The following is a 144,179-nucleotide window of genomic DNA, read 5'->3' as shown; positions in this document are numbered from 1 at the left end:
TAGCAACTGCTGTAGCAGAGGCCAGAAAAATGATGTTTTGTAAAAAATTTAAAAAGTGCCCTAAAAGCTTGTGGCTTGAACACTAGTTGTTGGCGGATAAGTCAAGCAAGTCCTCCGGCTTTATAACCCAAAAAAAAGGCACAGCCTGTGTACCAGTTGTAGCCCAAGCCAGCTCATCTCATCATCAGGCCTTTTTTATTCAAATGTATCGCCCAATGTCAGTCCCTTCGGGATCCAGCCCTCATTCATTTTTATAAAAGTGAGATAGTCAAGGCTTTTTTGACCTAGGCGACCTTCTCTTCTCAGTGACAAAACCTCCTGCTGCACTGAAAGTCCTTTCGGACAGGACACTTGAAGCGGGGCAGGCCAGAAGTTCCATTGCAAATTGGTATAGCTCAGGCCACAAGTCCAGCCTGCCACCCAGTAGTCAAGGGGTCCATCGAGATCCGCAGTTAAAGCTAGGTAGTCTGCTACCTGTTGGTTGAGTCTTTCTCTAAGGCTGGATCCCGAAAGGCTCTGATGGTGCATGGGAGTTAAAAAGGTACGCATGTCCTCCATCAACAAGATGTCAGGAAAGCGTCCGGTCCTTGCCCCCGTGGTCGTGGGAGGAGGAGGAGGATTAATTTCATCTCTTTCCCTGTTACATTCCCGTGGTGCTGTGACATCACCCTTATACTCTGTGTAAAGCATAGTTTTTAATTTATTATGAAAATGCTCCATCCTTTCCGACTTGCGGGAATTTGGTAACATTTCAGGCACTTTATGCTTATACCGGGGGTCGAGGAGCATGGACACCCAGTACAGGTCGTTCTCCTTCAGCTTTTTTATACGAGGGTCCCTCAACAGGCACGACAGCATGAAAGAACCCATTTGAACAAGGTTGGATGCTGAGCTAATCATGTCCCGTTCCTCCTCCTCACTGATCTCACTGATGGTATCTTCTTCCCCCCAGCCACGTACAACACCACGGGTACCAGAGAGGTGACAACAACGAGCACCCTGGGATGACTGTTGTCCTCGGTCTTCCTCCTCCTCCTCCTCAAAGCCACATTCCTCCTCTGACTCCTCTTCCTCACAATCCTCTTCCTGCGTTGCCGCAGGTCCAGCAAGCAATGCTGATTCGGCTGTTTGTGGGGGGTGATGGGACACCACAACTCTCTTGCGTACCTCTTCACGCTCATCTACTGCCTGATCCAGCACTCTTCGCAGGTGCACACTCCAGGAAGATAACAAATGGTATGATGTCGCTGATGGTGCCTTCGGTGCGACTGACAAGGTTTGTCACCTCCTCAAAAGGACGCATGAGCCTACAGGCATTGCGCATGAGCATCCAGTTAATTTGGAAAAAATATCCCCAGCTCCCCAGAGCTCGGCCTAGCACCCGCGGTCATACAAATACTCTTTCACAGCTTTTTCTTGTTGGAGGCAGGGCGGTCAAACATTAGGAGTGTTGAATTCCACTGTGTCGGGCTGTCGCAAATCAAGCGGCCTCACTGGCAGGTTGTTTTCGACGCTGGATATTGGACAAGTGGCCCATGGCCGTGTAGGAACTCCTGAAATGGCCACACACCTTCCTGGCCTGCTTCAGGACGTCCTGTAAGCCTGGGTACTTATGGACAAATCGTTGTACAATTAGATTACACACATGTGCCATGCACGGCACATGTGTCAACTTGCCCAATTTCTATGCCGCTACCAAATTACTAGCATTGTCAGAAACAACCTTGCCAATCTCCAGTTTGGTGCGGAGTCAGCCACTGATCACCTGTGCGTTCAGGCGGTCAGGAGTGCTGGTGCGGGTGTGACTCTCCGCTTTCAGGCATGTCAACCCCAAGACGGCGTGACACTGCGTAGCCCGGGATGTAGCATAGTACCTGGGGAGCTGGGGGGGTGCTATAGATGTGGAGCAAGACGCAGAAGTTGAAGAAGGGACTCAGCCGAGGGAAGAGGTTATGGAAGAGGATGAGTAGGGAGGAGTAGAGGAGGTAGCAGCAGGCCTGCCTGCAAGTCGTGGCGTGTCACCAACTCTTCTGCAGAGCCACGCATTCCATGCTTGTCAGAAGTCAGCAGGTTTACCCAATGAGCAGTGTAGGTGATATACCTGCCCTGACCATGCTTTGCAGACCAGCTATCCGTGGTCATATGGACCCTTGCCCCAACGCTGTGTGCCAGACATGCCATAACTTCCTTTCTCACAACAGAGTACAGGTTTGGGATTGCCTTTTGTGAAAAGAAATTTCTGCCAGGTACCTTCCACTGTGGTGTCCCAATAGATAAAATTTTTTTGAAAGCATCAGACTCCACCAGCTTGTATGGTAAAAGCTGGCGGGCTAAGAGTTCAGACAAGCCAGCTGTCAGACGCCGGGCAAGGGGGTGACTTTGAGAAATTGGCTTCTTACGCTCAAAAATGTCCTTGACAGACACCTGACTGTGGGCAGATGACCAGCAACTGCTACGTAAGAGAGACTGAGTGGAGGATGGTTGAGAGGGGGCAAGGAGGACAGCACTGGTTGACGTGGCTGAAGATGCTGGAGCAGGAGGAGGAGGGCGGCTTTCACTTTGTGTGCTGCTTCTACTCATGTGTTCTTCCCATCGGCCTTTGTGATGGGAGACCATGTGCCTTCGCAAAGCAGTTGTACCTAGGTGGCTGTTGGACTTCCCACGACTCAGTTTCTTTTGGCACAGGTTGCAAATGGCATCGCTGTTGTCAGAGGCAGACACACAATAAAAATGCCACACTGCTGAGCTCTGCGATGACGGCATTCTGGTGGTGGCAACAGCATGCATTGATGGGCATCGGCGTGCTGTCTGGCTGACCCCTGGTGACGATGCATGCTGTCTGACTGTGCCACTAGCTCCTTGAGACGACCTCCCCGTGCTTCCAAATCGTCTCCTCCTCCTCTCTGTCTCCCCATCTGAACTTTCCCCCTCTTCTTCTTCTCTTCTAGCAGGCACCCACGTGACATCCACCGACACATCATCATCAACCGCTTCACTTGTATCTGAAACATCAAGAAAGGAAGCAGCAGCGGGTACAACATCATCATCATCATCATCACACCGTACCTCCATGTCGGTAATGCTGCCTGACTGAGACTGATCACTATTATCTACATCCTCTGTCAATGATGGTTGCGCATCACTCATTTCTTCCAAATGATGTGTCAATAACTCCTGTGACAGATCAAGTGAAGCGGCTGTGGTGCTAGTGTTGGTGGTGGCGACAGGCGGGGGAGTGGCACTGGTCACTTGAGACCTGCCCAAAGCACAGCTGGACTTAGATGGTGCGTCAAGGTTAGGAGGACTAGCAGCGGAAGCTGAAGAAGATTGGGTGTCCTGTGTTAGCCATTCAACTAGGTCCTCCTCAGAAGTTTTTGCGTCCCCCCTGGCACCCGGCGTCTGAACAATGTGCATATTTGTAGGGTCTAAAGGAATCACAGCACCACGACCCCGACCACGGAACCTGCGGGGTGGCCTGCCCGCAGGTTTTTTTTAAATGGACACTAACAATACTATTACACCAATTGAGTGGTGGCACTGTGAAAGTGGGCACAGTATACGCTGTGAGACTGACAACAACAAAAAAGACAGATGTTTTAAAAATCACAAATTGTTAATTTTTTAAAATATTACAAGTACTGTGGCAACAAATATGATTGTTTGGCACTAGTTGGCAAATGGGCCTGTCTGGCACACATGCTGGGAGAAAGGAAACTGCAATTCAATGGCACTAGGAGACTGAAGAATCACAGTCAAAACAGTTATGATTAACAAAAATTCCAATCCTGTTACAATAAATATGAGTGGTGGCACTAATTGGCTAGTTGGGACTGGCACACAGGCAGGCAGGCAGGAGGAAAATGCAATTCAAGGGCACTAGTAGACTGCAGATTGACAGTCAAAACAGTGATGATTGACAAATTTTGCAATACTGTTAAAAGAAATATGATTGCTGGCACTAATTGGATAGTTGGGCCTGGCACACAGGCTGGCAGGCAGTAGAAAAGTGCAATTCAATGGCACGAGCAAACTGAGGATTAAGATCAACAATCAAACATTTTTTAATTTTAATTAGTAACTATACTGTAGACAACAATTATGATTGGTGTAAATAGTTGGCAAGATGGCCTGGCACAAAAGGCTGGCAGGCAGGAGGTAAATGCAATTCAAGGACACTAGGAGACTGATTACTGACAGTCAAAACAGTGATAATTGACAATTTTTGCAATACTGTTAAAAGAAATATGATTGCTGGCAATAATTGGCTAGGTGGGCCGGGCACACAGCAGGCTGCAAGGCAGGAGGAAAGTGCAATTCACTGGCACCAGCAAACTGAGGATTCACAAAAACTATTAACAAAAATTATAATTTTTAATTACTAAGAATACTGTGACAACAAATATGATTGGTGTAAATATTTTTCAAGTAGGCCTGGCACACAGGCTTGGAAGGCTGTAGAAAAGTGCAATTCTAGGGCACGAGCAAACTGAGGATTAAGATCATCAACAATCAAGAATTTTTTAATTTTAATTAGTAACTATACTGTGACCAAAAATTATGATTGGTGTAAATAGTTGGCAAGACGGCCTGGCACAAAAGGCTGGCAGGCAGGAGGTAGATGCAATTCAAGGACACTAGGAGACTGATTACTGACAGTCAAAACAGTGATGATTGACAATTTTTGCAATACTGTTAAAAGAAATATGATTGCTGGCAACAATTGGCTAGGTGGGCCTGGCTCACAGCAGGCTGCAAGGCAGGAGGAAAGTGCTATTCAATGGCACCAGCAAACTGAGGATTCACAACAACTATTACCAAAAAAAATTAATTTTTAATTATTAAAAATACTGTCACAACAACTATGATTGGTGTAAATATTTTTCAAGTAGGCCTGGCACACAGGCTTGGAAGGCAGTAGAAAAGTGCAATTCTAGGGCACGAGCAAACTGAGGATTAAGATCATCAACAATCAAGAATTTTTTAATTTTAATTAGTAACTATACTGTGACAAAAAATTATGATTGGTGTAAATAGTTGGCAAGACGGCCTGGCACAAAAGGCTGGCAGGCAGGAGGTAGATGCAATTCAAGGACACTAGGAGACTGATTACTGATAGTCAAAACAGTGATGATTGACAATTTTTGCAATACTGTTAAAAGAAATATGATTGCTGGCAACAATTGGCTAGGTGGGCCTGGCTCACAGCAGGCTGCAAGGCAGGAGGAAAGTGCTATTCAATGGCACCAGCAAACTGAGGATTCACAACAACTATTACCAAAAATTTTAATTTTTAATTATTAGAATACTGTCACAACAAATATGATTGGTGTAAATATTTTTCAAGTAGGCCTGGCACACAGGCTTGGAAGGCTGTAGAAAAGTGCAATTCTAGGGCACGAGCAAACTGAGGATTAAGATCATCAACAATCAAGAATTTTTTAATTTTAATTAGTAACTATTCTGTGACCAATAATTATGATTGGTGTAAATAGTTGGCAAGACGGCCTGGCACAAAAGGCTGGCAGGCAGGAGGTAGATGCAATTCAAGGACACTAGGAGACTGATTACTGACAGTCAAAACAGTGATGATTGACAATTTTTGCAATACTGTTAAAAGAAATATGATTGCTGGCAACAAATGGCTAGGTGGGCCTGGCTCACAGCAGGCTGCAAGGCAGGAGGAAAGTGCTATTCAATGGCACCAGCAAACTGAGGATTCACAACAACTATTAACAAAAATTTTAATTTGTAATTATTAAGAATACTGTCACAACAAATATGATTGGTGTAAACATTTTTCAAGTAGGCCTGGCACACAGGCTTGGAAGGCTGTAGAAAACTGCAATTCTAGGGCACAAGCAAACTGAGGATTAAGATCATCAACAATCAAGAATTTTTTAATTTTAATTAGTAACTATACTGTGACAACAATTATGATTGGTGTAAATAGTTGGCAAGACGGCCTGGCACAAAAGGCTGGCAGGCAGGAGGTAAATGCAATTCAAGGACACTAGGAGACTGATTACTGACAGTCAAAACAGTGATGATTGACAATTTTTGCAATACTGTTAAAAGAAATATGATTGCTGGCAATAATTGGCTAGGTGGGCCGGGCACACAGCAGGCTGCAATGCAGGAGGAAAGTGCTATTCACTGGCACCAGCAAACTGAGGATTCACAACAACTATTAACAAAAATTTTAATTTTTAATTACTAAGAATACTGTCACAACAAATATGATTGGTGTAAATATTTTTCAAGTAGGCCTGGCACACAGGCTTGGAAGGCAGTAGAAAAGTGCAATTCTAGGGCACGAGCAAACTGAGGATTAAGATTATCAACAATCAAGAATTTTGTAATTTTAATTAGTAACTATACTGTGACAAAAAATTATGATTGGTGTAAATAGTTGGCAAGACGGCCTGGCACAAAAGGCTGGCAGGCAGGAGGTAGATGCAATTCAAGGACACTAGGAGACTGATTACTGACAGTCAAAACAGTGATGATTGACAATTTTTGCAATACTGTTAAAAGAAATATGATTGCTGGCAACAATTGGCTAGGTGGGCCTGGCTCACAGCAGGCTGCAAGGCAGCAGGAAAGTGCTATTCAATGGCACCAGCAAACTGAGGATTCTCAACAACTATTACCAACAATTTTAATTTTTAATTATTAAGAATACTGTCACAACAAATATGATTGGTGTAAATATTTTTCAAGTAGGCCTGGCACACAGGCTTGGAAGGCAGTAGAAAAGTGCAATTCTAGGGCACGAGCAAACTGAGGATTAAGATCAACAATCAATTTTTTTTAATTTTAATTAGTAACTATACTGTCTGTGACAACAATTATGATTGGTGTAGATAGTTGGCTAGACGGCCTGGCACAAAAGGCTGGCAGTGGCAGGCAGGAGGTAAATGCAATTCAATGGCACTAGGAGACTGAATATTTGCAGTCCAAAAAATTTATGATTTTTATTTTTTTATATACTGTTACAAGAATTGTGATTGGTGCCACTAATTGGCTAGTTGGGCCTGGCACACAGGCTGGCAGATATGAGTCGTGGATGGTAGGTAGGGCAGCAATTTAACACAGTATGCTGTGTAAGTGACAAAAACACAGGCCTGATAGAAAATTAAGTTAGATTACACTAGCAAAATATTTTAAAATTTTAGATTTTAATATTAAAATTATGTTAAGAAGTGCAATGCACATATGACTCTATGAGTGGTCGCACTGGCTGGCTGCTACGTAGGGCAGCAATTAACAACAGTATGCTATGTAAGTCAGATAGACAGTTAGACACAGGCCTGATAGAAAATACAATTAGATTACACTAGCATTATGATTTAAAGACTTTTTTTTGGAAATTTAAAGAAAAAGGTTAAGCACATACATATGAGTCGTGGCTGATAGCCTTGGAAGGGCAGCTATTAAAAACAGTAGGCTCTGTAAGTCGGATACACACACGCCTGATAGAAAATACTATTAGATTACACTAGAAAAATGATTGGAATTATTTTTTTGGGGGGGGAATTAAAAAAAGGTTCATAGACTAGGGAGGGCAGCAAGTAAACAGCAGTAGGCTCTGTATGTCAGCAAAACACACAGGCCAGATAGAAAATTATATTAGATTACACTAGCAAACAAATTTAAACTTTTTTTTTTTATATTAAAATTAAGGTGAAGAAGAAGAATAGATATGAGTGCTGGGTGGCTTCCTGGCACAGACCAATTAACCAAAAGACTGAAAAAAATGAGGTATATTAATGCTGAGTGAGCCTGACAGACACAGGCCTGATAGTAAATGTAATTAGATTAAAAATATTTTTTTTTTATTTTTTTTTAAATTTAAAATAATGTTATAAACGGATATTAACACTGGTGGCTGCTGGCTGGCACAGAGCAATGAACCAGAGTATATGCTGTGTGACACTGGCCTGATAGAAAATGAAAAAAAATTACACTAGAAAAATAATTACATTTTTTGGTTAGTTAAATTTAAACTAATGTTGTTAGGGAGATATCAGTGGTGGCAGTAGTCACAGCATATGCTGTGAGCCTTAAACACACAGCCTGAAAGCCAAGCAAATGCTAATAAAAAAAAAAAGAAAAAAAAAAAGGCATGAAATATAGCCCTAAAAAGGGCTTTTTGGGGTGCTGTGCTTGCAGCAGAGATGAGTGGAGTCCTTCTGGACTGTAAATACACTAGTCTAGCTATGTTTTTACTATTAATGTCAGGAGCAAAAACACAACACGTCCTCTCATTAAGAAAGCAAGGTCGTTATGAGTCTAAAATGGCGGATTTCGAGTAGCTGGGAGGGTCTGTGAGGGAGTGTCTGATGTTGATTGGCTCTAATGTGTCAGGCGGCTGTGAGATAAAGGGTCAAAGTTTCCACAATGATGACACATAGGGGTGGATCAAACATCGCCATGTGTTCGCCCACAAACGCGAACGCGAACATGCTATGTTCGCTGTGAACCGTTCGCGGGCGAACAGTTCGGGACATCACTAATGCTGACCTGTTACAATGTTTATTATATATTAAGGTTCCAAAAATTGCCTGCCTCCACTTCTCCCACTCCCCTACCAGTTCGTAGTTATAATTCTCGGTCCAAAATAAGCCATTATATATTTCGCAGGGTACTTCCCACCCCCCTTGTCTTCCTTTTTGTCTTCTCATTCTTTTAATTTTAACTCACTGACAAGGGGGTACATATAACTACTGTACATTGTTTTATGATTTCCACAACAAAGCAATATCCCTTTAAAAAGCGCACTGAGACACTCCATATATCTAATCCAAAAATGCCACAGAGTCAGCTCAAAACTATTCATAGACCTGCCGGTATAAAAGACTTACTAGTCACTCCTCGGCATCCAGGTCACAACTTGATAGCCGCTGGTCTCCTGCTTGATAGGGTACGTAGGCACTTCTGAGCTCCAAACTGCTGCAAACTATTCAGTCAGTGTCTCACACTGAAATTTGCTCCGCCCGCTCTCCTACTAGTATCAAAGAAAACACTGTGCTGCAAACCGCAGGGGGGATTCCCAATCCACTTGTCAGGTATGAAGAAAACACTTTTAAGCGAGTCAGCCAGTGTAAAAGTTAAAATATAACTTTTATTGGAAAATAATAAAAATAAACATCTGAGTGTCCTAAGGCTAGTGCAACACCAGTCTTACATGTTTCAGCATTACGCCTTCCTCATAGACTGTGCTGCACTAACCTTAACAGCCTAATGAAATACACATGAGGAACACTGATGTCATATACATAGAAATAATTAACCCTTTAACAATTGAAGATTTACTTCCCTTAGGCAATGTTTTAGTATCACAGAGTTGGAATCGCTGTTTAACAAACGATAAAAGAGAACATAGACACACAAAAAAAAAATGATATAACAAAAGCAGTTTACCTATATATCTTAGGGATCAAAACATATATCAATTGAAGATTTACTTCCCTTAGGCAATGTTTTAGTATCACAGAGTTGAAATCGCTGTTTAACAAACGATAAAAGAGAACATAGACACCAAAAAACAATGATATATTTATAACAGAAGCAGTTTACCTATATATCTTAGGGCTCAAAACATATATCAATTAAAGTTGTACTTCCCTTAGGCAATGTTTTAGTATCACAGAGTTGAAATTGCTGTTTAACAAACGATAAAAGAGAACATAGACACCAAAAAACAATGATATATTTATAACAGAAGCAGTTTACCTATATATCTTAGGGCTCAAAACATATATCAATTAAAGTTGTACTTCCCTTAGGCAATGTTTTAGTATCACAGAGTTGAAATCGCTGTTTAACAAACGATAAAAGAGAACATAGACACCAAAAAGCAATGATATATTTATAACAGAAGCAGTTTACCTATATATCTTAGGGCTCAAAACATATATCAGAGTAAAAAGAGAGAGAAAAACATAGGAAACTTTTATATGTATTCCTAATAAAGTTATATTTAGCTTTCTACCTATATAAGGCAATTATTGCTCTATCAATATTAACAGTCTAGGTCATATTAGGAACATTGCTCTGAAAAGAATATATATCTTACTAGCAGCTGTGCATATACTATTCAGAAATTATAAGCTTATATGAATATAAATATGAGAGCACGCTGTTATTCTATACCAAAATATAATATCATCTTTTCATAATCCCTATTCTGAAATGACAGACTACAAAAGTAGGTTCGAAATATAACAAATTAAAGGATACTATAATGATGTTATATATTATGAACCTCTATGAAAGAAGAGATACATATGACATAGCATGGTTAAAAATAATAATGATGCACATTTAAAAATAATAATCAATTACTGTACATCTCTATTCCCAAAAATTAATGAGGTCAGTCTGGATGTTAAGACCTCCTGGGACTCTCGTCTTTAATTTAAATATCCAAAAAGCTTCTCTTTTTTGAAGCAACTTATCTCTGTTGCCACCTCTCCTGGGAACATGTACATGCTCTAAAATCTGCCACTTTAGGCCTTCAGGACATTCATGGTGTACATATTTAAAGTGACAAGCCACCTGTGATTTAGGGTTATCTGTCTTGATTTCATATAGATGCTCTTTTATCCTGTCTCTGGCCTCTCTAGAAGTGAGGCCAACATTGTAAATTACACTGATGACATGTTATTAAATAAATCACATAAGAAGTGTGACAATTTGTACAGTTATTCATGTCAAAAACTTTCTGCGTTACTTTAGATTGAAATTGCTTCCCTGTTAAAGAATATTCACATGCTTTACAGTTCCATTTGCCACATTTGTAGTGGCCCTTGCAACTTAGCCAACTACTGCCTTTCTTATCTTTTTTTATCTTAATCTCACTGGGAGATAGAACATTACCCAGCGTCTTATTTCTTTTAGAGACACATCTACAACCATTTTTTACAAAAGGAAAAAGAGCTTCATCTCCTTTTAAAATAGAAAGGTTTCTTTTAACAATATCAGCAATTTGTTCAAACTGGTTACTGTAACTCGTGACAAAAATCGGTAATTCTCAGACTGAGCCTTATTCTTTTCTTGTAACATAAATTTCCTATCAATTTTACCTAAATCTCTCTCTGCCTTATCAATTAGATAGCTAGGATAACCCCTTTGTAAGAACCTTTCTTTCAGAGCTTTAACTTCTCTCAGTAGCGTCGCTACAGGGGGGCGAGGGGGGGCATCCGCCCCCCTTAGAAAATTCTTTGCCCCCCTGTCTGCCCCCCCACCAGCTTGTGAACTGACTGATATAATATGATTTTTTGAAAAATCTGTTTTACTCAGTTTGACTGGGTCTGGGATGGAGTTTTGTAGTAATATGCGCAGCGCGCCTCCCCGTGCTCAGTTGGAACCCCCACCCACCACACATTCTGGCTCTACAAGCAGCTCAACTCCAATGCCATGCTGCTATTTTATCCTCCAGTTTCATCCAGGTCATGTTCCTACACAGCAAGGAACATGACCAGGAGACTGCAGAGGAAGAGGGTGGAGCCAGCAGGGACTGTGTGCAACTGTGCAGGACAAGAGCTTGAGAGCGCGGGAAGGAGCAGTGGGGAGCGTGCACTGGCACTAGTCTGACAGCAAAAGACGATCGGATTAAAAGAAGATCTATTCTGGGGTAAGTCAGTAGTCACTGACTCACTGTCACAACACAACAGGGTTGCTTTACATTACTTAGTAGTAGTAGATAGACACGTCTCAGCTCACTGTTAGATAAAAAACACAAGACCTGCCTAGGTTTCCGTTTTTTTGTTGTTGGTAGAACAGTCCATTCCTGAGCAGTAGGTTTAACTATAAAGCAAGCAATCGTCTGCCTTGCACTGATGTCAATTGCGCTATATTTGAAAACTGACCAGTGCTACATTATGTAGTCTTTCTATAATGCTGTGTTAGACACCTCAATTTTCACAGACTGTTGCTGTAACTGTGGGTTAAATGTAAGGTGCACACTGGCTGTGGAGAAGTGCAAGCTGACTGCTACACTTCTCCCGGTAGAACCTTTGTTACAGGCAGCTGGAGTTTCTCTTCTCTCAAACTCCCCTGCCAAACACGGACAGCAGCGGGGGTCAGCACAGAGAAGACAGTGAACAGCGGTATGTTTACTTGCAGTGTTTCAGGCTCCTGTTTTTATGGCCTTCTCTCCCTTAGATAACGACACAGTAAAAGGTAATGCATTGTTGCGTTACAAGCAAGCATCTCCTGCTACTAGTCTGCTAAAAGAGTGTGGAAAGGGGGAGCAGAGAAAGGACTTAAAAGAACATGTAGAGATATGTTTCATTAGAACTAACTGAGTATAACAATCTCAAAAGTCAGTTAAATGTGCTCCCTTCTGAAGCAATTTTCAAAAATGTATACATACTGTATGTAAGGTTTTTATTCTTTTTTTTATTATTTTATTTAACATTGTTGAAAATTGCTTTGAGAAAGACAGGAACAGGCCATAAATCAGCCCCCCTCCCACACACACATATAAATATAAATATATATATATGTATATATATATATATATATATATATATATATATATATATATATATATATATATATGTTTGTATGTATGAACTGATGTATGGTCTGTTCCAGCCTTTGTCAAAGCAATTTTCAACAATTTTAAATAAAACAAGAAAAAAACTATATATATATATATATAATGTGTGTGTGAGTGGAATCTGACCACTAAATGACTATAAAATAGTGGTTTCACACATTTTTAAATATAAATAATAGTTTAAATAACTCATACACATATACATATTTGTGTGTGTTTCTATATGTATTTGCTACGCATGTATGATTATTGTATTAATTTTTATATTGTTTTTGTCCCATAAATGTGTGTGTAGTGTATTGGATGTATCTTTTTTCTATAAGGGCCTGAAATCATGCATAATATTAGATATTTATTTTGCAATATATATTGTAATGTAGGCATCTCTCCTTTACATCAAGAACCCTGTAAAGTGAGTTTCTATAATTTTTTTTAGGGAATGCTGACAAGATGTCTCAGATCATACCACCTGAGTAGAGAGTTTTTGTATATCAGGCCCTATGTGTCTTAAAGGGACAGTCTAGTCAAAATTTAAACTTTCATGATACAGATAGGGCATGCAATTTTAAACAACTTCCCAATTTACTCTTATCATGAAATTTGCTTTGTTCTCTTGGAATTCTTTGTTGTAAACTAAACCTAGGTAGGCCTCTTATCTCAGTGCATTTGGATAGTTGTTCACAGTTAGACACCACTAGTTCATGAGTGCCATATAGATAACGTTGTGCTTACTCCCAAGGAGATATTTATGAGTCAGCACTGATTGCCTAAAATGCATGTCTGTCAAAAGCTCATCACAGAGGTAATAAGTTATGCAAAACTGGTGAATGAGTAATAAAGGGATTATCTATCATTTTAAACCACAAAAATTCCTTTTAAGTATGTTGATGTGGTAAGCTGAGTCTCAGAAATAGGGCCCAGAAGTTTTCTATCTGTGGTCTGTGCTTATGATTTGTATGTGTTAATGTATACATACACATTAACACATACAAAGTGTTTTTTTTTCCCTTTTTGTTTGCTAAAGAAATATTGCATATGATTCTACAGAAGGTGTATGCATAAATAAGGACTATAATAATCAACATAGTATTTTCCTATTTTTATGTTTCAGTCTGGACTACATTTCCTATTACTGAATATTCAATTAAAAAAGATATATATAAAAAAAAAACTACAGGAGAGTTTAAATGCAGAATGCTTCCATGTATTTATTACCCACTTGCTTATCAGCCCTACAGTGTATAAAATTAACATGTATTGTTTGGGTTGATAAAAGTGTGTGAAAAAACTTGCTTAAAGGGACAATAAAGTAAAAATCAAATAGAGTATGTAGTTTTAAACAACTTTCCAGTTTAATTCTATTATCTTTTTGCTTCCTTCCCTTAGTATCCTTTGTTGAAAAGCAGATCTAGGCAGGCTCAGGAGCAGCAAAGAACTACTGGTTGCTAGTTGCTGATTGGTAGCTACACCTATATTCCTCTTGTAATTGGTTCATCCATTGTGTTCAGCTAGCACACAGTAGTGCATTGTCACTCGTTTGATAAAGGATACCTAGAGAATAAAGCACATTTGATAATAGAAGTAAATTGGAAAGCAGTTTTAAAAATATATGCTCTATCTGAATCATTAAAGAAAAATATTGGGTCCTTTTAAAAAGATACTTACACAGCTTATACAGAGTGGTTCAGAAACCTGTGTCTGACTACCATGTTTGCTTGTTTTTTTCTTTAATTTCTAAAACAAAGCTTTGCCAGATGATGACCATGATGAATTAATCTTACATGGTGTAGTGCAGAGGTTTAGTAGGCAGCTTTTATTTATATATATATGATTTTGTGGTGAAAATTATTAGTGCCCCCCCAGTTTTGACTGTGGTATCTTATGTGCCCCCATACTTAGTATGCCTGGGATGCATACTCTTCGAATGCAAAAGACTATTGCCTGCTATTTCTTTTCTGTGTAGCCTGGTGACAACATTATGTGTCTCAATGTCACCTTTCAATGTGAGATCCAGATAGTCTATCTCAGACCCATTCTTAGTATACGTAAATTTTAGCTCTTTGTCATTTTCATTTAATTTAATCAGAAAATCGTCACAATCATTTTCAGGCCCCTCCCAAATAAATAGCAGGTCATCTATATATCTCACATATGTTTTAATATTCCCTCTGTGGGAGCAGCCTTCCCCCCATATGTACTTTAACTCCCACCAGCCCATGTAGATATTTGCAAAGGCTGGTGCAAACGTTGCACCCATGGCCGTGCCTCTTCTCTGGAGGAAAAACTGCTCCCCAAACGAAAAATAATTGTGAGACAATAGAAATGTTAACACGCTAAGTATATAACTTTTGTGTTCAGAGTTATAACAAGTAAATGTATCAAGAAAAAACCTTACTGCTTCTACTCCTAGGTGTTGAGGAATGCTAGAATATAGACTCACTACGTCTACCGTTATCCACAAATAATTGGATTTCCACTCCATTCCATCCAAAATACCTAGGAGTTGTTTAGTATCTCTTAAATAAGACGGCAGCATCTTTACTAAGGGTTGCAATATTCTTTCAATCCACTCTCCCAAAGGCTCAAGCAATGATCCTATGCCTGATACAATAGGCCTCCCTTGTATGTCAGAAAGGGATTTATGAGTCTTTGGGAGGTGGTGAAAGATAGGGACTTTAGGATTGGCTACAAAAATATATTTATATGTATCTTCGTCTATAATTTCAATTTCCTTTCCTTCATCTAAGATAAGGCTTAAGCTCCTCTTATAGGAGGTAGTTGGATCAAAACCTAATTTTTGGTAGACGTCATTATCTTCTAGCTGCCTATAAGCCTCTTTTATGTAGTCACTTTTATTAAGGACCACAATATTCCCACCCTTATCACTCCGCCTTATAACAATGTTTTCATTTTCGGCTAACGCTGCTATTGCTTCTTTTTCTAGCTTACTGAGATTATTTTTATATCTGTAACTAGAAAGGGAGCTCTGTAGTTCTTGCAATTCTAATTCAACTCTCTTATGAAAGGATTCAAGGAAAGGACCCCTAATCCTAGTTGGATAGAAAATACTTTTAGGTTTAAATTTGATATCAACTGCTTCTAGCCCAGATGCTTCAGTCACAAGGCTTAAAAAGGTAAGATAATCTGCTGCTTCCTCAAATGGAATATCTCTCTCAGCAATCATTCCTTTTTCCTCCCCTTGTACTGAAGCATCAGGGCTAGTCCTAAAATATTTTTTCAAAGTCAAATTTCTTACAAATTTGTTCAGATCAACTATAGTTTCGAACAAATTAAAGTTATTGGAGGGAACAAAACCTAAGCCATATTTGAGAACTTGAATATCAATATCCTTTAACTCCACATTGGATACATTAAGTACTGTTATATCTTGTATTTGTTTTTCGGCTGTGTGTTTGTTCTCAGGGAGTATCGATTTTTTCCTTCGTACCCCCCCCCCTCTTATGTGGCCTCCTCCTCTTGGGTTTTGTCTGCCCCTCTGAAAAACCTGATTGTGTCCTATTCTATTATCCTCTCTCTGTGTACCTGTATTAGTAAGAGACAGTTGAGAGCTAGCTCCCTGTTCTTGAATTAGAAATTCACTTGTATTTCTCTCTGGTAATGTGATTGCAGATTTATAATGATTACCATCTACAGAATTATTAGGTGTATTCTCAATATGAATGGATTCTGAACTCTCACTGCTTCTTGCCTGACATCTGAGTCATAATCTGTATCAGAGAAAGTCACTCTCCTCCTATTTCGTCTTCCTCTAGATCTAGATCTAGAGTTAGTACGTTGCCTCCAGATGTAAACTGTGTTTGCACTGTAATCCAAGTTATCTCGTTCAAATTTCCCTTTCTTAATAATATCAGTCTCTTTTTTAATAGATGTAATGGTTTCACTCAGTATATTATCCAAAGTGATATATATTTAGCATGCTCTGTAAATTTGTTCAGTTCTTGTTGCAGCTCCATAATCTCCTCTGTTAATGCCTTATGCTGTCTCTCCTTATAACTTATAATCAATCTCATCAGCCTTAAGGAGCAGTCAGACAATATATCATTCCATTCTGTAATGAAATCTGTTTCTTGCACTTGAAATGAGGGAAACTTTTTTATCCTGAGCCCTCTAGGGACCATTTTTTTTTTTTTTTTTTTTTTTTTATTTATAATCCCAAAATATATATACAGAGCCTCTCAGATAGGCTTACCTTTCACCTCGCAGGGTGTTTTACCATGTGTGACCACAAGAAAAAAGAAACAATAAACAGCCTCTCATTTGGGCCAATTTTCACCACGCAGGGTGTTTTACAAATTCTCACCTAGATTGACCTAGGCCCTTATGTAATGACCATACATACTGCTCTTTATCTATCACTACTCAATACAATATAAGTCATCATATATTCTGTACTTATATTCAGGTTTTTTATTCCCTTTAATCCTCAACCCCTTACCCAAAACAAAAACAAAAACAGAAACGAAAGAAAAAAAAAAAAAAAAAAAAAAAGTTATTTCTCTCCCTCCCCATGCCCCAGCGCAATCCACACTATGGCTTCACCTTAATTTTCAACTGATCTCCGAAAAGGATGCCAAAATTGTTCCTGTATAGTATCTGGAAGTGAATGTACCAATTTTTCCCATTTCTTCCTATACTTTCTACTGGTAAACTCATTCAGTTCTTGTATATCAAACTGTTCAATAATTGCTTGTTTTATCAAGAAATTTTTCCACTCTGAGAAGTTGGGTTTTTTGCTATTCTTCCATTGTCTAAAGATTATACTTCTGGCCGCAAGTATTGAAATATTTATAAATTTCCAATCTTCCCCCCATTCCTTATTCCTAGATAGGAGTACTATGTGTTCTAATTTAAAGTTACTAGGTCTCCTTAATATTTTCTGTAGCCAAAACTCAATTTTAAACCAGAATTGTTTAACTGGGGGGCATTCCCATACCATGTGTATTAGATTAGCTGCAGATTGACTGCATTTAGGACATCTATTAAAGTGGGTATTACCCCACTTTGCCCCCTTCTCTGGTGTATAATAAGTATGGTATAATAACTTTAAGTGGGCCTCTCTCCAAGTTTCAGATATCGTTATTTTAGCTACTTGGGCGATTGACTCCCTTATCTTATCATTAGACTCATCTATCTCCGTGATGTAGGGTCTCCATTTATTCGTTAAATTGTCTAAATTTTTTTGACCTTCCTTAATGGAGAAAAGTTTATACCAAGGTGAGATTGAGTAAATTCCATGCGTAACCATTTTTATCCATGATTCAATTTTCTCCCATCCCCAATTCCAACCATTATCCTTAATAAGCCGTTGGGCATAGTGCCTGACCTGCAGGTATGCAAAGAAATCTCTGTTTTCTATTGCAAAATTAGTTTTCAAAAAGTCAAATGATTTAACCGTCTTTCTTTCTATGTCTAATACTTGCCATATATATTCCAAACCCTTAGCCCCCCAGCTTTGAAATAAAGGAGAGTTAAAGCCCATGGGAAAAGATGGATTATTCTGTATTAGAAGGTATTTGGACATCTTATATTCTATTCCCAGATTAACACACAACTTTTGCCATGCTATTATAGGATTAACGATAGTTTTTATATTTTTGATATTTGTCGGCAAACTTCGCCATGGGCAATGTATAAGGTTTGTTAAATTGTGTGGCATACATGAATTATTTTCGATTTCTGAGACCGTGAAATACGAAACCCCGGTTATCCATTCTATTACTATTCTACTTAGCATTACCCAGTTGTAATGTTCCAAGTTTGGGAGGGCTAATCCCCCTGTGTCTCTTTGTAGGTGTAATTTGTTCATAGATATTCTAGGTTTCTTGTTGTTCCATATGAATTGCCTTACCGCCCCCATAAGCTCTCTAATATCTTTCTTTGGGATCAGAATAGTCAAGTTTTGAATCAGATATAACATTTTTGGAAACATTATCATTTTAAATATGTTAACCCTACCAGTAACTGATAGTGGTAACTTGGACCAAGCTTTTAGATCTTCTTTTATTTTCCTGAACAAGGGTGTATAGTTTAAACTATATAGTAGTTCTTCTTGAGTTGAGATTAGTATGCCTAAGTATCTTATACCCTCTTGAACTACCTTGAAATGATTCCTTGGACTCCAATCTTTATCCTCCCTCAGTATCATCATTTCAGATTTACCTATGTTGATCTTATAGCCTGAGAATGCACTGAAATCTTCTATTATTTCCAATACTAGCGGGATATTGTCCTTAAGATTACGAACATATAGCAATAGATCGTCTGCGTATAAAGAGACTTTGCTCTCATATTCGCCCACCATTATGTCCTGTATCTTTTCTCTTAGCATTATGGCTAAGGGCTCTATCACTACATTGAATAAAAGCGGTGAGAGAGGACATCCCTGTCTTGTACCTCTCTCCAGCAAGAGATTTTCAGATATCTGACCATTTACCAAAATTGCAGTACTTGGTTTTTTATAGATATTTTTAACTAGCTGAATTATAGTTTCTGGAAACCCAAATTCTGACATTGAAGTGAATAGATGGTCCCATTCCACAGAGTCAAAAGCTTTCTGTGCATCTAGAGAGAGTATAGCTAAGCTAGGTCTATCCCCTTTTTTGTGTTTATTTTTCTTTTTTTGTAAGTGTTTTTCATTTTTTGTGAAATCTAACACCGAAAACAGTTTACGTAAATTAGAAGCGGAATTCCTTCCTACCATAAAGCCTGTCTGGTCAATGTGGATTATAGATTTTAATACTGCCTGAAATCTATTTGCAATGATACCTGTTAAAATTTTATAGTCCGAGTTTAACAGGGATATGGGCCTATATGACTCCATCAGTGTAGAATCTTTATTTGGTTTTAAAATTAACGTTGTCCAAGATGCCGTGAAGTGAGATGACATTTCTTTCCCTTCTTTAAAGTATTGATTAAATAGTAAGGTTAAATTTGGAACTACCTCCTCTATGAGGATTTTATAATATTCGTTGGGCAGTAAGTCTGGGCCCGGGGCCTTATTATTTTTTAAGTTTTTAATAGAATTACTAACCTCTTCTTCTGAGATTGGTTTAGTGAGTTTGTTTCTTTCTATTTCCTCAAGCTTAGGTTTTAAGATCTTTGCCCAGAAATCCCGCTTTTTTTTCAAGGTTCAGTTCTCCTGCACTATAAACCTTTTGATAATAGTCCTTAAATAGATTTAAAATATCTTCTGTTTTATGTTCCACCTTCCCATTTATATTTATACACCCAATATGACTATGTCCTTTTGCTTTCTTAACCAAGTTGGCTAGGAATTTCCCTGACTTATTTCCGTGTCTATAGAACTTTGCAGACAACCTAAGTTCTTCCTGAGCAGTTTTATTAATAAGCCAGATATCCCTAGCCTCCTTTGCCTCCACATACTGCTGCCAGTTCCTGCTATTTGGTTCATCTAGGTATTTATTATATGCTGAAGACAATCTCTTTAACATTTCTTTTTCTCTGATTTTTTGTTTTTTCTTTTTTTTGCACAGAAAAGCAATAACTTCACCTCGAATTACCGTTTTTGATGCTTCCCAGAATATCTCTGGCTTCTCCAAGTATTCTACATTATTTGTGTAGAATTCTTGCCATTTTGTCTTCAGCATATTTTTAAATCCAATATCTTTGATCAGATAGTTAGGAAACCTAAATCGTCTAATGGGAGAGTTATTATTATTCAAAATAATTTTAAGAATTATTGGGGCATGATCTGATATTATTATGTCTTTTATTTCTGCTTCTAGCTCCAGGCCCATTAATCTCTCTGAGGTCATGAACATATCTATCCTAGAGAACGTCATATGAGCCTTAGAGGCACATGTGTATTCCCTATCCGTCGGGTTTCTCTCTCTCCAGACATCTTTTATTTTAAGGTTAGTTATAAATTTACGCAGTAACTTAGCCTCCAGCTTATCTTTCCTTGTTTTCCTCCCGGCCTCCCCTTTTCTAACTCTGTCTAAGGGAATTTGGAACACCATATTGAAGTCCCCACCTAATATAAGAACTCCATCTGTCTTTTCTAATAATTGAGATTGAAGTTCCATCCAAAATGATGGATTATAATCATTAGGGCCATACACATTACATATAGTAAATATTCTTCTCCCAATTTCCAATTTTAAAATCATATATCTTTCTTCTGAGTCTAACTCAGAGGACAAAATAGTATAATGGAGTTTCTTATTCAAAAGAATTGCAACTCCTCTTTTCCTTTTAGAACAAGGGGTTCCAATTATTTCTCCCACCCAACCAGCTTTCAGTTTAATCAATTCTTCTCCTTTCAGGTGTGTCTCCTGGATGAGGGCTACATCAACCTTCAATTTCTTAAGTTGTGTCAGAATTGCCTTCCTCTTTATCGGGGAGGTGATGCCGCCCACATTCCAGGAAACACATCTAAACTGATTATTCATTTGATTTCTTCAATCTTAGACCTTCCAGCCAAGTGCGAACCGCGCCCAGAGCAGGAGAGAAAAAAAAAAAAAAAAACAACAACACCCCCCTTTCCCTCCCTGACCCCCCCTTTCCCCAAAGAACTCTACATTCCTTATCTGACCTGTTCATTAGATACAACAATTCCTTTTTTATTATATTCAACCTTTATTATATTGCCTCATCTCTCATAAAAACTTCAGCCTCTCTTGGATTTTCTAAGAATCTTATCCCTTCAGTTCCCTGAATTCGTATTCTAGCTGGGTATATTAGTATGGCACTATATCCTTTATTAATCAGTTGTGTACAAAAAGGCGACATTAGTCTCCTTTTATTGGATAACTCTGCTGAGAAATCCTGAAAGATAAGGATTTTTTTACCTTCTATGGTTATATCCCTCTTCTTCCTAAAATACTGCAACAATTTTACCTTGTCCTGAAAATTCAAGTATCTAGTGATTATCGGTCTAGGTCTATCAGTGTTACTATCCTCCCTTCTATTTCCTATTCTATGCGTTCTTTCCACAGTAAGAGGTATGTCCGTAAGGGGCATATCCAGAAGTTTTGGTAAAATTTCAGACATAAATAGATTCAGATCCTTATATTGTGTATTTTCTGATAGCCCTATTACCTTAATATTGTTTCTGCGTGCACGATTTTCTAGATCATCTACTTTCTGTTGTAACCTATCATAGTTCCTCTTCATGTCAACAATATTCAACTCCTGACTCTCAACTTTGTCCTCTACATCTGATATGCGTTGTTCGGCTTCAGTTAATCTTTTAGAGAACTGTCTAACTTCATTTGTCAAACCTGAAATCTCAGATTTAATTAAATCAAACTGAGGCAAAAAGACATCTGACATCATCTTAATCAAGGCCTGTGTGTCTAACTGACTGATGCTCTCATTTATAGCTTCTGACACAGTTTCGGTGCTTCCTTTATTTTTCTTCTCCCTGCTTCTAGCAGCCATAGCTGGAGATTTATTCTTGTGTTGTGATATATATTTATCCATGTGTAAACCTAAATTGCAACATGTGAATTCTTCTACTCTCTATCTCCCCTACTGTGTTTAAATATTCTTAATCTATGTATAATAACTCTAATTAAACAGGCACTCCCCCTGTTGTGAACTTAATAAAAATAAATAGTAAAAAAACAAAAAACTTTGTGTTCAGTAAAAATAGTGCAATGTTTATGGAAGACAACTACCTTCTATTCTGTGTACAATATCACTTTAACAGCAGTGTATATCTTAAAAAGAGCATCACCCCCTGCTAGGCCTTAATTACCTTTTTTGTTATACCTTCAGGTTTTTTTTTTTTTTTTTTCCCTTCCCCTTCCTTTTTTCTTTTTCTTTTTTTTCCCCTTTTTTGGCTGTAAGATTTTTATATAATTTATAGCCTAGAAGTGGCCCACTTCTTCAGCACTTTCAATATACCTCTTGTGCCATATTAGACAGGATTTTAACCTAATTTGATATAACCGGCCGCTTTGTTGGTGTCAGACTTAGGTTTAAATTTACAATACACAGATAATGTAAGGTTAAATTATATTTAGGCTTACAGAACTAATATTTCCCTCTAGATACTTTGTGTACCCCATCTACCCTCTCAACACAATCTTAAATTCAATGGAGCACCCAAAGTTGTGCTATTACCTTACAAAAAGGAAGAGAAAACAACAATACTGCAGCATCATTTGTCTTTACCTCCTTAACTAAACATGAGGGCCTATAGCAAAAAGAAGAAAGGGAAAAGAGAGACAACAAGAAAAAAATAAATAAAAATGAAAGCGAAGTTCACTTTTTCAGCTTTTTACCAGTCTATATGCATAGTATAATGTCCGCAGTGGGGAGTTGCAAGTGTCTGCTTATGCTGGTCTGTCTGCTGTTTTGCTTCTCTATAAGGGCCCACAAGAGTCTCAGAAAAGTCTCAGGGAGAACATATGTTTTACTTGGCACAATTTCTCAAGCCAGCATATCCTCCCCCTTTTTTTCTTTCCTTCTTCTTTTCTCTTCCCAACAAATTTATAGTGCTTTACCCCTGTATATCCAAGAATAAGTCACCATTTTTCCATCCGGTCAACTAGTAAGACAAAAAAAAAGTTACCTGGGTGGTGCGTGTTTCCTTACCACCTGTTCCTCCAGAAAGAACGATATGCACTCCTCTTATCCATCTCCAGGGATGCAAAACAAAAAGGATACCTCCACGACCTGGAACTGGTATATACTTCCCAATCCAGATTATTTCTTCTTGTGGGGCGCTTAAAACATCCACTCTCTAACTGCCTTGATTTAGCTTTCCCTCAATCAAAGCAGTATTCTGGAGAGCGGTTTTTCTTTTAAAGAATCCCCCAATTGTGTATAGCGTGACCGAGGAGGGGTGATTGCACTCTCAACATGCAGGGGACCTCTCGCTGTTGCTTTTATGCTTCCTCCCTGCCGGTCTCCTTTTGCGGTATTGAGCCATTCAGCTTGCTCCTCTTTGAACCCGCGGGGACATTCCCCTCTTCACCTCTGGATCTGTAGAGGACTTTGGGTGTCTTTCAGGAACGCTGATCACCAGATCCTGACCCGGTTTCCTTGAATGGATCCTAGGGTCTCGTTAGGAGGGCTGTAGTTAGCGTCTCTCGCACACGAGGCAGACACGCTCTGGAGCTGCAGCAGCTGCTCGCTCCTCCTCCAACCGGAACTTCCGTCCAAGTGAATCTCCTAGGGACCATTTTTAGTGCAATATATTTCTCCAATAACTTAATGTCCCACCATAAGCGATATTCTTTTATAAGCATAGTTTCCATTTGTTGGAACACATCGCTAATGTTATGTGTGGTGGCTATATTGAGAAACAAATCCTCTATATTTGGTCTCTGTGCCTCAGTGTCTGTAACTGCTCTGAGCGAGAAATAGTTTTTATTCTCCATAGTGTATATTGTATTTAAGAATAAGGAGAGGCAGCTGGGAGGGTCTGTGAGGGAGTGTCTGATGTTGATTGGCTCTAATGTGTCAGGCGGCTGTGACATAAAGGGTCAAAGTTTCCACAATGATGACACATAGGGGCGGATCGAACATCGCCATGTGTTCGCCCACAAACGCGAACAAGCTATGTTCGCTGTGAACCGTTTGCGGGCGAACAGTTCGGGACATCACTAATGCTGACCTGTTATAATGTTTATTATATATTAAGGTTCCAAAAATTGCCTGCCTCCACTTCTCCCACTCCCCTACCAGTTCGTAGTTATAATTCTCGGTCCAAAATAAGCCATTATATATTTCGCAGGGTACTTCCCACCCCCCTTGTCTTCCTTTTTGTCTTCTCATTCTTTTAATTTTAACTCACTGACAAGGGGGTACATATAACTACTGTACATTGTTTTATGATTGGCAAAATAAAGCTTTATATTGTTTGCCAGTTCATGCATACAATTGCGCCTTCACAATAGGGTGTATTACTTTTCATGTTTTGTGAATGCATACATTAGCAGACTGATATGTTTAAGATGATTGATATTTTATTTACCTTTTCTGTATATCTCTTTTAAAACGTTAATTAAAAAAATATTGGTACCCTCGTGACATCAAGGTTGTGAAGAAGGTGCTCCTTAGAATTCTTAGGAGCTGAGCATAAGGTGGGAACCACAATTTATTAGTTGATGGCAGCTGAAGACACTACCTTTGTAAGAGAAAAATAGGGAGTTTGAAGCACTCCCTTGCCCTGATAAAAAATCAGTAAAAGAGATTTACAAGATAAAGCTAAAAGTTTAGAAACTCTTCTAGTTAAATACATGGCAAAGAGAAAAATGAACCTTCCAGTATAAAAGTTGGAGGTCCAAACCATACATAGGTTCAAATGGAGGGGTAGGAAGAGACCTCAACACCAGATTAAGATTCCATGGAGAAGTAACTGGACAAATAACTGGTCTAAATCTGATTATTGCCTGTAAAAAGGTCTAGAAATCAAGCATCTTGGCAATAGTCTTGTGATATTAAACACAAATCTGACCTTTACGATAATTAGCTGATAAACCTTTGTCTAGGCCATACTGAAGAAATTAAAAAAGTTTAGGAACTCTAAAAGAATTGCAAAAGTGTCTCTTTCATGTACACCAGGAAATAGTTTTTTTTTCCAAACCTTATGGTAGAAATGCCTAATAACAGCACATAATAAGGGATCAATCACCTTATCAGAAAAACCTCTTTGTGACAGGACTATGCATTCAATCTTCAAGCTGCCAGAGTCTTGAGGTCTTGATGAAAGAAAGGTCCTTGAGAGAAAAGGCTGTTCCTGAGATGAAGATGCCAAGGCATGCATGAGGACATTTCTATCAGGTCTGCATATCAAGTCCCGCAAGACCATGCTGATGTTAGCACAATCAGAATTGCTGTTGTGTGTTCCTGTTTGATTTTGGCTATAATCCTGAATAGCAACACAGAGGAAAAAAGATAAATGAGACTGAAAGCTTCGGGGACCACTAGAGCATCTATTAGATCTCAAGGCTTCTATTAGTTCTCTCAGGATCACAAGAGGTTGAAGGTTTGTTCCATTTCTTAAAAAATGAAATCAGAGTAGGGAACATGGAAGGTAGGAGGGTGTTTAGGAGTTGCCTTAAAAAAATAATTATTATTTTAACAGGCTGATTGCCTGAAATAGGAGGGTTGTCCACCTCCAAAGCAATTAAAACTTCCCTCAAAAGAGGATGTACATGTTCCTGTCTGAAATGAAAGGAACCCTCCTCTACCACTGTTTCAGGGAGGTGGTCTTGAGTTTCTTATAATCCATCCTCAGAAGAGAAATTCTCTGATTCAAATGCACTTCTTTTGTCTGAGGGAATTGAAGAGGGTTGTCCTTAAGAGAAATCTCAGAAGAGCTAAGGGTCTGAGAATGAAAACCATTTGCTCCATGCATGCGTTTGCATGCTATTAAAGAGTGCTAACACAGATCCCTGGTTTTTGAAGGGAAGTAAAATCCTTATAATAGCACAGGGGGAGAAGTAATGGCTGCTGGAGAGTGCTAAACCCAGTAGAACTACATTTACAAAGACAGTACCTCAGAATATGTGTATATTCTGTGCACACCTCAGTTCCAGAAGAATGTATCCAGTAGACAAGCCGATCTGAGGTAGTGCAAACATGGCACCAATGACCTGTTAATAAGTCACCACTCTAAGGGGTCAATTTAACAAATGCCGACAGCATACGCTGTCGGCATTTAACATTGCACTAGTATTTCTTGTCAAATGCTTGTGCAATGCTGCCCTCTGCATATTCGCTGCAAATTAGCCACTAGCAGGGGGTCTCAATCATTCCGATTGTATCGGATCGGGATGATTGCAGTATGCCATCTAACAGAAGTCTTATGACTGCTGCTTCTTAAATTAAGTTTCAGGAGGACCTGAAACTTTGGTTGTAGAAAGCAGCATCTGCTGCTTGTTAAATCTACCCCTTTGTCAAAAGATTGGTGAACTAATCCAGATTTCACCTGGGGGCACAGCTCTAGTATACAAGGGGTGGTACTCTGTAGACCAGGGTATTGGCGAGCATGCCCACATTTCACCTGGGAGCCTGTGACATCTTTGCACTGGAAGAAGATTTTTCACTGCCTGACTTAAAACTTCTGTCCTGTTAGTAGGCTCTTTGAGGAGGAAATAGGGTCTCAAGTAGGTTATTGAATCCTTTTCTGTATCTTGTAGATCAGCAAGGAGGGCGACATTTGACTGAGCGATTCTAGCAGAGTGGGCGACTTCAAAGCTCTGGTATGTAGTTATGTTTTGCCTCATAGTGGACAGGAAATGTAATTCCATACATAATGATCTTGTGGACTCTTACCATCTTATGAAATAAAATGACATTAAAGTGTAGTAACAATGTGAATCAATATTACACAAAAATATATCTAAATACACCATGTGCTTAAAGTAAAAATTAAACTTAAATGTTTTGGATAGAGCATTACATTTTAAACAATTTCCCAGTTTACTTCTATTATCAATTTTTAAGTTTCTAAGGTGGATTACCGGCCTATACCTTGGGTAATTCTAATATAAAAAATGGTAATAGTTGACAGATTTTGCTTTTGTAAGGGTATTACATTTATGTTGGAACACATAAGTTACCGGTCTATACCTTTGGTAATTCAAATAAATGTGCTGATAATTGTACGGCTGGTTTTGCCTTTGTGATGGTATTACTTCTAAGTTAAAGCACACAAATTACCGGCCTATACCTTGGGTAATTACGATAAAATCAATAATAATTACTGAACTGGTTTTGCCTTTATGGGGGTATCTCATCTAAGTTAGAGCCTATTAGTTACCGGCCTATACCTTAATTTAGAGATCGAGATTTTATAATGTGTATACACAAGTTGTACAAACTATTTTTCTAGGGTTCTTACCGGCCTATACCAGGTGAGTAAAAATACTTTAGTTAGATTCCTAATTCAGCAAGTTACCAATTAATACCTGTGAAAAGTTACCGCTCACTATCACAACTTGTTTATCTATTAGTCAAATGCATATAAATACGGAGAGTGTGGGGATGGCAATACGCCTTAATGATTTTAAGTTGTCAAATAACCCCTACACCTCCATTATCATCAAACAGCAGACGGGCTAAAATTTACAAACAGACACCTTCCCCTAACATGTTTCGCCAGTAACCTGGCTTTGTCAAAGGGTGCGGGCGCGCCTTTGTTCGGATTATTTATTGGCTCCCTACTCCACCTCCTTGCCGGTTATTTAACCAATAGAGAGAGAGGAGACAGAACCACAAAAGTTGTCAGACTCATTTTGATAGCAATCCTAGCATTGGATCGTTAGTTTTTCTTATCGTGTTATTCGTTAAGGTGGATTCTGTGTGAAATAAAAAAAACCAAAACATAATTTCAAACTAAAATGTATACTCTTCTAATCCTTTATTCCTTATTTTCAGGTTAGTCTCGATTACATCTATTAATTAAGAATTATATTGGGAATTATATGGAGCTACATTTTATCTATGCTTAGATAATCTGGTTTCAAGTCCCCGGGCTTCCTGTTGGGGGAGGAGCATGCACGCCTAGTTGCTCCACGTCGGTTGCTAGATCCAACGCAGCGTTGTATACCTGATCCCCGTGCCTGTTTGCCCCGCGGCCCTTGGTGGATATCCTGGGCCTGTCTAGGGCACTTTTTGCAGCGTGCTGCAGAGGCGGAAGAAGCCCCCTTTACACATTGTGTGCAGCAGACATATCGCTATGTAAATCTTTTCACCTGCCTGCAGTGGTGGAACAATTTCCTGTGTTAAGTGAGAGGGCAGTACCGGGAAGGACCGGGAAACTGTTACTGGTGACGAACGGCAAAGAGAAGGGTAAACAATATGGCGAATGAGAGGGCGCTAATAAGCTTGGTATACTTAACACACCTAATTGGTTTAGGTCAAAACAAAAAAATATAAATCATAAGCGGTGTAGTTTGTAAATCTTTTACTAGTGGAAATAATCCCTAATACAGAAATTTATAAAACAGTATATGAAAACATTTAAAGACACATGAATTAAAATTAGATACAATATTTATGACTAGTGCTGTAGGAATCCCTGATACATAAATTTATAAAACAATATATGAAACATTTAAAGACACATGATTTAAAATTAGATACAATATTATGATTAGTGCTGTAGGAATACCACCCTGATATAAAAATATGTATTTACAATAAGCGCTTGTTTTGGAAATGCATTGATCAATGTTTGATTCCTTAAAATCAGTTGGTTTATTCCTGGATATAAGGGACAGTCTTTATAGTCCTTATAAATTTTCAACAGATGCAATTACTTTAGGTTGTATGGTTTATTGCATACAAAACTATCAGTGTGATAAAATATACTGGATAAAAGCAATAAAAAGTTCCTTATTTACGACACTTTGTATCCTTGCTTGGTTATATATATCACTTTAACTCACAGAAAGTTGCAGCGACTGTATCCGGATGTCGCTGTGGTGTATTTCAGAGACTGTGGTCTTTAATCGTAACACGCTCCTTGCGTGTGGGCCGCTTTATGTACTGCAGCTCCTATCCTCTGGCACAGGATTCTCGACTCCCTCCGTGGGGAGGTTACCGGCAGAGGTACGCCGCTCTTTGTGTGTGAATATCTGATGAGCTGTTAGCTTACAGTTTCCAATACTCACAGCTCCCTGTTTGTGACAAGCAGTCTTGATGCAAGTATGATCCTCGAGGTGAATGGGCACCCGCTCTTAGCGTTAATACGCGCGGGTAAATACTAGGTACCTAGTGGGTTTGGTTCTGGTAACAGGCAACTTCAACTTCAACTTCTAGAAGTTGAAGTTGCCTGTTACCAGAACCAAACCCACTAGGTACCTAGTATTTACCCGCGCGTATTAACGCTAAGAGCGGGTGCCCATTCACCTCGAGGATCATACTTGCATCAAGACTGCTTGTCACAAACAGGGAGCTGTGAGTATTGGAAACTGTAAGCTAACAGCTCATCAGATATTCACACACAAAGAGCGGCGTACCTCTGCCGGTAACCTCCCCACGGAGGGAGTCGAGAATCCTGTGCCAGAGGATAGGAGCTGCAGTACATAAAGCGGCCCACACGCAAGGAGCGTGTTACGATTAAAGACCACAGTCTCTGAAATACACCACAGCGACATCCGGATACAGTCGCTGCAACTTTCTGTGAGTTAAAGTGATATATATAACCAAGCAAGGATACAAAGTGTCGTAAATAAGGAACTTTTTATTGCTTTTATCCAGTATATTTTATCACACTGATAGTTTTGTATGCAATAAACCATACAACCTAAAGTAATTGCATCTGTTGAAAATTTATAAGGACTATAAAGACTGTCCCTTATATCCAGGAATAAACCAACTGATTTTAAGGAATCAAACATTGATCAATGCATTTCCAAAACAAGCGCTTATTGTAAATACATATTTTTATATCAGGGTGGTATTCCTACAGCACTAATCATAATATTGTATCTAATTTTAAATCATGTGTCTTTAAATGTTTCATATATTGTTTTATAAATTTATGTATCAGGGATTCCTACAGCACTAGTCATAAATATTGTATCTAATTTTAATTCATGTGTCTTTAAATGTTTTCATATACTGTTTTATAAATTTCTGTATTAGGGATTATTTCCACTAGTAAAAGATTTACAAACTACACCGCTTATGATTTATATTTTTTTGTTTTGACCTAAACCAATTAGGTGTGTTAAGTATACCAAGCTTATTAGCGCCCTCTCATTCGCCATATTGTTTGTCCATTTTTCTATCTTGAGGAGATAGTGGAGAGTGGCTTAGGTATCCTTTTTAGATTTTAAGCGCTGAATACTCCTGTGCTATCTTGTATTTAAAGAGAAGGGTAAGACAGGCACCTGGCTTGACGTGTGCCGCTGGCAGGTAGGAGGTCAGGAGTTCAGCGGGAGCTGAGTCCTGTCCTCTCTCCTCGCGGCTGAAGAAACAGAGTGTCCGACCACAAGGGTAATCATATCCCTCACCCTGCCATCATCAGGTACTTTTTTTATATCAAGGATAAGTGTCTGTGAACATATTGCATTATTTGGAGTGCTATTTACGGTTAGCCTGGGTTAACTAGAGAAATGGTCATGGCTACACATGTTGTCTAAAAGGGCAGCCTAAAAGTTTAACTGCTGAAGGAGTACCGTGTAAGGATTCAGCTATTTGTTTCTTAATCTTCCTGCCACCATAATCCAGAAGATACGGCTGTATGTGAAGCATTTTTAGGACTCAGTATATCTTGGTGGATAAAGGATAAATTTAGTATAAATATCATATCAGGATCCTGTATTTCTTCCTTTGTGTGACTTTTTGTGCAGGACCTCAATACAGCAGCTGCAGATAAAGGGTTAAAACCTGCAAAAATTTCAATTGGGGACTCTATATTAATCTTATCACAAATGAAGAGCTAGCCCTATGACTTTATTAAAGCAGCAGTGAAAATTCTATCTTGGTCCCTTATGGATCCACAGCCGAAACCTGTATCTCTTTTGCATGAAAAGAAGAAGGAAAGTGTATGAGAAGTGAACAATAAATAAAGGGGACTTGTTTTCCTAGCTGCAGTAGCCAAAAGAAAAGAGAAAACAATATATTTTGTCTTATAAGCTTGTATCTGACTTTATATATTATAGGTTATTTTGCATTGTCTTTTTTTTTAAGAAAGAAAGAGGAAAAGAGAAAGAAAGCAGAAAGGAAGAGAAAAAAAAAAAAAAAGCAAACGATTGTTGGCTAGGCGACCTGGTGATAGTTGCAAAAACTGTATATTTGATGGTTTAGACAGTATATTTCATGAATCTTTTTATATGTCATATAATTCTCCTGGTTTAAAATAAGGTGTTTACCTATCATATAGCGATCTGAAATCGCATTACAGATAAGTTTATTTGACCTGCCAGGCTCTTTTTTTCCTCACCTTCACCATTATCACACTTCACTTTTTTGACTCTTATTATTTTGTTTAATCACTCAAAGAAGAGAAAAGAAAAGGAAAATAATTTTTTTTTTCTCTCGCACGTGGATTGGTTTCCACTTTTTTCTAACTCTCACACCATTTTATGGATAGATTTCTCACACAGGCGAATACTATTTCGCCCATAATGCCTGCCAAGGTCAAAGAAAGAAAAAATAAGGTTAATGACTCAAGTAATGATACAAGTCTAGATCACTCAGTTGTAAGAATGGATTCTCATGTCTTATTTTCACAGATAGCCGAGTTGTTTACACCCCAGTTTGAGCTTATTAAAAGAGAATTAACCAGTATCTCCTCTGACGTGATAACCCTTACAGAAGAAGTAAGGCAATTTGCCGCAAGGATCTCCGAAGTTGAGAACAGGGTTTCCGACTTAGAGGACCTGGTTAATTCTCAAGAAACTATTTCGCAGAAGCAAGAAACAAAAATTAATAATCTCCAATCCCGCCTGGAAGAATTAGGAGATCATTCCAGAAGGAATAATATAAGAATAATAGGCCTCCCAGAAACCTCAGAATATGAGGACTTAATTAAATTCACGTCAGTTTTACTCCCCCAAACCTTAGGGGTCCCGGCCTAACAGTTACCTCTAGAAGTGGAAAGAGCTCATAGGTTAGGGACCAATAGAAACGCTCTAGATGGTGTAACTAGAAATAGGGCTTGCCTAGTGAAATATTTAAAATTCCAGGATAAAATTGAACTATTAAGGTTATTTAAGAAAAATGGTTCTCTTATGTTGGGAAACCACAAAATATTATTGTTTCAAGACTTTTCGTCTGAAACGTCTGCCAAAAGGAAACTGATGGCCCCCCTTTGTACTCAGCTGATAAAGCAGAATTTGAAAGCAAGGTTGATTTACCCCGCAAAAATTGTCTTAGAAGAAAAGGGAAAGAGATATTTACTTGCTAACCCTAAAGAAGTAAAAGAGTTCATTGATACTAATGTAACCCTCTAGGGGGTACCGCCACAGAGGCGGGTTGAAGGTTACTATATCTTTTTATTTTTATAAGGATGTATATTGTCTGCTTTGTAATTCATTTTTATTTTGTGGTATGTATGGGTGATGGGTTTTCACCATTTTTTTTTTCTCTTCTTTCTTTCCACTCCTCTCTCCCCTTTTCCCCCTCTACTGCCTTTTAGTATAATCGGAACAGAATTTCGGGATGATGACTGATTTAAAGGTTGTGTCATGGAATGTTGGAGGAATTTCTTCCCCAGCTAAACGAAAACTTATACTGAAACACCTAGTGAAGGATAAACCAGATATTGCGTTCTTGCAGGAGACGCATTTAAACAAGGTAGAAACTGCAAAACTTAAGTGTAAATGGGTAGGACAAGTTATTGGGGCCCCCTCCTTGAATAGGAAATGCGGAGTAGCAATTTTACTTAATAAAGACTTAAAATACTCTATTATCAAGGTACAAGCCGACCCTGATGCACGTTTTATAATTTTGGAGATTTTCGTTAATGAAGTTAAATTTATTCTGTGTAATCTTTACGGCCCTAATCTAATATCTCAGAGATTCTGGAAAAAAATTGAACACATCCTGTTCCCGTCGACTAATGAAAATATTATAATGGGTGGAGATTTTAATTTAACTCCCTGTCCTATAATGGATAGACTTTCAGGCAAAAACTTAAAATTTCATAATAGAGGGGCGCGTCTCCTTAAAAAAATGTGTCATAATCTTAAATTATGTGATATTTGGAGACTTAGGAATCCTGATGCTCAGAGATTCACATGTGAATCTATATCATTTAAATCTTTCTCTAGAATCAATTTATTTTTAATCTCTGAATCTTTATCCATACAAAAATTAAGGGTGGATATCAGCGACATTGCGATTTCAGACCACGCGGTTATATCACTCAGTTTTGTATCCTCAAATATTAAAAAAAATAAGGGTGTCAGATTCTTCTTCCCCAGATATCTTGTGAGTAATATTAAATTTTCTACTTGGTTAAAACAGAGTTGGAAGGACTTCTGTAGTTTTAATATTAATTATTTCAATAAAATCGAAGTTTTCTGGGAAACCGCAAAGGCGGTGCTACGGGGTCAAATACAGGCCTATATGTGCAATTTAAATAAAAAACAGCGAGCAGCTGAGACGCAATACTCCAACCAGGTAAAAAATACATATAGAAAGTATGTATATCAGCAATCAGCTAGAAACTGGAAAGCCTATTCTGAAGCCAAAAAAGCTCTAGATATTTTTCTTAAACAAAAATCTTTGAAACAAGAATCAAAGATTAACCTATATTTTAGGGGTTTTCAGGGATGTTCTGCTAAACACCTAGCTCGCCTCACTAAAAGTAGAAAGAAAAAGAACTATATAGCTGCTCTGCAAGTAGGGAATTCTAGAGTTTTTGAAACAGAGGAGATTTGTAAGTTTTTCTTCTGTTATGTGTGATCAGTCCACGGGTCATCATTACTTCTGGGATATTATCTGCTCCCCTACAGGAAGTGCAAGAGGATTCACCCAGCAGAGTTGCTATATAGCTCCTCCCCTCCACGTCACCTCCAGTCATTCTCTTGCACCCAAAGACTAGATAGGAGGTGTGAGAGGACTATGGTGATTATACTTAGTTTTTAGAACTTCAATCAAAAGTTTGTTATTTTACAATAGCACCGGAGCGTGTTATTACCTCTCTGGCAGAGTTTGAAGAAGAATCTACCAGAGTTTTTCTTATGATTTTAACCGGAGTAGTTAAGATCATATTGCTGTTTCTCGGCCATCTGAGGGAGGTAAAAACTTCAGATCAGGGGACAGCGGGCAGTTGAATCTGCATTGAGGTATGTAGCAGTTTTTATTTTCTGAATGGAATTGATGAAAAAATCCTGCCATACCGTTATAATGAACATGTATGTATGCTCTACACTTTAGTATTCTGGGGATGGTATTTCACCGGAATTACTCTGTAAAAGTACATTAAACCTTTTATTAGGTATTTTTCATGTTAAACGTTTTTGCTGGAATGTAGAATCGTTTGCATTAATGAGGTACTGAGTGAATAAATATTTGGGCATTATTTTTCCACTTGGCAGTTTGCTTGTTTTAATTATGACAGTTTCGTTTCTCTCTCACTGCTGTGTGTGAGAGGGAGGGGCCGTTTTTGGCGCTCTTTGCTACGCATCAAAAATTTCCAGTCAGTTACTCTTGTATTTTCTGCATGATCCGGTTCATCTCTAACAGAACTCAGGGGTCTTCAAACTTCTTTGAAGGGAGGTAGATTCTCTCAGCAGAGCTGTGAGACTTATATAGTGACTGTGATTTAAAACGTTGCTCTGTAATTTTTATGTTTAAAATTTAATTAGTGTTATTTTACTAATGGGAACAAACCTTTGCTAAAAAGTTGTGTTGTTTGTAAAGAGTGATGCTATAACTGTTTTTCAGTTCATTATTTCAACTGTCATTTAATCGTTTAGTGCTTCTTGAGGCACAGTACGTTTTTGTTAAATAAAATTGTAACCGAGTTGCATGTTTATTGCTAGTGTGTTAAACATGTCTGATTCAGAGGAAGATACCTGTGTCATTTGTTCCAATGCCAAGGTGGAGCCCAATAGAAATTTATGTACTAACTGTATTGATGCTACTTTAAATAAAAGCCAATCTGTACAAATTGAACAAATTTCACCAAACAGCGAGGGGAGAGTTATGCCGACTAACTCGCCTCACGTGTCAGTACCTGCATCTCCCGCCCGGGAGGTGCGTGATATTATGGCGCCTAGTACATCTGGGCAGCCATTACAGATAACATTACAAGATATGGCTACTGTTATGACTGAAGTTTTGGCTAAATTACCAGAACTAAGAGGCAAGCGTGATCACTCTGGGGTGAGAACAGAGTGCGCTGATAATTCTAGGGCCATGTCTGATACTGCGTCACAGCTTGCAGAGCATGAGGACGGAGAGCTTCATTCTGTAGGTGACGGTTCTGATCCAAGCAGATTGGATTCAGATATTTCAAATTTTAAATTTAAATTGGAAAACCTCCGTGTATTACTAGGGGAGGTCTTAGCAGCTCTTAACGATTGTAACACTGTTGCAATACCAGAGAAAATGTGTAGGTTGGATAAATACTTTGCGGTACCGGCGAGTACTGACGTTTTTTCCTATACCTAAGAGATTAACTGAAATTGTTACTAAGGAGTGGGATAGACCCGGTGTGCCGTTCTCACCCCCTCCAATATTTAGAAAGATGTTTCCAATAGACGCCACCACACAGGACTTATGGCAAACGGTCCCTAAGGTGGAGGGAGCAGTTTCTACTTTAGCTAAGCGTACCACTATCCCGGTGGAGGATAGCTGTGCTTTTTCAGATCCTATGGATAAAAAATTAGAGGGTTACCTTAAGAAAATGTTTGTTCAACAAGGTTTTATATTGCAACCCCTTGCATGCATCGCGCCGATTACGGCTGCGGCAGCATTTTGGATTGAGTCTCTGGAAGAGAACCTTAGTTCAGCTACGCTGGACGACATTACGGACAGGCTTAGAGTCCTTAAACTAGCTAATTCATTCATTTCGGAGGCCGTAGTACATTTAACCAAACTTACGGCTAAGAATTCAGGATTCGCCATTCAGGCACGTAAGGCGCTGTGGCTAAAATCCTGGTCGGCTGATGTAACTTCTAAGTCCAAATTACTTAATATACCTTTCAAGGGGCAAACTTTATTTGGGCCCGGTTTGAAAGAAATTATTGCTGACATTACAGGAGGTAAGGGCCACGCTCTACCTCAAGACAAAGCCAAAGCTAAGGCTAGACAGTCTAATTTTCGTCCCTTTCGGAATTTCAAAACAGGAACAGCATCAACTTCCACTGCACCAAAACAGGAAGGAGCTGTTGCTCGTTACAGACAAGGCTGGAAACCTAACCAGTCCTGGAATAAGGGCAAGCAGGCCAGGAAACCTGCTGCTGCCCCTAAGACAGCATGAACCGAGGGCCCCCGATCCGGGACCGGATCTAGTGGGGGGCAGACTCTCTCTCTTCGCCCAGGCTTGGGCAAGAGATGTCCAGGATCCCTGGGCGCTAGAGATCATATCTCAGGGATACCTTCTAGACTTCAAATTCTCTCCCCCAAGAGGGAGATTTCATCTGTCAAGGTTGTCAACAAACCAAATAAAGAAAGACGCGTTTCTACGCTGTGTACAAGATCTATTATTAATGGGAGTGATCCATCCGGTTCCGCGGTCGGAACAAGGACAAGGGTTTTACTCAAACCTGTTTGTGGTTCCCAAAAAAAAAAAAAAAAAAAAAAGGGAACTTTCAGGCCAATCTTGGATTTAAAGATCCTAAACAAATTCCTAAGAGTTCCATCGTTCAAAATGGAAACTATTCGGACAATCTTACCCATGATCCAAGAGGGTCAGTACATGACCACAGTGGATTTAAAGGATGCTTACCTTCACATACCGATTCACAAAGATCATTACCGGTATCTAAGGTTTGCCTTCTTAAACAGGCATTACCAGTTTGTAGCCCTTCCATTCGGATTGGCTACGGCTCCAAGAATCTTCACAAAGGTTCTGGGTGCCCTTCTGGCGGTACTAAGACCGCGAGGAATTTCGGTAGCTCCGTACCTAGACGACATTCTGATACAAGCTTCAGGCTTTCAAACTGCCAAGTCTCATACAGAGTTAGTTCTGGCATTTCTAAGGTCGCATGGATGGAAAGTGAACGAAAAGAAGAGTTCTCTCTTTCCTCTCACAAGAGTTCCATTCTTGGGGACTCTTATAGATTCTGTAGAAATGAAGATTTATCTGACAGAAGACAGATTAACAAAGCTTCTAAATGCATGCCGTGTCCTTCATTCCATTCAACTCCCGTCAGTAGCTCAATGCATGGAGGTGATCGGCTTAATGGTAGCAGCAATGGACATAGTACCCTTTGCACGCCTACATCTCAGACCGCTGCAATTGTGCATGCTGAGTCAGTGGAATGGGGATTACTCAGATTTGTCCCCCACTCTGAATCTGGATCAAGAGACCAGAAACTCTCTTCTATGGTGGCTTTCTCGGCCACGTCTGTCCAGGGGGATGCCATTCAGCAGGCCGGACTGGACAATTGTAACAACAGACGCCAGCCTACTAGGTTGGGGCGCTGTCTGGAATTCTCTGAAGGCTCAGGGACAATGGAGTCAGGAGGAAAGTCTCCTGCCAATAAACATTCTGGAATTGAGAGCAGTTCTCAATGCCCTTCTAGCTTGGCCCCAGTTAAAAACTCGGGGGTTCATCAGGTTTCAGTCGGACAACATCACGACTGTAGCTTACATCAACCATCAGGGAGGGACAAGAAGCTCCCTAGCAATGATGGAAGTATCAAAGATATTTCGCTGGGCAGAGTCTCACTCTTGCCACCTGTCAGCAATCCACATCCCGGGAGTAGAGAACTGGGAGGCGGATTTCTTGAGTCGCCAGACTTTTCATCCGGGGGAGTGGGAACTTCATCCGGAGGTCTTTGCCCAAATACTTCGACGTTGGGGCAAACCAGATATAGATCTCATGGCGTCTCGCCAGAACGCCAAACTTCCTCGCTACGGATCCAGATCCAGGGATCCGGGAGCGGTTCTGATAGATGCTTTGACAGCACCTTGGAACTTCAGGATGGCTTATGTGTTTCCACCCTTCCCGCTGCTTCCTCGATTGATTGCCAAAATCAAACAGGAGAGAGCATCAGTGATTCTAATAGCACCTGCATGGCCACGCAGGACTTGGTATGCAGATCTAGTGGACATGTCATCCTGTCCGCCTTGGTCTCTACCTCTAAGACAGGACCTTCTGATACAGGGTCCATTCAAACATCAAAATCTAACTTCTCTGAAGCTGACTGCTTGGAAATTGAACGCTTGATTTTATCAAAACGTGGTTTTTCTGAGTCGGTTATTGATACCCTGATACAGGCTAGGAAGCCTGTTACCAGAAAGATTTACCATAAAATATGGCGTAAATACCTATACTGGTGTGAATCCAAAGATTACTCCTGGAGTAAGGTTAGGATTCCTAGGATATTGTCTTTTCTACAAGAAGGTTTAGAAAAGGGTTTATCGGCTAGCTCATTAAAGGGACAGATCTCAGCTCTGTCCATCTTGTTACACAGGCGTCTGTCAGAAAATTCAGACATCCAGGCCTTTTGTCAGGCTTTAGCTAGGATCAAGCCTGTGTTTAAAACTGTTGCTCCGCCATGGAGTTTAAACTTAGTTCTTAACGTTTTACAGGGTGTTCCGTTTGAACCCCTTCATTCCATTGATATAAAATTGTTATCTTGGAAAGTTCTATTTTTAATGGCTATTTCCTCGGCTCGAAGAGTCTCTGAGTTATCAGCCCTACATTGTGATTCTCCTTATCTGATCTTTCACTCAGACAAGGTAGTTCTGCGTACTAAACCTGGGTTCTTACCTAAGGTTGTTTCTAACAGGAATATCAATCAAGAGATTGTTGTTCCATCCTTGTGTCCAAATCCTTCTTCAAAGAAGGAACGTCTTCTACACAATCTGGATGTAGTTCGTGCCCTCAAGTTCTACTTGCAGGCAACTAAAGATTTTCGCCAAACTTCTTCCCTGTTTGTCGTTTATTCTGGACAGAGGAGAGGTCAAAAAGCTTCTGCTACCTCTCTCTCTTTTTGGCTTCGTAGCATAATACGTTTAGCCTATGAGACTGCTGGACAGCAGCCTCCTGAAAGAATTACAGCTCATTCCACTAGAGCTGTGGCTTCCACTTGGGCCTTTAAGAATGAGGCCTCTGTTGAACAGATTTGCAAGGCTGCAACTTGGTCTTCGCTTCATACTTTTTCCAAATTTTACAAATTTGACACTTTTGCTTCTTCGGAGGCTATTTTTGGGAGAAAGGTTCTTCAGGCAGTGGTTCCTTCTGTATAATGAGCCTGCCTATCCCTCCCGTCATCCGTGTACTTTTGCTTTGGTATTGGTATCCCAGAAGTAATGATGACCCGTGGACTGATCACACATAACAGAAGAAAACATAATTTATGCTTACCTGATAAATTCCTTTCTTCTGTTGTGTGATCAGTCCACGGCCCGCCCTGTTTTTTAAGGCAGGTAAATATTTTTTAAATTATAATCCAGTCACCACTACACCCTTGGCTTCTCCTTTCTCGTTGGTCTTTGGTCGAATGACTGGAGGTGACGTGGAGGGGAGGAGCTATATAGCAACTCTGCTGGGTGAATCCTCTTGCACTTCCTGTAGGGGAGCAGATAATATCCCAGAAGTAATGATGACCCGTGGACTGATCACACAACAGAAGAAAGGAATTTATCAGGTAAGCATAAATTATGTTTTTTTTTATTTCTATCAGTCTCTTTACACTGATATAACCAGTGATGCAGAGTGTCAAGATAATTTCTGGCAGGATTTGCAAACCGCAGAGATTCTGGAGGAGGAATCTGCCTTTCTAATTGCACCTATTTCTGACGAAGAAATTCTTGGAGTCATAGAGCAGCTTAAAACTAATAAAGCAGCCGGCCCAGATGGCTTGCCGGGAGAATTCTATAAGATCCTGGCCCCAGAGTTGAAGCTGACCTTGGGCAAATTGTTTAATTCTTATTTTTGTTCCAATGACTCTATCTCTTTGTATTTTTCTGCGGCCAATATCTCCTTAATATTAAAAAAAGGAAAAAACCCAGAAGATCCTGCGTCTTATAGACCAATTTCTGTGTTAAACACAGATTATAAAATTCTATCTTCAATAATCGCTAAGAGGTTGGCCATTGTACTGGAGAAAGTTATCCACACAGACCAGGTAGGTTTCATGTTAGCTAGGAACTCTACTAGACATATCCGCAGTGTAGCTACATTTCTGGATTACCATTGAAACTTATATGGGGCGAATAAAGTTAATAATGACAATACTAAAGATATAGCAATTTTAACACTTGATGCCGAAAAGGCTTTTGATTCTATATCCTGGAAGCATTTACTTTTTACTTTAGTTAAATTTGGATTTCATGAACAATTTGTCTCTTTTATTAGGAAACTCTACAAATCTCCTATGTCCTTTTTACTGGTTAATAATACACTTTCAGAAAAGATTATTTTGAAAAGAGGTACGCGTCAAGGATGCCCGTTATCCCCGTTATTATTTAATATTGCTTTAGAACCTCTAGCGATCAAACTAAGGGAAAAGATGGAAGGTATTTCCTTGGGTACACAAACCCTTAAATTATTACTTTATGCTGATGACCTTCTACTGTTTTTTGAGGATACTAGACAGTCTATTCCACTAGCTATGAGATACTTGAAAGTTTGTTGCCTTCTCCAGGTATAGGGTTAATCCGCAAAAGAGCGAGCTTTTATGGGTTAAAAAGTCAGTGGGTAGTATTCAAGAAACCCCATTTAGGACAGTGGATTGTATTAAATATTTGGGTATTTTTTTTCACACTAACCCAAAAAAATGGTACAGTGCGAATTTTACCCCCTTACTGGAGAAAATTCAGGCCGATTTAGAAAATTGGACGTCTTTCCCACTTTCATTGAAAGCTCGGGTTAACTTATTTAAAGCTATCATCTTCCCTAGATTGCTTTACCCTCTGCAAAATTTACCAATTTTTATACCTTCAAATGATATAAAGAAGATATGTACATGTATTTCCAGATTTATCTGGGGTAATAAAAAAGCACGTATATCTCTTGATAAGTTGATGTTAAAAAAGGAGTTGGCAGGTTTTTCTTTACCCAATATTAAACTTTATAATTGGGCAGCTATGATTAAGATAGCACTTGACTGGATTTCTGAATCTAATATAGTCTCTTCTTTTGATCTTGAAAGTTTTTATTGCAAACCTTTTATGTTAAAGGCTATATTGCATTGTCCGCTTAAAACACTGCCGTCTAACATTAATAGTCTTACCACTATTAAAAATATAGTAGTGGCGTGGAGGAAATGTTGTACCCTGCTTGGGATAGATTCAAATTTTTCAAAATTTTTGCCTATTTGTGGAAATCCTCAATTTTTGCCAGGAATGTATAATAAGGCCTTTCAATCGTGGAAAGACAAAAAGCTCTGCTTCTTAGCTCAGATTATGACAGATAATGGACAAGTGGCTTCTTTTCAAGAACTAATTTCTCAATTTGGTATTTCTAATAAGACCTTTTTTGCATATCTGCAAATACGTCACTATATAGATGCGGCCGATTGTACTTTTTCTATCTCTCCCGCGTGGTCTGAGATTGATGTATGCTGTTCTAAATTTAAAGTGGGGGATGCCTCTATTTCTTTAATATATGATATTATGATGTCCAAACAAGGTGCACTGGCTATGGGGAACATTATTAATAAATGGATTTATATTTTTCCAGAAATGGATGAAAATAAAATTATCTCCAGTTTTTCAGTACTTAATCAATGTCTTGTCCCCACCGTCTGGAAAGAGTCTCATATGAAAATATTTAATAATTTTTATATTTCTCCGTATAGATTGAATAAAATGTTCCCCTCTACAGCTTCAAACTGTCCACGGTGTAGTCTTTTTGGGGCTGATTTCTGTCACATGGTATGGTATTGTCCAAAAATTTCTCAAATGTGGCAAAAAATAGCGTACTGGGTTTCCAGCCTTTATAACATGCAAATTCAATTTACATTAGAAAATATTTTTTTTTTATATAGTCAGGATGAGAGTCTTGGTTTATATCAAAATATGGTCAATACGATTATATTATTAGTTAGACATTTAATCTTTAAATACTGGAAAGCCCATTCTGTACCAAAATGTTCAAGTTTGTTAAAAGAAATTCAGTCCCAGATCATATTTGAGTCATTCCAGTTAAACACAGTCTCCGACAGGAAAATAAAATCATTTTTATACGCATGGCTTCCAATAATTAAATCCTACCCGATTAACTTACATAAAAAGATTTTGTCCCCCTTCTTGAACACTAATTCCTTTATGGATCTTGTCCTGCATAATTTTTTCCCAGCTGAGTGGGTTTCGCTTTATAGAGAAGGTTAGGTTATAGGTATTGATGGAGGGGGAAGAGGGCTGGAGACAGGGTGGGTCTCCCCCCCTTTTTATTTTTTTATTATTTTTTATTTTTTATTATTATGTTCCCTTTTTCTTTTTATATATGTAAGTAAGGTCGTTTGATGATAAAATTATGCAACAGCGTTAGCTTCAGTTATAAGGATACCATAAATGTATGTACAAAATGCAAGTGTTGGGGCCACTAAGTCTTTATATACCTAAAGAAATGGTATTTTGTTCTAGTTTTAATTGAAGAAAGGTATGATTTAATGTTTTTTATTATGCACTATGTTTACTTTACTGGTGGTCTTTGATACCTTGTGAGATGTCCTAATATTGTTTCTGACTTTTTTCTTTTTGTATATACCTTAATTATACTTGCTGTGAAATTTCAAAAATAAAAAATTTAAAAAAAAAAGATAATCTGGTTTCAATCCATTTAGTTAATTGTTATAACTGCTAAGTATTCAGCCTTTATTTTTATCTGGACTCCAGAAATATTTTATTAATAATCTATTTTTATTCACAGAATATTTCCATTTTTGGATTAATGTTTGGCTCATAGTTTAAAGATATTAGGATTTGTCTATATCTTATGTGAGATTAATTTAATGTTATTTTTTATTAGCAAATCGTTTGAGATCCAGTTTTTTCCCATATATTTCATTAAGTGTTCAAATATCCCACCAAAGGTGAATTGCATTGATATGCTGTGATAAAGATTAAAATTAATACCTGCTATAATAGGACAGGTAACAATTTTTTAAATTAATGAGGTGAATGTGAATAGCATCGCCTGATGTTATTACTTATGAGTGATCTGTTATAAATTAGTGTGTCTAACATAAAAAATGTTTTTTTTAAATAAGATAAGGTGATCTAAAAAAATTATCAAAGTGACTCTATGGGCAAACAAAGTGTATTTGGATCTATTAATGCAAGAGTGAAAGTGGTGTTTTTGATCTCTTTTCGTAAGTGAGTCTCCTACACAAAAAAAAAAAAAATTTTAACGAAAAAAAGGAAAATAAGTGAACTTATTAAATTGAACTTGATGTGTATTGCATTTCTTATACTAAAAAATAATAAGTGGTTTGAGGTGCATTTAGTGGATATTGTTACAAAGTTGGACTCGTGCGATTTATTATTATAAACAGAGGAATTTATTTTGAAGATCTTATTTTTTGACATAATCTTGATGTTAAAATAAATTTTAATATTGTTTAATTAGGGTTGTAACGAATACGATTTTATCCAAATTCTTTTATTGGTTAGGAGGATTACCACATAAATGGATTCTGTTTTTACTCTTACATGAGTATCAACCTTACAGATAGGAAAAATAGTTGTTATGTTCATTTAGGCCATGCGGTTGAACTGAATTCAGAAGGTAAATCCATCTGCTTTCTTTTTTCAAAAGAGCAGTCTCCATATCTCTGCCTCTTATGCCCAAATTTATTTTTTGTATGCCACTACAAATTAGACTATCAGGTTTGGATTGGTGGTATCTATAGAAATGGTATGCCACTGATGTGATGGATTTCATTTTTGCTAGATCTTTCCCTGCATTTTTAATATTACGGAGATGTTCTTGTAGTCGTGAGCGTAACTTTCTTGTTGTCATACCTACGTAGATTTTTGGGTATTTGCATTTTAGGGTGTAAATAACACCTGTGGTATTACAATTTATGAAAGATCTAATTGGATGTGTTTTTCCAAACCTGTCTGTTATTGTGGTAGTTTTCTTTACATGTTTACAGCTGATACATGTACCGCAAGCATAAGATCCTTTGGGTACGTTTGTTTTTTTCTTTTTGTCTTTGTTTCTGGAGAAATGACTGGAGCTTACCATATCTTGTATGTTACGTGTTCTTCTGTAACTGACTTCTACCTTTTGTCCTATTAACTCTTTTAGAGTTGGATCGGATTGTAAAATCGGCCAATGTTTTTGGATGATATTAATTATATCTTTGCTTTGGGAATTGTAAGTTAGTACCAAACGTGTTTTGTTGTCTGTGTCCCGTTCCTTCGGCTTCAGTAATTTTGACCTATTAGTATTTTGTGCTCTTTTTTTAGCTGCTTTCACTGAACGTTTGCTATATCCCCTTTGATATAGTCTGGTTTCCAATTCTCTGGCTTGTCTTTTATATAGATCTTCCTCAGAACAGTTTCTTTTAGTCCTTAAGAATTCTCCTACAGGGAGGGACTTTATGGTATTCGGAGAGTGGGCACTAGTGCTGAACAGAATGGTATTAGTCGCAGTTGGTTTCCTAAATAAGTCTGTTCCTATTCTTCCATCTTCCAGCTTGAAAATTCTTAGATCAAGAAATGTAATTTCCCTCTGGCTGAGTTTGTATGTAAGTTTGATGTTGAATTGATTCTGGTTAAGTTTGGCTAAGAAGGATTCAAGTTCTGATTTGGAACCTTCCCAAATGAACATAATATCGTCTATGTATCTCAGCCAGTGGGGAACTTGTTTTAGATAGTTATCATTTTCACTGGAGAAGACAAAAGTTTGCTCCCATCACCCTAAAAATAGGTTCGCGTAAGTGGGGGCGCATGCTGTGCCCATCGCCGTCCCTCGTATTTGCAGGTAAAATTTATCATCAAATACAAAGAAGTTCTTCTTTAGCACAAATTCTAAAAGATCTAATATGAATTTGTTGTGAACCTCATCCTCCTCCGTCGACATATCCAGATAGTGTTTAGCAGCTTTGAGGCCTAGCTCGTGTTTGATGCTGGTATATAATGCCTCTACGTCGGCTGTCACTAGCCATGTGTTTTTATTAAGTTGGATATCTTGTAGGTGTTGTAACACTTCCATGGTGTCTTTCGTATACGATGGCATTTGTGTTAAGAATTCCCTTAATCTTAGGTCTATGTATTGGCTCGCTTTCTCCGTTAAATTTTCATTTCCAGAGACAATCGGACGACCTGGTGGATGTTTACTATTTTTATGAATTTTTGGTATGAGGTAGAATGTTGCCACTTTGGGATTTTTCACCGTTAAGAATTTCTTTTCTTTTTCAGAGATGGTATTGTGTATTTTGGCAAAAGAAATCAGATCATTATATTCTTGATGGAATTGTTGCATGGGATTGCTCCATAATTTCTTGTAGCAGGTGTCATTTTTCAATTGATTGTTTACTTCTTTGATGTACATTTCAGTGGGCCATAGAACTATGTTTCCACCCTTGTCAGCTTTACGGATGATTATATCATCCCATTGCTGTATTTCTTCTAAGGCCTTGATTTCTCCTTTACTTAAGTTTTTTGAGGGGGACTTGATTTTAAGATTAGAAATTTATTGACATACTACTTCATTAAAAATTTGCACACTTGGAGTTTTGGATGTTTTTGGTACAAATTTAGATTTGTTTTTTAATTTTTTACACCAGTTGTAGCTTATATCATCAGTGTTTTCCTTTAATAATTCTTCCAAATCTTGTAAAGTTTGTCTCTCTTCCTCAGTCCAGATGTTATTCGGATCTTGTTGGTCAGTATCTGCCATTGCTCTAAATTGCTTTTTCAGTAGTAATTTCCTTAAGTACAATTGGTTATCTTTGATATTTTCAAATTTGTCAAGAGTGGTGCTTGGGCAGAAAGAGAGTCCCTTGGACAATAGGTTGATATGATCTTCCGAAAGCATTTTCTTTGAAAGATTAATAATTTTCATTGTTTCCTTCTTATTTGGGAAAATGGACTCGGACTTCGTTTGTATGGTTTGTTGTTCTGTCTGGTCTCCCTCACGTTTCTTGTTTTTGTTGTTTTTTTGGGAGCCCCTCCGACTTCTTCTGGGGGTTCGGTATCTGAAATCCCACCTTCGTCTAAAAAACCTTTACGTTTTTTATTAATGCTGTTAGATGTGCTGGGGGTAGGGGGGGGGGGTGATCTCACTTGTGGTATCAGAATCTTCTCCCTCTGTTTCAGATTCACTTTGTATATAAGTGACTTGTCTCTGAAGTCTATTTGTGCGATTGGGATTTTGTTTATTTTTCCATTTGTATACTTTATTGTTTTTGTAATCGTCCAAGTCTCTGTCTAATTTTCCCAATTTGGTTTGTCTTATTTCTACCTCGTACTTATCTAATTCTTTTTGATATTTTCTGTAAGAACTTTCAAATTCTTTTAGAGTTTCAAACTGTTTCAACTCCTCATTTTGAATATTGATTAATTCTTCCAATCTTTTGTATTCTGAGGTATCATGCTTTATTAAGATGTTCATTAACTTATTAGAGCATTCTGATAGCGTCTCTTCCCACTCTATTGCCAGGTCTTTGTTTTTAAATTCAAATGCCGGGAACAGTTGTATCCTTAGGCCTCTTGGAATTAATTTTTTCTCAATGTATTTGTCAAAGAAGTGGTGGTTCCACCATACCTTCTTTCGGAGTCTGTAGGTTATTTTTAGTTTATATTTGGCTCAATTACATTTTGCTTTCAATAAAAGACAGAACCACAAGTTGTCAGACTCATTTTGATAGCAATCCTAGCATTGGATCGTTAGTTTTTCTTATCGTGTTATTCGTTAAGGTGTATTCTGTGTGAAATTAAAAAAAAACCCCATAATTTCAAACTAAAATGTATACTCTTCTAATCCTTTATTCCTTATTTTCAGGTTAGTCTCGATTACATCTATTCCCTACACTGAATTAAGAATTATATTTTAATTCCCAATATAATTCTTAATTCAGTGTAGGGAATAGATGTAATCGAGACTAACCTGAAAATAAGGAATAAAGGATTAGAAGAGTATACATTTTAGTTTGAAATTATGTTTTTTTTTAATTTCACACAGAATCCACCTTAACGAATAACACGATAAGAAAAACTAAATTAATGATCCAATGCTAGGATTGCTATCAAAATGAGTCTGACAACTTTTGTGGTTCTGTCTCCTCTCTCTGTATTGGTTAAATAACCGGCAAGGAGGTGGAGTAGGGAGCCAATAAATAATCCGAACAAAGACGCGCCTGCACCCTTTGACAAAGCCAGGTTACTTTCGAAACATGTTAGGGGAAGGTGTCTGTTTGTAAATTTTAGCCCGTCTGCTGTTTGATGATAATGGAGGTGTAGGGGTTATTTGACAACTTAAAATCATTAAGGCGTATTGCCATCCCCACACTCTCCGTATTTATAAGCATTTGACTAATAGATAAACAAGTTGTGGTAGTGAGCGGTAACTTTTCACAGGTATTAATTGGTAACTTGCTGAATTAGGAATCTAACTAAAGTATTTTTATTCACCTGGTATAGGCCGGTAAGAACCCTAGAAAAATAGTTTGTACAACTTGTGTATACACATTATAAAATCTCTATCTCTAAATTAAGGTATAGGCCGGTAACTAATAGGCTCTAACTTAGATGAGATACCCCCATAAAGGCAAAACCAGTTCAGTAATTATTATTGATTTTATCGTAATGACCCAAGGTATAGGCCGGTAATTTGTGTGCTTTAACTTAGAAGTAATACCATCACAAAGGCAAAACCAGCCGTACAATTATCAGCACATTTATTTGAATTACCAAAGGTATAGACCGGTAACTTATGTGTTCCAACATAAATGTAATACCCTTACAAAAGCAAAATCTGTCAACTATTACCATTTTTTATATTAGAATTACCCAAGGTATAGGCCGGTAATCCACCTTAGAAACCCAGTATTACTATTATCTATGCATAAACCTGTGAGAGAAACAGGTCAGCCCGCTAAGGTATAGCCCGGTAAAACACTATAAAAACTATCTAATGATTATTAATAGAAATAAGGTATAGGCCGGTAAATCTCTTTAGAAAGTATCTATTTATAGCTGACAGATTTATGGTGTGGACAGACAATATAACTATTAGACGGAACATGAAGGTATAAAGTGATAACCTATAACAGGAAATATTTGCCTAACCGGTTGAATAAAGAATTATAACATTCAGTAATTGTATGGTACATAATGAGTTAATGCACAGCGTAAACCCGTGCACACAGATACATTTGCACTAATAAAAACGCCATAGTTATCCTATTTAGGAGGAAACCAAGGAAAATAATGCAAGCATTAAAGGGACAGTCTACACCAGAATTTTTATTGTTTTAAAAGAAAGATAATCCCTTTATTACCCATTTCCCAGTTTTGCATAACCAACACAGTTATAATAATATACTTTTAACCTCTGTGATTATCTTGTATCTAAGCCTCTGCAAACTGCCCCTTTTTTCAGTTCTTTTGACAGACTTGCAGTCTAGCCAATCAGTGCCTGCTCCCAGATTACTTCACGTGCACGAGCACAGTGTTATCTATATGAAATATGTGAACTAAAACCCTCTAGTGGTGAAAAACTGTTAAAATGCAATCTGAAAGAGGTGGGCTTCAAGGTCTAAGAAATTAGCATATGAACCTCCTAGGTTAAGCTTTCAACTAAGAATACCAAGAGAACAAAGCAAAATTGGTGATAAAAGTAAATTGGAAAATTGTTTAAAATTACATGCTGTATCTGAATCATGAAAGTTTATTTTGGCCTAGACTGTCCCTTTAAGCTTGAAACCGCAAAGTAAATTGAAATAACAGTTTCTGAGGAACCTGAACTTATATATGAGAAGTGATACCCTGTAAACAAACATAATCACATTATAACTCAATGTAACATTTTGTCTCATCTATAAGAATTTTGACAGCTGAAACAAAGTTTCAAATTATTCTCCCTGTGTCTGGCTTTTATTGAAAGCAAAATGTCATTGAGCCAAATATAAACTAAAAATAACCTACAGACTCCTAAAGAATCCTAATGTGATATTAAGGCTAACAGCAAATTCACCAATATATTTACACCAATATTTTCAGTATTTTCTCTGACGTTCCCTGCACTCTGGTGAATCTGAGTACCGTGATTACACACAGAATGTCATTTCCCTAACGAAAGGGTGATTGTATGTTACAATACTGACATCTAGTGGGGAAGAATAAAATAAATCCTATTTGATTGGGAATAGTAATAAAACTGCCTGTAACACTAGACTAATGTGGTAAACCGTTTTACTATAAAAGACACAAGAGCCAAAAATCCAAATATTAGTGATCTACTGGCTAATTGTACATACCATGGTAAATTAAGGACCTGATGAAAATTAACATCCTCTCAGATAAATTGTCTAACTCTATGAGAACAAAGGGTAAATGGTAGCAACATTGACTTTACTCTAACCCTAGGATTATATTATACTATCATAATCTGAGTAAGAGATAAACCACACAATTATACAATTTACGCACATCCTAGGAATAAGTATTTAATAATAGATTCCTGAATTACTATGTTATAAAGAGGTCTATCATTGAAGCCCACAATTAACTTGTTACTTATCTATTCCTATTGAGGATTTACTCAATAAAGGAAATAATCTTCACAGCAGACGATAATTTTAAAAGTGTTTGTCTTTGTGTGTTTGTAATATATTTTAATAATTTCTAATAAAAGTTAAATTTTAATAATCTAGCTTTGAACTCCGCCGAGGAGTCTCATCCAAGTCAATATCCATCCTATTTCTTTCACAGGAATGTGAGTGCTGATCAGATGTACAATTTTTGTCAGTTTAATACTGATTTGCCCCAAGTTCCTAATCTAATCCCCCTACACCGCCGCCAGCTATATGAACTATATTAACCCTAACTATATTAGGGTTAATATAGTTATTATATTATATATATTAACCCTAATTATATTAGGGTTAATATAGTTAATATCGTTATTATATTATATATATATATTAAGTATAATAACCCTATCTAACTCTAACATCCCTAACTAAATTCTTATTAAAATAAATCTAATTAATATTAATATTATTAATTAAAATATTCCTATTTAAATCTAAATACTTACCTATAAAATAAACCCTAAGATAGCTACAATGTAATTAATAATTACATTGTAGCTATTTTAGGGTTTATATTTATTTTACAGGTAACTTGGCATTTATTTTAATTAGGTACAATAGCTATTAAATAGTTAATAACTATTTAATAGCTACCTAGTTAAAATAATTACCAATTTACCTGTAAAATAAATCCTAACCTAAGTTACAAATATACCTACACTATCAATAAATTAGATAAACTACAAATATCTAAACTAAAATACAAAAAAATAAACTAAACTAAATTACAAAAAATAAAAAAAATATTACAAGATTTTTAAGCTAATTACACCTATTCTAAGCCCCCTAATAAAATAATAAAGCCCCCCAAATAAAAAAATTTCCCTACCCTATTCTAAATTAAAAAAGTTCACAGCTCTTTTACCTTACCAGCCCTTAAAAGGGCCTTTTGCGGGGCATGCCCCAAAGAATTCAGCTCTTTTGCATTTAAATAAACATACAATACCCCCCCCAACATTACAACCCACCACCCACATACCCCTATTCTAAACCCACCCAAACCCCCCTTAAAAAAACCTAACACTACCCCTCTGAAGATCTCCCTACCTTGTCTTCACCCAGCCGGGCAGAACTCTTCATCCAATCCGGGCAATGTCCAATCAAGCGGCAGAGAAGTCTTCTTCCATCCGGGCGATGTCTTCAATCAAGCGGCAGTGAAGTCTTCTTCCATCCGGGCAATGTCTTCAATCAAGTGGCAGTGAAGTCTTCTTCCATCCGGCGATGTCTTCAAGCAAAGCGGCATCTTCAATCTTCTTTCTTCGCTCCTCCGCCGCGGAGCATCCATCCGGCACGAAGACTGAACGAAGAATGAGGTACCTTTAAATGACGTCATCCAAGATGGCGTCCGTTGAATTCCGATTGGCTGATAGGATTCTATCAGCCAATCGGAATTAAGGTAGAAAAATCTGATTGGCTGATTGAATCAGCCAATCAGATTCAAGTTCAATCCGATTGACTGATTGGTTCAGCCAATCGGATTGAACTTGAATCTGATTGGCTGATTCAATCAGCCAATCAGATTTTTCTACCTTAATTCCGATTGGCTGATAGAATCCTATCAGCCAATCGGAATTCGACGGACGCCATCTTGGATGACGTCATTTAAAGGTACCTCATTCCTCGTTCATTCTTCGTGCCGGATTGATGCTCCGCGGCGAAGGTCGAAGAAAGAAGATTGAAGATGCCGCTTTCCTTGAAGACGTCGCCGGATGGAAGAAGACTTCACTGCCGCTTGATTGAAGACATCGCCCGGATGGAAGAAGACTTCACTGCCGCTTGATTGAAGACATCGCCCGGATGGAAGAAGACTTCACTGCCGCTTGATTGAAGACATCGCCCGGATGGAAGAAGACTTCTCTGCCGCTTGATTGGACATCGCCCGGATTGGATGAAGATTTCTGCCCGGCTGGGTGAAGACAAGGTAGGGAGATCTTCAGGGGGGTAGTGTTAGGTTTTTTTAAGGGGGGTTTGGGTGGGTTTAGAATAGGGGTATGTGGGTGGTGGGTTGTAATGTTGGGGGGGGTATTGTATGTTTATTTAAATGCAAAAGAGCTGAATTCTTTGGGGCATGCCCCGCAAAAGGCCCTTTTAAGGGCTGGTAAGGTAAAAGAGCTGTGAACTTTTTTAATTTAGAATAGGGTAGGGAAATTTTTTTATTTTGGGGGGCTTTATTATTTTATTAGGGGGCTTAGAATAGTTGTAATTAGCTTAAAAATCTTGTAATTTTTTTTTTATTTTTTATAATTTAGTGGGTTTTTTTTGTAATTTAGTTTAGTTTATTTTATTGTATTTTAGTTTAGATATTTGTATTTAATTTAATTTATTGATAGTGTAGGTGTATTTGTAACTTAGGTTAGGATTTATTTTACAGGTAAATTGGTAATTATTTTAACTAGGTAGCTATTAAATAGTTATTAACTATTTAATAGCTATTGTACCTAGTTAAAATAAATGCCAAGTTACCTGTAAAATAAATATAAACCCTAAAATAGCTACAATGTAATTATTAATTACATTGTAGCTATCTTAGGGTTTATTTTATAGGTAAGTATTTAGATTTAAATAGGAATATTTTAATTAATAATATTAATATTAATTAGATCTATTTTAATAAGAATTTAGTTAGGGATGTTAGAGTTAGATAGGGTTATTATACTTAATATATATATATATAATATAATAACGATATTAAGTATATTAACCCTTATATAATTAGGGTTAATATAGTTAATATATATAATATAATAACTATATTAACCCTAATATAATTAGGGTTAATATAGTTAATATATATAATATAATAACTATATTAACCCTAATATAATTAGGGTTAATATAGTTAATATAGCTGGCGGCGGTGTAGGGGGATTAAATTAGGGGTTAATATTTTTAAAATAGATGGCGGCGGTGTAAGGGGCTCACTTTAGGGGGTAGGTAAGGTAAATGGCGGCGGTGTAAGGGGCTCACTTTAGGGGGTAGGTAAGGTAGATGGTGGCGGTGTAAGGGGCTCACTTTAGGGGGTAGGTAAGGTAGATGGCGGCGGTGTAAGGGGCTCACTTTAGGGGGTAGGTAAGGTAGATGGCGGCGGGGTACGGACTCACTTTAGGGGGTAGGTAAGGTAGATGGCGGCGGGGTAGGGGCTCACTTTAGGGGGTAGGTAAGGTAGATGGCGGTGGAGGTAGGGGCTCACTTTAGGGGGTAGGTAAGGTAGATGGCGGCGGGGTAGGGGTTCACATTAGGTGGTTATAGATTTAATATAGCTGGCGGCGGGGTCTGGGAGCGGCTGTTTAGGGGTTAATAACTTTATTAGGTGGCGGCGGGGTCCGGGAGCGGCGGTTTAGGGGTTAATACATTTTTTATTGTTAGGATAGTGAGGGGGGATAGCGGATAGAGGGTTAGACGTGTCGGGCTATGTTTGGGAGGCGTGTTAGACAGTACGGGTGGTTTTATACTTTATTTAGGTTTTGTAGGCGCCGGCAGTTTCTAAAGTGCCGTAAGTCACTGGCGACTCCAGAAATTTGTACTTACGCAGATTTCTGGACATCGCTGGTTTGTCAGACTTACGGCACTTTAGCCTCTGACGGCGCCGTATATAGGATAGCTTGAGTTGCGAGCTGAAACTGCGGGCGGCGGGGGTTCCCTCGCTTGCGCCGCAAACTACGATCTTTATCGGATCGCGCCCTAGGTCCCTCCTATTGTGTGTGAATGACTGGAATATATTTGAGAGATTAATAAATCTCTTCAGACAAATTCACTCTGTATGCCGTAAGTGCTTTGATCGGTAACATATACTCATCAACATATGTCAGTTTTGACATATGAGAGAAGGTTAATATTTTAACATTTAAGATTTGTTTATTTATAGTATATACCTATCATAGTAGTCATAAGTAGCAACTATGGATATTAGTTCTATTTATTTGTAATTAGTGTATTTGACTGCAAAATTAGTGATAATCTCTTTTTTTCAGTGCAACTGTTTTGCTGTTTCAATTCACCTGTGGGACTAATGTTTAAAAGGAGCTGAATTTGCATACCGGACATTGATTCATTCAGCTTGAGAAAGCCCATTGTGACGTAGGGTGAAACACGTGTAGCAAGTCAAGTCGGCTTGATGCAGATATCCACGCTGCCTGGAATTTCAGCGTCTTGAAATCTTATTACCTCTGACTGGATCCCTGGAAACGTTCTGGGGACTACATGGAAGCGTGGTGAGCTGTGGTTATCCAATCAGCACTCAAGAATCAGGTACTACAAGTAACGCATAGCGACTAAGCACTAGACCTGACAAGGAGCAACATACTACTAACACCTGCTGAGTAATATACTTGGCCCCCTCTGGCATCTGTTCAGCTTGCTCAACAAGAGAGTAAGTGGTGGGGACCTGACACAGGGACTGTATATATACGCCTGCCCCGACAGTGTTATATGAATATTAGCAAACACGCTCCGTACCACGCTGGACTTTTATCTCTCAAATATATTCTAGTCATTCACACACAATAGGAGGGACATAGTCTCAAATTTAAACGCAATTGATGACCTACAAGAACTCTTTTGCTTTAACAGTGGACGCACTGAATCAGTAATTAATAGAGCTCTATTAGTGTGTGTGAGGGGTAATGAATGAACTGCATATGCTTGCATTAGGATAGCTGAATTGTATCTATTTTTGTTTTCAATTGTTGCACATTAATTCCGCATACAATAGCAATACATTAAGTTGCTTTATTTTCTGACTACTGTGACAATGTGTTTAGTTATGAGAAGTTCATAGTTCCTCCTTTACATTTATTTTCTGACGTTATGTGTAGTGCTGGACAAGGTTTACTTCTTTTCTTACAATTATATATATATATATTTGATTTTTTTCATGCTCTATTGAAGCCCATAGGGGAATACATTAATGCGGTTGGGATATTCGAAGTTTGGCTTTTTGCTCATGTTGGGTTAGTGCATAAGCAAAAGCTTTTTAGTTCCAACTCGTAATATGTGCGCAGCTTAAATTCAATTGCGTTCAAACGTGTTACTTTCAACTGTAATACCGGGTTACTTCCAATGCATGCAAAGAGCCGCAAAAAACCCGTTTTCACAGTCATAACCAAGTTTCAACTTGTAAAGCCAAAGTCTAGTAGGGTTAACGAGCAAGCAAGAGCCCAAACTACCGCTCCACTTGTAATCCACTCGTATCTATATATAAAAGATAGAAGACCACTCACTGGTCTTGATGGACTTGAAAATAGCAACAACTACTTTTATTTAAATGACGTTTTGGGGATAGTTCCCCTTCATCAGACCAGCAACCAAAAGTGAATAACAAACATTTATGCCATCTAAGACCCTCCCCCAGTGTACAAAAAACCTGCCAAAATGGTTGTCAAGGCAACCAGCAACAGTGCTGGTGAATAACACGCTATATCCCAAATTATATACAGAGATAGAAACAAATGTACTGCAGGTATGAATATTGTCATAATCAGTGCCACAGAAAGTTATCAATATGTATCACATAATCACATCAAATGGCTACGCTTCCTAATGAGGACAGTACACAACATGTTACATATTGCCTATGTAATCAAACCCACTTTCTGAAACTGGGATCCTATCCCGCTACACCGGGTAAAGAAGCCTACATAGCACAGACATGGCAGACAGGGAGATTCCTCACTATTAAATATTAGAACCATATATGAGGTGGGACTGAAGGGGAACATTGTACTCACTTGCAGAAGCAGATCAATTTTTACCACTGACGGCCAGCACAAGCGCATGTGCATTAGTGTCAGAAATAAACTCATAGCGATCCGGGTACAGGCTCAAGCAGCGCCTGATAGGGTGAAAGGGGTGCGCCTCCTGTGTCACCTAGCGGACAGTAAATTGAATGAAAAATAATAATAATAGGTACCTTCCCGTAGGACTGATATGTTTATCATAACTCCTGCCCTTCTTTCATATTCCTATACAGTATCTCACAAAAGTGAGTACACCCCTCACATTTTTGTAAATGTTTTATTATATCTTTTCATGTGACAACACTGAAGAAATTACACTTTGCTACAATGTAAAGTATTGAGTGTACAGCCTGTATGACAGTGTAAATTTGCTGTCCCCTCAAAATAACTCAACACACAGCCATTAATGTCTCAACCGTTGGCAACAAAAGTGAGTACACCCCTAAGTGGAAATGTCCAAAGTGTCAATATTTTGTGTGGTCACCATTATTTTCCAGCACTGCCTTAACCCTCTGGGACATGAAGTTCACCAGAGCTTCACAGGTTTCCACTGGAGTCCTCTTCCACTCCTCCATGACGACATCATGGAGCTGGTGGATGTTAGAGACTTTGCGCTCCCCCACCTTCCGTTTGAGGATGCCCCACAGAAGCTTAATAGGGTTTAGATCTGGAGACTTGCTTGGCCAGTCCATCACCTTTACCCTTAGCTTCTTTAGCAAGGCATTGGTCATCTTGGAGGTGTGTTTGGGGTCGTTATCATGTTGGAATACTGCCCTGCGGTCCAGTCTCCGAAGGGAGGGGATCATGCTCTGCTTCAGTATGTCATAGTATGTATTGGCATTCATGGTTCCCTAAATGAACTGTAGCTCTCCAGTGCCGGCAGCACTCATGCAGGTCCAGACCATGACACTCCCACCACCATGCTTGACTGTAGGCAAGACACACTTGTCTTTGTACTCCTCACCTGGTTGCCGCCACACACGCTTGACACCGTCTGAACCAAATAAGTTTATCTTGGGCTCATCGGACCACAAGACTTAATTCCAGTAATCCATGTCTTTAGTCTGCTTGTCTTCAGCAAACTGTTTGTGGACTTTCTTGTGCATCATCTTTAGAAGAGGCTTCCTTCTGGGACGACAGTCATGCAGACCAATTTGATGCAGTGTGCGGCGTATGGTCTGAGCACTGACAGGCTGACCCCTCACCCCTTCAACCTCTGCAGCAATGCTGACATCACTCATACTTCTATTTCCCAAAGACCACCTCTGGATATGACGCTGAGCATGTGCACTCAACTTCTTTTGTCAACCATGGTGAGGTCTGTTCTGAATGGAACCTGTCCTGTGAAACCGCTGTATGGTCTTGCCCACCATGCTGCAGCTCAGTTTCAGGGTCTTGGCAATCTTCTTATAGCCTATGCCATTTTTATGTAGAGCAACAATTCTTTTTTTCAGAACCTCAGAGAGTTATTTGCTTTGAGATGCCATGTTAAACTTCCAGTGACCAGTATGAGAGATCGTGAAAGCGATAACACCAAATTTAACACACCTGCTACCCATTCACACCTGAGACCTTGTAACACTAAAGAGTCACATAACACCGGGGAGGGAAAATGGCTAATTGGGCCCAATTTGGACATTTCCACTTAGGGGTGTACTCACTTTTGTTGCCAACGATTTAGACATTAATGGCTGTGGGTTGTTTTTTTTATGGGACAGCAAATTTACACTGTTATACAGGCTGTACACTCACTACTATACATTGTGGCAAAGTGTCATTCCTTCAGTGTTGTCACATGAAAAGATATAATAAAATATTTACAAAAATGTGAGGGGTGTACTCACTTTTGTGAGATACTGTATATATATCTTTGCCCCTTCCCTTCTGATTGTTTTTTGCCGCTACAGTCTTGGTAGGATAGCCTTTCCTACTTTTTACATAAATGGAGGCTTGTCCTTCTCCCCCTACACCCTTTGCGCCATAGTCCCAGTAGTGAGTCCGGACTCTCTCTCCTTTAGGTATACGCATATGTGACAAGGGTATTACACTTCACCATTTTTTACATTTATTATTTTTTTTCCAATTAATTTAATGTCTCTATGGGGAGTATTTACTGTCTGTTAGGTGACACAGAAGGCGCGCCCCTTTCACCCTATCAGGCGCTGCTTGAGCCTGTACCCAGATCGCTATGAGTTTATTTCTGACACTAATGCGCATGCGCACGTGCTGGCCTTCAGTGGTAGAAATTGATCCGCTTCTGCGAGTGAGTACGATATTCCCCTTCAGTCCCACCTCATATATGGTTCTAATATTTAATAGTTAGCGATCTCCCTGTCTGCCATGTCTGTGCTATGTAGGCTTCTTTACCCGGTGTAGCAGGATAGGATCCCAGTTTCTCTACAGACAGTGGGTTCGATTACATAGGCAATATGTAACATGTTGTGTACTATCCTCATTAGGAAGCGTAGCCATTTGATGTGATTATGCGATACATATTGATGTCTTTCTGTGGCACTGTTTATGACAATGTTAATACCTGCAGTATATTTGTTTCTATCTCTGTATATAATTTGGGATATAGCGTGTTATTCACCAGCACTGTACATATGATACTTTTAAACTTTATTTTCTATATTTTATTTTTTCTGTATAACTGTTGCTGGTTGCCTTGACAACCATTTGTGCAGTTGTTGCTATTTTCAAGACCAGTGAATGCTGTCTTCTATCTTCTATATCCTTAGTGGTGTGGAAGAGGCAGTCTGGGATCAGTGTCAGTCACCCAGAAGACTGGACTATAGAATGTACCCGGATCTCTGCAGAGTTTTATATAGAAAAACACAAAGATATCTGGGCTGGTCAAGGCAGCTGACTGTTAAGGATCACGGCCAAGATCAGTATTCTGCAAACAACACAAAAAGACAGAAGCGCCACATGGCCCGATATTGTATGGAACAGAATTTTAATAGGTGTTAATGATTACACTCACATATGGTCAGTCACCACACCCCTAGTCATGTGGACGAGGCAGTCTGGGATCAGTGTCAGTCACCCAGAAGACAGGACTATAGAATGTACCTGGATCTCTGCAGAGGATTATATAGAAAAACACAAAGGAGCCTATATGGCCTAGTATTGTTGAGACAAGCAGTGGGAGGTAGAAAGAGATAAATATACACTCACATTTAGTGGAGCACCTCCCTTAGTGCTATAGAGGCAAGCTGGGGTCAATATACTCACCCAGTAGACTTATCCCTCAGGGGTCATGAACTTCCAGTGTCCAATCTCAGATTGATGGTGTTTAGAACAAAAACACAGAGTATGGCAGCAAGTGGTAAGTTTAAATAAAACTTACTTTATTAAAATAAGTATAAAACAATTGCAACGTGTTTCTCAGCCAACCAGTGGCTGTTTCATCAGGCGTAATAAAAATGAACAAAAAACACTTGCTATATACCATACTAACAGAATTGATTAATAAGCAACACCTGAAGTGGGTGTTATCCTTATACATCCAATTAGTAAATCACATCCAATCCAAATAGACAGAACACTATGACATCATTAACTGAACTGTGTAAATAATAATAATAGAAACAAAGTAATATTCACATTGCGGTACAAATGTAATATTCATATTGCAGTACAAATACATCCTTTTTATCTAAAACAGTGTGGAATACCAAAGGGTATCTGTAACAATCACATTTAGAAACATATGTGTCATATTTAGCAAAATGAGTAAGTAACACTGAGTATCTACAGGTAGCAATTGGTAAAGTCATAGTTGTATTGTATTCATGAACATACAGTTGGTGATAAAATATATATATTTATATATATATATATATATATATATATATATATATATATATATATATATATATATATATATATATATATATATATATATATATATATATATATATACCATGATAATAATCAATGCCTAGGGGACCTGGATTCATTGTATCAGTGTTAATTATACCCCGTGATTCTAAACCAAAAGAAGAGCCCATGTGATATCAAACTGAACAGACTTACTTTATCTTATATTGCGTCCCTGTTAGTGCTTGCATAACTGAAATGCGAGTTGTTTAAAACAATAGTGGTAGAGGGACTTTTTCCATTCATAACGGCTGGTTCCGTGTGAATAATAACCCTCATGTCATTACGTGGCTAGTGACTGATAGGGGTATGCAACTGTCAGGGTGTCAACACTCAATAGGAGCAAGGTGTCAGGATCAGGGGCGGGATCTTCTCTAGTTAGTGTATTTGTTTATACGGACCTGCTTTATATATAGTAACATCGCTAGTGGTGTTTACAAAAAAAGTTATTGGTCTATCAAAACTTCGTTGTTATAAAGACTTTTTTCATTTTGACACGCTAACCGATTCACAAGACAGCTAAGATAGTGGTGTTATTTGATGTGTGTAAAGGGGGTGTATACAACATCATATTCTGTCAAGAAATTGCATTGGTCGGTGTGTAGTCAAAAACGTCAAAGTGAGGGGCGGGGTCTGCTCGAACATTCAGCATTATATATCAACAACTCACCCTGCTGCCACACCTGTCTAAATCTGCAACCGGTTCCTACCAGCACATAGGTGTGCTTTTGGAGTATGTGAGTACCCATCTAAACAACTAAGCTTATACTGTTGGTTTTACTCTTAATGGTCTGCACATGTAGTGCTTCTTTTCTGTGTCTCCACTCCATTCCCAGTATCACAGCATTGAGAGCGTGATTGAACGGGTGAGCTGTCACACCTTTACAAATCTGCAGCCTGTCCCTACCAGCACATTGCACATAGGTGTGCTTTTGGAGTATGTGAGTGCTCATTTGGTTTCCACTTGACGATACTACACATGAGGCGCCCCTCTGTCTCTCTTGATTTTTTATTATGTATATGTATGTATATATATTCTCGTGAGCAGTGAATGAATCTTAAACAATATCCTTCAAAAGTTTAATTATAAGTAAGATCTCACAAAATAGAAGACCAGATTAATTCTCATAACCAAAAGTCTTTAATATTAATGAGATTCATATGGTAACTAGATTACTCCAACAGTCTTATATGAGTAGTCAGAAAAAACAAATGTAAATATAATACTTGAAGTTCCTTAGTGAGTGGTATAAACGCTGCTACATAGTTCCAACATTAAATTTAGTTATGTTGATAGTGTAGTACTCAACACGAGATGAGTGAAACTATTACTTCGTAAAATACATCAGAGCATAATCTTAAGTGTCCAATATAATATAATTAAATGGATGCTCGTAACGACCAATATCAATGGAGACAACCCTTAGTTGTGGTCAGTTCATCTTAAGCACTGAATATAGTTGTGTTCCTATAGTGACAGTAATGACTAACTTGTGAGAGAACAAAATGATACATAATGTAATAGGTATAATGTGGTGATAGATACTAAAACTTCTATATATACAATCATATATGGACCTAATAGGTCAGTGGGTGTGTTAGTGTAAAGGATACCTATATTTCTAATTGTCTCTCAGAAGACAGGATAAGTGTGCGAAAGTAATATGGACTATAAGTACTACGTTAAATATAATATATACTAATGGATCTATAAAAAATAATAATAAATGTATAAATAAGGGGAATATGTTCAGAGACCACCTGACAGTGTGGTCTGTAGGTGTCAATGTGATGTGATCTAGTGTAAAGGGGGTGACTATAGTCTATGTGTGTTCACTGTTAAGTAAACCTAAAAGACCCTTTGTGGAGGGGGTGTGTTAAGGTGTTGGGGATACCTATGTAACAATCATCTCTCATAAGACAGGATGATAAACTTGTGTGTGCAAAATTGATGAGGTCATATCTAGTATGTGATAGTGTTATATCTATACAATGTGAGTGAAAGATATTAGATATAAATTATTGACTTATGTCAGTGAAATAAAATAGACTTATGGAGTGACTATTAACAAGGGAAAGCGATCAGTGAATGTGAAGAGGCGAGGGTATAATGAGTTTGTAGGTGGCAATCAAAGGATGCAAAGCCTGGATCGGCCTCAGTGGCTACCATCAGAGGTTGAATGCTGCCAGATCTACATATTCGTTGAGGCCATCAGGAACTAGGGTGTGAAGTTTGTGAATCCAATAGGTTTGCAGAGCATGGGGTTATGACTATTTCGAGATATCTGTTCTATAGGGATAATGGACATTGTTTTCTAACTCCCATTGTGAGCATAACTACAATGTCTGGAGACACTGTGTTTCAAGAACTTTCTTTTGATATTCTGTGTATGTTCACCCCACCGCTTTTTTATTTTGCGGCACGTACGTCCTACATATTGGACCCCGCAAAAACAGTGGACTAAATAAACCACATAGGTGGATTCACAAGTAAGTCGTTTTTTATAGTAAATTGTTCTCCTGTGTGATTAGATTGGAAAATATTGGTCCCACTAAGGACAACTAAGGGTTGTCTCCATTGATATTGGTCGTTACAAGCATCCATTTAATTATATTCTATTGGACACTTAAGATTATTGTCAGGGTTGTCATCATATATTTCACTGTGTCTTTAAATTCTAATTACCACAGCAGTATTTAAGGCTCCACCTAGTGTTACCCTTTGCTTGGTAATTTAATTCAGTACCTTTGTGTATGCTGTTTGATATTGACCCAGCCATTCCTTGCTGTCTAAGTGGGGATTCCTCTTTGTATTACACTTACCTGGATATCTGAATCTTTAGTATTCTGTGACATTGCAGCATCTCTCCTGAGTCTCCTCTGAAAGATTGTCACATAACTCCAATTCCGGATATCGTTTGGTTTTGCCTGCTCACAGATCTCTACTCTCTGCACTGCAGCCTGGCCTGTGACATCACTCCCAGCTCCTCTGTATACTCAAACGGCTGCTGCAGCTCACACACTGCCTTTCATTACAGATAGCTTGCCTGTCCCTCCGGATTAGCTCACAGGACAACTGCTAGACAAGTTTCTGATGCCGGTCTGTACTCACCTTCACACAGCATACTCCGGTCTGTATAATAACAATATCACTGTGGATTCTTATGTTACTCCTCTCATGCTTATACACAGCTTCTGGTAAACAAATCTGTCTGCTTGTTATTGCTGCTTGTTGAATGACTTTTACTTGATTGCAAACAACTTACCACGCTTCTTACATTTAAGCATTTAACCATAAGCTTGCTGTTTGTGCCTGAAACTAACCCTGCATAATTCTTTTAAGACTTATATTGTTCATATGAAGATAAATCAATTACAGTGCTAATAACCTGCACAATTAAGGCTGAAGATAGTGTGTCTGTATTAGAGTGTGCAAACAACTGTATATATTTTATATGTCTGGATTTGAAGACTGAAATTTACTCTGGGAACAGATTTTCATTTATTCTGACTGTTACTTTTTCTGGAATTAGATCAATCCTATTTCATCTGCCATATCATATGATTGACTCATTCCTTATATTTCTCTAATAACATCTTCACACTGTATCCTTACAGTAGTGACCCTCAGATCTATGAGCACAACATGGTTCTATAAGTTAGATCTTAATGAGCCCGAGGTAAGGTGTGAGACTGAGTGGTCCTATAAAATATCAGGATACTAGTTTATACCAGAACATTACATATTACCAAGCCTAAGAAAATTACTAGTATCCTGTACAATGGATGTTACAGAACTTTCCAACAGGGTTGGCTCCCTTGCCCAGAGCATGGACCACATGATACAGGGATTAAGGGAGATACAATTGGAAAATCAAAACATTAAGAAATGTATTAATGAACATCTTGCTAATAAACCTCCTGTAGTGGAAAACACTCCTGAACCTATCATCAGTCCTCCTGAAAAATTCTCTGCTGATAGAGCTATGTTCAGAGACTTCAAAAATTCTTGTACATTAATGTTTACTTTGAAACCTAAATCATACCCAACAGATAAGATTCGGGTACTAACTGTTATTTCATTCTTACGCGGTGAGGCCAGATCTTGGGCTAACACTTTTTATGAGAATGAAGATCCTATTTTGAATTCTTTGGATTCATTTTTTGCTGCTATGTCTCTGCTTTATGAAGATCACAATAAACAGAACACAGCAAAAACAGCTATTAGGTCCCTGCGTCAGAGAAAAAGAATGGTGGAAGAGTATATAACAGATTTCAAGCGTTGGGCACCTGATACTCAGTGGAACACGCCAGCTTTGAGGAATCAGTACCGGTTAGGTCTCAGTGAAGCTGTAAAGGATGAGCTCGCACGTGGTATAATTCCAGATTATTTAGAAGCTCTAATGACACTCAGCATTGGTATTGATCGAAGATTAAGGGAGAGGAAGTCAGAGAAATCCTCTATTGATTCTAGTTTCAGGAGAATTCCTACATTCCATTCAAACCCTTCAACTATACCAGCAAGGTGTTCTTATCCAATAGATGGGGCAATTATAAGAGGCCCTTTGAAACCTGAAGAAAAGGCCAGGCGCAAATTATTAAATCTTTGTTTATATTGCGCTGATAAAGATCATGGTGTCAAAGATTGCCCATCACTTCTTCGTCAAAAGAAGGGTAAGATACCTTCCAATGATCATATAGTAAATTTGGTACAGAATTCAATTTCTCATTTATCACTTCCTTTCTCCTTACAGTGGCATCATCGGAAGATAGATGCACAGGCCATAGTTGACTCTGGCGCATCTGGGAATTTTTTGGATTTTTCTTTTGTTGTTAAAAATAAGATTTCACTAATAAAAAAGAGTATTTCACTGGCTATACGTTTGGTTGATGGTTCTCTGTTTAGTTCAGGCCCTATAACGCATCACACTATTCCCATTACTTTAATATCAGCCTCTGGACATATTGAGCAGTTATCTTTTGATGTACTTCCTACTTCTGTTTATCCTATGATACTTGGCTTAAATTGGTTGATAAGACATAACCCCTCTATTTCTTGGAGTAATGGTTCAGTGACCTTTGATTCTGATTTTTGTAAACAGTCATGTTTCAATATACCTCACATTAACCATATATCAGTACATACCCTGCCTGATTGTTACAAAGAATTTGTTGATGTGTTTGATAAAGTTGAGGTGGAAACTCTGCCACCTCATAGGTCTTATGACTGTCCTATTGACCTTATACCGGGCAGTACCATTCCCTATGGTCATGTATACCCACTCTCCGAGCCAGAATTAGTTTATTTGAAAGATTACTTAGACGAAAACTTAAAGAAAGGTTTTATTAGGCCTTCCACTTCTTCAGCTGGAGCAGCTATGTTTTTTGTCAAAAATAAAGACGGTAGTTTAAGATCTATCATTGATTATAGACAACTCAATAAATGTACAAAAAAGAACAGATACCCCCTGCCTCTCATCCTTGAACTAATTGAACGTTTACGTGGTGCCACAATTCATACAAAATTAGATCTTAGATGAGCCTACAATTTCATCAGGATGAGAGCAGGGGATGAGTGGTTGACAGCTTTCCGTACGCGCTACGGACTTTATGAATATACTGTTATGCCGTTCGGGCTATGCAACGCCCCGGCGACATTTCAGTGTTTCATAAATGATGTATTTCACGATCTTTTGGATGTCTGTATAGTCATTTATTTAGATGACATTCTCATATTTTCAGATTCCTATGAAAGACATCTGTCCCATGTTAAAGAAGTTTTGTCACGCTTAAGAATCCACCGTCTTTTTGCTAAACTTGAAAAATGTATATTCAACACAGATACAATTTCATTCTTGGGTTATCACATTTCACCTCTAGGTATTTCTATGGAGTCTAATAAAGTAGATGCTGTAACAAAGGGGCCTGTCCCCAGAAACAAGAAAGAAATCCAGAGATTTTTAGGATTTGCGAATTTCTACAGGAAATTAATTAAGGGTTTTCACATACCGTTCAACCTCTCACTTATTTAACACGTAAGCACGTAAAATATGTTTGGAATCAATCAGCTGATGATTCCTTTAAAACTCTTAAACATAAATTTATTACAGCACCAATTCTGCAATTTCCAGATTCCCAGTCGTCAATATACGCTTGAGGTTGATGCTTCCGAGTATGCCTTAGGCGCAATTCTTTCTCAAAGAAAATCTCCTAAAGAACCTCTCCACCCAATATCTTACTACTCCAGGGTTATGAACTCTGCAGAAATAAATAATGGTATTGGTGATAAGGAACTCCTGGCTATCAAGTCTGCTTTGGAATTCTGGAGGCATCTTTTGGAAGGAACACAACATCCCATTCTTATATACACAGACCATCGGAATCTGGAGTTTTTGAAATCTAATAAGACCCTGACTTCACGCCAGGTCCGATGGAGTCTTTTTTCCCCCCGATTTGATTACAATATAACATACCGTCCTGGTTCAAAGAATCTTAAAGCAGACTCTCTCTCTCGAAAGGATCCTAAACCTCTCAATGTAAACACCCCTGAGTCTATAATACCCTCAGATAGAATTATCTGTTTGAATACAGGTTTTACAACTGCTTTAAACAACAACTAACACAGGACCCTTCTTTATCACATCTTGCTTTAAGTAAACGTACTGATGGCTTGTATTACCATGAGAATCAGTTATACATTCCAGATCCTCTCAGAAATTAAATTATTGGTACTGCACATGATTCTCTCCTTGCAGGTCAGCCAGGAGTACATAAGACCTTGCATTTACTTAAAAGAAATTACTGGTGGCCTAGGATGATTGACACTGTTACACGGTATATCCAAACCTGTTCCATATGTACCACCAAGAAACATCAACGCAAGCATCCCTACGGTTTCCTCCTTTCCCTTCCAATACCAGACAGACCATGGTTGGATATTGCTATGGACTATATAGTCGATTTACCTACATCAGCAAATTATAACACTATACTAGTAGTAGTTGATTTATTTTCAAAGATGGCCCATTTCATTCCCCACAGGGGTTTACCAACAGCTTCAGAAACTGCCAATTTATTCCTAAATCACATAGTCAAACTTCATGGTTTGCCTAATTCAGTTACCACGGACAGAGGGTCGCAGTTTACAACTAGGTTTTGGACACATTTATGTCGCACCCTCAATATCAGTTGTAAATTGAGCTCAGCTTACCATCCTCAGACAAATGGGCAGTCAGAGAGAACTAATCAATCTCTTGAATAGTATCTCAGTTGTTATTGCACTTTGGAACAAGATAACTGGTACTCACTTTTGGCTACTGCTGAATTTGCTCATAACAATTCTCTTCATTCTTCCATGAAATCCACACCATTCTATATCAATTATGGATTTCATCCTTCTTATCATCCTACTCTTACTTCTGAGTCTACATTACCTACAGTGAATGACACTGTTAATACAATAGCTAAAGGATTTGCATCCCTAAAATCTATACTACAAGACGCCCAAGCAACTCAGAAACGTCATTATGATTTAAGACGGTCTAAGCCTCCAGATTATGTTGTTGGGGATAAGGTTTGGCTAAGTACAAAAAATCTACGGTTAAAGATTCCCAGTAAAAAACTAGGTGCTTTGTATATAGGACCGTACGAGATCACCAAAATAATCAACTCTAATGCTGTAACATTACAGTTACCACCTAATATGAAGATATACTCAACTTTCCATGTGTCGTTACTAAAACCTTATGGCGAGATCAGAGATGTCTCTCAAGGGTCTTTAAGTGTTCCCCAAGTATCCAATGAGGTTGAGTATGAAATTGAATCTATACTGGAATCTAGATATTTTAGGAATCGGCTTCAGTACTTGGTGAGATGGAAGGGCTTTTCCCCTGAGGAGGATTCTTGGGAACCGTCTGTTAACTTATCTGCTCCTCGTCTTCTCTCGATATATCACCGCCGAAATCCTGACCGTCCAGGTCCTTGATCCGCTGAGCAGCTCCTTAAGGGGGGAGTTCTGTCAGGGTTGTCATCATATATTTCACTGTGTCTTTAAATTCTAATTACCACAGCAGTATTTAAGGCTCCACCTAGTGTTACCCTTTGCTTGGTAATTTAATTCAGAACCTTTGTGTATGCTGTTTGATATTGACCCAGCCATTCCTGTCTAAGTGGGGATTCCTCTTTGTATTACACTTACCTGGATATCTGAATCTCTAGTATTCTGGGACATTGCAGCATCTCTCCTGAGTCTCCTCTAAAAGATTGTCACATAACTCCAATTCTGGATATCGTTTGGTTTTGCCTGCTCACAGATCTCTACTCTCTGCACTGCAGCCTGGCCTGTGACATCACTCCCAGCTCCTCTGTGTACTCAAACGGCTGCTGCAGCTCACACACTGCCTTTCATTACAGATATGAAATGAGGAAAAAGGAAGCTGAGTCCTGGGGTCAGTAATGGAGTTTATTGCAATGCAGGCTTACAACAAGTTAGGTGAGCTCCATCTAACGCGTTTCGCGCATGAGCACATGCGCTTCATCAGAGATGTCAGTCTCTGGCGGTCGGGATCAATATAAGGATGTGAGCGGCCAATCAAGATCATTCAGATCATTAACTCTTGTGATGCATGATATTTTCTAAAATAGATAGAGTAATGGTCACTCCCTAGTTAATAACATTGACCCCGTTCACACAGCATACTCCGGTCTGTATAATAACAATATCACTGTGGATTCATATGTTACTCCTCTCATGCTTATACGCAGCTTCTGGTAAACAAATCTGTCTGCTTGTTATTGCTGCTTGTTGAATGACTTTTACTTGATTGCAAACAACTTATCACGCTTCTCACATTTAAGCATTTAACCATAAGCTTGCTGTTTGTGCCTGAAACTAACCCTGCATAATTCTCTTAAGACTTATATTGCTCATATGAAGATAAATCAATTACAGTGCTAATAGCCTGCACAATTAAGGCTGAAGATAGTGTGTCTGTATGAGAGTGTGCAAACAACTGTATATATTTTATATGTCTGGATTTGAAGACTGAAATTTATTCTGGGAACAGATTTTCATTTATTCTGACTGTTACTTTTTCTGGAATTAGAGCAATCCTATTTCATCTGCCATATCATAGGATTGACTCATTCCTTATATTTCTCTAATAACATCTTCACACTGTATCCTTACAGTAGTGACCCTCAGATCTATGAGCACAACATGGTTCTATAAGTTAGATCTTAATGAGCCCGAGGTAAGGTGTGAGACTGAGTGGTCCTATAAAATATCAGGATACTAGTTTATACCAGAACATTACAATTATGCTCTGATATATTTTACAAAGTAATAGTTTCACTCATCTCGTGTTGAGTACTACACTATCAACATAACTAAATTTAATGTTGGAACTATGTAGCAGTGTTTATACCATTCACTAACGGCTAGATTTGGAGTTTGGCGGTAGATGGGCTGCTAACGCTACACGTGGTTTATGTCTAACGCACGGCATTGTTTGACTCCGGTATTTAGAGTTCAAAAAAGACCATCTAACGATGCTCCTAACGCGTGTATTTCACACGCGGAATCCTGCCCGCGTTAGACAGTCTCCCATAGAGATCAATGGAAAAGCAAAAAAACACGCTTTTTTCACCTAACACTCGATCTCGCGAGAAATACGCACAGCTCGGTCATATGACGCATACCACATCATGCACAACAATAACACGCCGCAAATGTCACAACAACAATCACTCAACAAAGCACAGAAGCATTACACATTCAGAAGCGAGGGGAATTTTATTTAAATAAAATACAGGGAATACGCATATACTTTAAGATGCGGAAATACGGAAAATAACAACAAGGAAAAAAAAACAAAAACATACACTAGCAAAATAATCGCATTCAATATTACTATATATTAGGACAAACATACATATACAACACTTCACTAATACCACACCATCGCAAATTCACTTTTAAACATAATACTATTGGACAATGTTATAGAAAACGAGCACTATGACATCATCACATTCTACACATTCCACAAATACTAACTCCAAATGAGCATGCGCAAATTCACACAACTAATACACATTGCACTAATATTAATTGCTAATAAAGCACACCTGAACACAATTTACAACGGAAATTGGTACATCATTAAACATTTACACAGGGTATATAAGCACCACACAAGCAGGGCTTCTTTGACTGTGTTGCTGGTGGGTCTTTGGAGATTGGAGGTTTAAGATTAGAGAGTTTGTGCATTATTGTGAGTGAGTTAGTGTTAGTGTGAGAGAGTCAGTTGTTAGTGTTATCGTGAGTGAGTTAGTGGGAGTGGGAGTTAGTGGGAGTGGGAGAGAGTCAGTTAGTGGGAGCGTGAGTGAGTTAGTGGTAGTGGGAGTTGTTAGTGAGAGTTAGTGGTAGTGTGAGAGAGTCAGTTAGTGGGAGCGTGATTTAGTGGTAGTGTGAGTTATTGAGAGTTAGTGGGAGTGTGAGTTAGTGAGAATTAGTAGTAGTGTGAGTTAGTGAGAATTAGTAGTAGTGTGAGTTAGCGAGCGAGTGATTTTTCTGTACACTTAACACATTTACACGCAAACACATTCAATACATACATACACTTATCAATAACACTACATACACTCCATACCCCATACCCCCTCATACTACACTCCATACCCCATTCCCTGTAGTCCCATTCCCTTTCATCCCATTTACTCTTATCCCATACCCATCCCCTAGTTACATTTAGTTTACATATCCTCCTTTTAGTCTTCTTCTTCTTTTTGTTTATTTAAATCCTTCTTACCCTCTTTGTTTTTTTAGATCCCTCTCACACTTTCAGCACTTATTTTGTCTTTTTAGTTCTTTATTTTGACCCCCTTTCATTTCATCACACTCACTTTTTGTTTGATTATTTGGGGTTTAGTTTAGAGAACAGATGGAGGGCAGGCAGGGGAGAGTTAGAGGGGGGAGGAGAGGGAGGGGGAGAGGAACAGGGCAGGAAGGGGGGCAGGAAGGGGGGCAGGAAGCGGGGGTGGAAGCGGTGGGTGGACCCAGCCACTTGTTCATCTTGAACCAAGTGGCTGGGCCCAGTGGCGGACAGAGTAGGGCTTCACAGTCCGGGAAACAGAGGGCATCGTCACAGGGGAAGGCCAAGGCGACTAGGGAGGCGAGGTTTTCGATGGAGGAGAAGGAGGCCCTCGTAGAGGCCTATATGGCCAGGTATAGGAGGCTGCAGCACCAGAAGACTACCCCGACTGAGAAGAGGAAGCTCTGGCATGAGATTAGGAATGCAGTCAATGCAGTGGGTGGCCGGAACAGAGATATGGACTCTATAAAACATCGCTACCGGGACTGTAAGATGGATCTCAAGAAAAAGTTAAGCCTGGAGGCCCGACATTCCGCAGGAACCGGTGGCGGCCCTGCCCTGGAAATCGAGTACTGCCGATGGGAGGAAATGTTGCGGCCCAGCATCTCCGAGGTGGATGTAGTTGGTATCGGAGGAATTGATACCGGGAACCTGCCATTCTCATCTGACGGTAAGCTCATTTAAGAATAAATTCACATACGAATGTATTTCAAGGGACACTATACGCAAACCTTTACTTTCATGATTAAGGTAGCGAATACAATTTGAAAAAACATTCAAATGTACTTATATTACCTAATTTGAATCATTCTTGAGATATATTTTAATGAAGAAATAGCCATGCACACGGTGAACCAATCACAGGAGGCAGCTATATTCAGCTAACAATCAGCATCTTCTAAGCATATTTAGATATGCTTTTCAGCAAAGAATATCCAGAGAATGAAGCTAATTAGATAAGAAAAGTACATTAGAAAGTTGATTATAAATGTATGCTTCTAAATCATGAAAGATAAAATATTGGGTTTCATGTCCCTTTAAGGATCAGATTAATGCTATAACGTTCTTTACACGCATTCACAATTACTTTGCTGTTACATCAGTATCTAGGCTATAGGTTAGGTGTGCATTTAAACAGACTGAAAACAAACGCTAAAACATTCAGATTGACCAGAGATATCACAAACACGGTTTAGAAAATGCGGAAATCGTATTGATTGTTAGATTTCAAAGTGGATTAATGATTCTGCATTTGTAATTGTATCGTAAGCTAAGTCATTTAAAGCTTGATTTGGAAATATGCTAATATATACATTTTTTTATTTTTTCAAATATACAGAGTCTGGGGAGGAGGCAGCACAACAAATACAGCCTCCTCCTTCTCCCCGGGATGAGAGTGGTGGGGAGGAATTTCCACTTCGGAGGGAAGAGGCCCCCCGTGACGAAGAGGGCACGGAAGCAGATGAAGAGGCCCCGGAAGCAGAGGAGGAGGCCGCGGAACCAGAGGCCCCTCAAGGACCCGCACACCGCCGTGCACGGGTACCCCGCCAAGCACAACAACAGGAAATAGCGGAGGTGCGGGTTCTACTAGACTACATAGACCAGATGCGTAACTCCCGGATACAAAATATAGAAGGCCGAACTCGAATTCTTGAAGGACAAAACCAAATAATTGAAGGCCAAAACCAAATAATAAACATACTTAATAGAATAGAAGAAGGGCAAAACAGAATGATTAATCTACACCAAGAGATGTTTAATTTTTTCAGGGAGGCGCATGCTGGTCTGCCTCCTGGTCCGCCTCCTGCTGCTGGGCCTCCTGCTGCTGGGCCATCTTCTCCTGCCGGCCCATCTTCTCCTGCCGGCCCATCTTCTCCTGCCGGGCCATCTTCTCCTGCCGGGCCATCTTCTCCTGCCGGGACATCTCCTCCTGCCGAGCCATCTCCTCCTCCTCAGCCATCTTCTCCTCCTCAGCCATCTTCTCCTCCTCACCTTGGTCGTCCCAGTACTCTTCCTTCCACTCTTCCCACAACATCTCCAAGGAGAACTCGTCAGAGTCGGCAGTTGCCCCTCCCAGAGCCTCAGCCCCGTGGGAAGAGGGGAAGGAAGAGGATGTAAGTATTTGTTTTCATGTTTAATGTTTTTTTTTATTTAATGTGTAATGGATAGGTATGTGATGATGTGGTTTTCATACACTTGTGGACCACACTCTGTATATAATCTACTTCTATGGGACCGGGTCCATGGAGGCAGATTGTTTGCAGAGTGTGGGTTATAAGTGTGTGAAAACCACATCATCACATACCTATCCTTGTTCATGATATTGATTGGTTTCTGTGATGTGATGTCCAAACTGTTTCCCGAATCGCAAACAAAATTACCATTACAATTATCCATGATGGCATATTACTGTTTGAATGCCAATAACACAGCTTAAAGGGACAGTCAGAAAATTATTGATTACAAAGAAAACACTGTATTACGCATTATCAAGTTGGAAACAACAAAACATGGAGAAATACGTGTGACTTATGTGCTTACCCTTGTATCTATGACTATGAAAAATGACCACTTATTTGTTGTTCTGACATAACAACATTTTAGATATCAATGATCAATACATGGTAAATAATATGCTGTATGAGCACAAGGTTTTACATATACAAATGCTATCCAAATGCCCTCTAGTGGTCAAATTGTATAATGATTACATGCACTCTTCAAGCTCTAAGAAATGAGCACATGAACCTCATAGGTTTAGCTAGCAAATTAAAATAAACACAGACAAATGATTAATTGGTGAGAAACCTTTGATATCATTGATATTACAAAATTGACTTTTAGAATAATGCAAAACATTATTTGTTTTCTAAACTGTCCCTTTAACAAAATTACATATGCTAACATATATTTGAAGATTGTTGGTATATCTACATGTACTTGTTCAAACAATAAATATTGAAATCAGATTTATATTGACGTGTTAAATAAAGTCTATTTTCTTAAAGAGACATTATTGTGTTAATTTATTTTTAGAAAGACATTTGTTTTAACAATGAATATGGTTTAAAGTCCTTTTAGGAGTGGGGGGTGAAAATATGCTAACAATAATATATTTGGAGATTAACCAATGTGGAACTCATACATGATACAAAAATAAACATTTGCATTAAAGGGACAGTATACTATATTTTTAACAGAACTGTATGTAATAGACACTACTAGAAACAACAAGATTAACATATACTGATATCAATATTACAAAGCTTTAAACACTTTCAAAGAAAATCGGGTTATCTCTATTGAAAATATAGATGAACCCCCATTACAACCGTAAAACAAGACAATACCCCATCATTAACATATGAAAAGACCCTTTACACAAACAGGAGAAAGCTGGAGATGGTACTCACATGAAACTCAGAGGCTTGGCGAGGAGTCTGAAAATTACTTACATTTTCTTTGAACAGAAGCAAAATGAAACGTGTATTTGTTAAACAATGGACTATCTAACTAGAGACAAAATAAAAAGTTTTGATTTATAATGTGAGTGTCTAATGAACCTTTAATAAAATATACGACGAAATTACATTTAGAAGAAGTCGGCATCATATATTTAGCATATGATAAAGATAAATGCATATTGATTACTTGATTCTAACACAATAGCGCATATTTATGAATTAGATATCTTTAACATTAAACACAACAGTCATTTTTCATAAAAAGGAACATATTGTTGACAAACATATTAAACAACATGGACTATAGAGATTTGCACTTGCCTCGAAATATCTTATGCATGAAAACATTTTGCTTTCGTTTGTTTATTCAACCAGACATCCAGCAAAAGAGAATGTGGTGGTCTTTATCAGCTATGGTTCAACAATGTAACATGATGCAAACAATCCATATTCGCAATGTTTTTAAACTTGGCTTCATTCACAAACGTGTTTAACGTGCACAAACAAATATTGCGGGACTACGTAATACAATCAGACGTTTTTTTACCTTTGCATGTGACGTCTTAATTAACATAGCGCTTCCTTGATCACGTAAGAACGCAATCCAATAAAAGGCACATTCCTGATCACGTAAGAACGCAAACAAAAAAAAGGCGCATCCTTGATCGCGTAAAAACGCCATCCAATAAAAGGTGCATCCTTGATCGCGTAAAAACGTCAGTCAATACAAGGAATCATTGGACAGCCTGGCAGGTGACGTCTTAAGCAACATGGCGCATCCGCGATCGCAGAAAAACCGCAGCCAATACAAGGACTCACTTGACAGCTTGGCATATCACTAAGAAACGTATTTATATTTTTGAAACTAGTATTTGTCTAGATTGATATCTAGGAATGTCACGAAATCATGATTCATCTTTTCGGACTTGACTGTCCCTTTAACTATAGCTATGGTGTATATCTTTAACATTTAAAAGATACACATGAGAAATACATATGCCATTGATGTTTTAAGATATGTTTAGATTGTTTGGGAATAACAATAATGACACATGTATTGATCAAGCGGGTTATTTATTCAAGTTGAAATATGGTCAGACTACCTATAGCCATATATGGGAGGAGAAGTATTTTTTAACAATATTTTGAAAAACATATTCCTCATATAAAATATGCGCATTACACACAGAGATTGATTTGGTTACACTTTTACAATAAGATAGAATAGAAAAAGAAATACATGTGCTGTCAACATTACAATAAGATTGTTTATTATTAAGATTATATGTCCTTGTTCATGTAAAAAGGACAAAAACGCTTTAGAAATGGAAATACATTCATTAACAATTGTGCTCACCATCACTTAAAGGGACATGATTTTTATTTATAAAAAGAGGATACACAGAGACAATACTATTTCAATAAAATGAACACTTTACAGGGATTATATCATTGTATCAATCCTCAGATCATTTGTTAAAGGTGCATCAATTCATGCAGAGTTTATAAATACACACATGGATGTGAAATTTGAAATATACATATATAACAATCTTTATATACATATATAAAACAATTACTATGCTAATCATAATCATGCAATGATAAAGATTTTAGATAACAATATAAAGACAAAAATAAAAATTACATTGGAGATGTTAATCTTAAAGTCATTTACAATTGTATTACATATATGATTCAGGAAACAACATTATTTTGGGTATGTCCCTTTAAGGATCAACCAGATAAAATAGAGATTTCAATCAATAACATGAATAAGGAGGACAAAGAATCGTGCAATGACATGTCTTTTATTAGTATGTCAGAAAACAACAACGTTTATAAATAATATGGTAAAGATCTGGAAAATGGAGCCATATGACAAGGTAACAGAGTGCATCACAGTCCATGAAGAGAGTTGCCAAGGGCCACCATAGCCCCATTGGAGCCATATGACAAGGTAACAGAGTGCATCACAGTCCATGAAGAGAGTTGCCAAGGGCCACCATAGCCCCATTGTAGATATATGACAAGGTAACAGAGTGCATCACAGTCCATGAAGAGAGTTGCCAAGGGCCACCATAGCCCCATTGGAGCCATATGACAAGGTAACAGAGTGCATCACAGTCCATGAAGAGAGTTGCCAAGGGCCACCATAGCCCCATTGGAGCCATATGACAAGGTAACAGAGTGCATCACAGTCCATGAAGAGAGTTGCCAAGGGCCACCATAGCCCCATTGGAGCCATATGACAAGGTAACAGAGTGCATCACAGTCCATGAAGAGAGTTGCCAAGGGCCAGCATAGCCCCATTGTAGATATATGACAAGGTAACAGAGTGCATCACAGTCCATGAAGAGAGTTGCCAAGGGCCAGCATAGCCCCATTGTAGATATATGACAAGGTAACAGAGTGCATCACAGTCCATGAAGAGAGTTGCCAAGGGCCACCATAGCCCCATTGTAGATATATGACAAGGTAACAGAGTGCATCACAGTCCATGAAGAGAGTTGCCAAGGGCCACCATAGCCCCATTGGAGCCATATGACAAGGTAAAAGAGTGCAACAGGCACAACAATAAACTTAAAAAAAGGCCAAATGGCAACAATAACAAAAACATCAACATGTGGACGGAGGATTCTTATCTGCGACCTTGGAGCATCTCCAGATCCTCCACTTACTGGTCATCCTCTTCATCGTCCTGTGCATGTCCAGCTCCAGATTCAGGCCTTGAATTTAATAGCATGATTTGACGCAGAGTCAAATCCTGAACCCGGAGCTGGGCCTGCATGGTGTCGTTCATCCCTCTCAGGACAGCTGCATTCCTCAACACGGCCTGCTCTACTCGTGCTATACCTTCTAGCATGAGCCATGCTGAGTCACAGCCTAAAATAAAGAATAAATCAAATATTAAGGATAATTACACAACAGAAGAAAAAATAAGCAAAGATACATTGTCATCATAAAGACAAATCATTCTTTACATCAATTTGTTAAAATTGATTCTTTACACATTAAATATGTTATTCAGACAGACCGAAATCATTAAAGGGACAGTTTACTCAAACATGTTGTCCCCTTTAATTGGTTTTCGATGATCCACTTATACAGCTTGAGAGTATAAAATCTTGTTAAAGCATTTACATTGTACTTACATTAGCAATTTAAATATTTTAATTATACTGTGGTAGGCACACCTATCCTTAAACATTTTGGCGTTGAGGACAAGCTGTGTAAACATATCAACCTGAAGAAATTACATTCCCACTGGTTAGACAAGAGATAATGTATCAACATTTGTACATAAATTGTTGGATCCAAGTAGTGGTGATTGGTATATGTAGTGATATCAAATTAAAGGGACACTGAACCTAAATATTTAATTGACTGATTCAGATAGAGCATGACATTACAAATATTAAAAAATTACACATATTCTTTAAATGTTTGAATTCTCTAGATAGATTTTGAATGCAAGAATGTAGGTTTATAGGGCAGGCCATATTTGTTTATCAACTTTGGTTGTCCCTGCTGGTTGATGGATCCATTCATCCAACAATAAAGAAATGATGTCCACAATTATTTTCTATTTAAAAATAATTCTAGGCATTTCTTTGTTTAAATAAAGATAGCAAGAGAATGAAGAATAATTGATAAGAGTAGTAAATTATAAATTTGATTAACATTGCATGCTCTATTTGAATCACAATAGAAACAATTTGCCTTCAGTGTACCTTTAAGTATCTTATAATGTGGATTTTGAATTATACTTACAGCTGTGCCTGGGAAGGACAATCCGACACCCAGGACAATGAAGGTTGAGACAGGGGGGAGGGATGGGATTGGGTTGGGGAGGGATGGGCTGCTGCTCTGGGGTAGCCCGTACAGCTGGGGAGTGGTGAGTTGGGGGCTGGGCAGCTGGGGTAGCTGTATGGGCCAAAAGACGGGGAGAGCAGCCAAGGGGGACGAAGGGGCATTTTTTGGGAGGGATACGACAGGACAAATGGGAAGGGCCAGGAGGGGAAGGGGACTGGGCAGGGGAATGGGCAGGGGACTGGGCAGGGGGCTGGGGAGGGGATTGGTCAGGGGGCTGGGCAGGGGACTGGGCAGGGGGCTGGGCAGGGGGCTGGGCAGGGGACTGGGCAGGGGAGGAACAATGATGACCAGAAGCAGAGGATCCATCTGAAATAAATATAATAAATATATTAACATCTCATACATCATGAAATCAAATCAACGCATTTCAACTTGATTATGTTTGCAATATACTTAGAAGTGTGTTTGAATTTCTAAACAATGATGACATGAGGATATGGTATGCATATAGGCACTCAGATGAATATCAATGACTGTCTGTACAATTCTAAAATTATTATTGTGGTTTGGCCTAGAATATGCATGTGACATCATGATGACATGAATTTAAAATCCAAATATTTAAACAAATCCAAGCATATCTTCATGCTGCCTGATATATAAAGGGGGCAGTAGTGTATTTGAACAGACAAATAATATTCATTTTTAAAGTGCAAAAGCTGCAGACTTTGAATGTCTTCAATAAAATGATTTCCAATAAAGCAACATGTTGTAAACATGATAGATATATTTCACATACCATCAGACTTCAAGGCAGCCTCTTCCTCCTCCGTCACACATGTTAACTCAATCTCTGTAAAACATAACATGTTGTTTACACGTTAAGATCAGATATTATAACATATGTTACTGTTGCTCAAAGACACACATCAATGTTGCATTAAAGATATACACACCCAAAGTTATGATTTACATCATTTTGATGGAGTATACAAATGACATTAGATTTGTTATTCTCAATGATTCAGATTTTCAATTTATTGTTTGTATTAATTTTAAAATCATAAAAGCATAGTACATAGAACATTTAAGATTTCTCATGTGTGTATCACTTGATGATTGTTGTCAAAAATGAACATGGAAACAAACATATGCTATACATCTTCTGAATAACAAAGGTGTAGACTAAGAAAGTTTTAATTATTAATCTTTCAATATTCCAAGAAAATTAATATATAATCAGAGGAGTAAATTATATGTTTGTTTCAAATGTTATGCTTCATGAGAATCATGCTCATAATATTGATTACCAATACACCTTCAATGACATATAAATGAGTCAATGGACTTACCAGAAGACCGCAAATGCGGCTCTGTGTCAGTGCTGGATTCCTCAGGGCTCCCCACACCAACTCTCTCTATGAATGATATAGATATATATTAGTGAACACATTTGGGATAGCACTAAATCACATCTGTAGCGATTTTTAAGAATAATCAACTTGAAAATGTGAAGAATAGACCAGTCATTATCCAAAAAAATGCTTGATTGAATCAAGGGGATTCTGTTAAAAATGATGTATTGAACATATGTTTAATTTCTGACTATATTAGACATCAAAATCATCTCATACGATGCTATTGCATATCTAAATATACCCATTGATCAATGTTCTTAAAAGAATACACACAAACCACATTTTGAATAACAGCTGTTGACAAATATAAACAAAGACATGTGGCACATCGAGCCATTTGTGCAATGTACAGTAATCTTGTTTAGGACACAACACATATTTATCACAATACAAAACCAAATTGATTAGTACAAATATGTAATCATGGTGCTGTTAGAGTATGCTGATATCTATAAAGTAACTCCAACAGTGAATATGTGAATTATATATCAATATTGTCTAATCCAAAGAATGTAAAGATGAATGAATCTATTGTTTATTAAAGGGACACTGACATGATTTATTTCAATCATTGATTTCACTGTTCAAACTGTTCCAAATGATTTTACATTGACTCCTATTATAATTGGAATGTTGCTACATTTTAATCTTAAATGCAGATAAGCAATATTGGATTCAATAAATATTGTTTGTTGAAGGTATCCACCAATCATCAATCAAAACCCAGGTTGGTCAACCAAAATTGAGCTGCAGATAAACGTACATTCTTGATTTTAAAATACATTTAGCAATAGAATATTTCACATATGATTATAGTATTATATTTAAATGTTGATTAATATTGCATGCTCTATCTGAATGACAACATTAATAATTTTAGCTCAGTGTCCCTTTAATATAAAAAAATATTGATTTGACAATGTTGGGGTTAATGAATTCTCTACTCCATATGTTGATGTAATGAATGGGATTGAGCATGCAATTCCAATCTAATATGTTATTTAAGGATATCCTAAGAATTATTTAATTTTCATCTATTAAAGGGAAATGAAGCTCTAAATGTGTAATTGTATACTTTTTGAAACTATGTACTACTGTTATCTGAACACATGATTTTAACTTTTGTAAAAATGCCAATTTATGCATAAAAAAACAGCCGGATAATACCAGTAATGCATTGTTTAACCTAAACCAAAATCCATTTTTTTTAAAAGAACTAAAACAATAGACTGAACCAATGTAGCTCATAAAATGTTTAAACAAAACAATAAAATCACGTTTAAAAATCATTCTATGTAAAATTTAGTTGGCATGTCCCTTAAATGACGTGATCAATTTAAAAAATTTAATCTATAATTTAAAAATCTAAACATATGCAAAAGTGTGTGTATTTGTAAAAAATGTATACAAATAAGATTAAGCAATACACAAGGGAAGAATATAAATTGGACATTCAAAGAATCTTACATTAAAATTAAGACATCCAGAATAGATGGGATATCTTAAATTCCAAACAAAATCAGAGTAGTCTTACAATGTAATCCTATTTTTTTGTTTTATTCTTATTTGCAAAAAGTTTTAAAATCCATTTTGCAGATACATATAAATATTGAACAATGTGGATTTAGTATGTAATGTTCTGTCCATGTTTCTAAGACAAATGTCAATTAAAATGAGACATACCATACTGTGACAAGCCCTGCCTTGAGGATCCAGCACCAACATCCAGATCTGTAATATATTAAATGAGGATTGGATATCATTAATACAAATCATGCCATGTTTAAAATCTTTACATTATTAGCAAATCAATTAAAAACTATTAATCCTTTGGTAGTCCCATGAGTTAATTGTTTCCTCAATTAAATTCATGATAAATATATCCTGTACTCTTATTTTCAATCAGTTGTGTTGTTTACTGTAGCTTAAATTATTTTTTTGTGTTATTTCATTCTCATCAATTGATGGGCATATGTTATAATTATTTTGGATTCTGCTTTTTTATTTTTTTATTATGTCTAATATTGAAAATAAGAATACTGTATTCTTCACATATATAATAATTCACATTTCATTTTGACCAACATGTGTAAAGCAATGCCACTTACAGCAAACCCATGTTAACGTGTATGCGCAATTCCATTTTCGCGATCATTGCGCAATGATTCCAAGCGGAATTATGCATCCGTCATTTGACCAACATGTGTAAAGCAATGCCACTTACAGCAAACCCATGTTAACGTGTATGCGTAATTCCATTTTCGCGATCATTGCGCAATGATTCCAAGCGGAATTACGCATCCGTCATTTGACCAACATGTGTAAAGCAATGCCACTTACAGCAAACCCATGTTAACGTGTATGCGCAATTCCATTTTCGCGATCATTGCGCAATGATTCCAAGCGGAATCACGCATCCGTCATTTGACCAACATGTGTAAAGCAATGCCACTTACAGCAAACCCATGTTAACGTGTATGCGCAATTCCATTTTCGCTCTGTGACGCATATTCTGTAGAGCGCAAGAAACATCATTCCTATTTCATGTGTCACTAATCTAAAATCAGATATCTAAACATCATATGTAGTGTATGTTGTGAGATCTGTATAGGTTTAGTATCTGACTATATACACATTTTTAAAAAGAATTAAAATATTAAGATATTATATGAAGTTGGATAGTTACCTGGTTCAGATTCTCCATCATCTCCTCCCAGGCCACCGGACGGAGAAGCAGCTGCCCTGGCCCCCGCGTCAGGACTTTCAGATCCCGCAGCTGGGAGGGAAGAAGAGGAGGCCGAGGATGGCGAGGATCTAAATCTTTTGGGGACCCGGAGATTGAGGAGCTCGCATAAAGTCACCTCATAAGGGAGTAGGTATAGTTTCCGCTGGGCCTTTCTTTGGCCCCCTCTTTTACGGGCTTGTACCCAGTCCCTTATGAGGTTGACTTTTTTTGTTAAGCGCAACCTCATATCTCCGAATCTCCTCATGATTTGATACTGGCTCCTCTGGACGTCACACACCAATCTAACCGCATTGGTGATAGACTCCCAGAGGGCCTTCTTAACAGGCGCATCTGTCAACCTCCTCTTGTTCCCAAACAGCTGGGGATAAAAGTCCTTGACGGCATGGACCAGTGCAGCGCTCTCCTGCTTGGTGAACCTGGGAGCTGACATGCCTGCTGGGTTTTCGGATATGCTGGATATATATATAAATTATATATACAGTACGCCTGCAGGCATTAGAGAACTGACAAAGATGGCAACGTGTAATGGACTTTTATATGGTGAAGTAAACATGAGATGCACCATGGGACAAGTTATCTGTACATCTGATTGGATAAAAGTTTGAAATATTGTTAGAATGTCTGTGAGACCATCCTGACTCAAGTTGTGTTTGTGTGATGAACTCTGATTGGCCGTTCCTTAATGTTTGTTATCTTAGTAACTTCCTTACACATACCTCCTGGTGGTGCTGTAACTTCATTTTTCATGTAGACTTCTTTGTAACTCATGGGCCTGTCATGCGGATATGTGTGACGCAGATTTAATATCCGTGATCCGTTAAATATTAATGATAAAATTCTATTTAAAATCTAATATTGTCACATTATTAAATGTTGTATACATTTTTCGGTTTAATAACGGTCTGTTTCTTTAATACAAATACACATTTAATATTGTATGTCTTTATTGTTCATAAAATCCATTTCTTTACTTATTGTGAAGTATTGATATTGCTCTATTAAATGTATTTCATAATGCACATTGATTGTGTGCTATTGCGTGACATTAGACTCTAATGTTTAAAGATGCTAATCTGGTGTTTCAAGATGCGTTTCACACGCAATATTTCTGAATGTTCAAATTCAGGTTATAATGTCAGTAACTTGGATAATCTGTTTATAAATGTTAAACTACAGGTTTGTTTGTTATTAGTAAATAAACCTCGAGCTTGTATTTGTCTGAACTGCTCATATATGTTATTGTGCAATGGCGTCTTTATTTTTAAATAGACATTACAAACAAACAATTGTATCAAATGATCTGTAGAGATAGAAAATTGTTTAGACTTTAAAATGTAAATCAATTTATCTTAGTATTTAGATATCCTCAACAGAAGAAATTTAAATGCACATGGTTGAGCCAATCACATAAGGCATCTCTGTGCATCCACCAATCTTCATCTACTGAGCCTATCTCGATATGCTTTTCAAGCAAAGTATGTCAAGATAAGAAGAGAAGTAAATACACTCTTTAAATCTTTTAAAGGGACACTGTCCAAACAAATTTAGCGTTCGTGATTCAGATTGAGCATGAAATGTTAAGCAACTTTATAATTTAATCCAATTCTCAAATGTTAAGATTTATCTTGTTATCTTTCTTTGCAAATCAATAATGATATTTTAGATTATGGACAATTGTTGCAAAAAACCTGGGTTGTCCTTGATGATTGTTGGATAAATTAATCCAACCAAAAAAAACAAGTTCTGTCCAGAGTACTGAAGCAAATAAACTATCTATTTAATGCCTTATTTTTAAATTAATTATAGCAACATCACAAGGAACATTCATAATATGAGACAATTTATAAAGTTGCTTAAAATAGAATACTCATTCAGAATGTATAAATCATTAATTTTTTAACTGTCTCCCTTTAAGTATATTTTGAGTTCATGTCCCTTTAAAGAGAAATTTCACAATAATGCTTGAAAAATCAGAAACCTAGGCACCTTCCTTTTGCTAAATTAGTATAACATATGAGTAAAGCATATTTAGATTAACTTCTGGATTGTTTTACACACTGACTGAAATATATATTGTAAAGGATGTATTTCGGAGTCTTCAGCTTAGAGGGACATTAAGCTATATGTTATGTATGCATTTTGGATAAGATTATAATATTTGAACAACTTAATATGTTTTGGTATTCAATCATTAGATTGTAATTATATATATTCTTGGATTAAATACATATCTACATAGGCTATTTTGATGCTGATTGTTGTTTGCACATAGATGCCTTATGTAATTGACTAAGATATGTGCAGTGATGTATTTTTTTCGTAGTATATTGAAAGACTGAATGTAATTCTATAGTACTTTCTAAATATGTTTAAATTCTTTTATGAATTTTTAAAAAATCAATACACAATATACTTTGTGAATGTCCCTTTAAGGACCAAAACATTTTGAATGTTGATTTAACATTGTCAAAATAAACTAAAGGGGAATGAAAATTATATATAGATATGTGATGTCTAACCCAAGAGGTAAGATTTTAAAAACTACATAATATTAATAACTATAGTTAAATGACTCCACTAGAAAATTAAATCTATTAACCTGGCATCCAATAACTAGCTTGTGAAAAATATGAAGTTAAATGACCTACCATTTATAAATGTAAAAATTAAAAAAAGTTTATAAAATAATGTTTTGACATACCTAAGGAAGATACAAGATCTTATAAAATTAATTTTACATTCAACAACACTGTCACTTTAATGTAATTGAACCACTTCCCCTTCTTAAAAGTGAAACAAAATAATTTATGTCAAATTTTGACTACATATCCGAAATTTTTTTAACATCTAAGAATTTCAAAAGAAAAGCATCGATGGATCTCACTCCCCAATTAATTTAAAAAAGATAGTTTAATTTAATATTCTCTGAATCAGTGGATTTTAAAAAATTAATGCATTATTTGATCTTATGCATGTGCTTGTCAAATAGCCAACTACCAGTCATGGGAGTCAAATTGTTTTTTATTGACAGATTATATGGATATTTATTATAATCTGTTCAAAAGAGTGTATTTAATAATAAAATGTTTATTATTACCATTTAAAAAATTAAAAGTTTCTGAAACAAAAACAAAAAATATATTCCTGGAAGTCATCAGATGACAATCTGAAATTAAAAAAGAAAATTTTAACAAAGTTAATACACACGTTGTCAAATATTCATAAAATACATTTACAATCATCTTGTGTCTATGCTCTAACTTTGTTCTACATTTTATCAAGATATTTATTAATTAAATTTAAAAATAAAGAAAATAAACATACACCATTATATTGTGTAATAAAAATTAAATTTAAATATCTGAATTTCTAATTATACATAATAATGTATATCACATTTCAATAATATATATGTATGCTGAACATAAATGTAATATTTCATGTCCATTCAAATACCTCTATATCAACTATAATATGTATTCCTTTTTCTGATTGTGATCCCTAAATATCTAATTATGAACAAAATATGACTAATGTATGTAAGCTACTAATATTCAACATTCTTCCTGTGATTCTTAACTAGCATGCATTGGTACACCAACCTGGATAATGCATGGTCTTTGAAAGTCAATTCAGGGGTAAACAGTTGATCTTCAATAGGTGTCTTATTCATCAGTTCATAAAATAGAGGACTGAAATACCATCTAAAAAAGTAAAATCATCTAAGTGTCTGATTGTGATCCCTAAATATCTAATTATGAATTAAATATGACTAATGTATGTAAGCTACTAATATTCAACATTCTTCCTGTGATTCTTAACTAGCATGCATTGGTACACCAACCTGGATAATGCATGGTCTTTGAAAGTCAATTCAGGGGTAAACAGTTGATCTTCAATAGGTGTCTTATTCATCAGTTCAAAAATAGAGGACTGTGAAATACCATCTAAAAATTAGAAAATAATCTAAGTGTCTCCAATAGGATGCCTCCACAGCCTTATTCTATCAAATAGTTGGCACTTACCATGTGAACATGTCTTTGTATGGTTTTCAAGGTCAGCAGATTTGAAAGATAATGCCAGACATGATCCCATTGGTATAATTCAATTTCAATCTTGGCTTTTTCCACTGTCAGTCTGGGCAATCTTCACTGTCAGGCTTCTAATTCTTCCCTTTCAGTCTTTAGATTAAGTCAGCTCCCTAATGGCAGAAAAAGTTTAATAAAAATTACTACAAGTGTGTGAATCAGTTCTGTACCCCTCTAACACCCCCCATTTCATAATCAATTTCTGTCACTAGCTTACTAAGCGTGTGTAGCATCTTGTGTTATGTTCTATCAAGTGTGAAGATGAGTCATATTGAGCATAACGAACCTCTAATGTGTGACATTGAACCATAGTCATGATAGAGGATAGTTATGCTAGAGGATCCCTTTCTGAGTATTTACATTTTAAGTAATGTGTAAACTAAATACTAGTTTACAAAATGTATGCCATATGATGTATTTGTGTACAATTCATGCCAGCAACAGTCCATACATTTATACTTACCAGCTGAAGTCCTCTTTAAAAACCAGGTGGCAAAGACTCGCTACAGGACCCAATGCCCAGAGCATCACCTATATTAATAAATGAAACACATTTTTAGCATTTGATGAACAATCCTAACATGTTTGCACAATTCTCTACTTGGCATTTCCCTAGAGTTCACATCTATTGACAATACTCCAGTCTAACTTCTATTATTTACCGTCTAAAGTGGCGGTTGATGATGTCTGCTCTGACATTGAGCCCCTCGTCCCGGGAATGGCCCCTCTAGAACAGGATCATCCTCCTCATCTCTGAGGAGGTTTCGGTGCGCCGGGACGCCCTGCAGCATCCCAGCCCGCTGTGCAATATTATGCAGGACGCTACAGGCTACAACGATCTTAGCCACCTTCTTTGGGTTGTACTGGAGGGCTCCTCCCGACCTGTCCAGGCACCTGAACCTCATCTTCAGGAGCCCGAACATCCGTTCAACCACCGCCCTGGTTCTCTTATGAGCCCTATTGTAGCGCTCCTCAGACACATCAGTCGGCTACGCAAGGGGGTAATGAGCCAAGGCCGGCTCATGTACCCAGAATCACCTATAAATTATGAACAGAACATAATTCAAACAGAATCCTCAAAATAGTATTTGGAGTCCAATAAAACTTTTTGTACACGATAATCCACTAACAAATGTTTAATTTGTAAAAGAATAATCTAGTTCAATATTATTCTCTATCTTCCCATTTCAGCTAAGACATGCTACATATGCATATTTCTCCTAAACCAAACCTTGTGTAAAATGCAAACTAAATGGTTACATTGCATTCTCTATCTGAGCATTTAAGGTAAGACATGCTACATATCTGCATTGAACTAAAAGACATTAGCGGAAAGAGACAATGACATGGTTAAATTGCATTAGCTAATATCTTGCCATTTCAGCTAAGACATGCTACATATGCGTATTTCTCCTAAACCAAACCTTGTGTAAAATGCAAACTAAATGGTTAAATTGCATTCTCTATCTGAGCATTTAAGGTAAGACATGCTACATATCTGCATTGAACTAAAAGACATTAGCGGAAAGAGACAATGACATGGTTAAATTGCATTAGCTAATATCTTGCCATTTCAGCTAAGACATGCTACATATGCATATTTCTCCTAAACCAAACCTTGTGTAAAATGCAAACTAAATGGTTACATTGCATTCTCTATCTGAGCATTTAAGGTAAGACATGCTACATATCTGCATTGAACTAAAAGACATTAGCGGAAAGAGACAATGACATGGTTAAATTGCATTAGCTAATATCTTGCCATTTCAGCTACGACATGCTACATATGCATATTTCTCCTAAACCAAACCTTGTGTAAAATGCAAACTAAATGGTTAAATTGCATTCTCTATCTGAGCATTTAAGGTAAGACATGCTACATATCTGCATTGAACTAAAAGACATTAGCGGAAAGAGACAATGACATGGTTAAATTGCATTAGCTAATATCTTGCCATTTCAGCTACGACATGCTACATATGCATATTTCTCCTAAACCAAACCTTGTGTAAAATGCAAACTAAATGGTTAAATTGCATTCTCTATCTGAGCATTTAAGGTAAGACATGCTACATATCTGCATTGAACTAAAAGACATTAGCGGAAAGAGACAATGACATGGTTAAATTGCATTAGCTAATATCTTGCCATTTCAGCTAAGACATGCTACATATGCGTATTTCTCCTAAACCAAACCTTGTGTAAAATGCAAACTAAATGGTTACATTGCATTCTCTATCTGAGCATTTAAGGTAAGACATGCTACATATCTGCATTGAACTAAAAGACATTAGCGGAAAGAGACAATGACATGGTTAAATTGCATTAGCTAATATCTTGCCATTTCAGCTAAGACATGCTACATATGCATATTTCTCCTAAACCAAACCTTGTGTAAAATGCAAACTAAATGGTTACATTGCATTCTCTATCTGAGCATTTAAGGTAAGACATGCTACATATCTGCATTGAACTAAAAGTAGACATTAGCGGGAAAATAAAATAAATGGTTAAATTGCATCCAATAGCTGAATATTACGCTAACATTTTAAAACTACAGTGGCAATTGTCAAACTAATTAACCATGTTGTGCACAAATACTCACCAACGAGATAACCAGGGGGCATTTGTCTTTCCTCAAACGGTCTCCACAGGGACGACAGAGAGAGGATGCGGGCATCATGACTAGCCCCTCCAAAATTCGCACACACATGCATAATCCTCATCCGTGTGTCACAAACATACTGCACGTTGAGGCTATGAAAATGTTTGCGATTTCTGAAGGGCAAGTCATCAATTGGAGCACGCAGCGCAATGTGGGTACAATCAATGGCTCCCAAGACATTGGGCAATTCAGCAATATCAAAGAATTCCCGCTTCAGGTGCCTCCAATCACCATCATTCTGTGGGAATCCTATGTATTGCTTACTGATACGTACCATGGCGTCCAGAAAGTTATCAAACACCACAGAGAATGTACCTTGAGCCAGGCCATGCATGTACATTTCTCCGTATTGAAAACTCCCGGAGGCCAGGACGTATAGACAACTTAGCATCTTACTCATGGCGAGAACAGCAGTCCTTATTCTTATACGTGGCTCCAAATGAGGTTTAAGAAGATCGTAAAGGCCAATGAGCTGTTCGTGATTGAGCCGATACTTATCATAAACCTCAAAGTCGCTCATGTTTTCCAAGGTGGGTCTCACCCTGTAGACAGGAGGACCTCGAACCAGACGACCCCTTCGTCTCAGTCTGAGCCGCCGAGGCTGCCTGATTCGATCAACAGCTAGTTCGCCAATAGCAGCACCAGCAGTGTCTACCATGTCATCGTCATCCATCTTTCAAAACAGCGTAACAAGGTATGCACTTGATCTGATGTGGATCACAAGTGATGCTTTGGCCATGTTGTTTGGTGGATTTATAGTACAATTAGTCCAATGGTATTGAGTTTGTAATGATTGCTAATTGTATTCACTTGTTTGTATGTGAGCGGTGCGAATGCTTTCACAGTGGGCGTTTTTTTGTTGTTTGCTGAAATGTTGTTTTCCAACAATGAATCTCAATGTGAAAGTGTCAAATATCACACATACAGTGCATGTTTGTAATGTTTGATCATATGCGTAATCAATATTTCTTAAACGCGATCTTATAGTAACAAGCACACGTCCAGGCTAACATGAATGAAAGTGCATAGTTGTGTATAATGTGCATCGAATGTGATCGATCAATGTTGCTGCAATATTGTTTGTAAACGATAAAGTAACATCTGCCATCTGTAGTATTGTATATACATAAGTGATTGCCGAGCAGTCAATATTGTATGCGTCCCTTTAAAATGGCACTAATACTGAAGAACTTCCGGCTGTCATCTGTAGTATTGTATATATAAGTGATTGCCGAGCTGTCAATATTGTATGCGTCCCTTTAAAATCGCAATAATAATTCAGAACTTCCCGTCTGCCATCTGTAGTATTGTGTATATATAAGTGATTGCCGAGCTGTCAATATTGTATGCGTCCCATCAAAATCGCACTAATACTGAATAACTTCCGGCTGTCATCTGTAGTATTGTATATATAAGTGATTGCCGAGATGTCAATATTGTACGCGTCCCATTAAAATTTGCATAATAATTCTGAACTTCCGGCTGTCATCTGTAGTATTGTATATATAAGTGATTGCCAAGCTGTCAATATTGTATGCGTCCCATTCAAATGGCACTAATACTGAATAACTTCCGGCTGTCATCTGTAGTATTGTATATATAAGTGATTGGCGAGCTGTCAATATTGTATGCGTCCCTTTCAAATCGCACTAATACTGAATAACTTCCGGCTGTCATCTGTAGTATTATATATATAAGTGATTTGCGATCTGACAATATTTATTAATTGTCCCATTCAAATCTCCATAATAATGCTGTTCCAAACTGTTATTTACGTATATGTTGTATTGTAGTATTGAGTGGTAAATTTCTGAAAGGGGCGGTACAGTCGTGAATCTGTGATGTGTATGGTTGAATCTTCTAATAACGTCATGATATTATTAACCTGCCTATGTAGTTCTGAAATCCTCATTGTGTTGTTGTATTGTGCTACATTGTTATTGTGTGCTGAATAAAATAAAAATGTGTGCTTTGTGGTTGCGTGATGGGTGATGCGTGTGATATACATATACGTATATATTGTGATTGTGTCCCGCATATGCTGACTTCTATATAGCGGTCTGGCATTGTTGTTCCTTCCCATAAATTGACATCTGTAATCTGGTGTAATGATGTTCTTGTTGTACGTAATTCCTAATGGTTTCTGGTGATGGAATCATGATGTTAAAAGTACAGTAAAATCCATATGTTGTGTTTTGTGATTCCTCGAGAGAATGTAATGTGTTTTTCCCCCATCATTTGAATGCACATGTATGAGTGAATGCTAAAAGTAATGTATGTGCATCCATGACTGATCATGTGTTAAGCCTATGTAGATATGCTGTTGCTGCAAGCATATGAGTTGAATAAATGAAATGCAATAATAAAGGTAAATGAGAATTGTTTCCCATTGTGTAGTGTTTGTGAATCCTGAAAAGTTTACATTATTTTTGTGTCCGTTTAAATGTAATATTTTGATAAAAAAAAGTTTGTTACTAGTGATGTTGATTTGTAGTTGATGTAATATAAAAGTCTGAAACAATTTAATGGTGTTGTGAATATTCAATAAGTACAATCCATAAATCCACCATAGGGAAATAGTCATTTCTTGATTTATTTATCATAGCTGGGTCTAACGCATAAAAGCATGTATTTTCTAGCGCTGGTATTTGGAGTTTTTAGGTCTACGCTATTTGCGTGCGTTAGGGAAATGTGGGTTTCGCGTGCACGAGCACGTCTTCCCAATAGAAGTCAATGGAGGCTCTAAAATTTTGTAATTTTTTTTTCAAAGACTGGTTTTCCTCGTAAAGTGAGTGACGTCATGAGCTTGTGTGAAAAAGTAACTAAATCGGGTTCTTTTTGTAATAAATAAATATTTTTTGTATGTCATGTGGTGTATATTGTTTGTATGCATCGATGAGTGTATATTTGTGATAATCTTATTAGTTAGATGTAGGTATATGAGGGTCTTTTCCCGTGTGTCAATGTAAGTCAATGGGAAAATGGATTTGTGTAGTTTTTTTTCTAACACCCGAGATCTCGCAACTTTGATCCTTTGTATTTTGATGAAAAATTAATAAATCTAAAAAATAAATATAGTGTAGTGTTTGTATGAGTGTAAGTGTACTTTGTGTAATATTTGTTTTGTGATTCGTGAATGTTTATTTTGTCGGTATATGTTTACTACTGGGTCTGAGGTGTCGGTAGAAATTTGTGCGTTGGGTGATTTTTGAGTGTCGGTAACTGAACTCTAAATACCGGAGTCCGTAAGAAACCAGCGTTAGGGGCCTCTAACGCTGGTTTTCACGGCTAACGCCAAACTCCAAATCTAGGCCTTAGGAACTTCAAGTATTATATTTAGATTTGTTTTTTCTGACTACTCATATAAGACTTTTGGAGTAATCTAGTTACCATATGAATCTCATTAATATTAAAGACTTTTGGTTATGAGAATAAATCTAGGCTTCTATTTTGTGAGATCTTACTTCATATATGTATATAATTAAACTTTTGAAGGATCTTGTTTAAAATTCATTCACTGCTCACGAGACTATATATACATACATATACATAATAAGCATTAGGGTTGTCATATAGTTGTTGATATATAATGCTGAATGTTCGAGCAGACCCCGTCCCTCACTTTGACGTTTTTGACTACACCTACCAATGCAATTTCTTGACAGAATATGATGTTGTATACACCCCCTTTACACACATCAATTAACGCCACTATCTTAGCTGTCTTGTGAATCGGTTAGCGTGTCAAAATGAAAAAAGTCTTTATAACAATAAAGTTTTAATAGACCAATAACTTTTTTTGTAAACACCACTAGCGATGTTACTATATATAAAGCAGGTCCGTATAAACAATACACTAACTAGAGAGGATCCCGCCCCTGATCCTTTTGCCTAGCTCCAATTGAGTGTTAACACCCTGACAGTTGCATACCCCTATCAGTCACTAGCCACGTAATGACATGAGGGTTATTATTCACACAGAACCAGCCCTTATGAATGGAAAAAGTCCCTCTACCACTATTGTTTTAAACAACTCGCATTTCAGTTATGCAAGCACTAACAGGGACGCAATATAAGATAAAGTAAGTCTGTTCAGTTTGATATCACATGGGCTCTTCTTTTGGTTTAGAATCACGGGGTATAATTAAAGGGACAGTCTAGTATAAATTAAGCTTTCATTATTCAGATAGGACTTTTAATTTTAATCAACTTTGCAATTTACTTTTATCATCAAATTTGCTTTTTTCTCTTGGTATTCTTAGTTTAAACTAAACATAGGTAGGCTCATATTCTAATTTCTAAGCCTTTGAGGTCTGCCTCTTATCACATGCTTTTTAAATCTTTTTTCAACACAAAGAGACAGAAAGTACACGTGGGCCATATAGCTAACACTGTGTTCAGGCACAGGGGGTTATTTAAGATTTAGCACAAAAGAATGCTAAATTTAAGACAATAGATAATAAACAGTCACAGTCATGTGATCAGGGGGCTGGAAGAAGGTTCCTAGATACAAGGTAATCACAGAGGTAAAAAGTATATTAATATAACTGTGTTGATTGTGCAAAACTGGGGAATGGGTAATAAAGGGATTATCTATCTTTTAAAACAATAACAATTCTATGGTAGACTGTCCCTTTAACACTGATACAAGGAATCCAGGTCCCCTAGGCATTGATTATTATCATGGTATATATATAAATATATATATTTTATCACCAACTGTATCTTCATGAATACAATACAACAATGACTTTACCAATTGCTACCTGTAGATACTCAGTGTTATTTACTCGTTTTGCTAAATATGACACATATGTTTCTAAATGTGATTGTTACAGATACACTTTGGTATTCCACACTGTTTTAGATAAAAAGGATGTATTTGTACTGCAATATGAATATTACATTTGTACCGCAATGTGAATATTACTTTGTTTCTATTATTATTATTTACCCAGTTCAGTTAATGTCATAGTGTTCAGTCTATTTTGATTGGATGTGATTTACTAATTGGATGTATAAGGATAACACCAACTTCAGGTGTTGCTTATTAATCAATTCTGTTAGTATGGTATATAGCAAGTGTTTTCTGTTCATTTTTATTATGTCTGATGAAACAGCCACTGGTTGGTTGAGAAATGCGTTGCAATTGTTTTATACTTATTTTAATAAAGTAAGTTTTATTTGCTGCCATATTCTGTGTTTTTGTTCTAAACACCATCAACCTGAGATTGGACACTGGAAGTTCCTGACCCCTGACCCCTGAGTGATAAGTCTACCGGGTAACTATATTGATCACAGCTTGCCTCTATAGCACTAAGGGAGGTGCTCCACTAAATGTGAGTGTATATTTATCTATTTCTACCTCCCACTGTTTGTCTCAACAATACTAGGCCATATAGGCTCCTTTTTGTTTTTCTATATAATCCTCTGCAGAGATCCGGGTACATTCTATAGTCCAGTCTTCTGGGTAACTGACACTGATCCCAGACTGCCTCGTCCACACCACTAGGGGTGTCTGACCATATGTGAGTGTAATCATTAACACCTATTAAAATTCTGTTCCATACAATATTGGGCCATGTGGCGCTTCGTCTTTTTGTGTTGTTTGCAGAATACTGATCTTGGATCTTGGCCATGATCCTTAACAGTCAGCTTCCTCGACCAGCCCAGATATCATACTTCTCCACAATTTGAGAAGAAATATGAGACTGTGTCATAGTGAGTCCACTGATAAGCAGTTACTAATAACAATTATTTCCATATACACATATGTATAATATCTGATTTATTATTTCATCTTTTAAATTATATTGTGTGTTTTGAATAATCTCTCTGTTTATTATCGCATGTGTGTACCACACACCTGTGACCACCTAATACAATTCTAATACTAGTAAATACTCCTATCACTCTATTGATATATATTAGAATACCCATATTTAGAGGTATTTAACACTGCTGGTGAGTGATACAAGGGTGCCCCCTATACAATCTACTAATCTTCTATATCCTTACCTGCATTCAGCACCCTGGCATTTATATACCTGTTCGTGAGAGTGCACCAGTCTCTATATATATATAAAATCCGGACAACTTCAAGTCCTTGCATAGTGCTATGGAACTCATTGTGTGTCTTACAAATGTTTCAATTATTGTAGAAAGTCCAACTTCCTATGTGTTATGTATCACTATCAACCTTCACTTACATCTTATGTATATTTTACTGAATACCTTCAGCTTTTTCAAAGATGCAGTTACTTACTAAGGCCTAGATTTGGAGTTTGGCGGTAGATGGGCTGCACCATAAAATTAACTCTGGTATCGAGAGTTCAAAAAAATGCTGCGTTAGGCTCCAAAAAAGGAGCGTAGAGCATTTTTACCGCAAATGCAACTCTCGATACCAGCGGTGCTTACGGACGCGGCCAGCCTCAAAAACGTGCTCGTGCACGATTCCCCCATAGGAAACAATGGGGCTGTTTGAGCTGAAAAAAAACCTAACACCTGCAAAAAAGCAGCGTTCAGCTCCTAACGCAGCCCCATTGTTTCCTATGGGGAAACACTTCCTACGTCTGCACCTAACACCCTAACATGTACCCCGAGTCTAAACACCCCTAACCTTACACTTATTAAGCAGCAAACAAGGGAAAGAAAGTTAGATGGAGAGTAACCGCGGTGATGTGTGTCAATCAACTTAAGAGCAGTGTGTTGATCAGCTAGCTCCCAAATCACAATACATGCAGTGTTTGAATATTGACAGGATTGTATAACCAGGTCCTGTGAGTTTTCCCTACCTCAGACTTGGACCGGTGAGACTCGTATGCCACCGCTAAATGCACATGTATAAGAATGAAAATACAAATACACTAGATATCTAGTAAATATACGCCAAGAGTCCACACCTCATACCTGTGTGCTGCTGGATCCTGAGCGACAGTCCGTTGCGGCAATATATCCGTTCTCCTTACTGTGTATGGATCGTCTGGTTCAGTTTGTATCCAGCTCCTGCGGTAAACCTGAGTGAGCTCTGATGGCTGCGGTGGGTGACTCCTCCTTCCGTTAGCGTCCCAGGTGATGGGCGTGATGATGCGGTCAGGATTTTGGTGCAATACCTAGCTGCTGTGCTACACTAGAGGCCAGTCAAATGAGAGCAAAAAGTGAAAAAGGAGCACAAGCAGCGGTTCATTGCACAAAAATTAATTTATTTATTTACAAGTAGCAAACTTAGCGCCTTGGCGCTCAGAGTGAAGAAAATTAACACGTTTGTCAAACAAACAAACAAAACCGTGAGAGGGGAGATAAACACCCCGGGGTAAATACTGACAAAAATCAATAAGACTAGCGTTAAGAAAACAGGTATACGCGTTTCAGCTTACAGCCTTACTCATTACCTGGCTAAAACACAGTGAAGTGAACTTAAAAGCAGTGGCTAGTCATCCTATTGGTAGTTGGGAACACTCCCCTCAATTAATCCTCCAATAGGTAATTATTTACGTAGCTGTGAACACCTGAGAAAGCACAGAGGTATACACTGTTGTCAGCACACATATGGAATTAAAATAGAAATAAACAATTCCTGTACATTATGTGTAATAACAATCTAATATGTATAAACAAACTAATATGTATAAACAATTTCAGTGATCAAAAATAAATTCAATTCAATGGGAGAGAGGAAAGAGAACTCCGGACCCAGCTGGAAACATTTGTAGTGCTGGGAAACCGCTTCATAATTGCTGAAATGAAAAATACAGATAATATAAGCACGGAATAACAGTTATTTGCATCCAGTGACATACATCTCATATAAATATTAAGCTATAGTCAGTAGACCCTAGGCATAAATGCTGAACCTTAGGCTATAATAATATTAATAATAATAATGGTACAGTTAACCATTAATAAAAATGAGGTCAAAGTGTGTCTACAAATACATAAGTGCTGTTATCATATGCATTCCTTGCCATACGGGACAGTAGGTAGCTTTATTATAGAGAGCCTTATTTACAATAGAAAAATAGAAAAATTAGTCCAGAGGGCATGCTGGAGTACCAGAGACCCGAAAAGTTATACTAAAGTATCCTGAGTTGATAGGCTCCTACGCTCCAGGGGTAACATAGTATAGACAGGGTGAACCGGGTGGGGGAGAGGATGGGCCCTACCAAAAATTGATGAGGTCATATTCCGAATTAAGGCCCTCTGGAACTCTTGTCCTGAGCTTAAAAATCCAGAAGGCCTCCCTCTCCCCCAACCTGCGGACCCTGTCGACTCCCCCCTTACAGGGAGCCACCCTCTCAATGATGGTCCAAGAAAAGGAGCTAGTGTCTTTCTGGTGTGTACCCGCAAAATGTTGAATCAATGCTGTAGTGAGTACACCCGCCCTTATATCACTAAGGTGCTCTTTAATACGGGTTCTAGCCTCTCTTGTCGTAAGGCCTACATATTGGAGGGAACATTCCCTACAAGAAATGACATAAACCACATATGTAGACCTACAGTTGAGGCAAGAATCTATCATAAAATTCTGACCTGTCATTAGTAAGATGAACTGGTTACCAGGGGCCAGCTTCTCACAGGCCACACATGTACGATGGTGGCAGTGAAATGTACCCTTACAGCTCAACCATGAAGAAGTGGGTTGTCCTGTCTTTTTAATTCTTGTGGGTGCCACAATGTTGCCTATTGTTCTATTTTTCTTGTAGGAATACCTTAGGCCATCTGTAACCACTTTCTGGAGTTTATCATCTGCAGATAGCATATTAAAGTTATGCCTCACTATTTGGCAGATTTCCCTGTATTGTTTTGAGTACTCTGTTAAAAAGACAACTTTGTTGTCTTTCTCATCCTGAGTACAGGATTTAGGCCTAAGAAGTCTTTCCCTAGGTATTCCTCTTACAGTGTTCCTAGCTTTTGTGATGACAGAACTCCTATAGCCCCTCTCTTTCAGACGTATGGTCAGTTCATTGGCCTGTTTCTCATAGACCTCTGCATCACTGCAGTTCCTTTTGAGGTAGGGAAAACTCACAGGACCTGGTTATACAATCCTGTCAATATTCAAACACTGCATGTATTGTGATTTGGGAGCTAGCTGATCAACACACTGCTCTTAAGTTGATTGACACACATCACCGCGGTTACTCTCCATCTAACTTTCTTTCCCTTGTTTGCTGCTTAACTATTCGTGTACACGTGGGGTCTAGGCCAGACTCCTGGGAGAGTAACTGAAGTCCTAGGTGGTATCTGCATCCATTGGTGTTATTGGCACACAATTATTGCTACTATTTTTTTACATATCTTTTATTGTGTGAGCGTTTTTTGCGGTCAGGTATGAGTGAAGGGGGTAATACTGAAGTAGCTTCACTGTTTTCACTGAGGAATGCACAGGAAAGGAACACTGCACCTGTGGATTACAATAAGGTGTTTTCTACTGATAAATCCCATTATAGCTTGGTTGCCCTATTTGAAGAATTAGAATTTCTACTCCTAAAAGAAAACAAGCTCATTTGGGATATAAAGACTTTAACTAAATACCAGGAATTGGGCATCATACCCAGGGGACTGAGGCTAAACAAATTTCCAACTTTCATCACAGATGATAAAGTATTTATTGATCTGTGGAATGGCCACCTGAGTACTTGCTCACAGAAACTTATGCAGTTGATCTGCGAATATAAACAGAAATCCCTAGAGGAACTAACAATAAAAATCAAAGAGGTTCAGAGGGAACTCAACAATAGGAGCAAGGAACCAAGCTATCTAAAGTTTGACAGCACACTCCAGCAAATAATAGCAGAAGTTAAAACATTGCTATTGGAAATAAAACACAGTAAATACCTTAGAGATCAGCTAGATTACGACTTGAATCGTGTCTATGTATGGAACAAAAAGGATAGACAAACTCTAAGGAAGGAACAAAATAGAAATACATTTTACCCAAACAAATCAAGGGGGAACAACAGACATAGGCAAAGTAGAAGGAGAGTGAACTTCTTCGAAAGTGAAGGTGAATCGTGTGATGAGGGATCTGGATCAGGTGGGGAAGAATTACCACCTAAGATACAAGCTACCAGACCAAAGGATAATTCAATACCTCTACCACCCTCTATACTAAAAACACAGGCTCCGCAGCCTCGTTCACATTATAGGGAAGAAACAAGATGTGTAGAGACGAGCACTACAGAAGCTATGGAAGTGGAGAGAGTACAATTGGAACAGGTTTTTCAGGTCCCCCAAAGAACACCAGACGGGGGGGGAGGCGCCAGCAAGGATCAAAGCCATCAATACAAAGACCAAAGGAGGTATCCCCAGAGGAGGGGCCGAGGCCGAGGCAACTACAGAATGTTCTGAATCTTTCAGATGTGGTGTTGACCAAACATGAACTGGAGGTACTGAGTCTGGGACTGTCCTTTACACCCACTGCAGACTTTAATCTGTTCAGGACATTACTTGATGTCAACAAACTAATTCGAAAACTAACATTGAGAAAGTTCTACCATTCCCAAGAGGGAGGGAGTGATGAGAGCCACGCATCCATTCCCAGGAACAGATCAGGAAGCTTGGTAGGCTTAGGGCCCGATAATCAACTAAGTTTCCAGGAACTCTGTGACATTAGGTCTCTGGAGACACTAGGGGATGAGGCCAGTGGGGCTGGGTATATACAGGTTCCATCCTTTAAGTGTAAGTCCTCATTCTATCCCATCCAGAACAGAGGCCAAGTCCTGGAGAAATTCCAACAGAGGGTAGAGTCAGACCTCACAAAGTTGTATTATAAGTCAGAGAGGGGCAAACATAACAACATATCAGCACTACAGAGGAAGGCACTAGACAGCCTAGCCAGCAATGAAAACATAGTGGTGAGGGCCGCAGATAAGGGTGGCACCATAGTGGTGCTCAATGCCAGTAGCTTAAGGGAGGAGGCCTACAGGCAATTAAGAAATATTGGGAATGTTCCCTCCAATATGTAGGCCTTACGACAAGAGAGGCTAGAACCCGTATTAAAGAGCACCTTAGTGATATAAGGGCGGGTGTACTCACTACAGCATTGATTCAACATTTTGCGGGTACACACCAGAAAGACACTAGCTCCTTTTCTTGGACCATCATTGAGAGGGTGGCTCCCTGTAAGGGGGGAGTCGACAGGGTCCGCAGGTTGGGGGAGAGGGAGGCCTTCTGGATTTTTAAGCTCAGGACAAGAGTTCCAGAGGGCCTTAATTCGGAATATGACCTCATCAATTTTTGGTAGGGCCCATCCTCTCCCCCACCCGGTTCACCCTGTCTATACTATGTTACCCCTGGAGCGTAGGAGCCTATCAACTCAGGATACTTTAGTATAACTTTTCGGGTCTCTGGTACTCCAGCATGCCCTCTGGACTAATTTTTCTATTTTTCTATTGTAAATAAGGCTCTCTATAATAAAGCTACCTACTGTCCCGTATGGCAAGGAATGCATATGATAACAGCACTTATGTATTTGTAGACACACTTTGACCTTATTTCTCCAACATAGGTGTGTCCGGTCCACGGCGTCATCCTTACTTGTGGGATATTCTCTTCCCCAACAGGAAATGGCAAAGAGCCCAGCAAAGCTGGTCACATGATCCCTCCTAGGCTCCGCCTTCCCCAGTCATTCTCTTTGCCGTTGTACAGGCAACATCTCCACGGAGATGGCTTAGAGTTTTTTAGTGTTTAACTGTAGTTTTTATTATTCAATCAAGAGTTTGTTATTTTAAAATAGTGCTGGTATGTACTATTTACTCTGAAACAGAAAAGAGATGAAGATTTCTGTTTGTAAGAGGAAAATGATTTTAGCAACCGTTACTAAAATCGATGGCTGTTTCCACACAGGACTGTTGAGAGGAATTAACTTCAGTTGGGGGAACAGTGAGCAGACTTTTGCTGCTTGAGGTATGACACATTCTAACAAGACGATGTAATGCTGGAAGCTGTCATTTTCCCTATGGGATCCGGTAAGCCATTTTTATTACAGAAAGAAAAAAAGGGCTTCACAAGGGCTTTTTAAGACTGTAGACATTTTCTGGGCTAAATCGATTTATATATAAACATATTTTATACTCCATAGCCTTGAGGAATTATTTTAATCTTGGGAATTATGTAAAATAACCGGCAGGCACTGTATTGGACACCTTATTCTCTAGGGGCTTTCCCTAATCATAGGCAGAGTCTCATTTTCGCGCCTCTATTGCGCACTTGTTTTTGAGAAGCATGACATGCAGATGCATGTGTGAGGAGCTCTGATACATAGAAAAGACCTTCTGAAGGCGTCATTTGGTATCGTATTCCCCTTTGGGCTTGGTTGGGTCTCAGCAAAGCAGATACCAGGGACTGTAAAGGGGTTAAATATAAAAACGGCTCCGGTTCCGTTATTTTAAGGGTTAAAGCTTCCAAATTTGGTGTGCAATACTTTTAAGGCTTTAAGACACTGTGGTGAAATTTTGGTGAATTTTGAACAATTCCTTCATACTTTTTCGCAATTGCAGTAATAAAGTGTGTTCAGTTTAAAATTTAAAGTGACAGTAACGGTTTATTTTAAAACGTTTTTTGTACTTTGTTATCAAGTTTTTGCCTGTTTAACATGTCTGAACTACCAGATAGACTGTGTTCTGAATGTGGGGAAGCCAAGGTTCCTTCTCATTTAAATAGATGTGATTTATGTGACACAAAATTTAGAGAAAATTATGCCCAAGATGATTCCTCAAGTGAGGGGAGTAAGCATGGTACTGCATCATCCCCTCCTTCGTCTACACCAGTCTTGCCCACTCAGGAGGCCCCTAGTACATCTAGCGCGCCAATACTCCTTACTATGCAACAATTAACGGCTGTAATGGATAATTCTATCAAAAACATTTTAGCCAAAATGCCCACTTATCAGCGAAAGCGCGACTGCTCTGTTTTAGAAAATACTGAAGAGCATGAGGACGCTGATGATATTGGTTCTGAAGGGCCCCTACACCAGTCTGAGGGGGCCAGGGAGGTTTTGTCTGAGGGAGAAATTTCAGATTCAGGGAAAATTTCTCAACAAGCTGAACCTGATGTGATTACATTTAAATTTAAATTGGAACATCTCCGCGCTCTGCTTAAGGAGGTGTTATCCACTCTGGATGATTGTGAGAATTTGGTCATTCCAGAGAAACTATGTAAAATGGACAAGTTCCTAGAGGTCCCGGGGCCCCCCGAAGCTTTTCCTATACCCAAGCGGGTGGCGAACATTGTAAATAAAGAATGGGAAAGGCCCGGTATACCTTTCGTCCCTCCCCCCATATTTAAAAAATTGTTTCCTATGGTCGACCCCAGAAAGGACTTATGGCAGACAGTCCCCAAGGTCGAGGGGGCGGTTTCTACTCTAAACAAACGCACCACTATACCCATAGAAGATAGTTGTGCTTTCAAAGATCCTATGGATAAAAAATTAGAAGGTTTGCTTAAAAAGATGTTTGTTCAGCAAGGTTACCTTCTACAACCAATTTCATGCATTGTTCCTGTCACTACAGCAGCGTGTTTCTGGTTCGATGAGCTAGAAAAGGCGCTCAATAATAATTCTTCTTCTTATGAGGAGATTATGGACAGAATTCATGCTCTCAAATTGGCTAATTCTTTCACCCTAGACGCTATTGTGGCGCGCAGAGCGCTTTGTTTAAAATCTTGGTCAGCGGATGCGTCTTCCAAGAACAAATTGCTTAACATTCCTTTCAAGGGGAAAACGCTGTTTGGCCCTGACTTGAAAGAGATTATCTCAGATATCACTGGGGGCAAGGGCCACGCCCTTCCTCAGGATAGGTCTTTCAAGGCCAAAAATAAACCTAATTTTCGTCCCTTTCGCAGAAACGGACCAGCCCCAAGTGCTACGTCCTCTAAGCAAGAGGGTAATACTTCTCAAGCCAAGCCAGCCTGGAGACCAATGCAAGGCTGGAACAAAGGAAAGCAGGCCAAGAAACCTGCCACTGCTACCAAGACAGCATGAGATGTTGGCCCCCGATCCGGGACCGGATCTGGTGGGGGGCAGACTCTCTCTCTTCGCTCAGGCTTGGGCAAGAGATGTTCTGGATCCTTGGGCACTAGAAATAGTCTCCCAAGGTTATCTTCTGGAATTCAAGGGGCTTCCCCCAAGGGGGAGGTTCCACAGGTCTCAATTGTCTTCAGACCACATAAAAAGACAGGCATTCTTACATTGTGTAGAAGACCTGTTAAAAATGGGAGTGGTTCATGCTGTTCCTTTAGGAGAACAAGGGATGGGGTTCTACTCCAATCTGTTCGTAGTTCCCAAAAAAGAGGGAACATTCAGACCAATCTTAGATCTCAAGATCCTAAACAAGTTTCTCAAGGTTCCATCGTTCAAAATGGAAACCATTCGAACAATTCTTCCTTCCATCCAGGAAGGTCAATTCATGACCACGGTGGATTTAAAGGATGCGTATCTACATATTCCTATCCACAAGGAACATCATCGGTTCCTAAGGTTCGCATTCCTGGACAAGCATTACCAGTTTGTGGCACTTCCGTTCGGATTAGCCACTGCTCCAAGAATTTTCACAAAGGTACTAGGGTCCCTTCTAGCGGTACTAAGACCAAGGGGCATTGCAGTAGTACCTTACTTGGATGACATTCTGATTCAAGCGTCGTCCCTTCCTCAAGCAAAGGCTCACACGGACATTGTCCTGGCCTTTCTCAGATCTCACGGGTGGAAAGTGAACGTAGAAAAAAGTTCTCTATCTCCGTCAACAAGGGTTCCCTTCTTGGGAACAATAATAGACTCCTTAGAAATGACAGAGGCCAGAAAATCAAAACTTCTAAACTCTTGTCAAATACTTCATTCTGTTCCTCTTCCTTCCATAGCGCAGTGCATGGAAGTAATAGGTTTGATGGTAGCGGCAATGGACATAGTTCCTTTTGCGCGAATTCATCTAAGACCATTACAACTGTGCATGCTCAGTCAGTGGAATGGGGACTATACAGACTTGTCTCCGACGATACAAGTAGATCAGAGGACCAGAGATTCACTCCGTTGGTGGCTGTCCCTGGACAACCTGTCACAGGGGATGAGCTTCCGCAGACCAGAGTGGGTCATTGTCACGACCGACGCCAGTCTGGTGGGCTGGGGCGCGGTCTGGGGACCCCTGAAAGCTCAGGGTCTTTGGTCTCGGGAAGAATCTCTTCTCCCGATAAATATTCTGGAACTGAGAGCGATATTCAATGCTCTCAAGGCTTGGCCTCAGCTAGCAAAGGCCAAGTTCATACGGTTTCAATCAGACAACATGACGACTGTTGCGTACATCAACCATCAGGGGGGAACAAGGAGTTCCCTGGCGATGGAAGAAGTGACCAAAATCATTCAATGGGCGGAGACTCACTCCTGCCACTTGTCCGCAATCCACATCCCAGGAGTGGAAAATTGGGAAGCGGATTTTCTGAGTCGTCAGACATTTCATCCGGGGGAGTGGGAACTCCATCCGGAAATCTTTGCCCAAATTACTCAATTGTGGGGCATTCCAGACATGGATCTGATGGCCTCTCGTCAGAACTTCAAGGTTCCTTGCTACGGGTCCAGATCCAGGGATCCCAAGGCGACTCTAGTAGATGCACTAGTAGCACCTTGGACCTTCAAACTAGCTTATGTATTCCCGCCGTTTCCTCTCATCCCCAGGCTGGTAGCCAGGATCAATCAGGAGAGGGCATCGGTGATCTTGATAGCTCCTGCGTGGCCACGCAGGACTTGGTATGCAGACCTGGTGAATATGTCATCGGCTCCACCATGGAAGCTACCTTTGAGACGAGACCTTCTTGTTCAAGGTCCGTTCGAACATCCGAATCTGGTCTCACTCCAACTGACTGCTTGGAGATTGAACGCTTGATCTTATCAAAGCGAGGGTTCTCAGATTCTGTCATTGATACTCTTGTTCAGGCCAGAAAGCCTGTAACTAGAAAAATTTACCACAAAATATGGAAAAAATATATCTGTTGGTGTGAATCTAAAGGATTCCCTTGGGACAAGGTAAAAATTCCTAAGATTCTATCCTTTCTTCAAGAAGGTTTGGAGAAAGGATTATCTGCAAGTTCCTTGAAGGGACAGATTTCTGCCTTGTCTGTGTTACTTCACAAAAAGCTGGCAGCTGTGCCAGATGTTCAAGCCTTTGTTCAGGCTCTGGTTAGAATCAAGCCTGTTTACAAACCTTTGACTCCTCCTTGGAGTCTCAATTTAGTTCTTTCAGTTCTTCAGGGGGTTCCGTTTGAACCCTTACATTCCGTTGATATTAAGTTATTATCTTGGAAAGTTTTGTTTTTGGTTGCAATTTCTTCTGCTAGAAGAGTTTCAGAATTATCTGCTCTGCAGTGTTCTCCTCCTTATCTGGTGTTCCATGCAGATAAGGTGGTTTTACGTACTAAACCTGGTTTTCTTCCGAAAGTTGTTTCTAACAAAAACATTAACCAGGAGATAGTCGTGCCTTCTTTGTGTCCGAATCCAGTTTCAAAGAAGGAACGTTTGTTGCACAATTTGGATGTTGTTCGTGCTCTAAAATTCTATTTAGATGCTACAAAGGATTTTAGACAAACATCTTCCTTGTTTGTTGTTTATTCTGGTAAAAGGAGAGGTCAAAAAGCAACTTCTACCTCTCTCTCTTTTTGGATTAAAAGCATCATCAGATTGGCTTATGAGACTGCCGGACGGCAGCCTCCTGAAAGAATCACAGCTCATTCCACTAGGGCTGTGGCTTCCACATGGGCCTTCAAGAACGAGGCTTCTGTTGATCAGATATGTAAGGCAGCGACTTGGTCTTCACTGCACACTTTTACTAAATTTTACAAGTTTGATACTTTTGCTTCTTCTGAGGCTATTTTTGGGAGAAAGGTTTTGCAAGCCGTGGTGCCTTCCATCTAGGTGACCTGATTTGCTCCCTCCCTTCATCCGTGTCCTAAAGCTTTGGTATTGGTTCCCACAAGTAAGGATGACGCCGTGGACCGGACACACCTATGTTGGAGAAAACAGAATTTATGTTTACCTGATAAATTACTTTCTCCAACGGTGTGTCCGGTCCACGGCCCGCCCTGGTTTTTTAATCAGGTCTGATAATTTATTTTCTTTAACTACAGTCACCACGGTATCATATGGTTTCTCCTATGCAAATATTCCTCCTTTACGTCGGTCGAATGACTGGGTAAGGCGGAGCCTAGGAGGGATCATGTGACCAGCTTTGCTGGGCTCTTTGCCATTTCCTGTTGGGGAAGAGAATATCCCACAAGTAAGGATGACGCCGTGGACCGGACACACCGTTGGAGAAAGTAATTTATCAGGTAAACATAAATTCTGTTTTTTATTAATGGTTAACTGTACCATTATTATTATTAATATTATTATAGCCTAAGGTTCAGCATTTATGCCTAGGGTCTACTGACTATAGCTTAATATTTATATGAGATGTATGTCACTGGATGCAAATAACTGTTATTCCGTGCTTATATTATCTGTATTTTTCATTTCAGCAATTATGAAGCGGTTTCCCAGCACTACAAATGTTTCCAGCTGGGTCCGGAGTTCTCTTTCCTCTCTCCCATTGAATTGAATTTATTTTTGATCACTGAAATTGTTTATACATATTAGTTTGTTTATACATATTAGATTGTTATTACACATAATGTACAGGAATTGTTTATTTCTATTTTAATTCCATATGTGTGCTGACAACAGTGTATACCTCTGTGCTTTCTCAGGTGTTCACAGCTACGTAAATAATTACCTATTGGAGGATTAATTGAGGGGAGTGTTCCCAACTACCAATAGGATGACTAGCCACTGCTTTTAAGTTCACTTCACTGTGTTTTAGCCAGGTAATGAGTAAGGCTGTAAGCTGAAACGCGTATACCTGTTTTCTTAACGCTAGTCTTATTGATTTTTGTCAGTATTTACCCCGGGGTGTTTATCTCCCCTCTCACGGTTTTGTTTGTTTGTTTGACAAACGTGTTAATTTTCTTCACTCTGAGCGCCAAGGCGCTAAGTTTGCTACTTGTAAATAAATAAATTAATTTTTGTGCAATGAACCGCTGCTTGTGCTCCTTTTTCACTTTTTGCACTTATTAACCCCTAATCTGCCGACCCCGCTATCGCTGACCCCTGCATATTATTTTTAACCCCTAATCTTCCGCTCCGTACACCGCCGCAACCTACGTTATCCCTATGTACCCCTAATCTGCTGCCCCTAACACCGCCGACCCCTATATTATATTTATTAACCCCTAATCTGCCCCCCTCAACGTCGCCGACACCTGCCTACACTTATTAACCCCTAATCTGCCGAGCGGACCTGAGCGCTACTATAATAAAGTTATTAACCCCTAACCCGCCTCACTAACCCTATCATAAATAGTATTAACCCCTAATGTGCCCTCCCTAACGTCGCCGACACCTAACTTCAATTATTAACCCCTAATCTGACGACCGGAGCTCATCGCTACTATAATAAATGGATTAACCCCTAAATCAGATTGAGCTCGCATTCTATTGGCTGTTCCGATCAGCCAATAGAATGCAAGCTCAATCTGATTGGCTAATTGGATCAGCCAATCGGATTGAACTTGATTCTGATTGGCTGATTCCATCAGCCAATCAGAATATTCCTACCTTAATTCCGATTGTCTGATAGAATCCTATCAGCCAATCGGAATTCGAGGGACGCCATCTTGGATGACGTCCCTTAAAGGAACCGTCATTCGTCGGGAGACGCCGGAAGAAGAGGATGGATCCACGTCGGCTGATTCAAGATGGACCCGCTCCGCACCGGATGGAAGAAGATCGAAGATGCCGCTTGGAGAAGATGTTTGCCGGTCCGGATGTCCTCTTCTTGCCGGATAGGAGGAAGACTTTGGAGCCTCTTCTGGACCTCTTCAGCACCGGATGCCAGGACGGATCGGTGATACCTGGATGGTGAAGACAAGGTAGGAAGATCTTCAGGGGCTTAGTGTTAGGTTTATTTAAGGGGGGTTTGGGTTAGATTAGGGGTATGTGGGTGGTGGGTTGTAATGTTGGGGGGGGGTATTGTATGTTTTTTTTTACAGGCAAAAGAGCTGAACTTCTTGGGGCATGCCCCGCAAAGGGCCCTGTTCAGGGCTGGTAAGGTAAAAGAGCTTTTAACTCTATTAATTTAGAATAGGGTAGGGCATTTTTTTATTTTGGGGGTCTTTGTTATTTTATTAGGGGGCTTAGAGTAGGTGTAATTAGTTTAAAATTGTTGTAATATTTTTCTTATGTTTGTAAATATTTTTTTATTTTTTGTAACTTAGTTCTTTTTTATTTTTTGTACTTTAGTTAGTTTATGTAATTGTAGTTATTTGTAGCAATTGTATTTAATTTATTTATTGATAGTGTAGTGTTAGGTTAATTGTAGGTAATTGTAGGTATTTTATTTAATTAATTTATTGATAGGGTAGTGTTAGGTTTAATTATAACTTAGGTTAGGATTTATTTTACAGGTAATTTTGTTATTATTTTAACTAGGTAACTATTAAATAGTTCTTAACTATTTAATAGCTATTGTACCTGGTTAAAATAATTACCAAGTTGCCTGTAAAATAAATATTAATCCTAAAATAGCTACAATATAATTATAATTTATATTGTAGCTATATTAGGGTTTATTTTACAGGTAAGTATTTAGCTTTAAATAGGAATAATTTATTTAATAAGAGTTAATTAATTTCGTTAGATTTAAATTATATTTAACTTAGGGGGGTGTTAGTGTTAGGGTTAGACTTAGCTTTAGGGGTTAATCCATTTATTATAGTAGCGGTGAGCTCCGGTCGTCAGATTAGGGGTTAATAATTGAAGTTAGGCGTCGGCGATGTTAGGGAGGGCAGATTAGGGGTTAATACTATTTATGATAGGGTTAGTGAGGCGGATTAGGGGTTAATAACTTTATTATAGTAGCGCTCAGGTCCGCTCGGCAGATTAGGAGTTAATTATTGTAAGTAGCTGGCGGCGACGTTGTGGGGGGCAGGTTAGGGGTTAATAAATGTAATACAGGGGTCGGCGGGGTTAGGGGCAGCAGATTAGGGGTACATAAGTATAACGTAGGTGGCGGTCGGCAGATTAGGGGTTAAAAAATTTTAATCGAGTGGCGGCGATGTGGGGGGGACCTCGGTTTAGGGGTACATAGGTAGTTTATGGGTGTTAGTGTACTTTAGGGTACAGTAGTTAAGAGCTTTATAAACCGGCGTTAGCCCAGAAAGCTCTTAACTCCTGCTTTTTTCAGGCGGCTGGAGTTTTGTCGTTAGAGCTCTAACGCTCACTTCAGAAACGACTCTAAATACCGGCGTTAGAAAGATCCCATTGAAAAGATAGGATACGCAATTGACGTAAGGGGATCTGCGGTATTGAAAAGTTGCGGCTGAAAAGTGAGCGTTAGACCCTTTAATCACTGACTCCAAATACCGGCGGTAGCCTAAAACCAGCGTTAGGAGCCTCTAACGCTGGTTTTCACGGCTAACGCCAAACTCCAAATCTAGGCCTAAGTGTCCTTCTTTTAAACATCTCTAAGATCTCCCCTTGATCCAGAATAACGGCATCCTTAAAAAAGCCAAGGGTATTTGGTGAAAAGTTCATTGGATGTAAGCAAATGTTGGCAAATTACACATAGAGGGTTGGACTACAGTGTTTGGATGCTTTGTAAGACACCAATTGAGTTCCTTAGCTTCTTGCTATTACTTGCAGTTGTCCATTATAAACACTGTCCCCTCTTCCTGTGATAGGGAATTTGCTATGTATTGTTTTTATTTATTTTATGTTAAATACTATCGCCTAGATTACGAGTTGTGCGGTAATATCCTATGGGGAAACACATTTTATGTTTACACCTAACACCCTAACATGAACCCCGAGTATAAACACCCCTAATCTTACACTTATTAACCCCTAATCTGCCGCCCCTGACATCGCCGACACCTACATTATATTTATTAACCCCTAATCTGCCGCCCCGGACATCGCCGCCACCTACATTATACTTATTAACCCCTAATCTGCCGCCCCTAACATCGCTGCAACCTACCTACATTTATTAACCCCTAATCTGACGCCCCCAACGTCCCCGCCACTATATTATATTTATTAACCCCTAAATCTAAGTCTAACCCTAACACCCACTAACTTAAATATATTTAAAATAAATATAAAGAAAAATTCCTATCATTACCTAAATTATTCCTATTTAAAACTAAATACTTACCTATAAAATAAACCCTAAGCTAGCTACAATAGTTACATTGTAGCTAGCTTAGGGTTTTTTTTTTTTTTTTTTTACACAGGCAAGTTTGTATTTATTTTAACTAGGTAGAATAGTTACTAAATAGTTATTAACTATTTAATAACTACCTAGCTAAAATAAATACAAATTTACCTGTAAAATAAAACCTAACCTAAGTTACAATAACACCTAACACTACACTACAATTAAATAAATTCCCTACATTAAATACAATTAAATAAATTAAATAAAATTAGCTAAATTACCAAAAAAACACTAAATTACAGAAAATAAAAAACAAATTACAAGATCTTTAAACTAACTACACCTAATCTAATAGCCCTATCAAAATAAAAAAAAACCTAGCCTACAATAAACTACTAATAGCCCTTAAAAGGGCCTTTTGCTGGGCATTGCCCCAAAGAAATCAGCTCTTTTACCTGTAAAAAAAAATACAAACAACCCCCCAACAGTAACTTATTAACCCCTAATCTTTCGCTCCGGACATCGCCGCCACCTACATTATACCTATTAACCCCTAATCTGCTGCCCCCAACATCGCCGCTTACCTACATTTATTAACCCCAATCTGCGTTCCCAACCTCGCCGCCACTATTCTAAATTTATTAACCCTTTAAACCTAAGTCTAACCCTAACCCTAACACCCCCTAACTGAAATATAATTTAAATAAATCTAAATACAAATTCCTATCATTACCTAAATTATTCCTATTTAAAACTAAATACTTACCTATAAAGTAAACCCTAAGCTAGCTACAATATAACTAATAGTTACATTGTAGCTAGCTTAGGGTTTATTTTTATTTTACAGGCAAGTTTGTATTTATTTTAACTAGGTTGAATAGTTACTAAATAGTTATTAACTATTTAATAACTACCTAGCTAAAATAAATACAAAATGTACCTGTAACATAAAACCTAACCTAAGTTACAATAACACCTAACACTACAATTAAATAAATTCCCTAAATTAAATACAATTAAATAAATTAAATAAAATTAGCTAACTTATAAAAAAAAAACAACACTAAATTACAGAAAATAAAAAACAAATGACAAGATCTTTAAACTAATTACACCTAATCTAATAGCCCTATCAAAATAAAAAAGCCCACCCAAAATAAAAAAAACCTAGCCTACAATAAACTACTAATAGCCCTTAAAAGGGCCTTTTGCTGGGCATTGCCCCAAAGAAATCAGCTCTTTTACCTGTAAAAAAAAATACAAACAACCCCCCAACAGTAACTTATTAACCCCTAATCTTTCGCTCCGGACATCGCCGCCACCTACATTATACCTATTAACCCCTAATCTGCTGCCCCCAACATCGCCGCTTACCTACATTTATTAACCCCAATCTGCGTTCCCAACCTCGCCGCCACTATTCTAAATTTATTAACCCTTTAAACCTAAGTCTAACCCTAACCCTAACACCCCCTAACTGAAATATAATTTAAATAAATCTAAATACAAATTCCTATCATTACCTAAATTATTCCTATTTAAAACTAAATACTTACCTATAAAGTAAACCCTAAGCTAGCTACAATATAACTAATAGTTACATTGTAGCTAGCTTAGGGTTTATTTTTATTTTACAGGCAAGTTTGTATTTATTTTAACTAGGTTGAATAGTTACTAAATAGTTATTAACTATTTAATAACTACCTAGCTAAAATAAATACAAAATGTACCTGTAACATAAAACCTAACCTAAGTTACAATAACACCTAACACTACAATTAAATAAATTCCCTAAATTAAATACAATTAAATAAATTAAATAAAATTAGCTAACTTATAAAAAAACAACAACACTAAATTACAGAAAATAAAAAACAAATGACAAGATCTTTAAACTAATTACACCTAATCTAATAGCCCTATCAAAATAAAAAAGCCCACCCAAAATAAAAAAAACCTAGCCTACAATAAACTACCAATAGCCCTTAAAAGGGCCTTTTGCTGGGCATTGCCCCAAAGAAATCAGCTCTTTTACCTGTAAAAAAAAATACAAACAACCCCCCAACAGTAAAACCCACCACCCACACAACCAACCCCGAGTGCGAATAATTTTGGCCATGACTGTGTATATATATATATATATATATATATATATATATATATATACACACAGTCATGGCCAAAATTATTCGCACTCCTGCATTTCTGTCAGATAATGCACCTCGTTGCTCAGAAAAATGTTGCAATTACAAATGTTTAGGCATTCTCATGTTTATTTATTTTGGTTGTAATGGTATGACTCAAAAAAAGTTGGGGGAAAAAAAGCAAAATCTGACACATTCCATGCAAAACTCCAAAAATGGACTCGACAAAAGTATTGGCACCCTCAATTTAATATTTGGTAGCACACCCCTAGGAAAAAATAACTGAAATCAATTGCTTCCTGTAACCATCAATGAGTTTCTTACACCTCTTACACTGGGATTTTTAGACCACTCTTCTTTCGCCAATAGTTCCAGGTCTCTCAGATTGGAAGGGTTCCTTTTCCTAACTGCTGTTTTTAAATCTCTTTATATAGGTGCTCTATGGGATGGAGATCTGGACTCATTGCTGGCCAGTTCACTACTCTCCAGTGCTTTGTCTTAAACAATTTCTGGGGGCTTTTTGACGTGTGCTTTGGGTCATTGTCCTGTTGTACGATCCATGACCTCTGACGGAGATCCAACTTTCTGACACTGGGCCCTACATTGCACCACAGAATTCTTTTGTAGTTTTCAGATTTCATAATGCCATGCACACAATCAAAACACCCAGTGTCTGAAGCAGCAAAGCCACCCCAAAACATCAGTGAACCTGCACCATGTTTGACTGTAGGGACTGTATTCTTTTCTTTAAAAGCCTCATTTCTTTTTCTGAAAACAGTAGAATAATAGGCTTTACCAAAAAGCTGTAATTTAGTTTTGTCTGTCCACAGCACATTCTCCCAAAAGGATTTTGGCTTCCTCAGGTAAGTTTTGGCAAACTCCAATTTTGCTTTTTTATGTTTCTGTGTCAGTAGTGGGGTCCTCCTGGGTTTCCTACCATAGTGTCCCTTTTCATTCAGATGGCGATGTATAGTGCGAGCTGACACATTTGTACCCTGTGTGTGAAGGTCAGCTTGAATTTGTCTGGAAGTTGATCAAGATTCTTTATCCATAATTCGAACATTTCTTTGTTGCAATCTTTGATACATTTTTCTCTTTCGTCTATGTCCAGGGAGATTAGCTACTGTGCCATGGGCTGTAAACCTTCTTGACAATGTTGCGCACAGTGGGCCGAGGAACATTAAGATCTCTGGAGATGGACTTGTAACCTTGAGATTGTCTATGCTTTCCTACAATTTTTGTTATCAAATCCTCAGACAATTATTTGCTGCTCTTTCTCTTCTCCATGCTCAGTGTGGCACACAGAGACACACAACAGAAAGGTTTAGTAAATTTTTCACAATTTTAACTGGTTGCTGGTGTGATTTCTATATTGTCAGCACCTGTTAATTGATACAGGTGAGTTTAATTACAAATTACAGGAATGCAATAATTTTCTGCAGACCAATTTTGGAGTTTTGCGTGGATTGTGTCAGATTTGGCTTTTTTTTCTCCACTTTTTTGTGTCATACCAATACAAACAAAATAAATAAACATTAGAATGCCTAAAGATTTGTAATTGCAACAATTTTCTGGGCAAAGTGGTGCATTATCCGACAGAAATGTAGGGGTGCCAATATTTTTGGCCATGACTGCATGTATGTGTATATATATATATATATATATATATATATATATATATATATATATATATATATATAATGTCAGGGTATTGATGAGTGATATTTAATTGATATATATATATCAACATATAATATATGATATATTTTAGTATTATATGAAGTGCTCTGACCATTTGTAAATGATTGAGGTGGGTGACACAAAACCCCCCTTACTGATAAAGATACACTACATAGAAAGAAAGTATGTTTACTCAGACCTCCTGCTGTTCAGATGTTCACTAACTATAAGGTATATAGACTTCAAAAGGGTCTTTGTTCTATGCCTTTTTATCAGATCAAAATATATGACTTAAATAATTACCCTGATACTTACCTAATTCGGGATGCCCCTGTGGACAACAGACATTCAGTCTGAACTGCTATTTGAATATACACATATTCTCAGGATATGTAACTACTTCCCATCTCAGTGTTAAATACACAGCAAGCCAATACACAAAACCCCAGACTTTGTGTCAGTTTCAAATGCCAGTCTCTTCATTTTGTGTAAGTTCAAAGCATATAAGATTGAAACTTTAAAGCTTAAATATATTGTCTATAATTTTCAAATATTTAATATGTACCTCAGACTGTCTGAATAACGTATATATAAGTCTGAGAGAAATGCCTAGTATCCTTTATTAAATAAGTGTCTGATAATTAAATGAATAACTGCATTGGAGATGTTTGAAATGTTTGGCAAATTATATTTAGATTGTACAAAAGGTTCTATTTTTTTAAATTAACAATACCTATGTAATTTGTACTATTAAATATATCATAATTGTGCCTTTATATACTCAAAAATTGGAGAAATATGGTGTACACTAAAACATGGAATATCCCGTATTTATATTAAAATGGAATGATGCTGAAATATAGATATGGCTATATGATTAATTACATCAGACTGCTACTTTCAGACAAGGGGGCCTATTTATCATATGTCTGTCGGACCTGATCTGACACTGTGGATCAGGTCCGACAGACATCGCTGAATGCGGAGAGCAATAAGCTCTCCATATTCAGCATTGCACCAGCTGCTAACAAGAGCTACTGGTGCAATGCCGCCCCCTGCAGACTCACGGCCAATCGGCCGCCAGCAGGGGGGTGTCAATCAATTTGATCGTACTCGATCGGGTTGATTTCTGGCGATTCCTGTCCGCCTCATCAGAGCAGGCGGACAGGGTTATGGAGCAGCGGTCTTTAGGCCGGAGCTTGATAGATAGGCCCCTATATATATGATATAATATAGTAGGAAATATATATATATCAAAATATACCCATTCTTGGTCTTAAAATTACATGCTCAGTTAAATTAGATGGGCCACGTATTGACCAGATAATTTTAGTAAAACTATGAAATAAATGTATTAAAAATACATTTCTATAAAACATATATATATAGTTGAAATACAGTTAAGATTTTGCAAACAAAGCTACGTTCCACTGTTGCCTGTTGCCTCTGGTGTCTGTTCCAAGAACTACAGCCAAAAGGTATTTGGTTGTCAGGAGAGGCATTTCCCAGTAACCAATGAGAGCAAAGGGCGTACCCAGATTCTATGGTATGATTCAGAAAATGAAGGAGTAGTCTATCACTGATATAGGCTTTCACACTATGCAAGAGAGGGGACAGACTCACTTTGTAAAATAGACATACACACCGTTTGGATCTACTTTCTATTAATCCTGGATAGGCTCAATGACCTAAATATTTATAGCTTAGAGGAGAGAAGGGAAAGAGGTGATATGATAGCAACTTTCAAGTACGTTAAAGGGCTTAGTAAAACTGAGGCTGTGGGTATTTTACATAAAATGGAAAATTCAAGAACAAGGGGTCATGAGCTCAAGCTAAAGGGTAGTAGATTCAGGAGTAATTTGAGGAAGCACTACTTTACAGAAAGAGTGATTGATTTATGGAATAAACTTCCTCAAGAGGTAGTAGCAACAAACACTGTGGGGCACTTTAAAAATGCATGGGACAAGCATAAGGCTATCCTACAAACTAGATAAGTTTATACTGTTAGGTAATATCGGGCAGACTTGCTGGGTGTATGGCTCTTATCTGCCATCAATATATATGTTTCTATATTAATACTGGCTGGAAAACTCTCTTTGGGCAAGAGAGATAACTCTGTGACCTGTACCCTTCCAAAATAGTGATACCTTCACATATGAACATAAGAAATATCGGGAATATCTCAAATTGGTTTACTGGTAATGTAATGTAATGTAGTGGTTTGATGTTATATTTTTAATGTTTTTAAAGCAAAAATATGCTTTATTGCTGTAGTTTAATTGAAGCTGGTATTTAAAGAGGTACTTTATAGTTGCAATGCTAGTATTAAATAGACCAGTGTATTTTATATATTAAATATACTAGTGCTACGTCAATTATTATTGAGAAAAGGGTCAGGTATTAATATTTATAAATTTGTTTGAGTTACTGTGATACATTTTAGAAATTGCACTAGTTGTTGTGGCTAAGTAGGAACGATTTAATGCTATATTAATTGGTATATGTTAAGCTGATACATTTGTGTAAAAATTTCTGGTTGATTATTTAAAGTATTATAAGACTATTTGGGGCAATATCGTGAATTGTATTTCCTGGAAATTTTATTAGATTTGTGGGAGTTAAGGTGAGATTTTACAGTGAGATTTGGATATAATGTTGTTAAATAAGCTATATATTGAATTGGTTAACATTTCTGGCTAACTAAATTGTTCTACTAAAATTCATGTGGGATATTGTTAAGTGATTCATTTTGAGTTAAGGTTAATTTATAGAAATATTTTGTCCATTCATGGGATAATAAACAATATCTATTGAATAGTAATTAATCTAAATACCTATATAGCCTGCTTTATACTTTAATATTGTATTGATCAATTGATAGATCTAATTGGTCATAGGTGATATTCAGTTACTATATAAATATAATCAATGTGCATATAAAGATTAACTGGTCAGAATTTAGGAATATTTTATATTGAGATTAAATATACATTTTTATTAATAATATTGTTGTCAAATTTATAGATATCTCAATAGTGTTATTTTGGGGTACACTACAGAGATTTAACATCTTATTGGAGTTTATTGACAAGATTCTGCTATATCAATTGGAGATATCACTGACAATTTTATACTGCTATTGATTATTAATATTCATAATTACAATACGTAACACGTTGGTGGCAATTGCTGCTGATAAATACACCAACATATACATTATATATAAATATCTCAACCATAGATTGCACCGCACCTCCACCTCAGAAAAATGACAGGTACATATTTTTTATTTTTTTTATTTAAACAACTTGTTTGAGATGGGTCTCTTAAGGACATTTATGTTTATTTTATTCTTTATTTATATTACTGGCGATACATAATAGTACCTTCTACCCTTTACCCTTATTTGGTGGAAGGCATTACAGAATTTTGTTCTATACAGCAACATGAGTTATAGACTCTAAAGAAATGCTGAAAAAAATGACTCTCACAAAGGGTAGTTTACTACTGAAAATGTGTGTTTATTGAAAAAAGTCTAATTCATACATCTGTGCAAGTTTCCAAAGAAATCCTTAAAGAAGATTTCTCTTATTTCACCCTAAAAATTCTACACCAGACAATAACTCACTAGATTACAAGTGGTGAGAACTTTTTTTTGCTCAAGCTCAAAGTAAAATGTTATTGCGTTGAATTGTGCACGAGCATACTCAGGCGCACTAACTTCGAGATTTTAGATGTTACTTGCATGCAAATTTCTTCCTTTGACTTCTATCAAGTGCGTTAAAAAAAACTAACAGTTATCGCTTGCATGCTAACCCAATACCGCACTAGATCAACAGAGCTAAACCCAAATGTAGTTATGAATATTTCAAATTCCAATGTTCTTCACATATGATTTAATGGAATTTTTAAACTTTTATAAGTTATATTCTATATATAAACATCATTAAAAAATTTTTTTTATAAACTTAAAATTTCCATGACATGCCTTATGTTTAAAGTATGTCTATTTATATTTATGTAAATTACCTTTCTTTCATTTCCCTCATGTAACTTATTTTAATACAAAAACCCTTTAAGGCAAGTTATTTCATTTTTTTAAATTTAATAATATAAATTAAAAATACTAAAGACACTGTATACTTTAACAGCTGATTTTCAAAAGATGCAGCAGTCTTCTCTTCTCCTTCTGGGATCTTTGGCTCAGGCTCTTCAGCTGCAGTCAGACTTTCCCTCAGCAGCTCCTCCCAACCACTATACACAATGTATGGGTCTCTGGGTTAACTTGTCCACCATTCATCCATTAGCATCTTTTCAGTCACCACCCGCTGGCAGTCTCTGCACCATTTCTTAATGCTGACAGTATCTGCACCATGTCTTAATGCTGACCATGGTGCGTTTGCAATTGGCCACTCTTATGCTGGCCTCCCTGATTTCCTTCCATATCCTACTTAGAATGTTGCTGTCCAAGTCACACCTCTCCAATCGTGGGGCTCTTTGCACATACGCCTCTATCAGAGCCAATTTCTCAACCTCACTATAACGCTCTTTCCTCTTCCTGGGCTCCACCATACTCTGCAGGCCAGACCCAGGCCTCCTTCCCTCTGTCCCTACCTGCCTGTCCTATGATGGGGCACTCTAACTATCTCCTCCGCCCCTCTGGCCCTATCCCATTAGCTAGCACAAAGCCACCCCAGCCCTTAAACTGTTCCTTCCTCTTCCTATACCTTAGCTACCTCACCCCTAACTGACTGCCCCATTATCCCTGCTAGCAACTACATCTGCACTATCGCTCCCTTGCCACCCTCTACCCCTCCCTCTACCATTCTTTCCACCACTCCATCTAATTCTTTTGCTCCCGCTATCTATAGCTTAAAAAAAACAAAACACTCATGACCCCTTTACTATCGGGACTTTCAGAGAAGAACTTGCCCAAAATACCAGATACGTTTTATCATTTTTTGCTACCACTCCATTTAAACAGATATAGAGCCTTGTAGAGATTTCTTTTCCCAATTTACCTGGAAAAGCTATATATATTTTTTTTTAAGTAGACAACCCAAGGTATTGATCTAGAGCCATTTTTGTTATATTTCATGCCACCATTTCACCTCCAAATGTGATAAAAAAAAGTTAACGTTTTCTCAAACTTTGGGTTTCTCACTGAAATTATTTACATACAGCGTGTGCAATCATAGCACACATGATTGTAAAAGCTTCTCTGGGATCCCCTTTGTTCAGAAATAGTAGACATGCATGGCTTTGTCATTGCTTTTTGGTAATAAGAAGGCCGTTAACTGCAACTGTGCACCACACTTCTATTATTCCCTTTACTAGGTGATGGTAGTACCTGCAAGAAATTAAGAACAAACCCAATACAATCCAAAACTATGAAATTAGAAAAATTATTAGCTGAAGCAACACAGAATTGTATCCTAAATAAAAAAGAATATGAATTTATTAAATTAAAATACCCTAGAATTTTTTACTATCTACCGAAAATTCTTAAGTCCCTGAAGAAACCCCCGGGTTGACATATAATTTCGGGAATAGATTCATTGATGTCAAATTTATTTGAGTATATTGACCACCTATTACAAAAATACGTAATAACACTACCCACCTATCTTAGAGACACCACCCATTTTTTAAATGAAGTTAATAGTATTCGCTATAAAGATAACTTTACTTTGGTTACATGTGATGTTAATTCCTTGTACACCAACATTAATCACAAACTGGGTATAAAAGCGATAGAATATTTTTTGAGAAAAGACATTCAAATGAAGGAAATACAGATGCAATTTATATTAGATTGTATTTAATTTATTATGAAGAATAATTACTTCAATTTTAATGGAGAGTACTTTTTACAGAGTCAAGGAACGGCGATAGGCACCAAGTTTGAGCCAAGTTATGCGAACTTGTTTATGTTTTTTTTAAAGATATTTTCTTCTACTAGATACGACGAGTCCACGGATTCATCCTTACTTGTGGGATATTATCCTCCTACTAACAGGAAGTGGCAAAGAGCACCACAGCAGAGCTGTCTATATAGCTCCTCCCTTGACTCTACCCCCCAGTCATTCTCTTTGCCTATGCTAGTAATAGGAAGGGTAAAGTTTAAGTGGTGATAAAATTATAGTTTTTAGCTTCTTCAATCAAAAGTTTTTTTATTTTAAATGGTACCGGTGAGTACTGTTTTACTCAGGCAGGACATAGAAGAAGAATTCTGCCTTGAGTTTGATGATCTTAGCGGTTGTCACTGAGATCCATGTTGGTTCCCACAAGATTTGCTGAGGAGTACAAGAGAAATCTTCAGTGTGGGGAACGTTTCTTGCTGCAAGCAGCATTAAGGTATGTGCAGTCATTTATATTCTGAAGAGACTGTTGTATATCAGAATTGGCTGACATATTTCCCAAGTTGGGAAGGGGTAAGCAGTAGTCCTTGCTAGGGTGGTACTGTAGACCTGTGTATAATTATCCTTGTTAAGAGATTACAGCAAGGAAAAATTTAGGGCTATTTGGTTAAGACACTGGGGCAGCCTAGAAAACGCTTGCTTTAATAGATAAAAAAGGTTTGTCAGGGCTGACATTATTTATTGTACTGAGGGGTTCACATGGCACATATGTTTATTGTGTATTAACATTTATTCACATAGCCGTTTCTTAAAACCGCTTCCCATGTGGTTGTTTAAGTTTTGGTGCACATCGATCATGATGGGCGGGGCCTAATTTTCACGCCTCAGTGCGCAGTTAGTTTTGGAGAGAGCAGCAGCCATTAGCTCCGGTTGGGACCAGACTGTGAGGCTGCTTTTCGGAGTGAGACCAAATAGTTTATCAGGCTATTGGGGGCAGGTAGGCGCCACAGCAGAGCTGTGGCGAGGTGCAGGGGCATTTTGTTCAAATTTGTCTGCATAACGTTTTTTTTGCCTAATCACTCGAATTAAAGGGTTAATTCTCCTGTTTACTTGTGGTGCAATATCCGATTGCACATTAGGTACACATATCATTAAAATTTAACATTTTGCATAACGTTTTAGCAACTTTGGAAAAAAGTGTACACTCTTTTTTTTTTTTAATATAATTTTTTTATTTTAAGCATAAAACATTACAACTGATGTTTCAAACATTACAAGAATTGGATAGACACAAAAATCGCACACCGCATTGGGGCTGAGAGACATTAACATCAAATAACATTGTCATTTCTTTCTCTGTTCTTTACAATTCTGGGGAGTCAATCAGTTCTTAGTTGGGAAGTAAGGGGCGGGGTGTATAAATGCGCTTATGGTTAGTTAGAGTCGTAATCTGTAGGCAGATTAGGGTTGTGGCGATTTCTGCCACTTTTAGTGTGTAGTTACGCTAGTAGTCCAGTGATGGTTAGGATACTGCATGCAAAAGCAGTTGAGTAGTAGCGCGGAGGCCAGTAGGGGCCACCGCCCACATGCAGCCGGACCTACATCTTATTGAGATTAACTTTATACTGTCGTGGACTAAAGTACTCCCACTGGGGAGGGAGGGGTGAGCAATCCAAGAATGGTAAGATGGTTAGGGTAGGGAAGGGGGGGAGGGGGCTCATTAAGCGGTAAGGAGGGGGGGCTAAGGAGGATACAGAATCAATCTGGGTTCCGTTTCAGGCATTAGTACTGTCAAGGTATTTGAAATATTATTAAATAATATATAGAAGTATATTTATCTTTATTTAATAAATCTGTGGATGTGCACATGGTCTGTAGGACAAATGATTATTCCTAAGAGATCTCCCCCACTCATTGTTAAAGTTATGCTAAACACACAGGGGGGGGCAATGGAACATGAGACCATACCAAATTTGCTATAATCAACTTACAGTTTGAGACAGGATGAGTCATAAAAGGCAAATTAAGAGGATAGATTGTCAGATAGGCGACACCACACAAAATATATGGAGACAAAATGTTTGAAATACCCTTTTGGAACTGATCAGAATCATAGGGAAACAGCTTTTATGCACATAGGTGTTAATCATCCTTAAACATCAAATACACATCTGCACTACTAGCTAAACAGGAAATATGCTGCATTAAGACTTTTACAACTACTCGTGGATTGACCCCATGTGGTGAGTATGAGACAAAAAAGTCTGGCAACTGAAGTTACTGAAAGGGCAGTAAGAATGTTAGGATAATACAGTGAAGGCACATGACTTACATTATGATTTCAAAACAACTGTATATATTTTAATGGATATGAGATGTGTATATATATATATATATATATATATATATATATATGTGTGTATATATATATGTGTATATTTTGAAAGCATGAATATCTTAGCCTCTGTGTGTTTAAGAACATGAATAGATGTTTATGGACCTGAAGAGAAGTGATCATTAACATTTTTTTTTTTTATTTCAGATCTACATAGACAGGATTCACTTGGAATACAGTACAATACTGAATTAAAAATAAGCTATTATTCACATATAAATGCCAGGATACTGATAAAATTGTAATGCATTTTAAGCTAATAATTAGCAGTATTAAATTACCTTAATATAATAAAATGTTAATAATATAACATATTTGGTATCAGAATAATCAGAGAAAATAACCTAATATTAACCATCTGTAATTGGGGTTATATATGATTAATGCAGAGAGTGTAATCTGATTAAATAACCACTTTATGAAAATAATTAAGTTGTTTAAAAAAAAAAAGTTCAGAAATGCTGTATTGTATTGCTATGTTGTACTGTATGCTGCCACCCGGTGTTGCCATGAGAGAACTACAGCCAGAAAGCCTTTTGGCTGTTAAATATAAGGTATTCAAATGACAAGGGACATGGCCGTGGGCGTTTCCAATATTCACCAATGACTGATAAATAATCAAAAAGGTGAGGGGTGAGATCAGATGATTTAAACCCCAGCATAGAGACTAAAAAGAGGTTGTGTTGACTGATCCAGAAAGGAGTAACTGCTGCAGTTATTAATCAAAAGCACACACCTACTATTGGACTCCATATGCTTTACCCCAATTTTGAATTTCTGAGGTGAATTGGACCTGTTAAGAAATATTGGAAACTGGATTGCTGTTTATTTGGTGAAGTATATTGTATTTTAAATTGGTAGTCATAAGCCTAGGTATTGTTTAAATCGGTGTCTGATTGGCTAAGTAACCCATCTATGCAAGTTCTGATATTGTCAGTTAATTTGGTATTAGGATAAATTGCAGTTAAATAGCAGAATATATATATTATCCTATTGTTTTATAAACACTGTTTAGAATTGTATTGCTTGGATGTTAAAGGTTTTTAGTCCCATTGTGTTAAATAAATAAAAGGCTTAATTGTGAAGGTATATTTTTCTGGGTTTTGTAAGAAGGATAGCATATCTTAATAGTCGGTTTTCAAGCGCATATAAATTTATTTCATATTTCTTTTATTGCAAATATATTTCAAAAATGTTCATGGATATTGACTAAATAAAAGAGTTCAGGTATTTATATTAATTTTATTTGTTGTCTTAGTAGAAGTATATTGATTGTTGGTTTAGTCTAAAGGAAGATTGTTAAATATATTTCCTGCCAAATACTCACACATTGTTTGGAGAATACTGCTAAGATTTTCATAAATATACTGACATAATAATTGGAGGCACTGTTCTGAGATTTAGTAATATTCCATCATATTTGATATAATATATTTGTAGTAGATAGAAATAAAAGAGAAAAAAAAAATTCATATTTCGATATTAATATTTTGAAGATATAATTTTTGAAGAGTTGAAATATTGAATATTTCGAGATTGATATTAGTATCTTGAAATATTATTAAAGATTAATTTTGAAGAATTAATAAAAATATAAATTTTTAATATTTTCAAAATTAATCAAAATGATTAATTTTACATATTTCGGAATATTAATTTTTCATATTTCAAGATTAATAATATTTCTCCAACATAGGTGTGTCCGGTCCACGGCGTCATCCTTACTTGTGGGATATTCTCTTCCCCAACAGGAAATGGCAAAAAGCCCAGCAAAGCTGGTCACATGATCCCTCCTAGGCTCCGCCTTCCCCAGTCATTCTCTTTGCCGTTGTACAGGCAACATCTCCACGGAGATGGCTTAGAGTTTTTTAGTGTTTAACTGTAGTTTTTATTATTCAATCAAGAGTTTGTTATTTTAAAATAGTGCTGGTATGTACTATTTACTCTGAAACAGAAAAGAGATGAAGATTTCTGTTTGTAAGAGGAAAATGATTTTAGCAACCGTTACTAAAATCGATGGCTGTTTCCACACAGGACTGTTGAGAGGAATTAACTTCAGTTGGGGGAACAGTGAGCAGACTTTTGCTGCTTGAGGTATGACACATTCTAACAAGACGATGTAATGCTGGAGGCTGTCATTTTCCCTATGGGATCCGGTAAGCCATTTTTATTACAGAAAGAAAAAAAGGGCTTCACAAGGGCTTTTAAGACTGTAGACATTTTCTGGGCTAAATCGATTTATATATAAGCATATTTTATACTCCATAGCCTTGAGGAATTATTTTAATCTTGGGAATTATGTAAAATAACCGGCAGGCACTGTATTGGACACCTTATTCTCTAGGGGCTTTCCCTAATCATAGGCAGAGTCTCATTTTCGCGCCTCTATTGCGCACTTGTTTTTGGGAAGCATGACATGCAGATGCATGTGTGAGGAGCTCTGATACATAGAAAAGACTTTCTGAAGGCGTCATTTGGTATCGTATTCCCCTTTGGGCTTGGTTGGGTCTCAGTAAAGCAGATACCAGGGACTGTAAAGGGGTTAAATATAAAAACGGCTCCGGTTCCGTTATTTTAAGGGTTAAAGCTTCCAAATTTGGTGTGCAATACTTTTAAGGCTTTAAGACACTGTGGTGAAATTTTGGTGAATTTTGAACAATTCCTTCATACTTTTTCGCAATTGCAGTAATAAAGTGTGTTCAGTTTAAAATTTAAAGTGACAGTAACGGTTTATTTTAAAACGTTTTTTTGTACTTTGTTATCAAGTTTATGCCTGTTTAACATGTCTGAACTACCAGATAGACTGTGTTCTGAATGTGGGGAAGCCAAGGTTCCTTCTCATTTAAATAGATGTGATTTATGTGACACAAAATTTAGAGAAAATGATGCCCAAGATGATTCCTCAAGTGAGGGGAGTAAGCATGGTACTGCATCATCCCCTCCTTCGTCTACACCAGTCTTGCCCACACAGGAGGCCCCTAGTACATCTAGTGCACCAATACTCCTTACTATGCAACAATTAACGGCTGTAATGGATAATTCTATCAAAAACATTTTAGCCAAAATGCCCACTTATCAGCGAAAGCGCGACTGCTCTGTTTTAGAAAATACTGAAGAGCATGAGGACGCTGATGATATTGGTTCTGAAGTGCCCCTACACCAGTCTGAGGGGGCCAGGGAGGTTTTGTCTGAGGGAGAAATTTCAGATTCAGGGAAAATTTCTCAACATGCTGAACCTGATGTGATTACATTTAAATTTAAATTGGAACATCTCCGCGCTCTGCTTAAGGAGGTGTTATCTACTCTGGATGATTGTGAGAATTTGGTCATTCCAGAGAAACTATGTAAAATGGACAAGTTCCTAGAGGTCCCGGGGCCCCCCGAAGCTTTTCCTATACCCAAGCGGGTGGCGGACATTGTAAATAAAGAATGGGAAAGGCCCGGTATACCTTTCGTCCCTCCCCCCATATTTAAAAAATTGTTTCCTATGGTCGACCCCAGAAAGGACTTATGGCAGACAGTCCCCAAGGTCGAGGGGGCGGTTTCTACTCTAAACAAACGCACCACTATACCTATAGAAGATAGTTGTGCTTTCAAAGATCCTATGGATAAAAAATTAGAAGGTTTGCTTAAAAAGATGTTTGTTCAGCAAGGTTACCTTCTACAACCAATTTCATGCATTGTTCCTGTCACTACAGCAGCGTGTTTCTGGTTCGATGAACTAGAAAAGGCGCTCAATAATAATTCTTCTTCTTATGAGGAGATTATGGACAGAATTCATGCTCTTAAATTGGCTAATTCTTTCACCCTAGACGCCACTTTGCAATTGGCTAGGTTAGCGGCGAAAAATTCTGGTTTTGCTATTGTGGCGCGCAGAGCGCTTTGGCTAAAATCTTGGTCAGCGGATGCGTCTTCCAAGAACAAATTGCTTAACATTCCTTTCAAGGGGAAAACGCTGTTTGGCCCTGACTTGAAAGAGATTATCTCTGATATCACTGGGGGCAAGGGCCACGCCCTTCCTCAGGATAGGTCTTTCAAGGCCAAAAATAAACCTAATTTTCGTCCCTTTCGCAGAAACGGACCAGCCCCAAGTGCTACGTCCTCTAAGCAAGAGGGTAATACTTCTCAAGCCAAGCCAGCCTGGAGACCAATGCAAGGCTGGAACAAAGGAAAGCAGGCCAAGAAACCTGCCACTACTACCAAGACAGCATGAGATGTTGGCCCCCGATCCGGGACCGGATCTGGTGGGGGGCAGACTCTCTCTCTTCGCTCAGGCTTGGGCAAGAGATGTTCTGGATCCTTGGGCACTAGAAATAGTCTCCCAAGGTTATCTTCTGGAATTCAAGGGGCCTCCCCCAAGGGGGAGGTTCCACAGGTCTCAATTGTCTTCAGACCACATAAAAAAACAGGCATTCTTACATTGTGTAGAAGACCTGTTAAAAATGGGAGTGATTCATCCTGTTCCATTAGTAGAACAAGGGATGGGGTTCTACTCCAATCTGTTCGTAGTTCCCAAAAAAGAGGGAACATTCAGACCAATCTTAGATCTCAAGATCCTAAACAAGTTTCTCAAGGTTCCATCGTTCTGATTCAAGCGTCGTCCCTTCCTCAAGCAAAGGCTCACACGGACATTGTCCTGGCCTTTCTCAGATCTCACGGGTGGAAAGTGAACGTAGAAAAAAGTTCTCTATCTCCGTCAACAAGGGTTCCCTTCTTGGGAACAATAATAGACTCCTTAGAAATGAGGATTTTTCTGACAGAGGCCAGAAAATCAAAACTTCTAAACTCTTGTCAAATACTTCATTCTGTTCCTCTTCCTTCCATAGCGCAATGCATGGAAGTAATAGGTTTGATGGTAGCGGCAATGGACATAGTTCCTTTTGCGCGAATTCATCTAAGACCATTACAACTGTGCATGCTCAGTCAGTGGAATGGGGACTATACAGACTTGTCTCCGACGATACAAGTAGATCAGAGGACCAGAGATTCACTCCGTTGGTGGCTGTCCCTGGACAACCTGTCACAGGGGATGAGCTTCCGCAGACCAGAGTGGGTCATTGTCACGACCGACGCCAGTCTGGTGGGCTGGGGCGCGGTCTGGGGACCCCTGAAAGCTCAGGGTCTTTGGTCTCGGGAAGAATCTCTTCTCCCGATAAATATTCTGGAACTGAGAGCGATATTCAATGCTCTCAAGGCTTGGCCTCAGCTAGCAAAGGCCAAGTTCATACGGTTTCAATCAGACAACATGACGACTGTTGCGTACATCAACCATCAGGGGGGAACAAGGAGTTCCCTGGCGATGGAAGAAGTGACCAAAATCATTCAATGGGCGGAGACTCACTCCTGCCACTTGTCTGCAATCCACATCCCAGGAGTGGAAAATTGGGAAGCGGATTTTCTGAGTCGTCAGACATTTCATCCGGGGGAGTGGGAACTCCATCCGGAAATCTTTGCCCAAATTACTCAATTGTGGGGCATTCCAGACATGGATCTGATGGCCTCTCGTCAGAACTTCAAGGTTCCTTGCTACGGGTCCAGATCCAGGGATCCCAAGGCGACTCTAGTAGATGCACTAGTAGCACCTTGGACCTTCAAACTAGCTTATGTATTCCCGCCGTTTCCTCTCATCCCCAGGCTGGTAGCCAGGATCAATCAGGAGAGGGCATCGGTGATCTTGATAGCTCCTGCGTGGCCACGCAGGACTTGGTATGCAGACCTGGTGAATATGTCATCGGCTCCACCATGGAAGCTACCTTTGAGACGAGACCTTCTTGTTCAAGGTCCGTTCGAACATCCGAATCTGGTCTCACTCCAACTGACTGCTTGGAGATTGAACGCTTGATCTTATCAAAGCGAGGGTTTTCAGATTCTGTCATTGATACTCTTGTTCAGGCCAGAAAGCCTGTAACTAGAAGAATTTACCACAAAATATGGAAAAAATATATCTGTTGGTGTGAATCTAAAGGATTCCCTTGGGACAAGGTAAAAATTCCTAAGATTCTATCCTTTCTTCAAGAAGGTTTGGAAAAAGGATTATCTGCAAGTTCCTTGAAGGGACAGATTTCTGCCTTGTCTGTGTTACTTCACAAAAAGCTGGCAGCTGTGCCAGATGTTCAAGCCTTTGTTCAGGCTCTGGTTAGAATCAAGCCTGTTTACAAACCTTTGACTCCTCCTTGGAGTCTCAATTTAGTTCTTTCAGTTCTTCAGGGGGTTCCGTTTGAACCCTTACATTCCGTTGATATTAAGTTATTATCTTGGAAAGTTTTGTTTTTGGTTGCAATTTCTTCTGCTAGAAGAGTTTCAGAATTATCTGCTCTGCAGTGTTCTCCTCCTTATCTGGTGTTCCATGCAGATAAGGTAGTTTTACGTACTAAACCTGGTTTTCTTCCGAAAGTTGTTTCTAACAAAAACATTAACCAGGAGATAGTCGTGCCTTCTTTGTGTCCGAATCCAGTTTCAAAGAAGGAACGTTTGTTGCACAATTTGGATGTTGTTCGTGCTCTAAAGTTCTATTTAGATGCTACAAAGGATTTTAGACAAACATCTTCCTTGTTTGTTGTTTATTCTGGTAAAAGGAGAGGTCAAAAAGCAACTTCTACCTCTCTCTCTTTTTGGATTAAAAGCATCATCAGATTGGCTTACGAGACTGCCGGACGGCAGCCTCCTGAAAGAATCACAGCTCATTCCACTAGGGCTGTGGCTTCCACATGGGCCTTCAAGAACGAGGCTTCTGTTGATCAGATATGTAAGGCAGCGACTTGGTCTTCACTGCACACTTTTACTAAATTTTACAAGTTTGATACTTTTGCTTCTTCTGAGGCTATTTTTGGGAGAAAGGTTTTGCAAGCCGTGGTGCCTTCCATCTAGGTGACCTGATTTGCTCCCTCCCTTCATCCGTGTCCTAAAGCTTTGGTATTGGTTCCCACAAGTAAGGATGACGCCGTGGACCGGACACACCTATGTTGGAGAAAACAGAATTTATGTTTACCTGATAAATTACTTTCTCCAACGGTGTGTCCGGTCCACGGCCCGCCCTGGTTTTTTTAATCAGGTCTGATAATTTATTTTCTTTAACTACAGTCACCACGGTATCATATGGTTTCTCCTATGCAAATATTCCTCCTTTACGTCGGTCGAATGACTGGGGAAGGCGGAGCCTAGGAGGGATCATGTGACCAGCTTTGCTGGGCTCTTTGCCATTTCCTGTTGGGGAAGAGAATATCCCACAAGTAAGGATGATGCCGTGGACCGGACACACCGTTGGAGAAAGTAATTTATCAGGTAAACATAAATTCTGTTTTTTTTTTAAATATAAAATTTTTCTCTCTTTTTATTGGCAAAAATTGTATTAGCATTTAGTTTAACCAAGTACTAAACCAATATAATAATGTCTGTAGCCAGAAGTGACTCATTTAATTCTATACATAGCGATGAAATTGGTCCCATAACCATACCTATTACTAAAGGTCAGGTCCTTAAGAAAGATATCTTAAGTTACCTTAAAGGGAAGTTTAATATTGCGGGTAAATTAAATGATTTTATGGATATGCTTAAAACTAGGGCTAAAAATATTACCGTTAATAATAATATGTGGAATGAAGAAAATGAATTCTTCCAGGAATTATTAATGATTAATCAATGCAAGGCTCTCAAAAAGCGAGAAGAACTAATACTAAAATCTTGGCCCCTCTTAATATGCATTATTGACGAAATGTCGTTTTGTGTCACAGACAAACGATTGCAAATACAGGAGCTAGAAAATAGTATGAATTTGCCCAAAACCTAGCCGCCTTAGATAAGCATAATATGGACTTAATCACGCAGATACAAGATTTAAATAAACAGCTTGCGCTAAGCCAGAAAGAATTAAGCGATTTAAAAAGGTCATATCGCCATAATGAAAACCCCTATATTAACAGTGAGAATAATGCAGATAATGCTAACTCCTTTAGCGAACGCGTCAGGGACGAGGTACAAAAACATATGGAACAGTATAGACAAATGACCCCTAATGGGTCAGAAGTAGATTTCCCAAATAGGCAGTCACCTCATGATGCGAATCCAGAGGACTGCTGTAGCACAGCTGGCGCGGGGGAGGGAAACTCTAACAGAGAATCCCAAAATAATTCTAATAAAGTATACGATTCCCATAAAATAATCACCTTCGTACAACGCGCAGTACCTATATTCTTCAATAAGGGAACAACATCTGTAATTGATCATTTAGAGACTTTTGAAAATGCGTTAGCTATAATGAATGTTACAAGTGAGAAATTGAAAATTGAATTTCTGCCTTGGGTATTTGACAGTAAGCATCACAAATTCTTTGCTTCACTAAAGGATATGAATATTCATTCCTGGAATGGGGTAAAACGACAATGCAGAAAAGAATTCGGGCAATATCGCACTAAAACTGCCGCAAAAATAGCGGTATATGGTTTAAAGTGTCGTGCGAATCAGAGTCCAATCGAATTCCTTTCTGTATTGAAAAATGCGTACAGTATGGCTGAAGATAATCCCAAATTTGATGGCTCAGAATTTGTAAATTTATTTTTTTTTTTTTTTTTTTTAAATATTTATTTTTCCACGTATACACAGTCATCTAAATACAGGCCATGAAACAAAATTACAAACAATGTTCTTTACAGAGGCGAGACCAGTCTTGACAAATTATAGAGCATTTCAAACAGTAACAGAGATTTTTAAATGAGAGAAAAAAAAAGAACTAACACAGCTTATCAATAAAAGATACAATAATGTCCCAAAAACTCTGTGTTAGAAGAGGTATGGCCAGAGAAAGTTATAGGCTGTGTAGTACATAATTTGAATTTATCCTGGAGAATATATAAAGCAAATCTCTATAAGGACATAAGAACATGAATATCTGTCCTAGGGTGGATTGAACCTACTTATAAAAGATATCAATACGGGGGGGGGGAGAGGGGGGTGAAAAGAGGTGGGGAAGGAAGACCCAGAAAAGAGAGGAAAGGAACAAAAAAAAAAAACAAAAAAACCCTGCAATACCCCCCAGCCCACTCTGCTCCTACGCTATTCGGCCCAAAATGCTGGGTATCTACCCGCGTTAATCAATTCCAAAATGTAGGCCGATTGACTAAGTGGCTTAATTAATTGTTGCTGTGCCTGAGAGGGAAGTGACAATATTACTGGGCCCCATTTTTCTAGGAATCTCTTTATATGGGCCTCATTATACTTAGATATTGCATATTGTTCCACCATACATTGTTTCAATACTTCTTTTTTGAATTTTATGAAAGAGGGAAGGTGGGAGAGCTTCCAAGATGTCAGAATCGCATTCCTGGCTAGTAGAATTACGGTGTTAATTAGCTTATAATTCTTTTGTTGTTGTGAAAATTTAACTAAAAAAGTGATCATTTGGGCTTCTAACCTAATTTCTGTATCTAGGATTTTATTCAACCAGAAGTTTATTTTCAGCCAGAACTGGTGGACTTTGGGGCATACCCAGATACAATGTAAAAGATTTGCTTGTTGAGCCTGGCATTTCCAACACCCGATAGATTTTCTATACCATTTAGACAGTTTGTCCGGAGTAATATATGTCGCGTAAAGCATTGTAAATGTATTTTTTGAAGCACTGCCTACACCCATCAAAATCAACTTAGCTAGAGATTTTGATGAGGACTGCTCATTGGAATGGCTGATCAAAGAGAGTACAAAGTTATACTCTATTCAGCAGTCCAGTGAACAGGGGGTGAAAAAGGAGTCAAAACTCAAAATTGTGGCAGAAACTAGGGTGTCACCTAGCCCCCTCAATTTGGAGTCTAAAAAGAGGACTTATGCAGAGGTGGACAGTCAAAACAGGCCATCTCCACAGAGGTTCAATTCTGCCCCTCCCCCTACACAGGTTGAGGCGCAGGGAGACTATAACCAAAGTGGGGGACATAATCAGGTGAATAATTACTCACAAAGAGAATACTCACCAAATAATTGGTATCCGCGCAAGGGTAGATACAATAAACGGCGAAGATATTCTCAGGGTAACCAGACACCCCAGGTATATAATGCTCCCCAAAGTACTAATACTGAACAAGCTGAACCCCAGGGGCAACCACGCCAGAATAGAAATAGTGGCCCTGATTCTGAGGGAACCCAATGGTCCAGGAATCAGTACAATGGGGCACCAATCAGGTAGATATGCTGTTTACCCAGTTAAAATCGGTTGAGCGAACAAAACGCTAATATGAGTCAAAAATCTACGGCTCAGCAACCGAACAATACTTTTTTAGGGGTACAGCCAGTGGTCAGCAGTGGACCACAGGCACAGTCATAAATACTGCAGTATCACCTGAAGGGGAGGGGAGAGATATACAAAATGTAGTAATAAATATCAATGATACTAATTATGTTCTCTCCCCACAGACCGGAAACGGACGATTTAGCCGTGATGACAAGCAACCTCATCCGGGAAAAAATTAACAAATCTCTTCCTTTGCAGCACTATCTTAACCTTATTTCCACAGATGCAGTACAAAAGAATCCAGCCGACCCTGTCATAGAGGAAACAGGTAGGTATGAAGATTCCTCTGCACAGGAAAACGTGGCGAATTCAGGTAACACGTGGCGAAGCCCACAGATGTGTGAGAATGCCAATTTTATGTGTGAAATGGTAGAAAAATGCAGGAAGATATTATGTATTAGTTGAGCTGCAAGATTCAGTCTCCAACCCTATCAGGGGATTAATTGACACTGGGTCACAGGCAACTATCTTATCCCACAGGTACTACACACAGCTAAATGAGCTAACACCCCACAAACCTAAAATAAGAGAATTTGACGGTTCTCTAATAGGTGTTGGGGGTGACTCCCTAAAAGTCTACGGTACTGCCTGGTTAAAATTTAAATTGGGGAACAGGGTCATAAGACACCCTGTCATTATAGTGGATCTGCCAACTGATCATTTAATTGTTGGTAGTGATCTCCTGAAGCGATTAAGCACCATAATTGATTGCATAAATAATGTAATTTGGTCACAAGTTAAACGACCAATCAATTATGAAAAATCTGGTATATCGCGCACCCGACGTAGCTGTCACGTGGTGGAAGAGAAACCAGATGCTGTGGAGATTCATTTCAGGAATAACTCTGTACCTGAAATCACTATTCTACAAATAGATGATCAGACTCTTTTTAGTGGCTCTGATGGTAATACTTTTAAAATATCGCCTGGAAAGATAGCGAATATTTCCCTAGATGGCGATGTATTAACCATATCACTCCACAAGGGGGATCATAAAATCCCTAAGGGGGGAGGCCACGCTCAATACCTCACAGGGATTGAGAGAGTTAAAGAGGATCTATTTATCCCTATACAAGTACATGACCTTGGTAAAACCAAGTATGCTAAAATAAACTTAAAACAGGAAGCTAGCTATATAAGCGAAGGTTTATTAGCGCAAATAGCTGAACCTAAAGTGATTAAATATCTTTCTCCCCAAGACCACTGTGTCCACAACCTGGATAACAGGTCTGAAAGCTATAACATCACAGCTAAGTGCTTATTATCTATCTCTATAGGTAATAAGTCAGTGAAGCACCTGTTTTTAGTTTTAAATAGTCCTCATAATCAAATATACATTGGCAATGATATCTTACATAGATATGCCATACAAATAGATTTGATTAATTCTTGCCACTGGAGCAGGTTAAAGGGGGACCCTGAAGTATTTCAGGATGAAAACGCAGCCCTGAAATCAAACCAGCAATTGCCATATGCTGTGAATATGCAGGTATCTAGCGATGTTATCATTCCTGCTGGGGCTGATAAATTTCTTTTACCCTTGCAGGTAAAGAGAGGTCAGAAATTAAAAACTTCTGAAACACTAATTTGCCTCTCCCATAGAATAAAAAATCTGGGTGTCACAGTAACCTACACTCCTATGGTGAATATTGGAACTGTTCCAATACATATTATTGTACATAACATGACCCCACAGGATATAACATTATCCAAAGGAACTACCATAGGATATGCACTGGAATCAAGTTATTACACTTTTGGATTCCAGAATAATGTAATTGGGCTAATACCTGAAGGATACTTAACTGAAGAACAATTAATAGAACAATCATTTGCATCTATGCCAGAGGGTCTATTTAATATTCAGTCCATTTATCCCTTCAGCTCAGAGGAAGGCATCTGTAAAATTGAAGAATCCTCTCTAGTGTTTGATCAGCCAATCAAACAGCAAGATTACCCCAATACCCAGAGTCATGGGAGCAATGTAAACTATAATCAAGGGGATCTCACCTCTAGGTTGGAAGAAGCCTATGAAATAGGACAGCCTGAAATCTTTCCAGGATTTCAGCAAATAGTCGAAGAGCAAATATCCTTAGCTAATGGCTGTTCCAGCGATGATGAACGCCAACAGCTGCGAGAACTCCTGATGGAGTACAAGGATATTTTTGCTAAGGATTCTTATGACTGTGGTACTACAGACTTGCACATTGCAAGAATACAAACAGATCCCGATGCACCACCTGTATTTGTCAAACAATACAGACTTCCCTTAGCCTCATATGATTCTCTTGCAGAAATCATAAGGAATTTGGAAGAAAGAGGTATTATCAGACAGGTGCACAGCTCTTATAATAATCCTATTCTAGGTGTCCTTAAGCCCAATGGACAATGGCGTTTGTGTGCTGACTTAAGACAGCTAAACAAACGAGTATACATGTCTGGCTGGCCTGTGCCATATATTGACCAATGCCTAGCACAAATGCAGGGATCCAAAATATTCACTGCCATTGATTGTGCGCAGGGATATTGGACCATAAAGGTACATGAAGAGGACCAATATAAGCTGGCATTCTCTTTCCAAAAGGTCCAATTTGCATTCCAGAGACTTCCATTTGGATACATAAATTCTGGACATGAATTTGCTGTATTCATGCATAAGGCTATGCCTGATGCACTGGAAAGGGGGACCTTATCTTATGTTGATGATGTTTTAATCAAAAGCACAGACTTTGAAAAACACGTCGCAGAGCTTAAACACATCCTCAGCCAACTTAAAAGGGCAGGTGTCAAATTATCGCTACAAAAAGCTCAATGGTGCTGCACTCGTGTAAACTTCTTGGGACATGAAGTTACCTCTGAAGGATTAAATCCCCAAAAGAAAAAGGTGGAAGCTATAGTGAATTCTAAAAACCCAACTAATTTAAAGGAATTGAGATCATTCCTGGGTATGACAAATTATTCTCGCAAATTCATTGATAATTATGCGGAATTAGCTAAACCACTACTACTTCTTCTAAAGAAAGATGTGAAATGGCTCTGGAGTGAGTTTCAAGAGACAGCCATCAGAGAGCTGAAGAGAAAACTCACTCAAGCACCTTGCTTAGCGTACCCTGAAGGTGGTAAACCTTTCTTCTTAGAGACAGGTTACACAGATATAAGCATGAGCGCTGTGTTATACCAGAAGCATGATAATTTGAACAAAGCCATTGCTTATGCGAGCAAAAATCTATCCCCAGTAGAAATAAAATTTAGCGATTGCGAAAAAGCCCTCTTATCTACTGTATGGGCTCTACAAAATTTCCGCAGCTATATACAGGGCGAGAAAATTATTGTAGAAACGGCCCACCAGCCTTTGCTATATTTGCAAAGTGAGAGAATAAGAGATGGGAATTTGTCTAATAGCCGCATAACAGCGTGGACTCTTTCCTTACAAGGCTGGCCCTTAGAAATTCACTACAAGCAGAATAAAAAGAATCCAGTCGCACAAGGGCTTGCTGAGCTCCACGACTGTACTGCTAGAGATCCTGGGGAAGAATTATCAGAAGATGATTTTCTGGAAGAACAATTGCTTTCCCCATATAAAATATACAATGAGGACCATTGTCAAACATTACCTTGGGTATATGTTGATGGTTGTTCTTACCATGCCACTATTGGTAATGAGCGCAGATTAGTCACTGGCATTGGTATAACTGGGACAAATGGATTCCCAAATATGTCTATAGGTTTCAACATTGGACCAAGATCCAGTCAAGTTGCAGAACTCACTGCTATTTTCAAAACCATTGAAATGGCTATTGAACATGGTATTCATGAATTTGTGATCATAACTGACTCAAATTATGTGCGTGACAGTTTTATTGAATACCTGCCAACTTGGAAAAGAAATGGAATGCAGAAAAGCAATAACAAACCAGTCAAGCATGGCAAGTTGTTCTGCGAGATTGATAATCTGGTGGAATCCAATGATTTAACCATACACTGGAAAAAGACCAAGGGTCATTCCAGAGTTCTAGGTCCTGATAAGGAAGGCAATGACCTTGCGGATTCGTTAGCCAAACAAGGAGCCATAACTGGAGTACTCCTTAATATTGACAACTTAATGGGAACAATTCAGGTAGAAGCCATTACCAGAAACCAGGCAAAACAACAGAGTGAGCCTAATTTGGTACAATGGAGTCAGGATTCTCCTAGTGAGGACCTGATCACTAGTCAAAAAGAAGACCCCATTGTAGGCATCTTCTATAAACACATAGAAGATCCTGAAAGCAACCCCATCTCAAAATATGACTGTATTGGCAAAGAAGATCTGAGAATCTTAATAAAATCTAAATCACAATTCAAGTTACAGGATGATTTGTTAATTAGAACCTCCAAAACTGGCATCCAGCAGTGGGTAGTACCCATCAAGTTCAGAGGTCTAATGCTTCAACATGCCCATGATGCTCCCACATCTGGTCATCGTGGTGCCAAACTCACGTATGAAATATTGCGTGATTACGCTTTTTGGCCACACATGTTGAAAGATGTTCAAACCTACTGTCAAGGGTGTTTAATCTGCCCACAGTTCCAACCCACTGCGCCAACGCATAGAGCGCCATTGCAGAAAAGGGGGATGGTAATGCCATGGTCAGATATACAAATTGATTTTATTGGTCCGGGAACAAGGTCATCAAGAGGTAACAAGTACATGTTAACAGTGACATGCCTGTTCACTAAATGGGTAGAGTGCATTAGTGCACCTAACAATAGTGCTGAAACATGTGCAGCATTGCTCATCAACCATGTATTTTCCAGATTTGGTTTGCCCCAAAAAATCGAATCAGATCGGGGGACCCACTTCACTAGCGAAGTGATGACCAAAATGTGGAAAATACTAGGGTTTAAAAGAAAGCTCCATATTGCTTATAGAGCTGCCTCAAGTGGTGGTGTAGAGCGTTACAACCAGTCCATTGTTAAAATCCTCAAAAAGTTTGTGAGTGAAACGGGTAAAGACTGGGATGTAAAACTACCTCTAGTCTTAATGGCATTAAGAGCAACTCCAAGTAGTGCTACCAAGATGTCACCTTTTGAACTGATGACTGGTAGAAGAATGGTTCTACCTCAGCATCTGCTATACCGTACATCAGACCAAAACTTGATAAACGCTGCCAATACACATCAATATGTGGAAAACCTAAGAAAACACCTGCAATATGCCTTTGCATTTGCTCAAAGGAATTTAGAGAGAGCCGCAACTGCCACTAAAACCTATTATGATCTCAAAACGTCCAAAAAGGAATATGAAATAAATGATAAAGTTTATCTTTATAACTTTGGAAGAGATCAGGCTAGGGAGAAGAAATTTCTTCCCTCATGGAAAGGTCCTTTCGTCATTACTGACAAAATATCTCCAGTGGCCTATAAAATACGGATCCCCAAAAATGAAAGTTTCATAGATAAATGGGTCCATATAAATCAACTGCGAGCATGTCATCCCAGATCCCAACTACAAGTCATAGAGGGAGAATAAAGTGTCATATCCCAAAATGAACTAAAGACCGACTGTAGTTTAAAGATGACCAGCTGATGAACATGAAGGCTCAAAATTGACAGACTATCTACATAGAAGACTGTCCATGATGTGTATGGTCAACATCCTCACCAAATACCACTAACTTTGATCCAATTCAAATACATGTGTCCTACATATTTTTGAATTAGAAAGGGGGATTTATGTCAAGGTATTTGAAATATTATTAAATAATATATAGAAGTATATTTATCTTTATTTAATAAATCTGTGGATGTGCACATGGTCTGTAGGACAAAGGATTATTCCTAAGAGATCTCCCCCACTCATTGTTAAAGTTATGCTAAACACACAGGGGGGGGGGGCAATGGAACATGAGGCCATACCAAATTTGCTATAATCAACTTACAGTTTGAGACAGGATGAGTCATAAAAGGCAAATTAAGAGGATAGATTGTCAGATAGGCGACACCACACAAAATATATGGAGACAAAATGTTTGAAATACCCTTTTGGAACTGATCAGAATCATAGGGAAACAGCTTTTATGCACATAGGTGTTAATCATCCTTAAACATCAAATACACATCTGCACTACTAGCTAAACAGGAAATATGCTGCATTAAGACTTTTACAACTACTCGTGGATTGACCCCATGTGGTGAGTATGAGACAAAAAGTCTGGCAACTGAAGTTACTGAAAGGGCAGTTAGAATGTTAGGATAATACAGTGAAGGCACATGACTTACATTATGATTTCAAAACAACTGTATATATTTTAATGGATATGAGATGTATATATATATATATATATATATATATATATATATATATATATATATATATATATGTGTATATATATGTGTATATTTTGAAAGCATGAATATCTTAGCCTCTGTGTGTTTAAGAACATGAATAGATGTTTATGGACCTGAAGAGAAGTGATCATTAACATTTATTTTTTTTATTTCAGATCTACATAGACAGGATTCACTTGGAATACAGTACAATACTGAATTAAAAATAAGCTATTATTCACATATAAATGCCAGGATACCGATAAAATTGTAATGCATTTTAAGCTAATAATTAGCAGTATTAAATTACCTTAATATAATAAAATGTTAATAATATAACATATTTGGTATCAGAATAATCAGAAAAAATAACCTAATATTAACCATCTGTAATTGGGGTTATATATGATTAATGCAGAGAGTGTAATCTGATTAAATAACCACTTTATGAAAATAATTAAGTTGTTTAAAAAAAAAAAGTTCAGAAATGCTGTATTGTATTGCTATGTTGTACTGTATGCTGCCACCCGGTGTTGCCATGAGAGAACTACAGCCAGAAAGCCTTTTGACTGTTAAATATAAGGTATTCAAATGACAAGGGACAAGGCCGTGGGCGTTTCCAATATTCACCAATGACTGATAAATAATCAAAAAGGGGAGGGGTGAGATCAGATGATTTAAACCCCAGCATAGAGACTAAAAATAGGTTGTGTTGACTGATCCAGAAAGGAGTAACTGCTGCAGTTATTAATCAAAAGCACACACCTACTATTGGACTCCATATGCTTTACCCCAATTTTTAATTTCTGAGGTGAATTGGACCTGTTAAGAAATATTGGAAACTGGATTGCTGTTTATTTGGTGAAGTATATTGTATTTTAAATTGGTAGTCATAAGCCTAGGTATTGTTTAAATCTGTGTCTGATTGGCTAAGTAACCCATCTATGCAAGTTCTGATATTGTCAGTTAATTTGGTATTAGGATAAATTGCAGTTAAATAGCAGAATATATATATTATCCTATTGTTTTATAAACACTGTTTAGAATTGTATTGCTTGGATGTTAAAGGTTTTTAGTCCCATTGTGTTAAATAAATAAAAGGCTGAATTGTGAAGGTATATTTTTCTGGGTTTTGTAAGAAGGATAGCATATCTTAATAGTCGGTTTTCAAGCGCATATAAATTTATTTCATATTTCTTTTATTGCAAATATATTTAAAAAATGTTCATGGATATTAACTAAATAAAAGAGTTCAGGTATTTATATTAATTTTATTTGTTGTCTTAGTAGAAGTATATTGATTGTGGGTTTAGTCTAAAGGAAGATTGTTAAATATATTTCCTGCCAAATACTCACACATTGTTTGGAGAATGCTGCTAAGATTTTCATAAATATACTGACAGTACCACTTAGGGACTGAAATGTCTAATGCTTAATCTTATGTCTCTGTAAGTAAGTCTCCCAGGGTTCCCAGATAAGGCAGAAGATTTCTGGTTGGCGCCTAACTCTATATACGAAATCTTCCATGGACTTAACGAAATTTAGATACTCTACAACACTTTGACATTTCGGAGGGTGCACTTTTTTCCAGTTCCTAGCGATTGTCATTTTAACTGAGGTGAGTATGTATATTAGGAGAGTTCTCTTGTGTGGGGGTATTTTCTCTAATCCTAAGTGTAGGAGAGCCATTCCCGGGATCCGTAATCTCTGGGAGACCCATCAAGCTACAGACCATACTGGTTTTACTCCAGAGTGGCTTAAGGCTGGGACAAGACCACCATGTGTGTAGTGGGGTGCCGAGGCGCCACAATTTCTCCAACAAGAGGAGGAGTGGCTAGGATAGAGGGTCTGAAGTCTGGTTGGGACCAGGTGCCACCTAGTGATCATTTTAAAATAAAGCTCGTACATCGTGGTGCAGTGCAAAGTAGCCTTGGTGATGGCCAGTGTCCAGTTCTTAGTGGTGTATGTCGTTTTTAAATCTGTCTCCCAGGAGAGCATGTGTCTCGTCTTTGGTGGTGTAGGAGGTACCAGTAGGCATCTATAGTGTGCCGTGAGAGGTTTATAGGTCTGGAGGCCCGTTTCCCATCTAGACTCCCAAGCCGTAGGGGTTCGAGGGGTATCTCCCAGGAACCCCCATGCCTTCAGCAAGGACCGGAATCTTAGGAGTTCAAACTCCAGGTGCCGTGGGATCTCAAAGGTAGCCACCATTTCACTTTACGTAAGGAGACGGTCCCCTGCGTAGAAATCTCTGACTGTCAAGATCTCCACTTGTCTCCACCATTTCAGTCTCACATTAGGGTCTGAAGAATGGGGAGTATGGTTTGAATAGGAGAAGGATGGGGGGCAATCTGGGTATGATGCCGTAAATTATACCAAAGTAATTGACATCCTCTCACTATTTGATTAGAGATAACATATGCGGAGGTAAGATGCGGGGGGAACCATAACAAGTCAGATAAATCTATATACGCCGGAAGTGAGGCCTGCTCTAGTTCCCTCCATCTCGTGGGTGGGAGATCTCGCCCCCATGCTGAGACATGGGAAATCATTGCCGCTTCATAGTACAATCTCACACTTGGCAAGCCTAAACCTCCCTGATCTAGGGGGGACTGCAAAATTGCAGCTGTGACTCTGGGTCTCTTGTTATTCCAGACATACCTATTAAAGAGGGTCTGAAAGCTTTTTAGTAGGAAGGGGAATACATCTCATGATATATGTTAACTTAGGTAATAACATCATCTTCAGGGCCGCAATTCTACCCATCCAGGAAAGTTCATCGTACTTTTTGGCTCTCAAGTGATTGTCAACTTCTTTCAGCAGGGCCTGATAGTTCTCTTGGAGGACTATCTCTTTATCATGAGATAGGAAAACCCAGAGATGCCGAATACCTCTGGTAGACCATTTAAATGAGTATTGCTTCTGCAAAGCTCTCTGCTCTGAATGGCCAAGGTGTATCATGTACGCTTCGGTCTTGGTGACATTAATTTTGTAGTTAGAAAGCTTACCAAATCTATGAATTAGGGCCATCAATGGTGGAAGCAAGAGAGTCGGTTGCACAATAAAGAGAGTAAGGTCGTCAGCGAATAACGACACCTTCTGGACCGAATCGTGCAACAATAGGCCCTGAATCTGGGTACCTCGCCTAATTGCTTCTGCTAGTGGCTCCATCACCATCGCGAAAAGGAGCGGCGACAGGGGACACCCCTGTCTCGCTCCATTCCATATATGTATCCTAGGGGAGCAAAAACCCATTCCCTTGACTGCTGCTGTGGGGAGGGTATATAGGGCCTCTACTGCTTTACAAAATGAGTGCGGGATCCCGAATATCCTCAAGGTTTCAAACATATATTCCCATTTCACCCTGTCAAACGCCTTTTCAGCATCTAATGACAGGGTGAGGAGGGGCAGGCCCATATCATGTGTTTCTGCAAAGACATTTAGCAGCCTACGTGTATTGTCGGTACCCTGTCTGCCCTGAACAAACCCAATCTGGTCCAGATGGATTATAGAGGGCAGGTGTTTCCCCAGTCTGGTTTCAAGGACATTTGATAGATCTTAATATCAACATTGATAAGGGAGATAGGTCTATAGCTCCCACATTCCTTAGGGTCTTTCCCTTCTTTAGGAATGGTCAAAATGTTGGCCTCCAAGAATTCCTTTAGAATCTTGCCTTCCTTGGCCACACCGTTAAACAGTTGGAGGAGGAGAGGAGAAAGTAGTGAGGCAAAAGTCCTGTAGAATAAAGATGCAAAGCCATCAGGGCCAGGGGCCTTATGGGGCTTAAGGGACAAAATGGCTGCTTTTATTTCTTCAAGGGTAAATGGTTTTTCAAAATCTTCAACAGACTCCTCGCTCAGCGTTGGTAAGTGTAGCTTTGCTAAGAACTGCCCTAACTCCTCTCTGCTTGACGGCAGGTCACTAGACCTGTGGTCTAGATCGTAAAGGGTAGCATAGTAGTCCGAGAAAGCTTTACCAATCTCCTTGGGGGAACGGACTATTCCAAGGGCCGAATTAATAGCCGGGATCCTGCTGGTGACCACCCGGTTTCGAAGCTTGCGGGTTAAGAGCCTGTCAGCTTTGTTCCCTTTGCTATAATAGATCTGTTTGAGCTTAAATAGGTTAGCCTGAACTTTTAACAGTTCTCGCTTGTTGATTTCGGATCTTATAATACCCACCTGGGTGGCAAGAGCGGGATCTGGAGCTTTTTTGTTAGCCATTTCAAGGGGTCTCAGATCTGCGTACAGTTTCGCTAGGGGGATCTTGTGAGCCGCTTTCCATTGGACCCTTTTCTTTATGAAATGGCCTCTTAAGTACGCTTTGAGAGCGGCCCACACAATTTCGAGGTTCGTATCCCCAGTGTCGTTAAATGTCAAGAAATCCAGGATTATTTCGGTTAGGTGCGGAATCTGCATTTCTGTGAGACACTGATCTGGAAGTTTCCAAGATGGCCTACAGTCAGGGGGTTGTAATATTGAGAGTCGGGCACTAACCATGTCATGGTCTGACCACGAACAGGGCCTAATCTTTGAGGCAGTAAATTTATCGAGTGTCCATGAATCACATAGCAAATAGTCTAACCGCGAGTATGAGTTGTGAGGTATCGAATGGTGCGTGTAGTCTAGTTCAGTCGGGGCTAAACACCTCCAAACGTCAAACAGTCCAAATTGAAACATGAGCCTACGGAAAGCCAGTGATAGTGTAGTTAAATTGTGGTCAATTGGGTGATTTGTATTTTTTTTTATCTAGCACTGGGTCCCAAACCAAATTCAGATCCCCTCCCAACAAGACGTGCCCTCTTTTGATGAGATCTAGTTTGTTTAGAAATTTTCGGAGAAAAGGGATCTGTCCCCTATTTGGGGTATAAATGGAAGCCAACGTACAGAGAATCCCATTTAAAATACAGACCAGGATGAAGAATCTACCCTCAGGGTCTCGCTCAATATGTTCTATCTTACAACTGACATCTCGTGAATCAATATGGCAATCTCTTTTTTTTCATAAAGGAGGCAGTTTCACATATTGGGTAAAGGGGGGAACTCCTAGGTAGTTTAGAGTCCTTTTCCCAATGGGTCTCCTGCAAAAACACTAAATGTAGTTAATGTGTAAGTAGGTAGTTATATAAGAGACTCCGTTTAGTAGGGGAGTTAAGCCCCTGAACATTCAGGGTAGCTACCGAAATGGGAGCCATGTTGTAAGTGAATCTCTCCTGTCTTACAGTTCAGGCCTCCACTTGAAGGGTCAGGGGAGAAAACTTGGGGGAGGTGGCGAAAATGGGAGTGGTTGAGGGAAGTGTGGGGAGGGGAAAGGGGGGGACGGATGTTAGAAGCACTTCAGTCCACGAACAGAGTTTTTTGTCCTTTAGACCTTACTAGCGTATGTTGATGTGTACACAAACACTATCACAATGAGTGATCTCTCAACTATCAGTAGGAGAGCACAACTATATAAGTACTGGCGGGAGAGGCCGGCATGAATAGCCTAGCCCCAGTCAGCTAACTTAAAACATGCCAAATTTTCTCATTCTATATGGGAATCTTATACTATTTTGTTATAGTCTGATCACGTTGTTATCTCTGTCTCAAGATAAAATAAAGGTGCTAGAAAATTCTACTCTCATACCTCTAATGTAGAAGTCAAGTGAAAAGATTCGTACAATGGTCAGTACCTAATTTTTAC

This window comes from Bombina bombina, chromosome 2 (genome assembly GCF_027579735.1).
Source record: "Bombina bombina isolate aBomBom1 chromosome 2, aBomBom1.pri, whole genome shotgun sequence".
In the NCBI taxonomy this organism is placed as follows: Eukaryota; Metazoa; Chordata; class Amphibia; order Anura; family Bombinatoridae; genus Bombina; species Bombina bombina.
The sequence above is the reverse complement of the archived record's forward strand: the minus strand, read 5'-3'. Positions refer to the sequence as shown.